At 48.7% G+C, this 140,030-nt stretch overlaps 7 protein-coding genes and 1 pseudogene across 11 annotated transcripts; 5 read left to right on the top strand and 3 right to left on the bottom strand.

Moving 5' to 3' along the window:
* The first annotated feature begins 14,302 nt into the window (after positions 1-14,302).
* On the top strand, positions 14,303-22,141 carry CCL22 (C-C motif chemokine ligand 22). The gene is made up of 3 exons (XM_020903778.2): positions 14,303-14,470; positions 15,850-15,973; positions 20,378-22,141. Exons 1-3 carry the CDS (start codon positions 14,398-14,400, stop codon positions 20,460-20,462), a joined length of 282 nt encoding a protein of 93 aa, XP_020759437.1. The 5' UTR covers positions 14,303-14,397; the 3' UTR covers positions 20,463-22,141.
* Positions 22,142-32,030: 9,889 nt separating this feature from the next.
* Positions 32,031-44,139, top strand: CX3CL1 (C-X3-C motif chemokine ligand 1). 2 transcript variants are annotated; one of them, XM_020903809.2, is made up of 3 exons: positions 32,032-32,352; positions 38,613-38,733; positions 40,909-44,139. In XM_020903809.2, exons 1-3 carry the CDS (start codon positions 32,283-32,285, stop codon positions 42,107-42,109), a joined length of 1,392 nt encoding a protein of 463 aa, XP_020759468.2. In that variant the 5' UTR covers positions 32,032-32,282; the 3' UTR covers positions 42,110-44,139. The 2 variants fall into 2 exon arrangements, with proteins under 2 accessions (XP_070307358.1, XP_020759468.2); XM_070451257.1 differs by lacking the exon at positions 38,613-38,733 and having other exon boundaries at positions 32,031-32,352.
* Positions 44,140-71,181: 27,042 nt separating this feature from the next.
* Positions 71,182-74,062, top strand: CCL17 (C-C motif chemokine ligand 17). The gene is made up of 3 exons (XM_020903779.2): positions 71,182-71,401; positions 73,105-73,222; positions 73,807-74,062. The coding sequence occupies exons 1-3, from the start codon at positions 71,332-71,334 to the stop codon at positions 73,919-73,921; spliced, it is 303 nt and encodes a 100-aa protein (XP_020759438.2). The 5' UTR covers positions 71,182-71,331; the 3' UTR covers positions 73,922-74,062.
* A 7,564-nt stretch (positions 74,063-81,626) lies between these two features.
* Positions 81,627-94,702, bottom strand: CIAPIN1 (cytokine induced apoptosis inhibitor 1). 3 transcript variants are annotated; one of them, XM_020903811.2, is made up of 9 exons: positions 94,606-94,702; positions 90,126-90,307; positions 89,336-89,488; positions 87,685-87,764; positions 86,076-86,238; positions 84,594-84,667; positions 83,328-83,443; positions 82,813-82,894; positions 81,627-82,299 (listed from the first exon to the last, which is right to left on the bottom strand). In XM_020903811.2, exons 2-9 carry the CDS (start codon positions 90,280-90,282, stop codon positions 82,189-82,191), a joined length of 936 nt encoding a protein of 311 aa, XP_020759470.2. In that variant the 5' UTR covers positions 90,283-90,307; positions 94,606-94,702; the 3' UTR covers positions 81,627-82,188. The 3 variants fall into 3 exon arrangements, with proteins under 3 accessions (XP_020759470.2, XP_020759473.2, XP_020759471.2); XM_020903814.2 differs by having other exon boundaries at positions 87,685-87,761; XM_020903812.2 differs by having other exon boundaries at positions 94,588-94,668.
* A 19-nt stretch (positions 94,703-94,721) lies between these two features.
* On the top strand, positions 94,722-107,278 carry COQ9 (coenzyme Q9). The gene is made up of 9 exons (XM_020903810.2): positions 94,722-94,837; positions 97,152-97,320; positions 98,506-98,641; positions 101,587-101,729; positions 101,989-102,073; positions 103,990-104,094; positions 105,757-105,912; positions 106,249-106,302; positions 106,630-107,278. The coding sequence occupies exons 1-9, from the start codon at positions 94,762-94,764 to the stop codon at positions 106,663-106,665; spliced, it is 960 nt and encodes a 319-aa protein (XP_020759469.2). The 5' UTR covers positions 94,722-94,761; the 3' UTR covers positions 106,666-107,278.
* LOC110144015 (large ribosomal subunit protein eL22 pseudogene) lies at positions 102,696-103,127 on the bottom strand (annotated as a pseudogene).
* A 2,051-nt stretch (positions 107,279-109,329) lies between the features above and the next one.
* On the top strand, positions 109,330-117,711 carry POLR2C (RNA polymerase II subunit C). The gene is made up of 9 exons (XM_020903817.2): positions 109,330-109,482; positions 109,660-109,709; positions 112,141-112,209; positions 112,348-112,400; positions 115,038-115,166; positions 115,534-115,585; positions 115,714-115,882; positions 116,021-116,095; positions 116,685-117,711. Exons 1-9 carry the CDS (start codon positions 109,397-109,399, stop codon positions 116,827-116,829), a joined length of 828 nt encoding a protein of 275 aa, XP_020759476.1. The 5' UTR covers positions 109,330-109,396; the 3' UTR covers positions 116,830-117,711.
* DOK4 (docking protein 4) lies at positions 117,661-125,101 on the bottom strand. 2 transcript variants are annotated; one of them, XM_020903815.2, is made up of 8 exons: positions 124,767-125,100; positions 121,265-121,372; positions 120,996-121,110; positions 120,608-120,727; positions 120,328-120,517; positions 119,527-119,665; positions 119,243-119,366; positions 117,661-119,127 (listed from the first exon to the last, which is right to left on the bottom strand). In XM_020903815.2, the coding sequence occupies exons 1-8, from the start codon at positions 124,830-124,832 to the stop codon at positions 119,009-119,011; spliced, it is 981 nt and encodes a 326-aa protein (XP_020759474.1). In that variant the 5' UTR covers positions 124,833-125,100; the 3' UTR covers positions 117,661-119,008. The 2 variants fall into 2 exon arrangements, with proteins under 2 accessions (XP_020759474.1, XP_020759475.1); XM_020903816.2 differs by lacking the exon at positions 120,608-120,727 and having other exon boundaries at positions 124,767-125,101.
* Positions 125,102-140,030: the final 14,929 nt, after the last annotated feature.

Below are 140,030 nucleotides of genomic sequence, written 5' to 3'. Positions count from 1 at the left end.
CAGTCCTTTCAATGAAGGAAGGGCTTTATCTTATGGTCAGCTAATTAACAAACAATTCTATTTGCAATCTTAATTCTTTGCCGTGTAACAATGTGTTCAGAGTTTCCCGGGAGTAGGACATGAACATCTTTGTGAGGTCATTATTCTGCCTACCATGGATGATTTTGATAAATTTCCAGTTTTCAAATGGTTGCTTTTGGCTATTTTGCATAGCTTTACCATTGATATTTTGGAGTGAGGGTTTTCAGAGGTTCTCAGTCATTCTGGAAATCCCACCTCTATATGATGAATTCTTACAATGGAATGCTAGAGAAAAATGAGAATGAGGGAATTGAAAAAAAGCAGACAGCATAGCTGGATCTCATTCACACATTTTTTTTTTTCCCTCAACATGTGGCATGGGGAGCTTCCCTGATCAGGGATCGAATCTGCACACACCACCCTCCCCCCGAAACAGTGGAAGCTGGGAGTCTCAACCTCTGGACCACCTGGGAAGTCCCCCATCAACACAGTTTTGAAAGAAAGAAGTCAGACACAAAATTATGATTTCTACATGATTCAAATAGAAAAACTGGTCTAGATATTAGGAGTCAGAATGGGGGCATCCCTTGAGGGACTACTGATTGGAAGAGGTCATAAGGGGGCTTCTAGGTGCTTATAATCCTCTGATTTTGTTTTTGAAGTGATTTTAAACTTATAGCAATCTTGCAAAAGTAGTATGAAGAATTCCTATGTTCCCATCACCTTGATTCATGGTTAACGTTTTGTCACTTTTTTTTTTTTTTTTTAAATCATCTTTCCTTTTCAGATAAGAGGTACCGGCTTAGGCAGAAGATACAGCATCCCTGGGCAGCAACTCCCTGGAGCTCAGGATAAAAGGATGCAAAAGGAGGGTTCCTTTACTTAGTGGTTCCTCCTTTAGGAGCCTTTCCTCAAACAGGCAGCTTCTGACCGTGGGAGCAACACTGATCTACATCCTCTCCTATCTGAAGGCTTCCGGGGATTCCAGATGCCCTGAGTTCCCACTCTACTTCTCCACAGTCCTCCCTCTTTGAATAGATCGCCAGGCATCACAGAAAACAAATCATAAGGAAGTGCGGGTTAGGAGGCAGTGTGGAAAGAACCCTGGGCTTGGGATGTACTTTCATGGGTTTTCCTCATTCCTCCTGCCACACCATTCCTCATGCTTTTCTGCTTCCCTCTTCTGATGTCACCTCCTCTCATAACTCAAGTCACCACCTCTTGCCTGCGGACTGTGAAGTGGGATTTCCCTGAGCCAGGCATGTCCCCTCTCCAGCTCAGACTTCCCCCAACTGTGAAATAAGCAACAACCATTCATGCTCTTTCAGCTCCAAAGAGCTCTTGAAAGGATCACTGGGAGCAGAGAACGAGCAAGTCTTTGATCCCCCAACAACATGGCCGTGGCAAGGGTTACTCATTTCACAGAACTGGAGCCTGAGTTCCAGGAGTGTGAAGTTTGTTAGCCAAGCTCTTGCTGCCGGTTGGAAGTGGAGCTATGCCACAGTCCTAGTCTTAGGGTACAGCCACACTAGTCACACCCTACAGGCTTTAAGGTGCCTCTTCTTTTATGCAACACTGAAAAACCATATTTGGAAACCCATAAAACATTTCAAATGGCAGGAGAGGTAAATGGAATGTTAGAATTGTTTGCTTTTCTAAGGGATTTCTTCCCAGAAAAAAACAAATGTGGTTTTACAATGGGACTTGCTCTCTCAATCCAGGCCAGAGCAAGCTGTTCATTCAGGATAAGATGCTAGAGGATGAATCATCTTCTTCTTGCCTGCTCATTGGAAGTCCTTGGAGGACTTCCATTATTTGCAAAGACTGACTGGCTCTTCATCAAGCCTGTTTTCTTTTCTTCTTGGGCAGTCAGCGAGATAGTTTCTCAGCCTTCCTTGTGGTTAAGTAAGGCCATGTGTTTGAATTCTGGTCAATGGAATGTGAGCAGATCAGATGCCCCCTACTTCCAGGTCTGGACATAAAAGCCTCCTGTGCTTTTTTCCCCCTTCTTTGGCTTCCTGCAGGTGAGCACACCATTAACTACAGGAGAACCACAGATGGAAGGAGCCTGAGTCCTGAATCATCACTTGTAGAAGTTATTATTTAGTCTCGTCAGACTCTTTGGGACCACGTGGACTGTAGCCTGCTAGGCTCCTCTGTCCATGGGATTTCAAAGGCAAGAATACTGGAGTGGGTTGCCATTTCCTTTTCTGGCAGATCTTCCTGACCCAGGGATAGAACCTGTGTCTCCTGAATTGGCAGGCAGATTCTTTACCACTAAGCCACCTGCCCCCACTTAGAGAAGAGCTGCCCATTAATCTGGAACACCTATTTTGGACTTCACATGGTGGGAAGTCAACTTTTAATCATATCTGAGCCATTACATAATTTGGGGGCTGTTTGTTACCACATCTAGTATTCCATTATCTAATATGTTAGTTTACCTAATTCCAGCAGTTTTTTTTAAACCACAAAAGACATTTTATATCCTTCATGTGTTTAACAATTTCTACATCCTACATAGACCAAAAATATCTTCTTTTACCTCTGTCAATACCGATGAAATACAATGTGCTCCAGAGTTTCTTCTCTTCCTTCCCTCTCTGAAGTGGATCATCTCTCACGAATCTGCCATCACAGAAAAAGGAATCTTTGAAATCAGCGTGGGAATAGAGAGGCAAGGGCAAGGGGACTTGGAAACTACAAGGTTAGACTCTTCTTTTGAGTTTTGCTATAAATGTACAGTATTTCGAGGTGGATGTGGGGTCAAGGCAATGTTTTCTTAAGATGACAGAAGTAACAGTACATTGCATTCAGATGAGCAAGATACAGTAGAGAGGGGGAAACTGACGGTGCAGGCAAGAATGGGAGAACTGAGGACTAGTGTCCTTGAGTAGGAGAGGGGATTAGTCAGAAGCAAGGAAGATGGAAATCCATGGGTAGATGCGTTGTTGCAAGTGGGTGTCTCTTCTGATAACTTCTCTTTTTTCAGAAAAATAGGAAACAGGGTCATTAGTTGAGAGTGAGGATCAGGGAGGAGGGATTAAAGGTTTGAGTGAAGGGAAGAAAGGATGAAATAGTCTAGGAGGATGAAAGAGCAAACAAGCCAGGAATATACAGCAGGACTTGGGGCAGAATGGAAGGACCGTGGGAGATTAGTGATCTTGAATTTTTGGTTAGCATGACTGGATGCTTCTCTCCAACCTCGTTCAGCTACACTGGTGCAAGTGCAATGAGTGAAGAGTTGTGTTTCCATCCAGTCATGGATTTTCTAGGATGTAGCAAGAATGGGTAACGGAAAGTTGAAGTTATTTGGGAAAGAGAGTTGAGGTCAATGATGTTTGTAAATGAAAGACCAAGGAGGTTGAGTTGAATAAGGAAAGAAGCAAAGACCTGAGCAGAGAGCAAGGGACAGGGAAAGGGATGGGATTGGTTTGAGTGTGGTGGAAGGATTGTTGGAATTGTATATTCAAGCTGACGAGCTGGGCTGAGAGGTGATGGTAGTTGGAGAGTGGGCTATGTGAAACTGAAATTATGCAACTGCAGTTACTGGTAATGATATGGTCAACATACCATCCTAGGAGTAAGGGGCTGAAGTAGGTGGAAGATAAGCTTATTGGAGCAGAGAAGGTCATGGAACTAAGAGGCTGGTTATTGAAATCATCATGACTATGAGAGGATCATGCTAGAGGGAATGACGATGAGCTGGTAGCTGGTATTATCCGTGGGAGGGGGAGTGACTAGGGGTGTACAAGGCTGCAACAAAGGGTGGGTAATGGACAGAGAGTCTGCTGACATGCATGTCAAAGAATCTGGGAGTTTTATGGAGAAGGTGGGAAGAATGGCTCGCTCGGAAGTAGCTATGAAGAGTGAAGAGGATCCTATCCCATGCCAATCATGTGGTATGTGGTCCTCACGGAGAGAACCGTGACTTGCTAAGAAGGCTACAGGGGAAGCAGAGTCCCCCAGCTTAAAGCAAAAAGTGAGCAAAAAGATGAAGAGAACAGGAAGACACCGGCAAGGATGTCCACTCATTACAGAACTCTCAGTAATAGTCAACATCTGGAAAAAACCTAAATGTCCACCGCCAGGGGAATGGATTAAACAAACAATAGATTAGTTCTATTTTGAATTTGCTATATACAACAATGAAAATGAATGTACTAGATCCACATGGATCAACATGGAAAAAAAGCTTACAAACATAAACTTGAGTGAAATAAGCCAGTTGTAAAAGGTTACATTTGGTAGGATGCTACTTATGTAAAATATTAAGACCTCAAAATAATACCATAGTAAAAGGCTATAAAAAGATAATGGCATCCTCAGAAGGGAACCCCAGCAACTCCAGAGTGGTGGTTTGTGGTTACCTGTGGAGACAGAGGGAGGGGAAATGCCTGGGAGTAGGAGTAAGATAACTTTATTTTACTTCTTTTTTAAAGAATAGTTTTATTTACTTATTTATTTATAGGCTCTGCTGGGTCGCCATTGCTGTGCTTGCTTTTCTCTAGTTGTGGTGAGCTGGGGTTACCCTTAGAAGGGGTGGCTTATTGCAGAGTGTGTGGACTTCAGCAGTTGTAGGTTCAGGGCTCAGTAGTTGCGGTTCTGGGCTCTAGAGCACAGGCTCAATAGTTAAGGCACATAGGCTTTGTTGCTCCATGGCATGTGGGATCTTCCTAGACCAGGGATTGAACCCATGTCTCCTGCATTGGCAGGCGGATTCTTTGTCATTGAGCCACCAGGGAAGCCCTAAACTATTTTACTTCTTAATGAAGTAAAGATTACCTCCAAATGAAACAAAGATGGAAATGTAAAAGCTAAAAGTACCAAGAAGAAAACATAAGGCCAAGTCTTCATGCCCTTGGATTAGGCAATGGTTTCTTAGATATGACTCTTTCTTTGCTATAAGCAACCAAATAAAAAATAAATTAGTATCATCAAAATTTAAAACTTTTGTACTCCAAAGGACGCTATCAATAAAGTGAAAAGACAAGCCAAAGATTGGAAGAAAATAAAGATCAAATATTAGGATACATAAAACCTGTTACAACTCAACAACAAAAACATAAGCAACCCAATTTAAAACTGGGCAAAGGATATGAATAAACATTTTTCCAAAGAAGATATACAAATAGCCAATATTCACATGATCAGATACTCAGCATCATTAGTCATTAGGAAAAATGTGCATGATATACCACTTCACACCCACCAGGATGGCTGTAACCAAATGGGAAGATGATAACAAGAGTTCACAAGAAAACTGAAAAATTGGAACCCTCACCCGTTGTTGGCAGGAGTGTAAAATGCTAGATCCCCCTTGGAAACACTCTGCTGTCGCTGTTGTTTAATATCGTGTCTGACTCTTTCTTGACCTCATGGACAGTAGCCCACCAGGCCCCTCTGGCAGGTCCTCAAAAAGTTAAACATAAAATTACCATGTGAGCCAGAAATTCTTTTCCTACTTACATACACATATGTTTATAGCAGCATTATTCATAACAGCCAAAAAGTAGAAAGGATTCAAATTGATAAACAGAATATGATATATCTATTAGGAAATATTATTCAGTCATAAAAAGAATAAAGTGCTGATAATGCCACAACACGGATGCAACTTGAAAACTTAAAATGAAACACATGAAATGCCACCTATTGCATGAGTTCATTTATATGAAATGTCCATAAAAGGCAAACTCAGAGAGACAGAAAGTAGACTAGAGGTTGTCAGGGTCTGGGGAGAGGGCAAAATCTAGAGTGACTGCAAATGGGAACTATGTTTCTTTTTGAGGTGATGAAAATGTTTTGGAATTCGTGGAAATGGATACATACCTTGTGAATATGTTTAAAAGCCACTGAATTATGTATTCCCTCTATACTCTTTAAAAGGGTGAATTTCATAGTACATAAATTATATATCAAAAAACAAAATAAAAAACCTAGGGTGACAGAGGACAAGATGGTTGGATGGCATCACCGTTTCAACGGACACAAACTTGGGCAAACTCTGGGAGATGGTGAGGGACAGAGAAGCCTGGTGTGCTGCAGTCCTTGGGGTCGCTATGAGTCGGACATAACTTGGAGACTGAACAACAATGAAAACAGAAAGGATCAAATCCAGACTCCGTGTAGCCCTAGCAGCAGGCTTCCACTCTTTAAGCCTGGTTCCTCATCTTAGGGTACTTACGGTAACCCTGGATGCACTGGTCTGAGATGGACTCTCAGTCCATCTGAGCCCTTCTAATGGGGCTCGTTACTCACTGTGCCTTTGGTCCTAGTCTGGCTACAGAGGTGAGTGACTAGAATGCACCTAGACTCTGGCATCACACCTGAGTGTAAATTCAGGGCTCACCACTCACTGGCTGTGGACTCTGAGTCTCAGGTTCCTTGTCTGAGAACTGGGGATAAGGATGGTGGCCCCTTCTCAGGGGGGGATGATGAGACAGTTGGTATAAAACACAAGGCACAGTGCATCTGGCCCTCAGTGAGCACCAATGGGCTGTCTTCATCTTTTTTTCTCCTTTTCCTTCTTCTTCCTCCTCCTCCTTCTTCCTCTTATTACTGTGGTGGCTGCCACGGTGCCAATTAATCCCCAAATCTTTTCTTCTTCCTCAACCTTCCTTCTCCATTTCCCTCTTGCTTCTCAGTTCACTTGTCTGACCGAGGTGGAGTTCTGGACTCAGCCACCTCTTGGCCAGGCTCTTGACCAATTCTCTCTGTTCACAAAGGCCCAGGCTTGTCCACCTGCTGCCCCAGGCCCTCAGATAAACGTGCACATCGTTCCTTCTATTTGTGGGACAATCTGGGGGTGCTCATATCCTCCCTGCCATGTAAAGGGATGACAGGCTGCTCCCCCAGAAAACTTCAGGGTGGGGATCCCAGCCACTCAGAAATCAGAAGCCTGGAGTGGTCCTCAGAACCCCACATGGAGCCCTCTCCAGGGCCCCTCTGGCTTTGCTGAAAAGAGGAAACTCTGGGGCAGCAGCTCTTCAGGGCAGGGACTTTCTCTTTGCCTCTCAGTGGAAGCAAAAGTCCAGACAGTACTTCTAGGAATTTATCCACCAGATGCGTTCCCCTTCAAGAACAGCAAACAGCATGTAAATGCAAAAGACTGGAAAACCCCAAAACGTCCATCAATAAGCAGACCAGCTATATTAATCTTGGTAGATCCATACAGCAAAAAACCAAATGGCCACTGGAAAGAACGAGGCTCATCTAGACTACTGATAGGGACTTTTCCAAGATGCATTTCAGGTGAGAGAAGCAAGGAACAAAACAGTATTAGTGGTAAAGAAGCTGCCTGCCAATGCAGGAGACGTAAAAGACAGAAGTTCGATCCCTGGGTCTGGTAGCTCCCCTGGAGGAGGGCATGGCAACCCACTCCAGTATTCTTGCCTGGAGAATCCCATGGACAGAGGAACCTGGAGGGCTTCAGTCCACGGGGTCACAAAGAGACAGACATGACTGAAGTGACTTAACGCACATGTATGCTGCCCTCCTTCCCACCCTTCCTCCCTTCCTTATTTAGGCCTTTCTCCCATTTCTTTCAAAGAAATGCCTTTGTATATGTGCTTACATAGACTATTTTTGAAGGACAAATAAGAAACCATCAAGCTTGTTTGCTTCTGAGAAAGGGAAATGAAATGTGGAGGGGAAGTCAGAGGTGAGAAAATTGCTTTTCAGCCTACCCTTTTTCTTTTTTTTTGCTGCATGAATTAAAATTTTTTCCTTCTGAGTAGGTCAATCATGCATACGGAAAAACACTTCAAATCACTCAAAAGGGTATTTGGTGGAAAGCAAAGCTTTCCTCCTCTAAACAGCTGCCCCCATCCACTATCTCAGTTCCCTCCTTAGGGGTAGCTCACGTGATAACTCATTTGTATATCTTTTCAGATGTAAGCTAAGCATTTGTGTAAATACATATTTACATACAATTATATTTTCATAGACATAATATATACATAGGGGTTTCCCAGATGACACAGTGGTAAAGAATCTGCCTGCCAAGCAGAAGAGAGTTCGACCCCTGGGTCAGGCAGATTCCCCAGAGAAGGAAATGGCAACTCACCCCAGTATTCTAGCCTAGAGAATCCCATGGACAGAGGAACCAGGAAGGCTACAGCCCATGGAGTCACAAAAGAGTCCAGTATGACTTTGCAACTAAACAACAATACGTATATAGCATAAGCTTTAAATCATTTTAAAGTGTACAGTTCAGGTGCATTAAGTATATTTACATTGTTGTGCTACTATTACTGCATTTCACCTCTAGAACTTTTTCATCTTCCCAAAGAGAAGCTCTATCCCATCAAATAATAACTCACCATTTCCTTCTCCCCTAGCCCCTGCAATCACCATTCTACTTTTTGTGCCTATGGACTTGACCGCTTCTAGGTACCTCATAGATACCTCTAGGAATCCTACAGCATGTGTCTTTTTGTGACTGGCTTATTTCACTTAGCATTAATGTCCTCAAGGTTTATCCATGTTGTAGCACAGGTCACAATTTCCTTCCTTTTTCAGGTGAGTAATATTCCATTGTGTGTGTGTGTGTTTCCATTCATCCATTGATGGACATGTGGGTGGTTTCCACTTTTACGTATTTTTTTTAATAAGCAAAAAATAATTTAAATAGAAGAAGGACATTTGGGGAAAGGAGAGTTTGATCTGGGAGCCTCCCATCCATTGCCAGCATTGTAGGACAGAAGGACAAGGCAGCTCTACCTCTCCACATGAAGAGGGAGAACATCCCTTTCCTTGGTAACTGCCGGGGATTCCCCACCTTCAGCCCGAGAGAAACCCCCCTTTCTTTTTTCTGACAGCCGTCCCCTGAGCCCTGTCTGTGAACTCGGGGCTCCTTGAATGCAGTACCTGCCTCTCCTCCTGCCCAGGGGGAGCAGGCTGGGGGAGCGCAGGTGTGGCTCACCCTCTTTCCGAGCCCCAGGGGAGCAGGGGCTGAGTCAGCAGGAAAGGCTGGGGGCCCTGCCTCGTTGCTGGGGACAGAGGTGCTCTCCAGGGGGCAGCCCCTGAGCTCACCCCCTGAGGGTCCTGTGGAAGGAAACCCCGAGTTCAGATGAAAAGCCACTAGACCAGTTCTGTGTCTTTCCCTCACAGTCCTCCAGTGACGGTCCGTTTTTCACAAGATCGCTTCCACATCTAAAAAGTATTTCTTCTTTTCTCCCTGTGTTTTGTTATGAAACATTTAAAATGTTCAGGAAAGTTGTTAGAGCAGTTTAAGGATCACCAGTATATCTACCACCTCACTGTAACATGGTTAACATCCAGCTGTGTTTGCTTTCCCTGGGATATTGTACAAGTATATGCATATACACACACACGTAACACATATTTGCACATACATATGCACATATATACACACACACCAAGTGTACATGCTTACATGTATATGCATACAACACACAGATGTAGGCATATAGACACTTGTATGCACATGCACCTATACGTATGTGCAGTACATACATACATATGCATAAATGCACATATATATACACACACGTCTCTCTATATACACACACCAATATGTACTCATATACATGTATACTTCACCTGAACTGAACTCTTTGAAAGTAAGATCATCATGAATTTCACCCCTAAATACTTCAGGTACATCTCTTAAAAACAAGGACATCCTCCTACACACCTTTAAAGTCTTTATCTAAGAAAATCAACAATAAAGCGCTGATATCATATTATATTTAAATTTCCTGGTTTCAGAGAGCTTAGCTCGGCGCTCGTGGCAGCCTAGGTGGATATGATGGGGTGAGGTGGGGAGGGGGCTCATGAGGGAGGGAATACATGCATTCCTCTGTGCTCAGTCACTTCAGTTGTGTCTGACTCTTTGCAAACCCATGGACCACTTCCTACCAAGCTCCTCTGTCCATGGGATTTTCCAGGCAAGAATACTAGAGTGGGTTGTCATCTCCTCCTTCAGAGGAGTCTTCTGGACCCAGGGATTGAACCCATATCTCCCGTGTCTCCTGCCTTGCAGGTGGATTCTTTACTGCTCAGCCACCAGGGATGCCTGGATATATGTATACATACGGCTGATTCATGTGGTTGTACAGCAGAAGCTAACACAACACTGTAAACCAGTTATCCTCCAATTAAAAATAAAATTTAAAAAAATAAAAGAAAAAAGAAAAATAAATAAATTTCCATGTTTGTCCCCAAAAGATCTTTTACAACTGTTTCTCAAAATTAGGATTCAACTAGTCTATATATTGTACATATTTGACTGTCTCTTGTATCACTTTTAATCTTCAATGTCCCTAATCCACATTTTGTAAAAAAAAAAAAAAAAAAAAAAAAAAAAAACATTGACTCTGTGTTTATCCCCAGACAGCTGTTTTTTAGGAGGCCTGGAAGGTCCCACCTTCTGGAGTTGTCTGCCTTCTCGTGGGATCATTAATCTTCCTCTAGACCCTGTATTTCTTACAAGATGGGATTCAGGGCTAGAGCTTGATTAGACTCTAGGTAACACCTTTTTTTTTTTTTTCTTTCAAGACAATTTTCTGGAGTATTTTTAGGTTCACAGCAACACTGAGAGGAGGAGAAATTTCCTGTATACTCCCTGCCCCCACACATACATGGCTCCCTCACTATTAAAATCCCCCTCCAGAGTGTACATTTGTGACAACTGATGAACCTACTTTGACACATTGTAACCACCAAAAGTCTATAGTTTATAATATTATAGTTTATTCTCTCTTGGTGTGTGGTGTATGGGTTTGGACCAAAATATAATGATGTGTGTCCATCATTATGGTATTGTATGGAGGTATTTTCACTACCCTAACACTCCTCTGTGCTCCACTTATTCATCTTTTCTCCCCTCTAACCCCTGGTAACCACTAATCTTTTTATTATAGTTTTGCCTTTTCCAAAAGGTCATATAGTTGGAGTCATACAGTAGTTATCCTTTTCAAATTGGCTTCTCTCACTTAGCTAGTAATTGGAAAAGGAAATGGCAACCCGCTCCAGTATTCTTGTCTGGGAAATCCCATGGACTGGTGGGGGCTACATGGCTTAGCAACTAAACAATAACAGTAATATGCATTTAAGTTTCCTCCATGTCTTTTCAGTTTGATAGCTCTTTTCTTTTTAGCAGTGATAATAATTCCATTGTCTGAAGTACCACATTTTATCCATTCACCTCCTGAAGGACATTTTGGTTGCTCCTAAATTTTGACAATTAGGAATAAAGTTGCTAAGCTATAGGCTTTTGTGAGGATGTAAGTTTTCAGTTTTCCTTTGGGTAAATACCAAGGATTGTGATCATTGGGCCAGACAGTAAAAGCATACTTAGTTTTGTAAGAAACCTCCAGACTTTCGAAGTGGCTGTACTGTTTAACATCCCATCAGCAATGAATGGGTTCACGTTGCTCCACGTCCTCACTCTAGTCAGTGTCCCAGACTTTGGCCATTCTCATAGGTGTGGTAGTAGTATTGGTAGTGGTATCTCCTCATTGCTTTAATTTGCATTTCCTTGATGACATAAGATGCAAAATATCCTCATTCCCTCTGCCCTCCAGCCGCTGGTAACCACCATTTTAGTTCCTGTCTTTATGAATTTGACTCCTCCAGGAACCCCACAGAATGGGAATCATGCAGTATTTGTCCTTCTGTGACTGGCTTTTGACGAGGTCTTCCAAAGCAATGCTATGCTCCTCCATAGATCCATCAGGAGGCCCATAGGAATCGTAGTTGAACAGGCCCTGCCTGCCTCTGCCCGCCCGCCTCTCCCACCTGGCTGCCCCCTCTTCCCACACTCACTCTGCCCCAGCTGCTCAGCCCTCTCACCCTTGACCCTTGCCCTTTCCTCCCTGATGGGCTTCTTAGTATCATCTGAATTTCAGCTTGCATGTCACCCCTCATAGACTACTCAGCATGCTTTCCCATGGTCACTGTTTCTCTCTGTTTCATTTTCTTCACGGCACTCACTGCAGCCTGACATTACCTTTCTTTTTTTTTTTTTTCCTCTGTTTATTGTCTGTCTCCAAGGCTCACTGCTGTGTCCCCAGATCCTGGCAGTGTACCTTGCACACAACAGGTTCTTGTATTAGTCTCCCCTTGCTGCTGTGATAAATGGTGGTTGAATACAACACGAGTTTGCTATCTTACAGTTCAGAGGTGGCTCAGTGGCTAAAGAGTCTGCCTGCAGTGCAGGAGACGTGGACTTGATCACTGGATGGGAAAGATTCCTTGGAGGAGGGCCCAGCAACCCACTCCAGTATTCTTGACTGGAGAATCCCATGGATAGAGGAGCCTGGTGGGCTACAGTCTGTGGGGTTACAAAGAGTCAGACACGACTGAAGTGGCTGAGCACTCACCCATGCATAGTTCAGAAAGTCAGAAGTCCTAAATCAGTCTCAGTGGTATGAAATCAAGGTGTTGGCAGGGCTGTTTTCCTTCTGGAATCCCTAGGGGAAAATTTGTTTCCTTGCCTTTCCCACCTCCTGGAGGCTGCCTGCATTCCTGGGCTCACAGCATCATATCATGTAAACTTCTGCTTATGTCATCCCTTATCCTGTCTGTATCTGACGCATTTGGTGGCCCTTCTTATCATGACCCTGAGATTGGATTGAGTCCATCCAGATAATCTTGGAAGTCTATCTCTTTGAAGGGCTTGAATTTAAACACACCTGCAAAGTCCTTTTTACCATTTAAGGTCACATATTCACAAGTTCAGGGAATTACATGTGGACGTTTTGGGGGGTTCGTTATTTTGTCTACCAAGGGCTCAATAAGTATTTGTTGAATGGATGAATAAATGAATGGCTGGATCCCTTTACAAGTAGAGTACTGCTGAGTCCTGAACTCCAGGCTGGCTCAGCCACTTACTGGCAAGTCCCTTTTTTCTCCTCCATTAGATTTATTCTGAGCACCCACAATGTACCCCACTCTTGGTGGGGTACCTGGACTGCCAAGACAAATAAATGGAGACCCTGCTTTCCAAGAGATGAATCAATTTGGCTTCTAGGAGGAGCCCAAGAAAGAGAAAATATGATGTAATCTGTTTGAGTCCATGTTCTAGGTCACCCCAGAGAATTTTAAGTCCTGAGGGGGTGTGCTTACTTAGAGGCTGACATTTCAAATGGCTCTTGATGCATAAGTAGGAGTTTATGCAGTAGGGAAGTGGAAAGGGCATACATGACCAGGGACAGGCCACAGACCTCTTTGAGGAACTGTGAGGAGAGTGATGTGATTCCTCATGGGAGGGAGACCAGTTTGGGGGGGAGGATCATGTATGGAATAGAGGTCTTGAAGGTCACAATCAGGAGAATGGGTTTAGCGGGGGTGCAGCAGGGTTTTGAAGCAGGTGTGTGGAGCTTGGAATCAGGGCTGCTCCCTGTGGTCACTGCATTGTGGAGTGGGGAATGAGGGGCCAGCATCTGAGCCTGGGGTGGAGGCGGCCAGGACAGGGCAGGGACAATGGGGACAGAGATAAGGGGACAGATCTGAGAGAGACTTAGGAAGTAGAATCAGTGGGATGTGGTGGTAGATTGAGAAGGGGGTGTCTGAGGAAGAGCGTAGAGACAGCTGGAAAGAAGGACAGAAAGAAAGTGAAAGTCACTCTATCGTATCTGACTCTGTGACTCATTGAATTCTCCAGACCTGAATACTGGAGTGGGTAGCCTTTCCCTTCTCCAGGGGCTCTTCCCAACCCAGGGATCGAATCCAGGTCTCCCACATTGCAGGCAGATTCTTTACCAGCTGAGCCACAAGGGAAACTGGAAATGTAAATGACCATGAACTGGCCCAAGTTGAGACCTTGTGAGAAGCCCTGGAGGACGCTGGTGATGTGGCAGAGAAAATAAGCCAAGGGGTCCATAGGCTTCTCCCTTTGAAGACAGATCCATGATGAAGGTCACCAAGGGGACAAGATGGGCCTCAGTTCCAGGTGAGGCCTTGGGGCTGTTTGGCTCCTGTCCCCATTCTCACTTGATTTACAAACGACCACTGGGGTAAGTCAGTGGGGCTCTGAAAACATCTCCCCCATTTCCAGATGGGTAAACTGACACCCAGAGACATCCAGTGACATGGCCAAGGCCACACAGCCAGCAGACCCCAGGGAGCAGAGGCCTCCAAGAGGCCCAGCTCAAGGGGGATTTCACATCTCTTGAGACTCAGGGAAAGGTGAGCGTGGGGGTCCCCTTTGAGTGGCTCCTGGCCACAAAGAATTTCCTCCTCTTTGAAGGAAGCAGGAGTTCTTCTTTCATAATGTGAATGTCAGAGACTCTGGCCTCACGGGTGACTAAGAGTGTCTGAGGCTTGTGGGTGTAGCAAGCGCTTAAATACCAGACCTCCTGTCCTTTGGTGATTGTAGACACCTGAGCTGGGACACAGGTCAAAACGATGGCCAGCCTGCAGACCTCTCTCCTGGCTGCCCTCATCCTCCTGGCTATGATACTTCAAGCAACAGAGGCAGGTGAGATTGGGAAGAGGCAGGGCTCTCTGCAGAAGCCAAGGTCAGACACTAGGGTAGCTTCCTCATGTGGCGGAGAGAGTACTGAACTGAGAGCCGAAGACGCCAGTCTGCTGGCTGTTGGGCTGGTCCCATTGCTTCTACCAGACCTGAGTCTTTACATCTGTTAAATGAGCAGTGCTGAAAGCTTGGAGTCTAGGATCTGCCTCAGCTGGGTTAGGGGTGGTGGTGGGCATGGCCCAGGGTCCCCCTAGAGAACTCAACAATAGGGTCTTGGGGTGTGGATAAGGACCCCCTGAAGGAGGACAGCCGGGGTGGGGAAAGGTAGGAGCAGGGGTAAGGGCTACTCCCTTGGAAGACTGGTCCTGCCCTCTCACGACCGCATTCTTGCTCCAGAACTTCCCCTCAACACTGCTCTTCTCCCTGTGTTGGGTAGGGGAATGAGGACTGGGCTGGGAGTCAGGAGCAATGATTGCTCATTTACTGGGGTTCCTGAGCACTTTTCCCTGCATTAAAGGCCCCAGAGAGTAGGTACTATTATTACCCGCTGGATCTGAGGAGGAAATTAGGTCTCAGAGATGTTATGTGACTCAGGGTAGAGTGACACTCGAACCGGGGCTTGGGTGACTAGATTCTGTCTGAGCCCTTGACCTGATACTCTCCCAGGTCCTGCTGTGTGGTCTGGGCAAATCCACCTCCCTCTCTGGACCCCAGTCTCACCATTTGCTCCAGGAAGGGGATTCAAGTAGATGTGTGCTGAAGGGAAATTCTCCGAAGACCTGGAGAGTTCTTCAAAGAGCACACCTGATTCAGTCCGGCTGGGACGAGGCACTGAGCTTTTCTGATAAGCTCCTAAGTGATGCTGATGAGGGTCCACGGACCTCACCTCCAATAGCAAAGTTCTAAGGCTCCTTCCTGTTCAGTGTCTCTGGGCCCCATCTAGAGCTTCGGCATTGTTCCATTCGTTTGGTTGAGTTTTGGTGGGTTTTTTATTCTTGGCCACACTAGGCGTTGTGTTTTTTGTTGTTGTTTGTTTGTTTGTTTGGGGAGTGCTATACCACTTAGAGAACCTTAGTTCCCCAACCAGGGATTGAACCTGTGCCCCCTACAGGGGAAGCACAGAGTCCTAACCCCTGGACCACCAGGAAAGTCCCCTTAGGGCATTGCTGATGCTCAGTCAGTCTGACTCCCTCTCCCTTGAGCTGGCTGATGCAGAGTGTAGACTCTGGGTGCTTAGCAGCTTCTTAGAGAGCCAAGAGTGGGGTCTTTGAGGGGCCAGAATCCTTTGGACACCAACCTTCCACATGAGAACAGAAAAGCTGAGTCAGATGAGGGCCAAGGGAGACCAGCCTGTGACACCTCTGAACACCCTTCTTCCCCAGGCCCCTACGGTGCCAACGTGGAAGACAGCATCTGTTGCCGGGACTACGTCCGTTACCCTCTGCCCCTGCGTTTGGTGAAATATTACTACTGGACTTCAAATTCCTGCCGGAGGCCTGGCGTGGTGTGAGTAGGGAGCTGGGGCGGCAAAGGCCTTAGAGAGCCTGATGGGTGTTGTCTGGGAGGATCCACGTGCACATGGGTGGGCTCCACCCGGGGCTGGAGGCATGCAGCTGGATGCCCAGATGCCAGGGGGAGCCCCTGGCTGGACTAGGTGGCTCAGCTGAGGCTTGGGTGTACCAAGAAAGAAAAACCATGTGATCATTCGACAGATCTTATCAGGCACTTCCTTTGTGCCAGGCAGCACGTGCCTGGTTCTGAGATCGCAGAGGGTGCATCCGCGGGCATGGTGAGATAGGTAGTGTAGAGCTGCTGTAGAGTGTAGGGTTCAGGGGACATGAAGTCAGCTGAGTCGGCAGAGACGTTCCCATCAGAAGCATCTTGGATCCCCAGTGCCCTGAGATTTAGTTATTTGAGGCAGTCCATTCTTAGTTTTTTTCTTTTTGTTTACTGGGGTATAGCCCATTAACAAATAATGTTGTGATGATTTCAGATGAACAGCAAAGGGACCTATAAAGATATATATATACACATATATCCATTCTCCTCCAAACTCCCCTCCCATCCAGGCTGCCACGAACACTGGGCAGAGTTCCATGTGCTGTATATAATAGGCCATTGTTGCTTATCCACTTTAAATATGGCAATGTGTACATGTCCATCCCAAACTCCCTAACTGTGCCCTCCCCCTCATCCTTTCACCCACCCAGGAACCAGTAAGTTTGTTGTCTAAGTCTGTGAGTCTTTCTGTTTTGTAAGTAAGTTCATTTGTATCATTTCTTTTTAGATTCCACACATAAGGGAGGTCCTATGATATTTCTCCTTCTCTGTCTGACTTACTTCACTCAGGGTGAGAGTCTCTAGTTCCATCCATGTTGCTGCAAATGGCATTATTTCATTCCTTTTCAATGAGGCAACCCATGCTTACCAGGAGAATGTTAAGAGCTGACACTTAAGTGCTTCCTCTGGGCCAGACACTGTTCTGAGCATGACTATTTCATTCTCATAGTGATCCTACAAGGAGGTGCTATTATTTCTATTTCATACATGGAGAAACAGGCTCATGATGGGGTGAAGAGAAATGACTTGCTCAAGGTTGCCCAGGCTGGAACCAGGATTCTTGGGTCCTTGTCCTCCTTTGCTGCTTTCTCTCAGTTTCTTTGATTCCTTTTCCTTGGCCTGGAGTCTGCTGGGAGTGGGGTATTTGAACCTGGGGACTCACGACCCCCTTTGGGTCTCTGTCATCTTCTCATCTTCATCCTTCTCATTCATCTTCCACCCCTCAAAGGGGTAAAATGCAAGAAGACTGAAGCGGGAAGCCCTGCCAGGGTTCTGGTCGCTTCAATACTGGGCCTGTTTCCCCATCAGAATAGTGGGAATGATCACCTACAAATGATCATTTATTTTTATTTATCAGACGTGTAGAGAGTTCTTGTTAAGTGACAGGCACTATTATAGACACTTTATAAATATTAACTCATTTAGTCCTTCAAACAACTCAATGTAGTAGGTACTGTTAAATCTCCTTTTGTTGAATAAATGGACACAGTGAGTGATGGGGTCTTTTTGAGCATCACAGGGCATGATAATAGTAACTAGGAGGTATAATACTCAATTTCTGGCATACAATAGATGCTCAGTGAGAGGCGGTTGCTGTTGTTTAGTCACTCAGTTTCTTAGTTGCTCTTTTGCGACCCCATGGACTATGGCCCACCAGGCTTCTCTGTCCGTGGGATTTCCCAGGCAAGAACACTGGAGTGGGTTGCCATTTCCTTCTCCAGGGGATCTTCCCGACCCAGGGACTGAACCTGAGTCTCCTGCCTTGACACATGGATTCTTTACCACTGAGCCACCAGGGACACATGTGATTATTGGGTCTTGAGCCGGAAGGGACTCTAGAAGGAATGTGGTTCAATGAATGGGAAGATCAAAGCTCAGAGGGGCCGAACCTTGTCCGGTGCCACAGAGCAGCCAGGGCAGGCTGTCCACGGCCAAGATCAATCCTGCTTTGCTGTCTTCTTTGTTCTTTCTGTTCATTGGTCCTCTGTGTGTATGTGGGCACATACATGTGCAGATCAGGGGTGTTTGTTGCAGCTCTGGCAAAAGTGGAAGCCCGAGCCCACAACTGCCACGTGGTCTGGGGCTATTGCTCCCCTCTCCTCTCTGGGCTCAGGTCTCTTGGGAGTGGGCCTGCTCCAGAGCGTCCAGTTTACAGCAAGCACGATGAGTCAGGTCTTACCAGTTCTGGCACTTGGGCAAGCTCCTTTACCTCGCTGGGCCTCCCTTTCCTCACTGAGAAGCAGATAGAACACTGGAGGCATGTAGGTTCGTTGAGGGATTTATGAAGAAAGTCAGTGTTAAAAGTTCAGGCCAACATATATCAAGTGAACCTTAAAAAGGCATTTCAATATACATTAGGTGCAGCCAAATACTGTTTGGTTCCACTTCTATGAGATACCTAAGAATAGTCAAATTCATAGTCAGAAAGTATATTGGTAGATACCAGGAGTCAGAGAGTAGGGAGGATGGGTGGGGAGTTAGTGTTCAATAGGGACAGAGTTTCAGAAAGTTTTAGGAAGTTTTAGGAAGGCGAAAAATTTGGGAGACGGATGATGGTAAGAGTGGCACAATAATGTGAATGTGCTTAGCGCCACTGAACTGCCCAGTTAAATATGGTTAAAATAGTATGTTTTATATTATGTGACTTTTATTAATTCAGTTCAGTTCAGTCACTCAGTCGTGTCCGACTCTTCTCGACCCCATGAGCTGCAGCACACCAGGCCTCCCTGTCCATCACCAACTCCCGGAGTTTACCCAAACTCCTGTCCATTGAGTCCGTGATGCCATCCAACCATCTCATCCTCTGTCATCCCCTTCTCCTCCTGCCCTCAATCTTTCCCAGCATCAGGGTCTTTTCAAATGAGTCAGCTCTTTGCATCAGGTGGCCAAAGTATTGGAGTTTCAGCTTCAACATCAGTCCTTCCAATGAACACCGAGGACTGATCTCCTTTAGGATGAACTGGTTGGATCTCCCTGCAGTCCAAGGGACTCTCAAGAGTCTTCTCCAACACCACAGTTCAAAAGCATCAATTCTTTAGCACTCAGCCCTCTTTATAGTCCAACTCTCACATCCATATACGACCACTGGAAAAACTGTAGCCTTGACTATACGAAACTTTGTTGACAAAGTAATGTCTCTGCTTTTTAATATGCTGTCTAGGTTGGTCATAACTTTCCTTCCAAGGAGTAAGCGTCTTTTAATTTCATGGCTGCAATCACCATCTGCAGTGATTTTGGAGCCCCCAAAAATAAAGTCAGCCACTGTTTCCCCATCTATTTGCCATGAAGTGATGGGACCGGATGCCATGATCTTAGTTTTCTGAATGTTGAGCTTTAAGCCAACTTTTTCACTCTCCTCTTTCACTTTCATCAAGAGGCTCTTTAGTTCTTCACTTTCTGCCATAAGGGTGGTGTCGTTTGCATATCTGAGGTTATTGATTTTTCTCCCAGCAATCTTGATTCCAGCTTGTGTTTCTTCCAGCCCAGTGTTTCTCATGATGTACTCTGCATATAAGTTAAATAAGCAGGGTGACAATATACAGCCTTGACGTACTCCTTTTCCTGTTTGGAACCAGTCTGTTGTTCCATGTCCAGTTCTAACTGATGCTTCCTGACCTGCATACAGATTTCTCAGGAGGCAGGTCAGGTGGTCTGGTATTCCCAACTCTTTCAGAATTTTCCACAGTTTATTATGATCCACACAGTCAAAGGCTTTGGCATAGTCAATAAAGCAAAAATAGATGTTTTTCTGGAATTCTCTTGCTTTTTCGATGATCCAGCAGATGTTGGCAGTTTGATCTCTGGTTCCTCTGCCTTTTAAAAAAAAAGTTAAAAAAGACCTTTGGGCCAGCTCCTGGCACAATTATATAGCATCTGCTGTCTGCCGTGCACTGTCCTGAGCACTCCAGTTTATATATTAATTAATCAAATCATCATCAGATTCCTAGGAAGTTGGACCACAATTATCATGCCCATTTTACAGATGTGAAAACAGAACCTCAGAGAAGTTAAGGGACTCGCTAACAAGTGGCAGAGCTTGAACTTTAATCCAGATAAGCTGGTTCCAAAGTTCATACTCTTGGCCACTACCCACTACTCTCTCCCAAGACAGTGTCAGCAGTGATTATGAGCCTCTTGGGCATTCTATTTCCTTGCCTGTCCTGGCACTTGGGGCTGGGGCTGAAGGTATGGGAGGTCCTTGATGTTTATTTCACATTGTCCTTCTTAAGACATGTGAGTCACCTGCATTTATGCGTCACCTGCTGTATGCAAACGGTCTGCAGTGGGCCATGGCATCCTTGCTGCATGCTAATGAGGCTTCCTTCTCCCCCTGGTGTTTCTGCCTTCCAGCTTGCTGACCATGAAGGACCGAGAGATCTGTGCTGACCCCAAACAGCACTGGGTGAAGAAGATTCTCCAGAAGCTGAGCCAATGAGGCAGGTCCTGCTCTGATGACCGTGGCCTTGGTTCCTCCAGGATGGCTCACGGATCCCCACCTCCCTCCTGTTACAGCAGCTTCCTGACATGAGCCTGTGCCAACAACTCTCTCAGTGCTGAGAGATTTTAATCCCTGCAGCTGTTACCCTCAGTCAAGCCTCCAGCTGTGACTCTCAGCCCCCCTCTTACCTTCCAACCTGCCCTCTGCCCCACCAAAGCCAGAGGGTCCACCCTCCTGGTCGGTCACGCCTCTGCTCCAAACCCTTCCATGGCTCCCCATTGCCCTCAGCTGAGGTCAGATCTCCTGAGCCTGGCACCTCCGTCTCCAGCCCTGCCTCGTTTCCCTTCGTGGATGTTGGACTCCAGCTCCCTGTTCTCCCAACCCATGTCATACCTTTCCACTTCTGGCTCTTTTCCTGGGCTCCTCCTGACACCCAGAATGTCTTTCCATTTTCTGCACACGTCAACCCGATCCTCCAGGGCATCACTCAACCTAAGTAGCAAGTAACTGAGATTCAGTTTTTTAAATTTCCACGGGCCCTCTGCCTCCCTTTAACAATACTGATCACCATCTGCCTAGAATTCTCAGGACTTGGGAGCTTGTCCTCCAGTCTCATCAGCTAGACCAATATGCACACCTGAGTTACTTTGGTCTCCTGGCCTCCAGCAGAGAGCACAGGGGCTGGTTCAGAATCAGGGCTCAGTAAGAGGCTGCAGATTGAGTCAATAAAAGTAGTTTCTCTCTCTTACCTCCCAAAGGCTCTCATGCATCAGTACAGAGACTTAAGGTCATCTAGAGAAGGGCTGGTGGGGTCCATTAGGAAGCCTCTAATTTGCCCAGATTCACCTTTCTTCCCCATTTTACCTGCATGTTAGAAGTCTTTAACCTTCTTGCTTCCCTTGGGTTTTTTCTGCCCCTCCAACCTCCAACATCCAGGCCTGACCTCTTCAGAGGGAGTCTTCAGAGACCCTCATTTTTTCTTCCTCCTTTCCCAAATAGCTAATAAATAAATTCATGCCACAGTGTGAATGAGTACACTTGGCTTGGTATTATAAGCTCTAGTTATATTTGTATAAGTAAAGAGGGAAAATGCTTAAAAGGCCAAATAAATGACGGGAAGAACTTTAGGAAATGTGTGGGAGGGGAAAAAGGCAATGATTTCCTGACCCCTGGAGGGAATGTGTGGGGTATAGTTAAGGGAAAGAGCCTTGAATGGAGGTTGTTCTCAAGTGGCTGTGGCCAGGCTAATGACTGGGATTTGGGACTTATCTGCACCTCGTTGGGGACAACAGGTTCTTCAGATATCTGTGCTTTTTCCTTTCTGAGGGAGCCTGATGCAGCATGGCAGGGTGGTTGTCACTTGTGACCCTGAGGAGAACATTTAACCTCTCTGAGCCTCACCTGAGAATGGGAATACCCATCTTAAGGGATTTGCTGTTAGGCTCAGGTTGAAGCATAGAGAATGTGGCTTTGCCAGGCATAAAAATCAGTGTCTTTCAGGACTTCTGTCCCCTCCTAGAGCCCAAGAGCATTTGTCCACTACAGGTACTAGAAGTGTTAACCTGTCCATTGCCCATGAACTTGGCCTTCAAGTGTTCTGGGATCTCCCTCTGCTCCTATCCTGCCCCTGCCCCTGCCCCTCAGGCCTTCTGGAAAATAAATCCTCTGCAACAATACCTGCTTTGTTCCTTGGCATGTGCTGTTCCTGTGAGGTGGGGCAGGAGACCCATGGCCCCCTCCCTCCCGGTGGAGAAGCCCCTGACACTGATACATGAGCTGGCTTGCCCAAGGTCACCCTGTGAGAGGGTGCGGAGTCTCAGCCAGACCTCAGGACCTGGGAAGTAGCTGAGCAGGTGCCAGCAGGGAACCCCAGACATGTGTCCACCCCGGGATCTCTTGACAGGAGGAGCTGGTGAAATCATTCATTCAGTCCTCAAGTCTAGATCTTTGAGAAGCATATCCATTCACTCATTCAATAACTTTCCCCCTTCAAGGGAGAACACAGAGACAGAGGAGAGTGTGTTAGTCAGGAAATGCTACTTGCAACAACAACCCCACAAATCTCAGTGGCTCAACTCCATACAAGGTTTTGTCTTCTCACATGAAGTCTGACTGGGCATTCCTGGTCTGCGGCAACCTTCCATCCATGTGGTCATTCAAAGACCCAGGCTGCTTCCTTCTCATGGCTCCAACCTCCTCCAGGACCAGGTCTCCTATCCATCATCCAGAAGATGGGAAAAGAGAATGGAAGCTTGTGGGAGGACTTCATGAGCTGGGCCAGAAACAGGGTCTCATCGCTTCTGCCCATGTGCCATTGGCAGAACTCAGTCACATGAGCGCCCTGACAGCAAAGGATGCTGGGAAGTACAGCCAAGCTGTGTGTCCAGGAAGAAGAGGGAGTGGATTCGGGGAGTACCTAGTTCATCTGGTGCCGAACTTCTCTGGGCCCTCAAATGGGTCTGCTTCCCAGGAGGCGTTCCTGGACACAGCTTGCTCTTCAAAAAACAACCAGAAAAAAGACTTCTCTGCTCTTGCTGCATCTTCATTATTTCCTCAGTGTACATTCTGTCCCATGGACATCTTGGCACAAGTGGGCTTTTCTCCCTTGTGGATCTGGCTCTCACAGTGAGATTTCCAGGGTTGAGGCTCCAGACACCCAGAACACTGACCGAGAGGCATGGAAAAGCATCATGAAGGGCATAGGTCACAGGTTCAGACAGACATAGGAACTCTCCCCAGTGTGTGTCTGGAACAAGTTATTTGGTCCCTCTGAGCCTTAGTTTCTGCCTCTGTGAATAGTGGGCAGTAAAAGCACATGGTATGTGTATTTATGAGAATCTGATGGCATAAAAAGGTACAGACAGCCCAATAACAAAATGGGCAAAGACTTGGATGGACAGTTCTCCAAAGAAGATACTCAGCTGGTTAATAAGCACATTCTTAGTGGGGGCAATATTTGCCACTCCAAAGTGTATCTCCTTGACATGAGGATTAATTCAGGCTGATTGTTTTTTTAGCACTAAAAACATTTTTATTCTTCTACCTGGGGACTAATAAAAAATATTTTCAGTTTTGTGCATATTCACAAAGAGTAACCACTTTAAAAGACTCCTTGTCTAATATGAAGGAGTAGAAGAAATGGAGTAGCCCTCATGGTCAACAAAAGAGTCCAAAATGCAGTACTTGGGTGCAATCTCAAAAACAACAGAATGATCTCTGTTCGCTTTCCAAGGCAAACCATTCAATATCACAGTAATCCAAGTCTATGCCCCAACCACTAATGCCAAAGAAGCTGAAGTTGAACAGTTCTATGATGACCTACAAGAACTTCTAGAACTAACACTAAAAAAATAAAAAAATAAAAAGGATGTCCTTTTCATCATAGGGTACTGGAATGCAAAAGTAGGAAGTCAAGAGATACCTGGAGTAACTGGCAAGTTTGGCCGTGGAGTAAAAAATGGAGCAGGGCAAAGGCTAACAGAGTTTTATCAAGAGAACACACTGGTCATAGCAAACACCCTCTTCCAACACAAGAGACGACTCTAAACTTGGACATCACCAGAGGGTCAATACCAAAATCACATTGATTTTATTCTTTGTAGCCGAAGATGGAGAAGGTCTATACAGGCAGCAAAAACAATACCAGGAACTGACTGTGGCTCAGATCATGAACTCCTTATTGCCAAATTCAGACTTAAATTGACGAAAGTAAGAAAAGCCACTAGACCACTTAGGTATGATCTAAATCAAATCCCTTATGATTATACAGTGGAAATGACAAATAGATTCCAGGGATTAGATCTGATAGAGTACTTTAAGTACTATGGATGGAGGTTGGCAAATTGTACATGAGGCAGTGATCAAAACCATCCCCAAGAAAAGAAATGCAAAAGGGCAAAGTGGTTGTCTGAGGAGGCCTTACAAATAGCTGAAAAAAGAAGAGAAGAAAAAGGCAAAGGAGAAAAGGACAGATATATCCATCTGAATGCAGAGTCTGTCACTGTTTCCTCTGTTTAACTGTGTGGATCACAACAAACTGTGAAAAATTCTTAAAGAGATGGGAATACCAGACCAGCTGACCTGCTTCCTGAGAAATCTGTATGCAGGTCAAGAAGCAACAGTTAGAACCAGACATAGAATAATGGACTGGTTCTAAATTGGGAAAGAAGTATGCCAAGGCTGTATACTGTCACCTTGTTTATTTAACTTATATGCAGAGTCCATCATGCAAAATGCTGGGCTGGATGAAGCACAAGCTGGAATCAAGATTGCCGGAAGAAATATCAATAAACTCAGGTATGCAGATGACACCACCTTTATGGCAGAAAACAAAGAGAAACTAAAGAGCCTCTTGATGAAAGTGAAAGAGGAGAGTGAAAAAGCTGGCTTAAAATTCAACATTCAAAAAGTGAAGATCATGGCATCCGGCCCCATCAATTCATGGCAAATACGTGTGGTAACAATGGAAACAGTGGCAAACTTTATTTTCTTGGGCTCCAGAATCACTGCAGATGGTAGCTGCAGCCATGAAATTAAAAGATTCTTGCTCCTTGGAAGAAAAACGATAACAAACCTAGACAGCATATTAAAAAAGCAGAGACGTTACTTTGCCAACAAAGGTCCGTCTAGTCAAAGCTACGGTTTTTCCAGTAGTCATGCATGGATGTGAGAGTTGGACCATAACAAAGGCTGAGCGCCAAAGAATTGATGCTTTTGAACTGTGGCTGTTGGAGAAGACTCTTGAGAGTCCCTTGGACTGCAAGGAGATCAAATCATTCAATCCTAAAGGAAATTAGTCCTGAATATTCACTGGAAGGACTGATACTGAAACTGGTCCAATACTTTGGCCACCTGATGCGAAGAATTGACTCATTAGAAAAGACCTGGATGCTGGTAAAGATTGAAGGCAGGAGGAGAAGGGGCTGGCAGAGGATGAGATGTTTGGATAGCATCACCAACTCGATGGACATGAAGATGAGCAAGCTCCAAGAGTTGGTGATGGACAAGAAAGCCTGGTGTGCTGTGGTCCAAGAGTCGAACATGCCTGAGTGACTGAACTGAACTAATATGCAAATCTACGTAAGTAAAGAACTGCTTCTATCTTTCTTATTAATATTCATTTAAATATTATACATCATTAATATATTTTGCTTATAGCAATTTTAATATATCCTTGGGCCTTTAACAGATATTTTTTTTCAAAGAATTCTAGAGCATTACATTTCATGGTCTCATAACACAACCTCATTGGAAAATATAGTTCATTCTTTACATCCTATAAGCTGATTTATTTACTTTATTTTTGGCTGCGCTGGGTCTTTGTTGCTTTGTCTTTGCTTTGTCTAGTTGTGGCGAGCTGTGTCTACTTTCCAGTCGCGGTACATGGGCTTCTCATCGAGGTGGCTTTTCTTGTGAAGCACGGGCTCTAGTTTGCCAGGGCTTCAGTAGTTGCAGCACATAGCTTAGGACTCTCAGGCTTCAGTAGTTGCAAGATGCAGGCTCGGTAGTTGTGATGCTCTGGCTTAGTTGCTCTGCAGCACGTGGAATCTTCTTGGACCAGGGATCGAATCTGTGTCTCCTGCATTGGCAGGTGAATTTCCATCTACTGAGCTACCAGGGAAATCTTAGGCTGATTATTTTTAAGAAACAGAAGACCTGGGAAATTTTTTGGTTACTGCCCCCTTGACTGCCTGAAAGAATTTAAAGAAAGAACCCGTGACAGGAATAGAACTATCACTAGAGATATCTGCAAAGAATATCGAGCTAAGCATGGTTGGGGAAACTGTGGAAGGTCTAGAGATCAACATCCAGTCTGTGTCCCGTTGTTTCTGCATGATGCAGCAAGCGTTTATTTACCAAACATTTGAGCTTTTTTTTTTTCCCTCCCTGTGAATTGTCTTCCTCCTCTTTGAAGTCTCAAATTGCTACCCCCAACATCCTCTTGTCATTAGCTGAAGATGGTATTTAACATGAGGGTCCTAGCTCTTGTGGGGCTTCCCTGGTGGCTCAGAGGGTAAAGCGTCTGCCTGCAAGGCGGGAGACCTCGGTTCAATCCCTGGGTTGGGAAGATCACGTGGAGAAGGAAATGGCAACCCATTCCAGTACTCTTGCCCGGAGAATCCCATGGACGGAGGTACTCTTGCCCGGAGAATCCCGTGGACGGAGGAGTCTGGTAGGCTACAGGTTACAGGCCACGGGGTCACAAAGAGTCGGACACTACTGAGCGATTTCACTTTTACTTTTGGCTCCCTTGGTAAGTTACTCAGTTTTCCATGGTCTCCCCTGTGAATGTAATGTTATTAAACTCTTGTTTGATTTTCTCCTGTTAATCTGTCTCATGTCAATTTAATTCTTAGACCAGCCAGAAGAACCTAGACATGTAGAGGAAATTTTTCTTCCTCCTCAGCAACAAGAAAAGATGCTTAACATCACTAACCATTTAGGGAAATGCAACAAAACCACAGTGAGATACCACTTCAGATTCAATAACATGGCTATTATGAAAAACAAGGTTGGTAAGGGTGTAGGGAAATCAGAACCTTTATGCATTGGTTATGGGAATGTAAAGTGGTACAGTCGCTGTAGAAAACAGTATGGCTGTTTCTCAAAAAAAATAAACATAGAACTACCATATGATCCAGAAATCCCACTTCTGGGCATCCACACATAAAAATTTAAAGCAGGGACCGGAATAGATATTTGTATACCCATTATTCACTTCAGCATTTTCTGAAATAGCCAGAAGGTGGAAACAACCCAAGCACCCATCGATGATGAATGCATAAGCAAAATGTTGTCTAACCATACAGTGGAATATAATTCAGCCTTAAAAGGAAGGAAATTTTGACACCTGCTACAACATGGATGAACTTTGAAAGTGAAAGAAGGCAGTCACAAAAAGAGAAGTACTGTATGATTCCTCGAGTAGTCACACTCCTAGACACAGAAAGCAGATAGGTGGTTGCCAGGAGCAGGGGGCAGGAGGAAATGGGAGTTACTGTTCACTGGGTCCAAACTTGCAGTTTTGCAAGATGAGAAAATTCTGGAGATGGATTGTGCTGATGATGGTTACACAGCAATGTGAATGTACTTCATGCCACTGAACTGAACACTTAGAAATGGTTAAAATGTTAATTTTTAAAATGATGTATGTGGTTGTTCGCTAAGTCCCATCCAATTTTTTGTGACCCCATGGACTACAGCATACCAGGCTTCCCCATCCTTCATCAAAGTCCTGGAGTTTGCTCAGATTCATGTCTATTGAGTCAGTAAAGCCATCCAACCATCTCATCTCATCCCTTCTCCTCCTGCCCTCAGTCTTTCCCAGCATCAGGGTCTTTTCCAATGAGTTGGCTCTTTGCATCAGGTGGCCAAAATATTGGAGCTTCAGCATGAGTCCTTCCAGTGACTATTCAGGGTTAATTTCCTTTAGAACTGACTGGTTCGATATCCTTGTAGTCCAAGGGACTCTCAAGAGTCTTCTCTAGAACCACAATTCAAAAGTATCAATTCTTCAGCGCTCAGCCTTCTTTATGGTTCAACTCTCACATCTGTATATGACTACTGAAAAAACCATAGCTTTGACTAGACGAACCTTTGTTGGCAAAGTGATGTTTATTTTACCACAATAAAAAGAGGAGGTGGCCAGGCACGTGCACAGATAGAGGAAAATGTCCGGAGCATGTGTGTTGCCCTCTTTAGAGGTCAGAAAAGGTGAGCTGGGTAGGGCTGGCTAGGGCAGGGAGTGCGGCCCCCAGGGGGACCTGGAAAGACATCTCACTGGCCACCACATTCCTCCTACCAACCCGGAGCCCCACAGGTGTGCCCTGGGCTCCCCACCCCATTCCCCACTTGTTTCTGTCCTGCTTCCGATGCTGGGAGAATCCCCCAGGTTCCACAACAGTGAGGCAGCCTCCCTGCTCTTTGGGGCACCCACACAGGGTCCCAGCCACCAGTAGGTCTGCAGAATATAGTGAGAATATCTCTCTCCCTACCATCCCACTGACCCTGCGAAAACCCTCTTTCCTGTCACCCTGTGCTGCTCTGGTGATTCCTCAGCTCAGAATCCCAGCTTCCTTTTTTCCCTGAATAGCATCTTCTTTTCTCACTCCAGCTTCAAAGTGTCTAAAGCAGACTTCCTGCCCATTCCTTCCTCAGAGACAACACACAGTGAGAAAAACAGTGAGCGAGACAATGGTCTTGACTCTTCCAGGAATTCAATCATGAAAAATGTAAAAGAAGTCTAATGCAGGATTAATAGAAACAACCGTAAGCCATGCATGAACCTAAATTGGACCATAGCTCAGTAGTCCATAGATAGATAGGAAGGAAGAAAGAGAGAAAGAGGGAAGACAGGAGAAGAAACTTAAAATACATTTCGGGACAATTGGAGAAATTTGAATATTAACTAAATGTCATAAGAGGTATAGGAATCATTAGTTTTGCTAAGTGTGATGATAGTATTCTATTCATGTAAGACAATATCTTTATACTATGGAGGTACATGCTGAAGAATTCAGGGGCAAAGTATCAGGCAACTATTTTGAGATGGCTTGGCACAAAGAAGAATGATGAATCAAATAAGGAAAAAACGCAGGAAAGCTCTTTGTTTTATCCCTTTGTTATTGTTTACTAATTTTTCAAAACAATAATGTAAAGAAACAAGCAAAAATTCTGCCCACTTTCTGGCTGAAATATCATCTCTCATTCCTACCTTTGTTGATTTCCAGACAAGAACAAAGGCTTCTCTCCCTCCCTGAGACCTGCAGCCTTCGAATCTCTGATAGGACTTGCATCTTCTTTCTACTACTGAACTGGGGCTCCTTAGGGCAAAAACTTTATTTCCCTACCTCCCCTCCTGCGCCACCTCCCCCTCCCTGTCCTCCATAGTGCCAGGCACACATCAGGGTTGAATAACAAACACCAGTGGTTCCTGTGTGTCAGGCACCATGAAAGTCCTTACTCTTGTCAATTCCCCAGGGAGTGAGTGATTCGGTGAGGCGGCTATTAGCATCCCATTTTACAGATGGGAAAGCTGAGGCTCAGAGAGATTAAGACACTTGCCCAAGGTGATACCCTTCATAAGTGGTTGAGTCATGTTTGTCTCAGGTCCCACCAACCTAAAAGCCTGGCTACTGTGTCTGAATTGAGTCTAAGCTCAGTTCTTAACACCCTGATGAGACAGGTGAGGTGACCATTCCCATTTCGTGGGAGCAAAACCTGGGCCAGAAGAGGACAGGGGGCATTCCCAAGGGCTGGACAAAGAAAAGCAGTGGTATCTCTGTGTTTTAGTACCTGTTCCGTGCCAGACTCTGAACCAGTACCTTAAGGGCAAAAACTCAATTCCCTCCGCATTCCTCACAATGGGGGTAGGGGGAAAGGTGTAATCTGGAGTCAGGACCTCAGACTCCAGAGTCAGCTGGCTGGTGCACATCCAGGCTTCCCACTTCTGGGATGGTGATACTCAGAAAATTCCTTAACTTTGGCATGCCTCAATTTCCCCCTCCATAAAATGGACCATGATAATGGCATCTTGCTTACACCTGGGTTTGGTGTCATAATTTGCTGAATTAGTCATACAAAGCACTTAAAACACTGCCTGTCTCAGACTAAGTGTGAAATCAGAGACGCAGGGTAGTCATCTGAGATAACATGGCGATAGTGCTAGAACCAGGATCATCTGAGCTCAAAGGCCTTGCTTTCTAAATCCTTCTTTGGAGCATGGTCTGGGGCCAAGAGAGCAAGGGTCGCTACTCCCAAATATTTGGCACAACCTGGTTCTTGTCCTTTAGGAAATGTGGGGTTTCCCAGGACTTGCCTCTCCCCTCACCCCTCTCCCCTTCCCCTCTTCCCTATTTCTTTCCCCCTTCTCCTCTTCCTGGGTTTTTCCAGTGGCTCAGTGGTAAAGAATCCACCTGCCAATGCAGGAGACATGGGTTCAGTCCCTGGGCCGGGAAGATCCCCTGGAGGAGGAAATGGCAACCCAGTCCAGAATTCTTGCCTGGGAAATCCCATGGGCAGATGAGCCCGGCGGGCTAGTCCATAGGGTCGCAAAGAGTCAGAGAGGACTTGGCTACTAAACAGCGTCCTCCTGCTACTTGCCCCCTCCCCCGTCCTCCCCCCACTCCCTCTCTTCTTCCCCCTTCCTCCCACCCCCACCCCTTTCTCATCATGGGCAGAACAGAAAGAGCCTGGGACCTCTGTTTGTATCACTTTTGGCCCTCTTTGGGCCTCGATTTCCCCAGCTATACATTGAGGGATGTGAAGGTTACTACTTCATGTCTGCGTGGGCTGAGACAGATTCTCTGAGCCTGAGTGGACGTTGACGAGTGCCAGGGATGCCCCTCCCTGTCAAGGAGGGTCCAGCCTTCTAGCTCCACACCCCAGACAGCTTTACGGTAAGAGGGAAGTGCCCCGGGAGCTCTGACCCCTCTGCCCAGCAGCACCTAGACCAACTGGCTCCATAGCCTGCAGCTGTAGCTCACAAACAGACTGGCTTTGCTCTGACTGGCAGCCCAGAGTCGCCTCGATGGGAGTGGGTTCACGGTTAACTCCTGCCCCAGACTGACTGGGCTCCTGCTAGAGTCTCCTGGAGTCTTCCTGTGGGGAAGGCAGCCTCAAAAGCCGATGTGCAGTACCCATTCAAACCAGCAAACTCTGAGACCAGTTTGGTGGGAGCTGATGGCCAGTTGTGCCTATCACCGCCTCTGACAGAGAGAGACTGGGAAGTCGGAGCTGGGAAGCCCCCTCCTCAGTGATCAACGCAGCTCCCTTCTTGAACAGATGGGAGAATGGAGGCCTCACGAGGGGCAGGGATCTTTCAGGGCTTGCTGCTGAGCTAAGGACCACCCGAGAGGCCCCGAGTTACCAGGGGTGATGCTGGTAGCCATGTGTTTCCCCTGGGCTCACAGCAGGGCGAGTGGGTGATAGGAGGGAGGAGATGAGGAAAGAGCAAAAGAGGAAAGGAGAGGTGGTGGGGCCGGAGGTGGGGAGGCCGAGGCTCTTTGCCGTGTCCTGAACCACCCACCCCCTGGGCCTGCCTGCTCTTCTCTGTCGCGGGGGAGGTGGGTTCTCCTCTCTGATGCTCTCTGCGGATGCTTGGCCCCTCTCAGGGCTTCACTTTCCCCATCTGCCCCTGTGAAGTGGGGCTGGCTCTTTCTTTCTGCAGGCTTTTGCTGTATGGACCCCCTACTGTTTGCCAGGTTCCATGCTGACCTCAGGGAACACCTTGATGAACAAGGTCCAGGAGAAGTAAGGGTTAGAGGTCCTTCCTGGCATCGGAGAGCTCCCTCCCAGACCAGGGGAGACTTTATCAGACCCCAGATGGCGGGACCCCCCAAGTCCTCCTGGCTTGCCTGCCTGCCGCCGGCACTCTCCAGTCCTCTGTCCTTTTGTTTTCTGCCCACTTAGGAGCTAGGCCCCCAGCTCAGGCCCTAGGACATGTGCCAGCTCCCAGTAGGGAGGCGGCCTCAGCTGATGGGAGGAGAGGAAGCCCTTTGAACCCTAACAGGCCTGGTCCAGCCTCCCAGGCAGGTCCCCATATGCGGAGCCAGCCCGGTCCCCCCATCACGAGCCGCTCACCCAGAGCCAGGCTCGGTTCCTTGGCAACATCCTGAGGAATCCAGTTGCTGCACACGCTCCCTTCCTCTCCCCTCCCACCGCCTGCCTGCTGCCTGCGGGGGCTGGAAGCGGAGGCGGAGGCAGAGGAGCCCCATTATAAATCGCAGCAGAGCTCAGGCGGCCAGGGGACAAGCGCTGAGCTTCCACAAGGGCCCCTGCCGCCTGCCTGGCGCCCCTGGACCCCCGCCCGCCCCAGCCATGGGTCTTCCGCCTCTCTCGGGGCTGCTCTGCTTGACTGTCCTCTGCCATTTGGTTGCGCTGCTAGCCGGTGAGTCGGGTGGACTCAGGCATGAGCGGGGTAAGGGGAGCCCCGAGCCCCACTTCTCCCCCTCAAGCCTGACATCAGGGCCCCCAGAGCCTTCCCTGGGTAAGGCTGAGATCCCTGGCAGCCCCTTCTTGACATATATGCTGGGTGGGGGAGGTAGGAGCTGGGTGCGGGGCCGGAGGGTGGGGGGGATGCGGCTGGACACCTCTGGTCGTGTGGTCTGCCCTCCAGCTGGAAAAATTTACTCTCATCAGAGACTGTCCCTGTCTGGCCCAATGAGCAAGGTGTTGATCACTTGGCAGAGCAGGGAGGTGGTGTGGGCAGCAGACGATGCCAGGTGTGGGGGTACCGGGAGAGTGCGGGTGGTGGGAAGCCTGAGGAGGCTCTTGGTGGGCACTCAGATGGAGCTCTGGCAGACCGTGGGCTCATTTCCCTGTCCGGGGTTAATATGTAACCCTCGGTCCTGACTCCTGTAGTCTCGGCTTGGCCCCAGGCCAGGCCACAGTTGGGACTTTCTCCTGCCCAATTTCAAGGCCTCCCTAGGAGAAGGGGCCCAGGACCAGTGGAGGTCAAGGTCATTGCAGCTCATGAATTGGGCTCATCCCTGTGCCTCTGGTCTAACCCCCAATCCCTCTGCCCATGTCCGTCCCCTCCTCAAAAAAAAAGACAGGGTACTGTCTTTCTCTTTCAAAGCACAGTTCAGAAAATGTTTTCACCTCCAGTCACTTGCTTTCTGGAGCCTGGGACCTGGGAGGGCATGATGTATCGATCCCACCCAACATGAGTGAGATGGAGGCCCAAAGAGGTTGAGAAACTGACCTGAGGATGCACAGCCAGCAAGTAAGACAGGAGGGGGTAAGAGTGGGTGCAGGAGGGAGCGTGGATGCACGCTCCCACTTCTGTGGATCTCACTGCCTTCAAGAGCTGTTTGAGTCAGCCCTATCCTCTGGGAATACCCAGGCCATCTGGCAGGTTGAGGCTCAGAGAGGGCGGGAGGCTGCCTTCGGGCACACAACCAGTCTGGGAAAATGGGCACCAGTCTCTGGCTTCCAGGACACCTCCATGGAGCGCGCTGTCCCCCGAGTTCCTCTGTTTGGGGAAAAGCCACCGGTGGGGCAGAGAGCAGGCGAGTGGAGATGGTGCAGGCCAAGCGCTACTGGCCTTCCTGCTTCCTGGGCTTGAACCCCTGAGCCCTGAGGTGTTCGCGGACAGCGAGGATTGGAAGATGAGGAGTCAGGTGGAGGTTGCTTGGCCATAGCTATGACCCTGAATACGGTATTGCCTTCTTTGGTCCCAGCTGCTGCACCTTTAAATATAGCTATTGCCTATATGTGCGTGGTGAGGCTGAGGACACTTGGCAAGTGGGAGAAGGAGGAGGATCACTTCTACTAAGCTGGGTTGTAGGGGGGTGTCTTCTCTGCTAGGACGGAGGAGGGATCCTGGGTAGGGGGCACTCTGGAAGCTCTATCCAGGAGCCTGAGGCTTCAAAACCATCAGGTGTCCACCCTAATCTTGGCCACTGGTTTTGCTGGGAGATATTCCCATTATTCCGACCTTTCTGAGGCTCCATCTCTCCTGCTGTACAACTGGGCATTTGGCCAGGTTCATCTTGAAAGTTCTTAGTCACACTGACATGTGTGGCTCAGAGAGACCCCCTGGGAGCCCCTGCAGAACTTAGGGATTGGACCACAAGCCGGAGAGGCTGGGAGTGAGGGGGAGCTGGGGATTTTGTGGCTACCGCCCTGGCTGGTGCAGGGTGGCTGCGTCAGTTCCCAAATGTGGGTTTGCAGGGCTGTGTCAGGCAGGAGGCTCCTCTGCTTTATATAACAAACCTGCAGATACAAGTCAGAACAGAGAATTTTCCTCCCGGAGCACTGACGCATTCACTCCCACTCAAGCTCTGACAAGAAAGAGGGGGGAAAAAAAATGAATTAAGCTGCTGTCGTCTGCCCCCCTGATTAGCAGTAGGGGTGGGTGGGAAAGGCAGGGGAGGCTAAATCTAGAGTGTCAGATCCAGGCCTGGGTCGAATCTAAATTAAAAATTCCTCTATATCCCGTTGGTTGGGATTTTACACATACAAAGTGGCTTCCTTGTGCATTTTGTTGATTCATTTGGTCGATAAGCACCTACTATGTGCCAAGTACAATTCTAGGTGCTGGGGCCACATCAGTGAATAAAACTGCCAGTGATCCCAGCCCTTTGGGTTGCTGAATATCAACTAGAAAAGACAGATAATACTCAAAATGAATTAATAAAGGATTTGATCTGTTAGAAGGAAAAAAAAATGCTGTGATTTAAAAAAAAAAATGGGATCAAAGGATGGTGTGGAAGGTGTTGAGATTTTATGTAGGGAGTCAGGGGAGAAGGGGGCGTTGAGGGAGGCAGGGGAGAGAATCATGTGGGTATCTCTAGGGCAGTGGTCCTCGGTGCCGGAATTGCCCCCAAGGAGACATTTGGCAATTTCTGGCTGCATTTTTGGTTGTTACGTTTTGGTTGGGAGGTACTCAGGCATCTAGTGCATCGAGGCCAAGGGGTGATGCCAAACATCCTACGGTACACAGAACAGCCTGCACAACAAAGAATCACGTGGTCCAAAATGTCAGTGGTGTCTGCTGTTGAGAAAACCCTGCTCTGAGGGTCCAGATATTTTAAGAGCTTTATTCTCATAACCATCCCATGAAGCAGTTATTATCATGTCCATTTTACAGGGAAGGGAAGGGAGGCTCAGAGAACCTGAGTGACTCATCTAAGACACACAGCTGAGCAGTGACTCAAGCTCTCTCTCTATTACCCAAAAACCCAGAGACCCAGAACGTTTCCATCTTTTCCTGCCTATGACCTTCCGAACAGTCCTTGAGCTCCAGCCTAACGTACTCTTCCTCCAAGAAACCTCCTCTGATCACTTGGAGTTGGAGGTGGTCTCTCCTTCATGTAAACCTCAGCTTCCCTGAGGTCTCTTCTGAAACATGATGTTTTTGCTTGGAGTTTAAGGCAGCCTAGAATAGCGAACTATCTTAGGGGCTGGGAGGAAAACCAGATCTGCCACTAAGCAGCTGTGTGGCCTTGGGCAAGTCATTAAACCTCTCTGATTCTCAGCTTCCACATCTTTAAAATGAAGATAAAAGTAATCTTTTTGCAGGAATTAATGAGAGCAGATGTGTATGGGCTGAGTGTAGGGTCCAATACACCATAGGTGATCTACTAAGAAAAGTTCTGATACTCTGGGGTTCTGTCTTAACCGTCCATTAGGTTGAGAGACTTCTGAGGCTGAGATGGGCCTTCTTCATCCCTCTACTCCTCACAGGGCCTGGCCAGAGGCAGGTCAGCATTTGTTGGTTGAACGAGTGAACATGGTGATCTGATAGCATTTATTGGGAATGAGGTACTCTCTCCAAGCTCAGCATTAGCACCTCTGGGAAAAGGAGTTCAGAGTTAAGGACAAGAGGGCCTGGGTCTTTGTAGATACTCAAAAGTAACTCAAACAGATGTTGGCTGAATCAGGGAGCAGATGGATGGATGAAGGATGTGTGAGTGGGCTGGAGAGAGATGGAGGGATGGGTGGAGGAAGGGGGTGGAGGATGCCTAGGGGACAGACAGGTAGTAGGTAGGTGAGTGGGGCACAGGTAGATTGATGGAGTGGGGTGAGTAGGGATAGGTGGGAGGTAGACAGATGGGTGGCAGGGAATTGGTAGCAGATTGACAAGAGGGGGCAGATAAATGGATGGATGGATAGACGGGTAGGGAGGTGGGTGGAGGGATAAGTAGACTGAGACATTATTTCATTCAATGAATATTTATATCCACCTTATGCTTGATGATAAGAAACACTGTGACACCGAAACATACAAGGTCCCTGTCCTCCTGCATTCACACGACAGTTAATAGATGACTGGCTGGTCAAGACGTTATCCCCAATTACAGAAAAGAAAACTTCAGTTCCTAGAAGGAAAGCCCGCTCAGCTAGTTACACCACCTCCCCAGGCAAAAGCAAGAACAGAACCTGGCCAAGGCCATCAGGCACCATGGCAGAGGGCGGGGACTGTGAGACAGGCTGCTTTTGTGGCTCATTAAGCCCTAGAGGTGGGCATAGTGGATGTAGAGTCGGAAGAGGGCACTGAGCTTCCCTAGTTTGTCCCTTCTGCCCACTGGGCAGCCTCCCCCTGGTTCCAGGTCATCAGGGGCACCATTTTTCTGGAATTCCCCCGGAAGTCACCTGCCACTCCAGTCCAGGGGCCTGACTCTTGACTCTGCTCAACAGGACCTGGGGAGGCTGCTGCTGAGTCATTCTGAGGTCCCACTGTGGGAAAAGTAAGGTGACAAGGCAGCAGGGCAACTTTCACATCCTGGTTCCTCAGAGAAGAAGGGCAGTTGGTGACTCAGGGGCCAGCTTCGGGGAGCCCCCCTGCCCACCTCTGGGGCTACTAGTGATGCCCCCTGATGGCCTGGCCCTGACCTTGCAAGCCCTGACTCCCCACCCCACCCCCATCCCGCCCACAAGGCAGGGTGGGCTGAGGCAGGGGGCGTGATGAGAGAAGGGGCAGCAGATTTTAGAAGGTGTGTGTGCATGCCTGTATTTGGGAAGGCAGAGCATATTTAGTTTGTGTGTCCACGTACATTAAGTATTTGTGCAAGAGCGATGTGTGTTTTGCTGGAACCCAAGGATCACTGGGCCCTCCCAAGCTCTGCAGAAATAAAATAAATTTGTTCTCTTGGCTCCACTGCCCTGGAAGTCCTGGCTTCTAGATTTTTGCAAAACCCTCTGAGGTCTTGCTTCGGCTACAAATGACCTTAATTCCTATCGGAAACTCAAGCTCTTCATTTTTTGGCCTGCCCCTCTCGAACTTATACCAAGCAAAGCAAAGTTTGCTGGAGATTTTAGGGGAAGATAGAGGTGCAGTGCAAACCACTTTGAATGTTTATATAAAATATCTGGGTTCTCAACTGTCTGTTGAGTCACCGTCATTCTGTCCTGGGGTTTCTGTCTGGCTCCACGTGGGACCCAGACATCTTAAGGCCCCACCTATCCCATTCTGCCCCCGCCCCATGCACAACCCCATTTCTACCCCTCCTCCCTATGCCTGCTCCCCCAGCTTGTCCTGGGAATCCAAATGGCCCATTAAGTTCCTCTCGGGAGCTGCTTCCCAACTCATCCTGGCTCTTTTTATATACAATTTATTTTTTTCTGTATTCACATTTTGGCTGTGCTAGGTCTTCTTTGCTGCACTCTGCTTTCTCTAGTTGAGGCGATCAGGGACTAGTCTCTCGTTGCAGTGCTCAGCCTTCTCATTTCAGTGGCTTCTCTTGTTGCTGAGCACAGGCCTTAGGGCACTCAGACTCAGTAGCTGCGGCTCCCCGGCTGTACAGAATAGGCTCAATAGTTTTACTGCATGGGCTTAGTTGGTCCACAGTATCTAGGATCTTCCCAGATCAGGGATTGAACCCCGTGACTCCTGCATTGGCAGGTGGATTCTTTACCACTGAGCCACCAGGGAAACCCTCCTGGCTCTTAATGGCAGAACAAAGGATTGTCTACTTAGCACACTGCTTAGAAGGTGGTTGTCGTCATATATTTAAACTTTTTGTTATCTGCTATGTCAGCCTGGTGGCATGTATGCATTTATGTGTTTTTCTGAGCTGGGCATAAATGTGTGTCATTACGGTAGTTGCCGGTGGCCGAGATGTATGCAGGGAATACACATGGGATGTGAATGGACAGAGATCTAGGGCTGTCTCAGAGGCTGTGGGAATGGATCAGGCTGAGATGGAGGGATGGGATCCCCATGCGAGGGGGTGAGAGCTGAGCAGATGACTTACTACAGTAAGAGCACTGTAGGGGGGATGGCAGCGTCATGGGTCCAGAAGGGCCAGGAGCGAGGCCTGGCAGGAGAGCCTGTTCCGTCACTTGCTGGCTGTGTAACCTCAGATAGATCCTTGTCAGTTTCACACTCCTCGCCCCTGGTGAACCCACTCCAGCAACTGAATTTTAAAACTAAACAAGACGTGCCAGGCCGTAAGAGCTTTATAAGAATTCATTTTCCTCCATTCTTACAACAACCCTGTGAGGTAGATTCTATTTGCTGTCCCTATTTTACAGGTGGGGAAACTGAGGCCTAGAGAGGTTTGACCTGGGACAGGGGGCTGAGGTCAAGGGTGTGGGGCGTTGGTTCTGGCTAGGAGGGTGCAGCTGGGACAAGCTGGCATGGGGCTGGGAAGCCAGATGTCCACGGGCAGTCCGGCTGACTGGGGGCCTCTGTGGGGTCAGGACAGCAACACGGTGTGAGCAAGTGTAACTTCTCCTGCAACAAAATGATCAAGAAGATTCCCGTGTCTCGTCTAGTCGGCTACCAACGAAATCGGGAGTCCTGCAATGATGGAGCTGTCATGTAGGTACTGCCCTCTCGGCTTCTGCATTCCTTTCAGGCCCCTGGTCTCTGCGAATCCATGTCCACATCCTGTCACCCCAAACTGGGCTCCTGGCCAAGGGCTTTCAGCAAGTGTTCCTCTTGCTCCTGACCTGCTGGCCTCCTCGCTGACCTTAATATCTGTGCCCTGGGCAAACGTGAGTGGTGGCTTTCCCGGATGGCCTGGACAAGCCACCCGGGGTGGCAATTCCCACTGGGCCAAAGGGTGTTGTATGCAGCCCTGGAACTGCTGGGTTTCATGGGAGAGGAAAAGCATGGTGTTCTCAAAGCGCAGGCTCTAGACGCCAGCAGATCTGGTGTGAATTCTGCCTTCACCTTCTACAGTCTGGGTGGCCCTGGTGATCTTATCTACTGTTTGGGCTCTGGCTTCTTTATCTGTTCAAATGGGTAGTTTTGAGGAAAATGAAAGGAGATGGTGAAACTAAAGCTCTTGGCAGTGTTCCTGGAAGCTGCTGACAATAAGAGAGGCCAAGGTTATTATCTCCATTGAACAGATAAGGAAACAGAATTCCTCCCAGACTTGAGACTTCCGGGAGGGGTCAAGCCAAGCCAGTTTCCCCTCTGGGTGTTGGGACTCCTGGCCATCTTGGCCGCTTGCTCCTTTGGGGTCCCTCTTGGGTACTGCCCAGTCGCCCAGCCCTGAGGCCTTTCCTCAGGACTGACCTTTGGGTCCTAAATCAGTCTCAGCCAGACCCTGACTCCTGGCAACAGGAAACAGCCTGTTCGAAGCAGGGGCCCAGCTAAAGAAAATTGTACTTCCTCTCACTGATTACTAAGAGGGCAAGTGCACTACAGCCTGACCTCTCTGCTCACCTGTCAAACCTCACTTCCCCCATGGTACCCTATATGTTTGCTTCTCTTTTGTAGGTGAAGGGGAAGTGGGATGCTCCAGAAAGGGGATGATGGTGCTGGGACAGCACTGCACCTGTGGGTCCTTCAGGGCCATGCTTGCTTTCTGGACCTCTCTGGCTTCCTAGCATATTGAAGACAGGCACATTTATATTACCCCTCTAAGCCTCAGTTTTCTAATCTGTAAAATGGGGATGTATGTAGTAGCCATCTTGCAGAAAGGGTATGAGGTTTAACCAGGCAAAATTTCCAGCACAGGCCAGGGTGTGGAGCAGGGATCCCAGCCAGCTCCAAGCTGTGGTCTTGGTACTAAGCCACACACAGGCTTCAAAGGAAGCTTATGATTTGGATGGAACTCAGGATCCTGGAGAAGGGAATGGCTGCCCACTCCAGTATTCTTGCCTAGAGAATTCCATGGAGAGAGGATCCTGGCAGGCTACAGTGCACGGGGTCACAAAGAGTCAGACATAACTGAGCAACTAACACTTTCATTCACATTTCACTTTCGGGGTCCCATCAGGGACACCATATAGAGGGTTGTAGCATCCTAGGGTCCCTTGCAGCCTGAGGATACACTCTAAGAGAGGAGAGAGGTCCAGAGGACAGACTTCAACTGAGGGAGAGGAGGAAGAGGAGGTTATGACATTAAGTCTTTTCCACCGCCAAGCTTGCCAGTCACACACCTGGTGGCAGAGAACACCTGGGATATCTCCCAATCAGAAAACTCGCAGCAAAGAGCCCCCATCCTCACGTTCATGACATTATGACTTACATTTTTATTATCTTTCTGGTCAGGAAGATCCCCTGGAGTAGGAAATGGCAACCCACTCCAGTATTCTTGCCTGGAAAATTCCACGGACAGAGGAGCCTGGTGCATATCAGTCCATGGGGTCGCACCGAGTTGGACACAACTGAGTGACTAAGTTCTCATGCACGCACTGTGAACCAGGTGCTTTACATCCTTTTCATTTTTTACAATAACACAGAGGCAGGTGATCAACTTGTCCTGGTTTGCCGGAATTTTCACAAAAAGACCCTTTCAGTTCCAGTTTTTCTGGGATGATTGGTCACCCTGAAAAAGACAGGACTCTCTTTCCAGTTCTCAAGTGAGAACACAGAAGTTCTGTAAGCTGAGCTGCCCTGGTTAAGAAGCTCATAGCTCACAGCTAGTAAGTGGTGGCGACTTGGCTTCAAGCCAAGTCGGCTCATCTGCAGAGATTTTGTGTGATGCTCCTACTCCACATGGCATCTAAGCATCACTGGCCCCCTTGTCTTCCTTCCTTGCAGCCTGAAGACTGTGAAGGATAAATTACTCTGTGCTGACCCAAAGGAGAAATGGGTCCAGGAAGTCATGAAGATCCTAGACAACAAGGCTGCTATGATTCAAAAGAGCGGCACATTCGAGAGGCAAATCGGTGAGGGTGAGCCCAGGACTACTCTGGGCGCCAGGGAGATGTACTGGTCTGCTGCCTCAGAGGCGAACTTCACAGGCGAAAGCAGTGGTCTGGGGGCAGAGAGTGCCTTGGGGACTTCGCCAGGAGTGGCTGGTTCCATGGGGACCAGGTCCTCCTCCACTTCAAAAGCTCCAGATGGAGGGACTCAGAAAACTGAGATTTTCAACAAGGCTGCCGTCACCACCGCCACGTCTTGGCAGAGTTCTGCTGCCGACCAAACTGGGGCAGGCCTCTGGACTGAGGGGAAAGCCTCTGAGGCCCCCTCCACCCTGGTCTCCTCCACCCAGACCCTCCCCACCCCAGTCCCCTCCACCCAGGCCCCCTCCGCCCAGACCCTCCCCACCCAGACCCTCCTCACCCCAGTCCCCTCCACCAAGGCCGTCCCCACCCCAGTCCCCTCCACCCAGGCCCCCTCCACCCAGGCCCCCTCCACCCAGACCCTCCCCACCCAGACCCTCCCTACCTGGGTCCCCTCCACCCAGGCCCTCCCCTCCCCGGTCCCCTCCACCCAGGCCCCGACTCTTTCCCACACTGTCTTAGAGGACAGCACTTGGCCTGGAAGCCTAACTGTGGGAATCAAGGTACAGGACTCATCAAAGAACTCTCTAGGGTTCAAAGAAATGAGTCCCTCTGCAGCTCACACGGATGCCTTCCTGAGGTCGGCCACTGTGTACGGTGTCTTCGAGGTCACTCTATCCTCTGAAGGGACCCCCAGCATGGATGCACTGGCCTCTGGCAGCTGGGCCCCCAAGACTGAGGAGCTCCCCAAGGCCAAGGAGCCCATTCTCACCACCGCAGGCCCCCAGAGTCTGGGCATCCTCATGACATCCATCCCTGACTCCCAGGTGGCCACACGAAGGCAGGCTGTAGGGCTGTTGGCCTTCCTCGGTTTCCTCTTCTGCCTGGGGGTGGCCATGTTTGCCTACCAGAGACTGCAGAGCTGCCCCCGCAAGACGATGGGGGATATGGTGGATGGGATCTGCTATGTCCCCCGGAGCTGTGGCAGTAACTCCTACGTCCTGGTGCCAGTCTGAACTCCCCTGCTGCCTGCGTCCATCCAGTCGTTCAACTCAGCGGCCCGGGGTCCCCCATCCCCACACTCCCCCTCACCCAAGGGCCTGGCCCAAGCTGCGATGACTGGAGCAAGGAGGCGGGGTCATCTGGGTGGGTCTGCTCCCAGCTTCTGGAGGCCACCCATGACCATTCGTGACCTACTGTGGACAGAGCAGGTGGCCTCCCCAGCTCACTCCAATGTCCCAAGACAAAAAACGCCCCTCTGCTGTTGGCTGATCAGAGGGTCCCTTAGATACCATGCCAGCCCCCGTGAACAATTATTTACTGAACGCCCAGCCCCCTTGACCCACTCCCCGTGTTACCACAGTCATCCCCTCTTGAAAACGAGCCTCGGGTCAGGCCTCTCCTGCCCGCTCCCTCAGACCTCATCGCGTCTCTTGGTCCCGCTGCGGTCGCCAGCCACCCCGGCCACCTGCGGTGCTAGTTATCCATGTCTCCTGTCCAGACCCCATGCCCCAGGCGGGGACCTGTCTTTTCTTGCATGAGGCTAGTGTGGTGTTTCCTGGGACTGCTCCCAGCGGAGGTTCTGCCCTTGGGCAGGCATTTTGGGAATGAGAGATGAAGTAATCTGCTGGCTTTGAGTCCACCCTCACCACCCCCCACCCCCAACCTCCGCATCTGTGAAGGAACATTGACTATGAATGTGAAGGCTGGGAGTTTAGTCCCAGGCCCTCACCAGTCCATCAAGACATTCATCCCTCTGGTGTCTCATCTGTGAAAGGGAACAGGGATGGTAGATATGTGGCAATAACCTCTATCCCTGTCAGGCATCACTAGTTGATCCAGAGACCCCTTTCTGCAGACCCTGGGTGCAGCTTCTCAATCTTCAGCAGTAGAGATGCTCTCAACCATCGATGAGACAGGCAAGTCCATGAATGCTGTGACCAGAAGGTCCTGCCCCCCCCCCCACCCACCCAGCGACTTGTGACAGCCTACCAGGTCATAAGTGAAGGCTGAAGGAGGAGTGGAGGCCTGCAGGCTCCAAGAAAGGAGCCAGGGAGCAGGGAGTAGCTGCAGGCAGTAGCCACACCCCTTCCTCTTCCACTCCTTCACGAGGGACCCAGGTCCAGCATTTTCTCTTTCTTGCCCACGGTCTGGGTTCCTCTTCCACCTCTCACTCCTTGAAAACACTGTCCTCTGCACTCTGAGTTCTTCCTGCCTCCCCTTCACCTCCACTGCAGGCAGGGCCAGGAATTTCCATGACGTTTTCCGTGAGATCAGAATCCACCATGGAAACCTGAGGTTCCCGTGTTTACTTCTGAAAGGGACTCTGTCCTGTGGGGAGGGATGGGCAGGGGAGGGGAAGTTGTGGGCATGAGGTCAGAGGTTCCCTTTTAGGCACTGAAGACTCGGGCAGGGCTGGGTGGGGCTGAAGGCTCTCTGGACTGGCCAGCACCCCACCATCAGAGCCAGACCTTCAAGTCTCACCCCTCAGGGTGTCTGGTGGCAGCTCCCCACCTCCCTCTGACTGCCTCTGAAGGTGTTCTTTGCAGCCCACCAGAGGAGTCTCCTATGGGCTAGGCTCTCCATGTACAGGTGGCATGCTCCTTTGCAGACAGATGCTGAGACAGTGTACACGAAGCTGAGAGAGTGTACATGCGGCTCTGGTCCACAGAGAGAGGGAAGCCAGCTTTCCCTGTCCGCCTGGTCCTCCTCCACGCCCGTGAGGGCCTGGCTCGGTTTGGGGGCACTCTGACCACTCAGAGAGGAGGACAGCAGATCTGAATGCACTTTTTTGGTTCTTCTTGATGGGGAGCCTTCAAGGGATGGGGCCCCTGTGATGGGGCTCCCACCTGTGATAAAACGGCTGGGGACAACAAGTCCCCCTTCCACAGACTTTATGAGGTCCTCCGGAGAAGGACAGAGACAAAGACAATTTGGGGAGGGCTTTGGAAGGAGTTGGTTGATCCTTTTGCTTTTCCAACCCTATCACCAATGTCTGTACCATTTTGTATTTTACTAATAAATTTGAAAAGTCTTGTGGGTCCTATATAGTTGTTTTTCCTGCGTCAGACTCAGCAACCAGGGCCTCTGGGAAGATGGAACAAAGGAGGAGCCAAGACTCTCTGGGGAAGTGGGACTTCTCCAGTGGACCAGTGGATATGACTCTGTGCTTCCACTGCAGAGGACACAGGTTTGGTCCCTGGCCCCGGGGTCCCGCATGCTGCAGGGCAGTGTGGCCAAAACAAACAAACAGTGCTCTCTGGGGAAGCACTGGAGACCCCTGGGGCAGAGGAGCAGCAGGAGAAGGGGTCCGTGAGGACGGCTGAGCCTCCAGCCTAGCTCTGCTCTGCCCAGGTATGTGACACTGGGCATGCATAAAATCAGGTGAGACTTCACTCTACACCTGAAACTAACACAACATTGTTAATAACTATACTCCACGGTAAGAATTTTTAAAAATTTTAAAAGATTTTTAAAAACCAGGTGAGAGATTTCTAGCAGCTTCCATCCGTGGCAGGAATTAGATTCCCTTATGAAGTCCCCCACCCTGCCCCCTCCCACTGCCCAGGCCTACTAAACCACCATTTTGAGTGCCTTGGTATCACCATTAGGGATCTAGTGACCCACGGGAGCAATCTGGGCCACATTTTCCTCTTTACAGCCTCAACTCACTGCTGGTCCAGATAAAGATCAAAGAGGGATTACTTCTCAAGGGACTTGGGTACTCAGAGGTGTGACTCAAGTATGAACCACCAGTGCCCAAGGTGGCATCATCAGGTGCTCTGTACAGCTGTGTAGACTGGAAACTGTGCAACGTGCCAAAGGCCAAGTCTAGCTTATTATACAGTATTGCATCAATCCTGAATATTCATTGGAAGGACTGATGCTGAAGTTGAAGCTCCAATACTTTGGTCACCTGGTGTGAAGAACTGACTCATTCGAAAACACCCTGATTCTGGGAAAGATTGAAGGCAGGAGGAGAAGGAGAACAAGATGGTTGGATGGCATCACTGACTCAGTGGACATGAGTTTAGGCAAACTCCAGGAGATAGTGAAGGACGGGGAAGCCTGGCACACTACAGTCCATGGGGTCTCAAAGATTTGGACATGACTGAGTGAATGAACAAATAATTGCATGGATTCTTAGATACACATTTCTTTCTTCATTTTGTAATACCTTTGGAATCGAGATGTATCTTACAGTCAATGACTTGTCATAGTTTAATTGACAGGTCTTTTGTTCTCTACTAGTGGTTTATTAAATATCAGAATGTTTTGCATTAGAGGCATTTTTAGATTTGATGTCTACATGGTATTTTTTTTTAATTAGAGGCAACACTTAAGAATCAGGAAATTATGCACACCAGCCCACTTTTCTAGGTTCTCTTAAGTGATTCAGAAGGTCTAACCCCCACTGTGTGGTGTCATCCCCAAGATGATGGTGGGTAGGGCCTAAGCCGTGGTTGTGCCTTGAGATGGAGCAGACCAGGGTGACAATCCTGAGTTCTCTACCACCCTTTCTACTTTTTGGTGCTCCGGATTCCAGTGGCCATGTCAATTGCCATTTATCATCACCCTCTTGTTTTTCTCATAGAGAGGATATTTTTCTCTGAGCTCAAGTCTTCATCAAAAGTGGGACCAGGAAAGACAGCATATGATGGGCCCTTAATTTTTCTTACATGCAGCTTCCCTCATTTCACCACCTGCCGAACCCCATAGACATTTAGGTTTGAAGTTCCTGCAAGAATCTGATATTGCTGCCTCGCCACTCAGCTTGTGGGATCTTACTTCCCAGTCCAGGGCTAGGACCCATGCCCCCTGCAGTGGGAGCCCCGAGTCCTAACTATTGGACTACTAGGGAAGTCCCTGCAAATTCTAATAGTGCACTTAGCAGCACACAATAGCTTTCCTGTTCCACCCCAAGTCCAGTCCCTCCTGCTTTTGCCCATTCCCACCCCCAGGAGGGAGCTGGAGGCAAAGTCATATCCCCTCAACAACTGAACACCACCCTTTCAGCAACATGCAACATCAGCAGTGGCTTTGAAATGAAAATATTTGTCCCTGATTTTTCATCACATTCTCAGATAAGGTTAAGCTTTCCATGTTTCAGAAGAGAATGGAGAACAAAAGAAATTTTTATTATCCTTCAGTCCAGATCCACTCCCTAGGGATTTTGGGTTTCATTTTTCTCTTTCAGTTGTGGAGCTCAACTTTAGCTGAAGTGATTCCCCACAATTAGCGCAGAGTTTGATGGAGACTTGAAAGTGGAAGTGAAAGTAACTCAGTCGGGTCTGACTATACAGTCCATGGAATTCTCGAGGTCAGAATACTGGAGTTGGTAGCCGTTCCCTTCTCCAGGGGATCTTCCCAACTCAGGGATTGAACCCAGGTCTCCTGCACTGCAGGCAGATTCTTTACCATTTGAGCCACCTGAGGCCTCTGAAAACTTTGATAGAATGACCAGGGTTCTGAGACATAATATACTATTACTAATAATACAATATTATTATTTATATCATTATCACTCTTGTTCAGTCGATAAGTCATGTCCAACTCTTTGTGACCCCATGGACTACAGCATGCCAGGCTCCTCTGTCCTCCACTATCTCCTGGTGTTTGCTCAAATTCAGGTCCACTGACTCTGTGATGCTATCTAACCATCTCATCCTCTGTCACCCCCTTCTCCTCCTGCTCTCAATCTTTCCCAGCATCAGGGTCTTTCCAATGAGTTGATTCTTCACATCAGGTGGCCAAAGTACTAGAGCTTCAGCATCAGTCCTTCCAATGAATATTATTATAATATCATATTATAATAATAGTAATATAATTATTATTAAAATAGCCATTGTTTATTTCATGTTTACCGCATGCCAAGCAATATACTAAATTCTTTATGTACAAGGGCTTCCACTTGCAGATGATGAGAGTAAGGTTTTCAAAGTCCACGGGACTTGCCTAAGGTCAAACAGACTGTAAGCAGCAGAGCTGGAACCTGAAGCCTTTCTCTAGGACTTGAATCTTAACCACTGTTTTTGAAATTGTGAGCCACAGATTGTCAAAAGTAGAGACTCCTGAGCCCCACTTCAGTCCTGCTGAATTCAGGGGTGGGAGAGCTGAGAGTCTGCACTTTCAAGCCGTTGCCTCTTTCCTCCCTCCTTCCTCTCCTCTCTTTCCCTCTCCGCCTTGCCCTGCCTTCCAAACTAGGGGATTTGGCACCTAGCCAGAGTTTTAGAGCCCTCCGCACCAGGCCAGCCTACCTCCACCCACCTAGGCTTGCAGGGTCCTTTGGGCGACAGCTACCTGCAGCCCTCTCACCCTCTGCCCTTTGCTGTTATTCCCCTTTGCCTCTCCTGTGTCCTCTGTACATTCCCCAAAAGGGTGAGGCCCAGCAGAAAAACACAAATGAATGGTTGGGAATTTCCACTGTGAGGCTGCATAGTATGCGCCTGGGAGCCGTGAAGTGTTTGTGTGTGTGTGTGTGTGTGTGTGTGTGTGTGTGTGTGTGTGTGTACACATGCCCTGCTGCCCCTGTGTACTGGGATTAAAGAAGAGATCTAGTGCCAGGCTGCCTTTCCCCAGATGATCACAAACTTCAGCTGCCAGACCCACGCAGGATCTCATCAACCTCACCAAATTGGCTGGAGGTGCTGGTACCTCTGAACCTAGGAGGATTCCAGAGCAGGGCACCTGTGGGAAGAGATGCTTCTCTCTTACCTTCAAGGGATCTTTTGTCCCCAGAGGACAGAATAGACTTATTTCTAATGAGTATCTTGCTATTTAGCAATATAGAAGCGGAATGTAACATGGTGATCTTTGGCTGTGTGACTTTAGGAAAGTTGCTTAATCTTTCCAGGCTTTTGGTTCTACTTTGGTAAAGTAGAATTCACGATCAAAGAGTTTGAAATGTCCTTTTCCTACTCAGTTTTGTTATTGGTTACCCAAATAAGACTACTGAATTATAGGAGATTATATAGGAGTCTTCTTGGTTTTCAGTAAAAGAAGATAAAGACATGATATAGTGTCAGCAAGCAGATAAAAACAATTTATGACTTGCATAATTTTTCCCCTAAGCTAATGGATACTGTTCAAGTTGGTGGAACTTTTTTTCCTTCTAAATTGCTTTTGAACTTGGCAAGGTCAAAACACTGATATCCTAACTAATTAGAACCAGACTAGCAAGATGTCTGAATCTGAGACTTGGACAGAAAGCAAAGTTAGTTTCGACATCAATTTCTCGAGCATTTCTGGCTTGCTGCCCCTAAGCATTCAAGAGGCCCACTCTTCTTGCTCCCTTGGGGTTGGTGAGGTGCCAAACAATCAGTTCTGAGCTGGCAGTGGGAGCAAAGTTTGTCAAACTAGATTCAAACATTTAATTATCGGTGAGAAAACCCTTGAGAACTTTTAGTTCCTGGAGCCCAGAACTTGGTGATATTCCAGAGGATGACTGACTGGACCATTACCCTGGGTCCCAGAGTGAGGGTGACTCAGAACCTCCAGCCACAGAAAGAGCCCCAGCAGCCCCATGTGGAAGAAACAAAACTGCGGTTTTAAACCACTGAGAGTTTGAGGCTATTTGTCATTGCAGCATAACCTAGCCTATCCTGATTGATGTGGCAGTCAGGAAGAAGAAATATATTACTTGCACTGAGCAGGAATGACTTGTCAGTTACCTGCATGATACTGTTGAAAACTTGAACCATTCCCTTAACTAGGGTAAACAGGCTTTCCAAGATCAAACTTACCCCTCTATCCTTGGCTCTGTTTGCAGACAAGATGAAGGCCACCCTTAGCCTACCAGCTATTAGTGGATTTAATCTGGAATTCTTACTGAGTGGAGGTGGAAAGAAGAAGGGTTTTGTAGTTCCTCTGAAATACACTGATGCTGAGGAGTTCTAACGACTCAGATATGCTGGTGATCCTTGCAGCAGACAAGGAAATAAATGCAGAGAAGAATATTAAAATGATTGAGCACCAGCTGTTTGCCAGATGATCTAGACTAACGAGTCTCTAACATAGCTCCTAAACCCAGAAGTCCAACCAGAGTAACCTTGGCCTCTTGGCACAGAAATCTGTCACAGTTCTAGGGACTGACAAGTTCATTTCAGTGTTTTTGTTTTCCTGGAGCATTTCAACCGTCCCGCTGGCTCCAGTTCATTTCCCTTGATGTTGATTCCCCCATCCTCATTATAACCCTCACGTGACCTGGCTAATTTCTGTAAGCTCCGTGAGAACAGGCATTAGCGTGTGTTGGTCTCTGCTCCAGTGACCACCACCCACCACAGGTCCTGAAAGGAGTGAAAGAGGGGCCCAGCCAGGGCCCACAGCCATCTGTGCCCACTGGCACTCTCTGACCTGCTGCCCGTGCCACACCCCTTCTGATTTATGGAGGCCCACCCATCCATGGGTGGTGGGTGGGAGGTACATTTCAAGGCCTTTCCTGGTGAAAATATTTAATTGTCTCCAAGTGATGTCAGAGACTGAAAGTGGCCTTCTATGAAGATGTGATCACCCCAAAAGCCCTCTGAACCTCCTCCACCACATCCTCATCAATAAATTGCTCCTCAGGCCCAACAAGGACCCCCAGGAAGCCTGGACTGGGTCAAGGCTCTGACTGTCACGCAGACCCACAGAGGAGTGACCAGGGGAATCTAGCAGCGTTGGGATCTCAGGCGTCTCATTGTGGAGGCTTCTGCCTGCCTGGACATTTGCCAAGGTCTTCCCTTCTCCTCCACCCCTGGTTCTCACTGTACCTGTGCAGCCTGTTTCCTGTTTTTGTAAATCATCACGATTACCACTAGCCTGACAGAGTTGGAGTTCCATCCGCATGAACACTGAGATGCCCAGTAGGCAGCCCCAGGTCCTCTTTCCAGGATTAGAAGGATTAGAAGCAGGATTAGAAGTCAGGATTAGAAGCAGTGGGGCTCCTGGGTAGGGTGGGGGGCATGGGAAAGAGGAGGAGTTTGTTTATTGCTGGAGACACTGGCCTCCTCATTGGGAGGTTCACCATCCCTGTCACACACCACTGTGAGTCTTTGAATAAATTTTCTCATTTAATCCCTGTCCCAGCCCTAAGAGGAGGTCCATAGAAATCCCATTTTCTAGATGGTAGTGCTGAGGCCCAGACTGATTAAGGGCACTTACCTTGACCAACCTGGCAGACAGTCCAACTTCGAAGACCCTACTCTTCTTTTTGTCAGTTGTAGCATAGTCATTGTACAGAACAGCATACAATGGTAAAAGCAAAGAAATACATTGGTACCTGTCCACACACGACTCTCAAGTTCAACACTGCAAAATGTGAAAGCATAGGTACCATATGACAGTATTAATGTGAAGTGTTAAAACATGCATAAACAGTGATATATATGATTTAGGGACACACGCATATTAGTAAAATAGGAAGAAATGCATGAGACTAGTGGGTGCCCCATCCAGGGTCTTCTAGTCCATAGAGGAACGGATTAGAAAGGTGCATGGGGCTTCCCTGAGCAGGAATATCGACTCTTAATGGGCACATGGAAATGGTTAAGTGTGCTGGTGTCTCACCCAGAGCCCTACTCACTTGGGCTACTTTCACTTCTCACTCTCACTTTAGAGCCTTTCTGGGGCCAGGAAGAAGCTCCCTGGAGGAGTCACACCTTCTCTGGGCTTCTGTCCCTTCCCTGCTCTCGTTCCCATGCTCTTCCCCATCTACCCTGGAAGCACATCCTTAATGAGCCCAACCTCAGACAGTGAAGAGAACCAGTCACCCCACTGCCCAGCCTGCAGCCTGGGAGGGGAGGGCAGGGATGAGGAGGGGCTGGCTGCAGGGGCAGAGGCTGGACAGGCTTCAAGGAGCGGATGTGGGAGTGGGTGGGACAGACGCCCAGCTCCCCAAGGACACCTATACTTTCAGTGTGATCCCAATAAAAATGCCAAATTATTTTTGGAGTTAGTGTGGATAGTTTTAGTTTAAAAAAATTGAGACTGGAGTGTTGAAGGAAGGGAGTCAAGGCAGGAAGGAGGGGGGATGCTGAGGCAAGTGGGTTTGAGGGGAAAGTCCCGTGTGTGGCAGGACAAGCCACAACCCATCTGGCCAGGTCTGGAGTGCTGCGGAGTGCTGGCTTCTCTCTAGAAAGGGAACAGGGCCCCCTCCTCTGGGCCCATACTTCCCAGGTCTGGGTCCTGCTCGGATGTGGCCACAGCTGCTGTGAACCCTCCGCCCCCACTGGGGGAGCCGCAATTCATGTAGGTCGGTGCCACATGTCATAAGACCCAGTGCTGCTGGCCTTGTCCCTGCTGGCTTGTCCTCGGTGGCTGAGACTGGTCAGGAATGTGGGGAAACCCTTAGCCTTTCAAAGAGGCCAGGTTCACCAGGCTCCTTAGACAGAGTGCCATATTCTCTTTCCAGGATGCTGGGTTCTGAGAGCTGACCCTGGTGCTGAACAAACCTGGGAGCGAAGGACCCTGACAGGCAGGCTGCCAGGCTCAGAGCAGGCTGCCGCAGACTTCTGACATCCAAACAAAAGATCTGTCATTGCTCCTGAGGGCTAAGTGCCTTGGACTGGCAGCCCAGGCTAGAATGATCCCAGTGCCTTCAGGAGACGAAACACCTGCCTGTGAAAATACTTGGAAACTGGGATAAGTGCTCCCTTGAGAGAGAGTTGGATTCTAGCAGTGAATAAAAGGAACTGATTTACAGGGCTGGAGCGGGAGCCCAGATGAAGCACTAAAGCCCAGGCATGAGCGAGATTCCCCTTGATCATCACAGGGAAGAGCAAGACACCATGAGAAGTGCTTCCATACTCTGCTCCCGGAACAATACCAACCATTATTCATCCTCTCACTGGATTCTACCAGGATGTATGGCGGGTCCACCATGTGTCAGGGGATATGCTTCATTGAAAGGCCTTTGGCCCTGGGAACCTACATTCCAGTGGGGATGGGAGTAAGGAGATATGAGTGGGAGACAGGCAAGCAACAGCAGGCAGAATAAGTAAGCCAATGGTATATAGTGCGTTGGAGGGTAGTACGTATTAAATATACGGTAAAAAGCAAAAGATAAAATTGAGCAGAGGAAGGGATGGGGTGGGTTGTGATTTTAAAGAGGGTAGACCCCACTGAAAAGTGACATTTAAATAAAATTTGAAGGAGGTGAAGGAATGAGTCACACAAGTATCCAGGGAAAGAAAATGCCAGAATTAGCAGGGTCGGGAGGCAGGCAGAGTACACAGGACCTTCTGGCTGCTGTTGGGTCCTTGGTTTTTCCTCTGAGTTGGATGGAAAGCCATGGAGATGCTCTGATCAGAGGACACTCTCGTTCCCTTTGACAACCATGCTGACAGTAGATTGTAGGAGGTGAGGAGAGAGGTGGGGAGATGATGGAGAAGGCTGTGTAGGAATCCAGGAGAGAGATGCTGGGCTCTGGTTGGATTCTGAAGGCAGAGCTGGGCGATCACCAGACAGATGGGAAGTAGAGGGTGAGAGAAAGAAACATAGAGGATGGCACCCAGGTTTCTGGCCCAAGTAACAGGATGGAGGGGTTGGCAAAGAGCAGGAGAGGAGCCGGTATGGGGGTGAATGGGAATGGGGAATGCAGCTTCGGACTTGGTGGTTTGAGATGTCTGTATGACACGTTGAGTAGGCAGCTGATATAGAAGTCTGGAGTTGGCGGGAGGAATTTGGGAGTCAGTGGCATATAGATGATATTTAAAGTCAGGAACACATACTATTTGCCAGATATAGTGCTAAGGCTGCTGAAGCAAACCCAAACCTCTAATGCAGTTATTATTATTATTTTCATTTTAATGATGTGAAACCTAGGCTCAGAGAGGAGTGAATTCTTGAAAGTCCCCCAACTTGCAGATGGCAGAGCTGAATTCAAACCTGGGTTATCTCACTGCCATCCCCTTGGTTCCACAGTAACCCTCTTGCTTAATCTTTTATGGCATGCCATATATAAGAAATGGTAAAGAATCTGCCTGCAATGCAGGAGACTGAGTTTGATCCATAGGTCAGAAAGATCCCCTGGGGGATGAAATGGCAACCCACTAGTATTCTTGCCTGGAGAATCCCATGAACAGAGGAGCCTGGCAGGCTACAGTCTATGGGGTCACCAAGAGTTGGACATGACTAGTGGTTAATACATATATAGATAAGAAAGGGATAGCATTTGGTTTGGGGATAGGAGGTGGGTAAATCTAGAAAAAGAGAGGGCAGGAGCTGCAAACCCAGGCGCAGAGTAGAAATTGAACCCTGGGGAAATTCGAGATGAGACTGACCAGGGAGGGAGGGACCAGACTGATGGCAGGGCTTAAAGACTGGCCTGAAGAGTTTCCAGTGGAGGTGAAAGGAAGCGGGGAGCCAGTGATGGTTCTTGAGGGTGGGCAGTATGAAGTCAGAGCAGCGCTTGAGAAAGACTCACCAGACACAGGCAGGCAGGTGGGTGGTGTCTGCAGGACCAGAGAGGAGGAAAGATACTGGGAGTGTTGGTATACTGTCTGGGTGTGAAGGATGTGAGTTGAGCCAGTGGGAATGAGGAGGAAGTGAGAAAGTTGAAAGCTGCCTGAAGACATTGCTGAGTGGAGTCTGTGCCTGATGCAGTGTGGGGGCTGGAGGCGAGGAATGAGTCAAGGGCAAAGTTTCAGACCAGTGAGACATATGGGGACGTAGGGAATGGGGCTAACTTACACAGAAAAAAAGGGAAGTCAGTTGAGAGGGAACTTGGTTCTGCCTTTCTGGTCCCTGAGGCTGCAAGAACCATGAGGGGACAGTTTGCTCCCTCTCTGGAGCCCCCAGTCTAGTGTGGGGGACAGACTTGCACAGAACCAGCTAGACGGCAAGGCAGAGAGCTAAGGCATCTGACAGTGCAGACCCAAGAAAGCCAGAGGAGGCAGCGGGGTCCTGGGGTGTGTGTTTGATCTGTCATGCTACGGAGAGAGATTTAAGATGCATCCGTGCTAAGATTAAAGGTCTGAGTGAGACATCTTGGAAGGATAAAGGGTTGCTTGAGGTGAAAACACATCCTAGGACAGAGTCCCAGGCATACTTGTACCACAAGCTAGCTCTGTGCCCTTGGACCAGTTTCTCAACCACTGCGGTTGGTCCCCAGTTTCCACATCTGTAAAGTGTAGATAAAAATAGCTCTTACCTTCTAGGGCTGTTGTGAGGACAAAGGAAACTAATCAACATAACTGCTAAGAACCTGCCCCACCCGAGGTGAGAGCTCAGACACATTACTGAGGAGTGTGAGTGCCTGCATTCTAAATCGCCTCAGCCGTGTCCGACTCTTTGGGGCCCCTTGGACTCTAGCCCGCCAGGCTCCTCTGTCCTTGGGATTCTCCAGGCAAGAACACTGGAGTGGGTTGCCATGCCCTCCTTCAGGGGATCTTCCTAACCCAGGGATGGAACCCAGGTCTCTTCTGTCTCCTGCATTGCAGACGTATTCTTTACCAATAGCGCCACCTGGGAAGCCCATTACTGAGGACAGGAGCCCACAGAGAGCTCAAACAAGAGAAAAAAAGCATGTCCCGAATCCCACAGGGAGGAATGTCGAGAAGGGAAATGGGTGCTCAGTGATGACAAGGGGACTCATCCATCCAGCTGGAGACTGAGAACTTTACCTTCATCATCTCAGTTCATTTTTCCAGCAATACCATGAGGCAGAGTCTTACCCACATGCCCATTTTACAGACGAGGACAGTGAGGTTCACGGAGTCTTGTTCACGGGGTCACACAACCAGGAACAGGTAGATGATGGACTGGTGCCCAGGACTGTAGACAGTGCTTCCGGAGCATCTGCTGGTAACCACTGCCCCAAACTGCCCTCTAGGAAAGGATGAGAAGTTTACGGAGTGGCCATGGGGTGCAGGGGTTGAGCTGCCCAGAGAGAGTCACATCCCTGGAGTGTCAACACCAGAAGCCACGTTCTAAGAATTCAATCACATGTGGGCAGAGAGGAAATTGGTAGTGGGAGGTGTAGACCACACACTGGAGAAGTTTGGTCATATTCATAAAAGGGGAAAAATAAAAGGGGAAATAGGAGGAAAGCATACTGGAGGCTAGGGGAGAGGGGAGTTGAGGTCAAGGAGAGGTTTTATGGAAGCAGACAAAAGGGATCACGTCGTTGGCAGAGGGGAAGGGGACCCTGGGGTGGGATAGTGTGAGAAGCCATGGGGTGGGAGCGTGTGGAGGGAGGAAGACCCTTCTAGGACAAAGAACGAATGAGATTAAAGCCACGGTTGAAGCAATTTAGGTTTGGCAGGAAGCAAGAAAAGGCCACAACCCAGAAGGTAGCTGTGAACCAGGTGGAAAAAAAGTCAAGGGTGCCTTGGTTGGTTTTCTCCACCTCATTCGTAACAGAGGATTCACTTGTATCTCATGAGCTGAGGGGACACATACACTGGATCAAACATCACTTGTTCTGGGGTGAAGGAGCCCCTGGGATAGAACAGAAGCTGAGTCCAAGCTGTACTTCAGAACTGTGTAAGTGTCCATCCATCCATCCATCCATCCATGAAGCCACTTATCCAGCAACACATCCATCCATCCATCCCCTCATCCTTCGTCCAGTCACTCATCTGTTCACCCATCCATCCAACCACCCAACCCTTCATCCATACAATAAACATATTTTATGGCGTATCACCTGGGTGCTAAGTCCTGGAGGTACAAGTTGAAAGACAAAAGCTTTCCTGTTTTCAAGGAGTTTACAGCAATAAGCCAGCTATAACAATGTAATGAAAAGACAGCATAATGGGGAAGTCAGCGACCTTTGAGGACACAGAGGAAAGTTGGCACTAAAGGAAGGAAATGAAGGTTTAAGCTGTGATCTGAAGGAGCGTAGGAATGAATGGAGGTGGGGTGTGGGGAGCAAGAGAGTGTTCTAGACAGGAAGCAGGGGTAGGACAGCCTGTCCAAAGGTTTGAGTAGTGTCAGTGAGAGCCTGGCCTTTTTCAAGGAACTGAAAGAACATTGATGTGGCTGCAACAAAGTGGTGGGTGGCAGGGCTGGGGGCAAAAGTTGAGAAGTCGGTGGGAATCTAGACTCCATCCTGAGGGTAATGAGGGGGCATTGAAGGATATGGGGAGGAGAGAGCCTTGCTGAGATTTGTGTTTGTGGAAGATGACAGGGCTTTAGTGAGGACAGAGCTGGAGGCCAAGGCTGGGAACTGGGAGATGGATGTGGGACCGTGGTCCAGCAGAGAAATGGAGGGATGGCCATGTGGGTGGTGAAAAGGAGATGGATTCAAGTCGTGTCTAGGTGGCCGACTCAGTAAAGTAAGAGGAGGGAGACCCTGGGGCAGGGACGACCCTTGTGTTTCTGACCCGAGGAATCAAGCAGACCCATAACCTATCAGTAACAATTGATTCATCAGTGAGCAAGTTAGATCGTCAGGGTAGGGGAGTGGGACACAACTTGGGATTGGAAGATGGAGATAAATTTGGGGACCTGCGCACCTCAGCCCCCAGGGGCATAGCAGGACAAATCTCGCTTCGGCTGCCAGGGGATGGAGCTAAGGGTGTACAATGCTACATACTTGTCTCCTGCAGGAGACAAGTCATTGCGCCTCCTGAAGCCTCAGCTGACACGAGCAACCCACGTGACAGCTTTGCCAGCCAAGTGACACTTGTCACGTGCAATTTGAAGGTGATAAGGAGCTTCCACACCCCAGCAACCTGGTCCCTGAGCTGTGGCTTGGGGCTAAGTTTTGGGAGGTGTGACAGCTGCATCTATGGTCCCCGCCCAGCCTGTGGTAGAGCCAAAGATAGGGCAGGGCCCCTCTCTCCCTGCCTTCCAAGTGGAGGACCCAGAATCAAGCTGGTCTGACCCTTTCAGGCTAGGGTTGGGGGGATGTTGAGCCCTCCAGCTGGTTTAACCCTCAAGGCACTCCCCGTGGCAGCAGTGTCAGGGCAGGAGGGGCAGTAGGTGAACAGGTGGGTGTCTGGCCAGCTTGAATCGGAGGTGTTAAAACAGTCCACATCACTGCTTCCTCCCCTTCAGATCTAATTCTCCCTTGATGCTCTTCTCCCAACAGGCCTGCACCTGGCCTGCTTCCCTCCTGTACCCATCCCCTTCTTCCAGCTGCAGCACCCCTCCCCTGCACGCCATCTCTAGCAATCCCCCCTATCACTTCCTCCAGGGAGCATTCCTGGTCCCCCTCCCCGCCACCCCCGACAGACCTTGGAGCCCCAGAATCCTCATAGCACCTCAAAAGTCTTTTGAGACCATGATCACAGGCCCAGACTCCAGGACACTCATCTGGAAGGTCCCTTGGAGTTTGTCTCATAGTTGGGAGAACCAAAGAGGAATAAATGGGTTAATCCCCGGTGAGGAAACCACCTCAAAAATGTCCCTGGTCTCCTCTGCCTCCCAAGGAAGGCTGAGAGATGCACTCGGCCCTCCAGGACTTCTCCCCCTGTTTCTGCTTCATGTCACCAACTTCCCTTTCCAGCCTATGGTCACTCGGTCAAGCCTCACTGTGGAGCCCTCTGGGGACACAAATGGTGGAAAGCAAAGCAAAGCATGCTCCCATCCCCATGGAGTTGACCGTCTCAGCGTCACACCCAGATCATTTGCTCCAGCAACATCCCATGCTGTTTCCCCCGTTTATCTGCGCTCAGTGCTTCCCTGGTGTGAAATGCCCACTCCTCCTCCCCTTGGTATGAATCCTTCCACTCACCCGGCCCAGCTCACTGGCTGCAGCCTCCTTGTGGCATCCAAGGTGGCCAAAAGCAACATCTCCCCACTCTAGGCCCCTTGGCCCTTCATCTCACCTGCATGTTCCCCTGTGGGGCCGGGCCTTGTCTCTCCATTCTCATCTCCTGCGAACTCCCCCGGGTCAGGGCTGGCCTCTGAACTCTGCCCATCCACAGCCCCAGCACAGCACCGGGGACCTGGCAGGGGCCTCTGGGCACCTTGGTGGCTCTGCTCCCTGTCCCCAGTGAGGCAAGCTGCACCCGCCCAGAGCTGGTCCAGAATCCTTTGCACCTTCTCTTGTAACGTGTTCCCTGGAAGGGGCAGGGGAACTTGGCTTGTTCCAGAGAAGAGTTCTGAGTTGGTGGCAAAAACAAAGGGACTCGAAACCCATCAGGGAGTTTCCCCAGCTGTGGGGGCTGGGGCTGCCTCATGATTAATAAACTGCTAATCATCATGGTAAGAGTTCCCTGTTGCCCAGCAGAGAAGAGCATGGGGGGCTTATTGGGAGCTGGGGCAGCCATGAGATGGTGGGCAGAAGCCACTGGGTAGAGGGCATGCTGGGTCTAGAGACTCCCCCCCAGGAGGGCCTACATCAGCAGAAACGCTCCCTCTGCCTCCTCCTAGGACCCAGTGCCTCCCAAGGCAACCCTGGGCTTTTCTGTTTCCTCTGGGCTCCAGGCTCGGTCTCCAGGCCAAAGTTTGCCCTGGGGATAAGAGGATATGGCCAGCGGGACAGACTGGGGGCAGAGAGAACCCTCCTGGGCTGTGGCCTGAAGAATGGGTGGGGCTAGGGGGTCTCTGACATATGATGTGACTCTAGAAGCAGAGAGATTCTCGTGTGAGGTTCTTTAAGCACAGAGCCCATCTTTCTCAGATCTACAATCGTGGTGGGGCCCCTGAGTCTCTCTGCAGGTAATGAAACTGTGGCCCGGAGAGGGTCTGTGAGCTTCCTGAGGTCACACAGCAAAGCCATGATAGAGGATCCTGCCCACAGGGTGGTTCTGCCATGGAGGGGAGGACTCCCCCAACCAGGAACTGAAGCAGCCCGGCCTCCCAAAGTGGCCTTGGGGGGAGGAGAAGGTGGAGCACTGGACCTTATCCTATGGCTAGTTGAGCATCGTGGGTTCCTTTCACAGGTGAGCCATGAGGGCTGATGAGGTTATAGTCTGAGCACTGCTCCTGGTAGAGCTGGGTTTCAACAAAGGCCCCTGATTTTAAACTATCCTACAAAGCTGCAGTACAGACTTCCCTGGTGGCCCAGTGGTTAAGACTCCAAGCTCCCAATGCAGCGGGCCTGGGTTTGCTCCCTGGTCAGGAAATTAGATCCAATGCGCCACAACTAAGAATTTGCATGCCACGATGAAGATCAAAGACCCTAGATGCCACAACTAAGACCCAGCACAGTCAAACAGGCAAATAATATTTTTTAAAAGCTGCAGCATGACAAAAACCACTACAATATTGTAAAGTAATTAGCCTCCAACTAATAAAAATAAATGAAAAAAAAAAGCTGCAGCAATCAAAACACTATGATACCACACAAAAATGGATGCAGTGATCAACAGAACAGACTCGAGAGCCCAGAAATAAACTCAGACCTATGTGGGCAATTAATCTGTGATAAAGGCAGTAAGAATACGCAACAAGGAAAAGACAACCTCTTCATTTAATGATGTTGGGAAAACTGAACAACTACATGCAAAAAAAAAAAATCAAACTATTTAAAGTTTGAAAAAAAAATCAAACTGGACTACTCTCTCACACCCTATATAAAAATAAGCTCAAAATGGATTGAAGACTTAAGTGTAAAACCTACAACCATAAAAATCCTAGAAGAGAACATAGGTAGTACATTCTTTGACAATGGCCTCAGTAATTGTTTTCTGATATGTCTCCTCAGGAAAGGGAAACAAAATAAAAAACAAAGAAATGGTCAGAATATGATAGTAAAGATGATCAAAAACCTTGAAAACAAAACGGAGAAAATGCAAGAATCAATTAACAAAGACCTAGAAGAATTAAAGAATAAACATACAGAGACAAAGAAATGGGACTACATCAAACTGGAAATCTTTTCATAGCAAAGGAAACTATCAACAAAACAAAAAGGCAGCCTACTGAATGGGAGATTATATTTGCAATGATATATCTAATTAGGGGTTAACATCCAAAATATACGGGATTCCCTGGTGGCTCAGATGGTAAAGTGACTGCCAGAAATGTGGGTGACCTGGGTTGGATCCCTGGGTCGGGAAGATCCCCTGGAGAAGGAACTGGCAACCCACTCCAGTATTCTTGCCTAGAAAATTCCACAGATGGAGGAGCCTGGTGGGCTACAGTCCATAGCGTCTCAAAGAGACAGACATGACTGAGCGACTTCACTTTCACTTTCTTTCTTTATCCAAAATATACAAAGATCTCATATGACTCAGTTAAAAAAAAAAAAAAGACCTGATAAAAAAATGGTGTGTGTGTGTGCATGCTAAGTCGAGTCAGTCATGTCCGACTCTGTCTGTCCATGGGATTCTCCAGCCAGGAATACCGGAGTGGGTTGCCATGCCCTCCTTCCAGAGGTTCTCCCAATCTAGGGATTGAACCTGCATCTCTTCTGTCTCCTGCATTGGCAGGTGGGTTCTTTACCACTAGCGCCAACTGGGAAGCCCCCCAAAGTGGGTAGAGGAACTGAAAAGACATTTTACAAATGGCCAACTGGCACATGAAAAGCTGCTCCGCATCACTGATCATTAGGAAAATACAGATCAAAACCACAGTGAGACATCACCTCACATCTCAGAACAGTTATTACCAACAAGACAGCAAGTAACAGTATTGGTGAGGATGTGGAGGAAAGGGAACCCTCGTGCACCGTTGGTGGGAATGTAAGTTGGTAAAGCCACTGGGGAAAACATTCTGGAGTTTCTTGAAAAAATTAAAAATAGAACTACCATGGAACTCAACAACTCTCATTCTTTCTTCTACTTTATCTGAAGAAAACAAAAGCATTAATTTGAAAAGATATTTGCATACTTACATCCGTAGCAGCACTAGCTACGATAGCCAAGATGTAGAACCAACCTAAATGTCTATCGACAGATGAATAGATAAAGGCATGGTATATAAACAATGGAGGGCTTCCCTGGTGGCTCAGTGATAATCTGCCTGCAATGCAGGAGACCTGGGTTTGATCCCTGGGCCAGGAATATCCCATGGAAGAGAAAATGCCAACCCACTCCAGTATTCTTGCCTGGGATATCCCATGGACAGAGGAGCCTGGCGGGCTTCAGTCCGTGGGGTTGCAAAGAGTCAGACACCACTTAGCAACTAAACCAGCACCATCATCACCACCACCATCACCACCCCTGTATATGCAATGGAATATTACTCAGCCATTAAAAAGAATGAAACCTTGCCATTTGTGACAACATAGATGAATCTAGAGGGGATTGTACCAAGTGAAATAAGTCAGACAGTGAAAGACAAATATCGTAAGATTTCACTCAGATGTGGAAACCAACGAACCAATGGGCAAACATAATAGAACAGAAACAGACTCTTAGAGAACAATCATATGATAGCTAGAGGGGAGAAGGGGCAGGGGGAGGAGTGAAATAGGTGAGGGAGATTAAGATATACAGCCTTCCAGGTTGCCAAAAGAATGAGTCACCAGGATGAAATGTGCAGAGTGGGGGAATATAGTCAATAATACTGTAATAACTTTGTACACTAATGAATGGTAACTAGATTTATCATGATGATGACTTTATAATGCATAGAAATATTGAATCACTATGTTGTGCTCCTGGAACTCACATAGTGTTATATCGATCAACTAGCCTTCAGTTAAAAGCAGAAACAAAAACAATGACGCCTGCTGTTGTTTTCATCAGTGGTAATGAAATGACGATAATGGCTCAGTGAGTAACACAGAGCTGGCTGTGAGGGGGTCAAATGCACCTGACACCCTGTTGCAGCCGTGGGTATGTGTCATTCTGAGCCGCCGCTGGTTGCTCAGGAACAGGATGGAGCCAGGCTTAGATCCTGCATGTCAGAATCAAAGTCCAGCGTGGCCCTATGAGATGTAGGTTGAGGAGGGGGCCATGGGACTCTCCTTCTAGGTAAGGGACTCCCATAATCTGGCCTGGGGAGCACTGAGCAGACTGTTGGCCATTTTCTCTGGTGGCCAGGAGGCCAACCCGCAACCCACAGGGTTCATGGAATATCTGCTCAGGCTGGCTGAGGACGGACCCTGATCATGTGCTCCAAGCTGACTTGACTCTCCTAGGAGCCAGAGGCATTCTCTCCCAAGGGTCCTTCCCTTCCATGCTGCAGCCTAGAGTGAGATGCCCCATTTGGGGGAACTTGGCTTCCCAGTCTCTACAGATTAGGACTAAATGGCAATTCAAACCTGTTGTGAGGTTTCCCTGGTGGCTCAGGGGTAAAGAATCTGCCTGTCAATGCAGGAGACAAGGGTTTGATCCTTGATCCTGGAAGATCCCACATGCCGCAGAGCAACTAAACCTGTGCGCCACAACTATTTGTAGGGAATATGCCATGCACAGGCCCGTACTATAATTAACAGGGCTTCTTTGAAAAATAAGAATGACTTTCTCATCACTCCCAGGTGAAGGGCTGGGAGCAGTAAAAAGTACAATGTGGAAAAACATCTTGAAAACAAGATGTTGAAGTACTAATGTGACTGATGGAAAACTGTTAGTGACTGTTCTCATGACCAGAGCCTTGAGGGAGTTGCTGAGAAAGCTTGTCACTAAGCTGATGAGCTAAACAGAGTCATAAAAAGCCTGAAGGTTTGACATTGAGGACTGTGCATTGTATATCCTTATCCTCAATCTGAGATTGTAAAAAACATATCTCTAGAACACGTGCAAGAAAGTAGATGTTAGCAATAAAAAGCACACAAGGCTTAGGACTGGGCATTTTCCTGTGCATTTTTCTTTATTCTTCTGCAGCACTGCTCCCTCAGGTCGGTTCGTTGCTGGGCTTGTCCCAACATTTGGCACCCAAACAGGGACCTGAGGGTGCAAGTAGTTTTCAAGGCTTTTCTCACAGTGCCAAAAGACACGGAGAATTCCAGCCGAGAGACCGGAGGACAGTGAAAGTACTCGGTGAGGACACCTCCATGGATTTGTCAATCAGGGATGCAGTGTGGCCATCTCCTTCTCAGCATGCTGACTCTATTATGCTTCTAAAAACCTTACTATGTAGCTCCGGAATGCAAGTGAAAGAAGAGAATTTTCGGGAATTATTTCAGGCAATTCATAAGCACTGTTACTGGTTGGACCCAGAAAAAAGGATTTTGCATTTGAATGAGTGGAAAGAAGTGATGAGTTGTTTGCGTAGAGCCTATCAGTCTGGGGAACCCATTCCTATAAGTGTGTGGTCTCTTTGTAACCTTATTTATGCTACTTTGGCTCCTTTACAATCTGAACAGTCTGACTTTTCTGATTCAGAATCTGATACTCCTGCTCCTCCTGCATCTCAGGAGTCACCTGTCCGGCAGCCCCATATTTATGAAAATCTGGATAAAGGGAAATATAATCCTTTGGAAGGGGAGAGAGAGGCTCAATTTTTGAGTCCTAAATCCCAGTTAACTATGGTACGGGACAACATCCTGAAGCCTTCCCTTTATCGCCAGTCTCACTGCCTTCGGCTCCTTGGCCAGAGCTCCCTATAGCTCAGGAACCCCCTCCACTAGATCCTGATACACCATGGGATGATGGGCTACTTAGCGCCACAGTCACAATACCAAAGAGGTCTGTGCCTGCTCTCTCAACTTTTCAACAAGCTGTAGGAGCAGCGAGGTGAGAAGGTGACCCTGATGCTTTGGTTTTGCCTGTTACTATGACTGAGGTGCCCCCTAATGCTGAACTTCCATTAGGTGGGGTACAATTTGAACAAACTCCTCTCTCTTTTAAAACTATTAAGGAGATTAACAGGTATGCATACAATACAGAACTACATCTCCTTACACCACAGGTCTTATTCAGGGGTTGTCTCAGTCTGAACAACTCATTCCATGATTGAGAAATGATTGCTAGAACTTGCTTATTCACTTTGGAATTTTTACAATTCCGATCATGGTGGCAAGATGAGGCTTCTCAACAGGCTCAAAGAAATGCGACTGCTAATCCTCCTCTTAATATTACTGTGGAACAATTAATGGGGTCAGGGGCTTATCAAGGGGTTCAGAGACAACTACAATTTGATGATCAACTTATAAGTCAAATAAGATTTATTTGTCTTAGGGCGTGGGAGAAGTTTAGCCACCCAGGACAGTCTCATCCTTCTTTTGTTAATGTAAAACAATCTAATGAAACTTATTTTATTGCCCAATTAAGACAAAATCTGGTGAGAACTGTTGCTCAAATTGAACTAAGGGATATGTTATTACTGATGCTTGCCTATGATAATGTGAATTCAGAATGTCAAAAGGTTTCACAGCCTCTCAAAACACAAGGAAAGTCTCTAGAGGATTATATTAAGACTTGTCATGATATTGGATCAGAACCCTATAAGATGCAATTGTTGGCTCAAGCCATTACGGTCTTGAAACAATAAATGAATCAGCAGATTAAATGTTTTAGTTGTGGTAAGAGAGGACCTGTGCAGAAAAATTGCAAGACTAATAAAAAAACACCTAATAAGCCTACTCCCACAAATGAAAAGACACCTGGATTATGCCTTCACTGTAATAAAGATGATCATTGGGCTAATCAGTGTAGATCTAAATTCATAAAAATGGATCCCCTTCATTGGGAAACTGGAAGAAGGGTCCTACTCAGGGCCTGTCAAACAAGACGAGCTCTCACAAACCTGGAACGCTGTTCCTTTGTGTACCCAGCAAGCGAACAGCAACCTCATCTAGCCCTTTCAAACCATATACCTGGGTTGCCGACCTCCTTCCTGCAACATCCAGGAGTACAACATCAGATATCCCCATCATTGATAATTTACTTCTTATGCCAGCTATGGGAATTTATAAAATCCCTATAGGAATTAAAGGTCCAATGCCTAAAGGAAGTGTCCGTTATTATTAGGACACAGTAGTTTAGTAAAGAAGAGAGTTCAAGTCCTAATGGGGGTTATAGATGGAGATTATGAGGGCAAAATTTCTGTTATGATGAAAACAGAGTATCCTTATCAAATAATAAAAGGAGATCATATAGCTCAATTGTTATTATTACCTTATATCACTACTAGTAAATCTCATATTAAAAAAAAAATGGGAGGATTTGGAAGTACAAGAAAACAGGTATATTGGCAAACTTCTATATCTGATTCTAGACCCACATTATCTATATATATTAATAATTAGCAATTTTCAGGACTTGTAGATACTGGAGCTGATGTTTCTATATCTAAAAAGCATTGGCCAGTTTCTTGGCCTTTAACAGATGTCCCTATTATGTTAACTGGAATTGGAACTATGCAAAATATTCAAAAAAGTACTAATATTTTGACCTGTTCAGGCCCCAAACAACAACCTGCAAGTTTACAACTTTTAGTTGCAGATATCCCTATTAATTTATGGGGATGAGATCTATTGATGTAATGGGGAGCTTATGTAACAATTCCTACTATATCTTCTCAAGCTAAACAAATTATGGCAAATATGGGATACAATCCTGCTCAAAATACACAGGTTTTTTTAGTGAGGTCACTGCCAAACAACAAAAAACAGCACTTAAATTGACATGGAAATCTGATGAAACTATTTGGACAGAGCAGTGGCCCCATCACATGAAAAGTTACAGGCTCTTGAACAGCTAGTAGAGGAGCAATTATCTCTTAATCATATTGCCTCAACTACTAGTCCTTGGAATTCTCCTGTCTTTGTTATTAAGAAGAAATCTGGGAAATGGAGAATTTTAACCAATTTATGAAATTAATACTATAATCAGACCTATGGGTGCTTTACAACAAGGTGTTCCATCACCTTCTATGATATCACAAAATTGGAAAATAAAAATCGTTGATCTTAAAAGACTGTTTTTATACTATTCCTCTACAAGAATCTGATGCTCTCTGTTTTGCTTTTACTGTATTGTCAATTAATAATAAAAAACCAGTGTCTTGATATTACTGGAAGGTATTGCCACAAGGAATGTTTAATAGTCCTACATTATGTCAATTATATGTCTCCTAACTACTTGAATTTATTAGAAAACAATTTCCTTATGCTTATATTATCCACTATATGAATGATATTCTTTTAACTTCTCCTTCTGCCAAGAAACTTCAATGTTTTATCTTAAATACAGAGATTAAATGAAAAGAATATGGGTTACATATTGCTGTTGATTAATTACAGGAGCAGGAACCATATACCTATTTAGGATATATATTCCAAAGAAATATTATTAACCCACAAAAAAATACAAATTCGAACTGATTCCTTGAAAACTTTAAATGATTTTCAGAAATTATTGGTGGTGGTTTAGTCCCTAGGTCGTGTCCAACTCTTGTGACCCCATTGACTGTATTCTGCCAGGCTCCTCTGTCTATGGGATTCTCTAGGCAAGACTACTGGGGTGGGTTGCCATCTAGGAGATATAAATTGGTTGCGAGCATCTTTAGGAATTCCCAGTCATTCCTTAACACACCTATTTCAAATCCTACCAGGAGACTCTGATTTAAATAGCCCCCTGGTACTAACAGAACAGGCTAAACAGGAATTGGATCTTGTAAATCAAGCTATCCAGCAAAGACAACTTAAACAAGTAGATCTGACTGTGCCAATTTCTTTACTTATTCTTCCTACTTTAGATTCCCCTACAGGAATATTATGGCAACCACAGGGTATCCTTGATTTTTATCCCACACTCCTAAGAAAATAATAATGACTACTTACATAATGCTTATTTCCTTTCTTATTTCAAAAATGAGATCCAGATGTATACAACTTTTCTGGTTATTATCGGTATGAAATTGTTCTTCCTTTCACTAATGATCAAATCTATAGATTATTTGTTACCCGTATGGATTGGCAAATTGCCATTGCTGATTTCATAGTTGAGGTTCATAACCATTTTCTAAAGTCACCTTTGATTACTATTGCTGCTAAACACAAATGGATAATTCCTATTATTACTAAAACAATTCCTCTTACTAACGCCCCCGTGTACTTTACTGACACAAATAAAACTCTCAATGCCGGTTATACTGGACCCAGAATAAAAGTTTGGCAATCTAGCCTAGCCTCTGTTCAAGAAGATGAATTAGAGGCTATTGCTATCTTATTACAGGATGTTTCTACAGCATTAAGTATTATATCAGATTCTTAATATGCTGAACGGATAACACAAATTATTAAAACCATGTCTCTACCAAAGGCTTCTTCTAAATCATCTATTATTACCATATTATCTCAATTACAAAATATAGTAAGGCTTTGTTCTGCCCCTTTTTACATTACACATATCAGATCTCATTCTAATGTGCCCAGACCATTGGCAAAGGGCAATGATTCCATGGACTCTTTGCTAATTGCATTTCTTACTCCTTATAAATTTCATCATCTCACACATTCAAATATACTGTCTTGATGAATAAATTTCAATCATCCAGACAAGGAACCCGAAACACTGTTTCTGCCTGCCCTTCATGTACTCTCACTCACCATGTTCCTACAACTACAGGCGTTAATGCCAGAGGCCATTATCCCAACGATATTTGACAGACTGATGCTACTCACGTCCCTTCTTTTGGACGTTTGGGAGCTGTTCATGTTTCCGTGGATACTTATTCGGGCATGACTTCTGCTTCTGCTCATTCTGGAGAAACATCTGCTCATGTTATCTCACATTGTTTGGAAGCCTTTTCTTACATGGTCTTATCAAAATATGTTAAAACCGATAATGGCCCTGCATACGTGAGTCATGGTCTTGCAATGTTTTTATCTGACTGGGATATTTCTCATTCTACAGGCATTCTATATAATTCTCAAGGCCAGGCTATTATTGAACATGCTCATCGTACCCTAAAAAATGTTATTTTAACAGAAAGGGGGAAAAAGTATGGCATATTGATGACACCAAAAGAGAAATTAGCCCAAGCTTTATTTATTTTAGATATTTTGGATTTACAATTGGATCACACAACGCCAGCAGCAACATTGCATTTTCAGAACACCATTCTTAGTGAAAATTATACTCCTGGTCAAATGATTGCGGATAATACTCCGGTATGGTGGAAGAATGCTATGAACAACTGGTGTAACGGCCTTAGACTTAAGAAAGGACAAGGTTATGCTCTTGTCATTTCAGATGACAGACAACACCATTGGATACCAGGAAGGCATATCAAAATAAAAAAAGACAGGACATGGTTCAACACCGATCCTCCCGGAGAGCCGCCAGTGACGGGGATAACAAGACTGACAATCAGCAATTACTCCGAACCGGCTCCAAGGACCAGCAAAGCCAATTCGCTTACCTGGGCACAATTGAGGAAAGTGACCGCTGAAAGGGAAAAATTGGTCAAAGAACAGGGACAGCCTTTGACCTCGGCTACCTTGTTCTTGGCTGTGTTATCTGTGGTAATTACCACATAGGTGCCAATCATATTTATTGGGCATATGTACCCAATCCTCCCCTATTAAGACCAATTACGTGGGAGAATTCTTCTGTTCCAGTTTTCATAAATGATTCTTCTTGGTTACCCGGAACTTTTGACCCGAGCCTTCCTTTAAAACCAGAGGAAGAGGACCGACAACTTTCAAATGTTAGTGTTAATTATACTGTGGGAACAGATCTTACCCCTATAAGTATGGGAGCAGAAACTCATTGTCTTAAAAGAGGATTACAAAGTTGGCTCTCTATAGTTAATGAATCTCAAGGGAACAAAACTCACTGTTTCTTATTAGAGGCATTTTCCTTTAATATCACAGGAGAAAATACTACTATGTTTCTGCCCCATCTACCTAACTGTGTTATTTCTATAAAATATGGACTAGGACATTGGGTACAATAGAAATTATGTAACACTAATACTGGACATATTATGGCCAATACTTCTGATGGAGAAATTATTGATTGGAGCCCCAAAGGAGATCCTTTGGATAAAAATAATAATTTGGATTTGCCTATATTGTTAAACAATATTTTCGACTCCATGAATAACATTGTTAATAGTTCTATATATTGGCATTGAGGGAGTTTCTCCCCTCCCTTACCTCAATTACCTTATATGCCTTTACAATCAGAATTGTGGAAAATATCAGCTGTCTTCCAACCCATAATAGCATAGAAGGGGTAATTTAATTCAACAATATCCAGACATTTCTTACATTTTGATAAAAATTCAACCCATTGGATTAAAGGATTTGTTCGTTTACCTTTTGTATTTTTGATAGGACCTACTTTTTATAATGCCTCTTCTGGGTTACTTACTTGTCAAAATTGTTCCTTTTTCACTTGTATCAATTCTTATCTCCAATTTCAGAATGATTATCCTCTATATATTCTAAAAACCAGATCTGGAGTATGGCTTCCTGTAAAAATGAATAGACCCTGGCAGGATAGCCCTACAGTCTATATTGTAGAAGAAATTCTTAAGAAAGTGTTAAAACACACTAAACGGTCTATTGAACTATTAATTGCTACCATTTTAGGAATTATTGCTATAGCTACTATAGCAGCTGTAGCAAGAGTGGCATTACATCAGAGTGTATAGACTGCACTTTGTGCAGGAATGGCATAAAGATTCTGATGTTCTTTGGTATACCCAAAGGCAAATAGATGGAAAATTAGCTGCACAAATGGCTGATTTACAACAGGTTGTTATATTATAAGGTGATCAAGTAAATAGTCTGCAAAAGCAGATTCGTCTTAAGTGTGATTGGAACATTACTTCTTTTTGTGTCATTCCTCACAAATATAATGAATCTTCATTTCATTGAAAACAAGTTAAACAACACCTCTTAAATCAAGGTAATCTATCTCTGGATAGTAATAATTTACAGCAAGATATTATGGAAACTTTCTCTCAGAAACTACATCTTTTGCAAAGATCTAATCTGCAGGAAGCAGCAGCAGATGGGATTTCTCAATTAAATCCCATTCCTCACTTGAAAACTATCAGAGGATCAATTGCTGGTTTTATGTTCATTTTTATATGTCTTTTTTTCTGTCTCTACATAGTCTGGCGACAAATCACCAAGAAAGTCAACAGACAACAACAGCAATTAGCAACTATTGCTTTGGCTTCTATAATCATCAAAAATAAGCTTCTAAAAATAAAAAAGGGGGATATGTAGGGAATATGCTATGCACAGGCCTGTACTATAATTAACAGGGCTTCTTTGAAAAATAAGAATGACTTTCTCATCACTCCCAGGTGAAGGGCTGGGAGCAGAAAAAGTACAACGTGGAAAAACATCTTCAAAACAAGATGTTGAAGTACTGATGTGACTGATGGAAAACCATTAGTGACTGTTCTCATGACCAGAGCCTTGAGGGAGTTGCTGAGAAAACTTGTCACTAGTTGATGGGCTAAACAGAGTCATGAAAGGCCTGAAGCTGTGACATTGAGGACTGTGCATTGTATATCCTTATCCCCAATCTGAGATTATAAAAAAACAGATATCTCTAGAGCATGTACAAGGAAGTAGATGTTAGCAATAAAAAGCATGCAAGGATTAATATCTGGGCTTTTGGCTGCAAATGGCTTCAGCCCCCTGATCCCTACTTTATTTCTGAGTCTTGTTTTTCTTTATTCTTCCGCGGCACCGTTCCCTCAGGTCGGTTTGTTGTTGGGCTGGTCCCAACACTGTTGAACCTGTCCTCCCCAACAAGAGCAGCCACCGCCACGAGAAGCAACCAGAGAGCAGCCGCTGCTCACTTCAACCGGAGAAAAGCCCGCCTAGCAGCAAAGACCCAGCGCAGCCAAAAACTAATCAATCAATGAAACCATAAAAAACAAAAACCTGTAGGGCTCTGGCCTGCTGTGGTCCAAAGCCCAGCTTGGTAAAGGACCCACACTCAGGCTGTCTGGGTCCCAGGCCTTTCTCAGGTTGCAATGGAGCTACCCTGCAGAAAAATGCCCGTGCAGCCTGCTGACCCCCCGAGGAGGCCTTCCCAGCACCCAAAAGCTCCTCCAGGTGGGCAGTCCCTCTTGGCCCGAGCCTGGCTGCCCCTACCCCTTGCCCAGGGCATGCCAAACATGAAGGAGGTTGGCCAGCCTGAGCAGGGATGCAGCCAGCTGAGGATGGAGGCGTCTCAGTTCTGCTATTTGAGGAACCAAGAAATGTCCCCTGTGAAAGGAGAAGTGTGTCATGGCCCCCGGACACACACACCCCACCTCTGTCCCCAGCGGAGTGCCCATTCTCTGGAAAGCCACAAACATTCCAAGACTGGATTTCTGCTGAATCATCTTGAATTCTTTGAACTCTACGGGTCTAGGGAAGGATGTGGGAGAGGGGATCAGAGGCGGGGCAAGATCCCCAAAGAGGTTAAATAGGTCACCTCCACCCTTGGAGTTCACCCTGGACTCCCCTGAGCAGAGGGACCCGCACGCAGAGATCTTCTCCCCGGCTCCTGGCACCATGGCCCCCCTGAAGACGCTGTTCCTGGTCGCCCTCCTCCTGGGGGCTCTCCTGCAGGACACCCACGCAGGTGAGAGCAGATGAGAGACACAGGAGGAAGGGACACTGCGTAAGGAGGGGCAGGGCTGCCAAGACCGCAGCAACTGCACACGCACGTTATTCCTGCACCCCACTCACTCCTACAGAGGTGTGAGAGGCTGGCAGCAATAGGATTTGGAGGGAGGCGTTCAAAGGAAAATAATGATGATGAAGAGGAGGAGGAGGAGGAGGAAGATCCCAGGACTTGGGGCTCAGCTTCTGAGGAAAGAATTGCTTGCACATCTCCCCCCTGCACTTGTCATGAGGCAGTGACTGTGATTGCGTTTTGACAGTGGACAAGAAGCAATTCTCGCAAGTATTTGTTAACAGTGTGTTTATTTAACAGGTTTTAATATACAATGAGGGGCTTCCCTGGTAGCTCAGCTGGTAAAGAATCTACCTGCAATGCAGGAGACCCCGGTTTGATTCCTGGGTTGGGAAGATCCCCTGGAGAAGGGTATGGCAACCCACTCTAGTATTCCTGCCAGAAGAAGCCCCATGGACAGGGGGGCCTGGCAGGGCTACAGTCCGTGGGGTGTCAAAGAGTTGGACACAACTGAGCGACTAAACACAGCACAGCATATACAATGAGAGGGCTGGCATAAAGAAAGGCAGGAGCACACGACCCCAGAGCAGGTGAAAAAAAGAGATTTTTATACTCAGTTGGGAAAGGAAGGCTGAGCTAAGATTGCTATTTTAGAGAAACAAAGCTGTTTAGCACCCCGTGTGGTGACACAGTGACAGGGCCGCAGTCTTCAGGGCTAGCTTAATGGGGCGATCTTCAGTTGGCTGCATGTCTCACTTTTGTAAAAGTCTGGGCCTGGCCAGCTCCGCGTCAGTCAAACCAAGTTCCACCCCCAAGACAGTGAGAGGACACTCCAAGGTTTCTTAGAAAACACCTTGTGGTGGTCTGAACTGAAGTCACAGATCATCTGTTGGCCGGTTTGCAGATGCTGGATATTTTTTCTTGTGCAAAGATGAGGACACTGAGCCCCGGGAACATGTGTTCACACCCGGGCCTCCACTCTCTCATCTGTAGAATGGGGTAGTGACAGCACCTGTCTCCAGGTGTGCTTGAGGACTGAAGGAGCTGCAGCAGAGGGTCAGCCCAGAGCCTGGTCCAGAGTCAATGTCTGGTGATTCGGGGCTGGGCTGAGTGAGAGCACATGGATGCACACACATGCAGACACACACATACATACGCAGACTCCCCACGCACACACAGATCCACATGTGCACACAGATCTCCACACCCAATGTGCATATGCACAAATATGCACACACACGCATGTGTATACAAATCCTCTCAAACACACATAGACATGTGCACAGACAGACACACACACACTGCAGGGCCCCTCAAGCACACACACGACCTCGTGCCCACAAACATGCACACTCTGACACACACTCACACACAGAGACAAAGGTGCAGACCCCTCACATACTCCCCCACACAGAAACACGATCACAGAGCCCCCCGAGGAGACCCCTCCCAGACACACACATGCAGAAATGCACACGCAAGGACCCACACGATACCACATACACACACACACACACACACACACACACACACAGACTCCTCACTACACAGACACACACACATGTGCCGGCCCTCACAGGCCCTCCCCAAGCAGACATGCGCACATGCGTATACATGTGTTTACCTGGTCCTGCTTGCCTTCCCCGCAGCCCGAGCAGGCAACGTGGGCCGGGAGTGCTGCCTGCAGTTCTACAAAGGATCCATTCCCGGCAAGCTGTTGGTGGATTGGTACAAGACCCCGGACGATTGTCCCAACAAAGCCATTGTGTAAGTCTGCCCCTGCAGCTCCCCTCTGCCCCCTTTCTTGCCCCAGGAGACGAGCGTGGGAGGAGGCGGACCCCGGAGCTCCCGGAAGGGCCACTGCGGAGGGGAGAGCTCAGACCCGGGCCTTCATCTCATGTCGCCCTGGTTCTGCTCCTCAGGGCTGCTCCCACTCCACTCTCCGTGAACCCCCAAAGGACCTCAGGCTGTGAGGTCTAAGCTCTTCATACATTTAGGAGGAAACGGAGGCCCTGAGAGGCATGGGACAGCCCCATGCACAGGGGCAGTCAGCGCCCCACTTGGTCGCCTCTGCGGCCTGGGCCTGAGCCCTGAGCCCCTCCTGCGCACCCCTCGTCCCCAGGGTTACGTGGGTGCAGATGGTCTGAGGTGGGGAGCAAAGCCGTGCAGCCCTGGCTCCCTGGAAGGGTCGGGTATCACTGAGGACAGTGCCTGGGTCCCAGAACTGCTGCTGCCACCCTGGGTGACTTCGGGCGAGTTCCAGCCCCTCTTGGGGGCTGGGTCCTGGTCATCACAGGGCAAGGCTGTGCCAGGACTCCAGAAGGCCTCCCTCGTGTTCTTCCTCCGTGTAGGCTGGTGACTCGCCATGGCAAAAACATTTGTGCAAACCCCAAGGACAAAAATGTGAAGAGAGCAATGAGGTACTTCCAGAAACACAGGAAGTCCCCTGATCTGGCCGCCCAGTAGTCCTGACCTCTCCCTGGACCTCTTGTAGACCTCCTGCCTCAATGTTCATGACCCCAACCCCCAGCTCCTGGAGACAGAGGAGGCCCTACAAGGACAAAGAGGCCCCTTGTCCCCTTTTCTGATTAAAGTCTTTCTCCCCCAGTCTGGGTTCAGCGTGTTCTGTCCACCCTGGCCTGTCGCCCTGGAAGGGCCCTCTGAGAACTAGTCTCACCCTGTTCATGTTAGGGGGGGAAGCTGAAGCTTCTGAGGGCAGACCACCCTCAGGGAGAGATGCGGGCCGGGGTGGGGCTGAGGGATAGGGGATGAGCAGGGAAGGGGTGACGAGAGGCCGGTTGCCCCTCCCCTCTGCGGCATGTGAGCAGGAAGAAGCCCTGCGAAGTGACTTCCAGCTCGCCTCCCATCTGATCGGCCCCCGGCATCCTCCCAGGCCCGCCTCATTCTCTTCCGTGACGCCACCTGCTGATGCGGAGCTGAGGACACACTTCCCCTTAAGCATCTGATCCCAGTTCCACGAATGTTTCCAGGATTCTTTCCAGGCAGGCTGGGGTTCTGCCAAGTACTGGGGAGCTCCCTGGTGCCAGGGACTCCTGCAGCCCCTTCTCCATCTTGCCTGCTTCTCAGCCCCCCAACCACATTGCAGCCCAGGCAGTCCCAGAGGGTCTTTGTAAGCCCCGCTGCGCCCCCCTCTCCTGGCTCCAACTCCAGGCCGGCTCCCAAGGCTGGAGTTACTCCTTGTCCCGGGTGCCCCGCCCCAGCCTCACCCTTGCACCCACTCATCCCCATGGCCCACAGCCCTCATCTCCCACCCTGATCAGGCTGCTTCCTGCATGGTCCCGTGATTCCTGCTGACCTGAATCCTCCCTACCAGGTGACATCACACCCAGCCTCAGCCCAAGCCAGTCTGCGGGAAGCCATCCTGGCTGCCACCCCTCCCGCCTCTCCTGCTCTTAGGGACGGTAGGGCAGCCCATGGGGGTTGTTTTCCTGTTGACTCCTGTGAGGGTCTGTAGTCCTGATCCCTCCATCATATTGGGAGCTCAGTGAGTCCCCCTAGAGAATCCACATCCCATGTGCTCAGAAGGATGGAGAAGGATCCATCCCCAAACCCCTCTGTCCAGGCCCAGCTGAGGACTGGAGTCATGGGGAATGGACAGAAGTTAGGATCTTCAGATTCTAGATCTGCCTCACTCTCCTCACCAGCTATGGGCCTATGACTTCTCTCTTTGGGGCGAAGTCTAGGGACAGGGGCACTGCGTCCTTCTCTCCTGGAATTCGGTTTTATTTGGCTGGGCTGCAAATGAGAGTTCTTTTCAGGCAAAGTTTATGCCTTCTGCTGTCCCCTTGTGGCCAGCTGTTTTATCGACAGGCAGGTATCAGAGCCAAGGCAACTTTGAGGATGGTCACGAATAAGTGATGATAATGATAAGGTTGATGATGGTGGTGAATTATCTTATCCGTGACCCCAGGGTCTTCTCAGCCACAGGTGGGCTCTTTCTCTGCCCCTGGTCCCAAAGAGTATCCCTCAAACCTCTGATCCAGAGTCTTTGGGGGCAGCCCAGTCTGAGTCCTTTGTGGGAAAATGTCGTCTGGATCCACAGTGTAAGGAGTGGGGAAAAGATGATCTTGAAATGAGGGGAGGCAAGGAGGAGCCCCTGGGACAGCAAGGAAGAACAAGGGCTGAGCCTAGACCGCCTCATCCTGCAAGAAAGATACTCAGGGAATTCCCTGATGGTCCAGTGGTTAGCTCTTGGTGCTTTTGCTGCTGTGGGCCTGGGTTCAATGGTTGGTCAGAGAACTAAGATCTTGCTAAACCATGCAGCACAGCTGAAAAAAAAAAAAAGAAGAGAGAGACACTCAGAGATCATGCATGTAATCACAGTGCGTTGCAAACTCGCCTTAAAAGAATAAGAACTTTTTTTCCTAGTGAAATCTTCCTAGAGGCCCTTATCGTGAACTTGGATAAGTAGAGAACTATGAACAGGTAAGGGGGGCACTGAGGGTCACAGAGCAAGGGGTTGGGTGGCTTAAAGCTCCCTCAGTGGAGGAGAGGTGGAGACAGGACTGGTAACAACACGCAGGATTTGGAATCCAAGTGTTTACTAGCAGGGTCGGGTGCAAGATGGGTGGGGGAAGAGGCAGGAGATGGAGCCAGCCACGATGTCCCCCCCGGGGAAGAAGCCGTTTTAAGGAATCATGACAGGGAGACTCGCCCAAAAGTAGGGAGGCAGGAAGCAAGAGGACAGGGCAGGGGCCAGAGAACACGGAACAGTTGGGAGGTGAAGTGGCCTCTCATTGCTTCTTCCACCTGGAAGGTGCATCGTCTCTTCCACATCTGAAATCCAGCCCCCCTTCTGAGCTCAGCTCAAACGCTGCCTCCCTCAGGAAGCCCTCCCTGATCTCCTTGGTTGCAGTTGATGCCCCACTCTGCGTCCTCCTCCAGCTTCCTGCTTTCGCTTTACCACACTGTCCCCGGTATAGTTACTTGCTTGTTTGATTCCCTGATGAGCTCCTTGGGGCAGGTATTTCTGACAAGCAACCCGGTACTTCCTGATTCATTCATGAGAATGAATGAAGTCCTTTGTGCATAGTGGACATTTGAGATATATATTTTCATCAACAAGCTCCCGTGTGAATCCCATGAGGAGCACGTCAAGAAAGAAGCTCCCAGAGGAGCGGTGCCGGGATAAGGTAACTGCGCTTCAGTCTCGGCCTTGACGTGGAATTCACAATTGCCCTGCTCTGCAGTTGCCCACCAGAGGGCGCTCCAGCTCTCAATAAAGATGGTCGTGCCTGATCACCCGGCCCTGGCCTCAGCGCGGTCCCCAGGGGCTGAAGTCACCCACGTCGGATTGTAGCTGCTCAAGGCCTCGGGTCAGCGTGTCTGTGGCTGGCCAGCTCTTTTCCTGAGGGCGCTGGGCAGGGAAACACTGCCAGGGGTTAACAGGATGAAAAGGAAGATGGAAAACCACTGTTAGGAATTGCAGGGCCACTAATTCCAGATGCGGCGTAGGCAGTGCTGAGAGCACTGAGCTAGGGGCTTTTACAGCGTGTTTTTTTAGATTCTGAATTTGTCTATTTGGCATACATTTGTTACAAGTTACACCTCCCCTGTGATCTGGCTCTCGAAAGGACGCAAAAATCATACTGCAAACTCTTCAACCAATCCCGAGTCCCCCTAGCCACCTCCTTTGTATAACTCACTTCCCAAACCACTATTTCCCTAAATCACCAAGTGCTGGGTACCAGACCATGAGGGACAGCGCCCGCGCTCCAAAACCCGCTGTCACGACTCCCACAGTCCGGCCCTAAATCGGTGCCCCACCCCTGCCTTGCTTTTTCCGTGGAAACCCAATGAGGGCTGTGGCCTCGGTATTCCCCACGCTTCTCCTTCTCCCCTGTGTGGGCTGGCATGGCCCCTCCTCTTGGGAGAGGTAAGTAATAATGACATTGAGTCACCTACATACATTTAAATCCTGTGAGTACATTTTATTTATTTATTTTTATTGAAGTATAGTTGATTTATAATGTTGTTACTTTCCGCTGTTCTGTTAAGTGACTGTTATTTATACATGTGTGTGTGTATATATATATATATATAATATACACATATTCTTTTTTATTCTATTCTTTTCCATTATGGTTTATTCCAGGACAATGAATATAGTTCCCTGTGCTGCACAGTAGGACCCTGTTATCCATCTATTTTATTTGTAACAATTAGCATCTACTAACCCCAAACTCCCAGCCCATCCCTTTCCCACCTCTTCTTCTCCTTGACAACCACAAGTCTGTTCTCTGTGCCTGTTTCTGCTTCATAGACAGGTTTATTTTTGTCGTATTTTAGATTCCACATGTAAGTGATGTCGAATGGTCTTTGTCTTTCTCTTTCTGACTTACTTCACTTAGCATGATAATCTCTAGTTGCATCCATGTTGCTGCAAATGGAAATATTTTATTCTTTTTTATGGCTAAGTAACATTCCACTGTACATTTATAATCTTTATTCATTCCGCTGTTGATGGACATTTAGGTTCCTTCCACGTCTTGGCTATTGTGAATAATGCTGCTATCTATTCATCTGTGAATAGATGCTAGGGGTGCATCTATCTTTTTGAATTTATAGTTTTATCCAGATATATGGCCATCCTCCCATCAGCTTCCAGAGACGTGTTTATTCCTGAGTTTAGTGTTTATTGTTCTCGATTTTGTTTCATTTGTCACGTGTGTATATACATAATACACGTGCACATGTGTGTATTCCTAATGATATATTGATGTATCATGTATGTTTTTCAACTCCTGAACTTTATGTAAATGTAGCACATCTCATACACGTGCTCCTCTGTGACTTGCTCATGGAGCTTTTGTGGCTGCATGTTCTCTTCCCACTGACGTGACTCATCTTTTTCTCCCACGTGATAACCAACCCTTCACCCACTTGTTTGGTAACCACTTGGATTATTTCCAGGTTCTTGCTATTACAAATAGTACTGCTTTAAACATTTTTTCGCTTGTCTTCTGGTACAGGTATCAAAGAATTTCTCTAGGGCGGTGGTTCTGGGGGACAGTTACCTGGGGAAGCTTGGCCAAAATGGACCGCCTACAGTCCTATTCCAAAAAACTGACTTAATTAGTCTTTGGAAAGGGAGGATTCCGGGCAATGGTGTTTTTGTTGTTTTTTGGAGGTGGAAGGCTACCCAGGTGATTCTAATATAGGGCCATTATTAAAACTGATAGGGCTTCCCAAGTGGCACAGGTGGTAAATAATCCACTACCGGTGCAGGAGACATAAGAGACTCTGGTTCGATCCCTGGGTCGGGAAGATCCCCTGGAATAGGAAATAGGAGCCTGGAGGGCTACAGTCCATGGGGTTGCAAAGAGTTGGACACGACAGAGCAACTGAGCACACACCTTGAAACTGACACTCTGGGGGTAACGGCCTAAACCAGCTCCAGCAGCCTTGATGAAAAGTCCCCACCTGGCCGAGCCCGCGCCCATACTTGGTAGCGGATCCATGTGTCGCTTCCCCTCCCCCCCACAGGAAGCAGGCGGCTGTAGGTGGATCGCAAAGCTAGGTCTCTGATCTCCTGCCAACAACCGGAGCTGGCCAGGGGTGCTCCGTGGGGTGCTTGCTTGCACAGGAAAGCCCCTGCTTGATGTTGAAACTCAAGTGCAGCCTTCAGTGTGGAGCAGGTCTGGGCCCTCACTTGCTCTCTTCCTCCCACTCTCCAGCTCCGAAGGCCCTGCCCTCAGCACCCTTCCAGCTCTCTTGTGGTTCCCCTTGTGGTTCCCTTTCGGCTGTGTCTTAACCCCAAGGAAGGTGTGGTTTGCTCGGCTGCCCACACCACTAGATGCTTTAAAGTGACTTCAAAGAAAAGGGGAACGCCCCAACTGTTTGCTGTCAGATTTTGGAGATGACCTTAGAAGGAGTTCACTGAAAAATGATTCCCCAGCACCACTCAGGCCCACTGACAAAATGTCCAAGGACCTGGGTCACCTGTACCTTTAAAGGTCATCAGGTGATTGATGGTCGTAGCTTATTCTCTGGGTCTCACCCAGTCTCCAAATGTAAATTGTGGTTTTCAATGATATCTGAGACTGTTTTGGCTCCAAAACCTCCCCTCAGAGCTGCTGTTTTCTAAAGTCCACAGGTGTGAGGACCCGTGTACCTTCCGTGGACTCACTGAGCCGAGTGGCATCTGGGCACTGAGGCCACGTGGGCACTGCTGGCCAGCCAGGCCGCTCTGCAGCATGTTGCCCCAACTCTGAACCCTCATGTGGAGCAACCCAGCAGTGCTGGCCTGCGACTCTTAACTGCCAGACAGGAGGTAGCGTCACCCACTTTGCCAGCAGTGGTGGAGACGCAGAACAAGAATCAGGTCAGCAAGAACTGGTGGCACTTGCCCGGGGTTCTGCTAAACCCAGCCCAGCTCTTTGGCTCAGGATCTTCTCTCTTCAACCTGCAGGTAGAGATTTTCCTCCTTCACTTCGGCAACTGCAGTGGGAGCCACTAACAACATCCCGTCCCGTGGCTTGACTTGATAAATATCTGTTCACTTTGCCTAGTTGGGTGCTGGAGTGGGCACCATGGGTGTATACCAAACCACCCCAAATCTAGTGGCTTAACACCACACACATTTGTCATCTCAGATTCTGTGGCTTGGAAGTCCTGGCACCTAGAAGTTGGGCTCCCATGTAGAGTCCCACCAGCTGGGTTTCATCTGAAACCCAGGTCTTCTGAACTCTCCTGATTATTCAGTTCAGATTTCTGTTTTCAGGTGTGATTGCAGGGCTGAGGGCCTGTTTTCTCTTTGACAGTCATTGGGTCCTGCTCCCTGGTCCCAGAAGTTGCTTGTGGTTCCTTGCCTGTGGATCCCTCATAACATGGCAACTCAAGGCCAGCAAGAGAAACTTGTTCTCCAGTTCTCATAAAGGATAAACTGACTAGGTCAGGCCCATGCAGGATAATCACCCTCTTAAAAGACTGAAGGTCCATGGAGGATGTTTTCCCCATATTATTATTTTTATTGAAGTATAGTTGCTTTATAATACATTACAGGTGTACAATATAGTGATTCATGATTTTTCAAGGTTATACTCAATTTAGTTATTACAAAATATTGGCTATAGTCCCCATGTTGTAAAATAACATATCTATGAAGTTATTTTATACCTAATAGTTTATACCTTACTCCCCTACTCCTATAATGGCCCCCACCCCCTGAACCTAGTTTGTTCTCTGTATCTGTGACTTCTGCTGCTTTTTTGTTACATTCACTAGTTTGTTGTATTTTTTAGATTTCATATATAACTGGTATCATTATTTGTTTCTCATGTCAGCCTAATGCCCTCCAAGTCCATCCATGTTGTTGCAAATGGCAAAATTTCATTCCTTTTTATGGCTGAGTAATATTGCATTGTATGTATATACCACCTTCAGTGTTGATGTTTATTATTCATCTGTTGATGGACATTAGGTTGCTTCCATTCTTGGCAACTGTAAATAGTACTGCTATGAATACTGGGGTGCATATATCTTTTCAAATTAGCTTTTGGTTTTTTTGGATATAAATCCAGGAGTAGATTTGCTGGGTCATATGGCAGTTCTATTTTTAGTATTTTGAGAAACCTCCATATTCACAGTGGTTGCACCAGGGTTGTACATTCCCACCAACAATGTATGAGGGTTTCATGAGGGACTTTATCTGCAAATCCTTTCACATCCACCACACAATATAACCTAGTTAGAGCAGTGATGTCCTGTCACACTCACAGGTCCTGCTCGGCCTACCACTGGGGCTTCAGAGTCAAGCCACACCCGTAACTAAAATCCATCAGAATGGACAAATACCAATGGGCACTTTTCTTTATTGTTAAAACAGAAAATCCTGGGTCTCTTATATCCACACAATCTCTCTTGCTATCTGGCAAGATCAATTCCATGTTTGTGTAGGCAGGGAACAAGAACAGAGGGGCTCCTGCTCAGAGATTTATTGTTGGTTCCGCTTCTGTCCTGCTTCTCTCTAAATGCTCACCAGCACGGACTCTTCTCAAGGCGATGGAGGTCAGTCCTGATCTCTAAGTGCAGGAATGGCTCCCTGTGGTGTGACTCAGTCTCTCCAAAAATGGTTGTGGTCCCAGGTGAGCTTAGACGGCTGTGTCAGACATCACAGACACACAGACAGAGCCCCTCTTCACAGCGAATATGCGTAAGTACATACATTTTAATACCTGCTGATGAACAGAAATGAAATAGGACACAGCTGTAACACAGTAACACAGGGATGGGGGAGAGGAGTGGAGGGAGCAGGACACTGGATATGACCACAGCAACCCATGAGTGATTCCCTTGGTGCTCTGAGGTCACAAGACCCTCGCTTCACGCCACCAAAAACCGCATGGTGAATAAACCACCAACTCTGGGAGATGAGCTGTGGGCGCCGCTGCGGAGCTCAGAATGAGACAGGGCCCTCCCTGTCACGGTGTCAATACTCAAGGGCGGCGGGATCCGAGAGTGTCACAGTCAGCACTGACGCAGGGAGAGCGGCCTACTGGGGGCGAGCACCGTTCGCCTCGCTCTGGGTGAAGGAGGGCCCCACTCGGGTGGCGGGGCCCCAGGACACCTCGGTCTTGACCTATGGCAGCACTGCACAGCACCGCGCCCCGGCCGGCTCCACGCTGTCCCGAGCACCCTCCCCCCAGGGACCTAAGTCAGAGGAGATGGGGGCGTGAGGGGCGGGAGCTGGCGGAGGAGCAGGCGCGGCCCCCCTAGGCATCGTGGAGGCTGCGGTCACTCAGCAGCACCTTCTCCCCGGGCCTGAAGGCCGGCATCCCAAGGTAGGGGCAGCTGGCACAGCGGAAAGCATCGCCCAGGTAGCACTGTTGAGAGAAGAGACCACCCATTAGCGAGGCCGAGTGTCAGCTCTCCCGGAGACACGGGCTGGAAGATCATCTCATATATGGCCACAGCAGCCTGAAGAGAATGAGCGTGAGAATCTGTAGGTCCCGTTGAGACCCACAGACAGAGTCTTTAAGATCTCTGATTTCATGAAAGACAAAGGTCTAGAGAAAGCTCCTTAGGTGGACATACTTCTGGATTCTCAGCAGTTCAAGTCATAGCCACACGTAGCAAATGGTTAGGTAGCTTCGGGCCCAGTATGAAGCAGAAAGAAAGGGGCCAGAAATAAGAAATGACAGGCGCCTGCCTCCCTATGGGCCTGAGCGTGCTACCCACTCTCAGGCGATAACCCGTCTTCCCACTACTACCTGGAGACACAGTCTCGCATGTCCACCTATTGTTACAGTACTTGGGCAGTAGCTTCTGTAAAGCTGGAGTTGGTCTGTGTATGCGTTAGTCCTTTGTGAATACTGAGTAACCATCCAGATACTCACATTTCCACAAGCCGACTTGGGCTGAGAGCTTATCTGGTCCCTCGACTTCTCTTTTTCCAGTTCTTCTGCGAGGCCACAGGTGCTGGGGAAAGTCAGGAGCTGATGAGTGAGATTTCCCGCCACCTAAATCCTTGACAGACCTCCTTTCCCCTTGAGCCTTCACAGATGCAGACATGGACCTTTCCTGGTCTAGTCAGGTTTGGGCTCCACAACCCAATAAGTTATTGTTTGGAGATTCACACAGACATAGTAAACTATGGAAAAAGTCAGCAAGGAGGAATCCAAGCTTGGGAGAATGTAGCCTCTTGGGAGGGGAGGGAGGGAGATGCGGCTGAGGAAGCAGGCGGAGGCAACGTCTAAGGTTCCTGATCCTTAACCTGCGTGGTCAGTACCTGGGTGTTCGTTTTAGTATTCTTTAAAATGTACCTGTTTAGTACACTCTTCCATACATCTGACACAATTTCTAATAAGATATGTTTAGTAGCGAGGTGGCCCCAGCTCACCCCAAGGCTTACCAGTTCTTGCAGGCTTTCCTCTTTTTCCCTTCCCCACAGGAAGGGGCCCGCAAGGAAGCTGGGTCTGGCTTCTTCAGATCTTCTGCATCCAGCAGTTCATCTGAGTCGATAAGATCCTGGAGAGTGTTGGAGGCCATGAATGACACAGTCGTGCTCTCTGCTAATGAACAGCTGACGTGGTCACGGGCCACGGCCGCAGTTCACCCTTATGTCAGAAGGCGTCCACCACCCTACCCAGGGTTGATCATCACACCTAAGCCACCCACACAGCAAGTAAACTATGGGCATGGAAGCTGTACTGGGTTGTGAGGGGCCTGGGAACTCATTTATGATGTGCAGAGAATATGTGTGTGGAGGGTGGGAGGGAGGGAGCAGGAAGAACAGGGAAGTGTTATATGTACTTGAATATATATAAGGGCTGTCACATGAGAAAAGGGGATGGAATATTTTCTATATAATTTCAGGGGAAAAGGCAATAATAATATATACACTTGGGTAATGTGTGAGGACAATTAATCTGTAAGTTCTATGAGGATACACACCATCACCTATTTTGCTTACCACTAACCTCGATAGTTGCAGAAATGAAGCATTTTATTACAGAAAGCACAGATCTGAGATTTTAAGACAGTGAGCATTTGGTATCTTGTCCAGATGAAGAAGCCAAAAAATATTTTAGCTGACAAACTCTTTTTAGGTTTACACATGCCTACAAGAGTCTTCAGTATATCACATGAAGTGAGAACAAGAAAATCTGTGGGGAAAGATGCTGAAAAGGAAATGTAAGATGCCACCAATGTGGAGTTTCCTTCTGAGTCAAAAACACCAGTGTCAGGCACCACCACAAGGCTGGGCTTTAAATGCTTCCACACTTACGAACTCAGAGAGTCCATTCCAAACTATGACCGCTCAACCCAACATGAACATGAAAGTCACTGTCGTGTCTGACTCTTTGCAACCCCATGGGCTATACAGTTCATGGAATTCTCCAGGTCAGAATACTGGAGTGGGTAGTCTTTCCCTTCTCCAGGGGATCTTCCCAACCCAGGGATCAAACCCAGGTCTCCCGCATTGCAGTAGGATTCTTTACCAGCTGAGCCACAAGGGAAGCCCAAGAATACTGGAGTGGGTAGCCTATCCCTTCTGCAGCAGATCCTCCCAACCCAGGAATTGAAGCGGGGTCTTCTGCATTGCAGGCGGATTCTTTACCAACTGAGCTGAGGGAAGCCTAAAAGAAAGCAATCGGTGACCACAGAGCTGACTCACCACACTCTCATCCTCCATATCATTGGCTGAGAGGGTCCAGAGCTTGGCAGCTGCAGGGTCCACAGCAGGCTTCCCTGAGTCCAACCAATAAAAGAAAATGAACTTCAGAAAAGCAGTCGGAAACAAGGTCCACACACATATAAGTGCTTTCCTTTGAGGCTGTGCAGGGAACACACTGGACTGGGAGTCTAAAGACTTGGGCTCAAAGCCCGGCTCAACCACTTATAAAGGACCCATCGCTTTATGGTAATAAAAGTCATCCTTTGTTAAGCACTTGTTTTGTGCCAGATATTAATACTACATATTAAACACTTTACATATGTTATCTGGTTTAGTCTTGCTAACCACCTCATGAGGAAAGTTATCTGTCATCCTAATCTTATAAGGAAACAGATTTAGATACTTGGGCCAGTTCCATACAGCCACAAATACAAATACAGACACAGTCTGCCTAACGCTTTAAGCTTCCACTCTAGCTTGCGTTCTCCTCCTCCTCTTAAGTTTCAGCACGGGGCTTAATAATATTCCCTATACCCACAGCAGGAGATTTGCAGATTAAATGAGAAAGTGTGCCAAAAAGCATTGTGAATAGCAAAGCTTTGGTCTCATTTAAACTTGTTATAGACAAAAAAACGGGCTCTGGAGCTGACGGTGGTAGTGTAAGAACAAATCAGTGACAATTACACCTGATTCCCTTTCCAGGGGCTTCAGTGTGGGCTGGCTCATGAAGCAGGCTTGGGGGTAAAGTGTGCCCCCTGTGATCACTGTCACAACTGGATGCTCAGACCCCCACGGGGCAGGTCATCTAAGCAGATCCTAGCTGCTCTGGAACTTTGAATCCAAAGGTTAGAATGCCAAGGAATTTCTTGAAGATTCAGGTTGGACAGCCAAAACAGCAGTGTGAATGCACCTGTAAACTTCTGTCTGCCTCACAGCTGGGAAAATTCTTGTCAACCTGGGCATTAAAAGACAGTGCTAGGAAGGGTGAGAATGATATAAAGGACTGGGTGTAATTTTCTAAACAGAAGAGCTATTTCTATAAGTGTCTTAAGATCCTCAAAGGAAGAAAAGCAGACTTCAATGGGACAGAGAAAAGGACATACAGGAAGAGGAACAGGGCAGTCTTATCTGTCACGACCGCCCCTGGGAGGTCTTCAGAGCGTAGTGTCATGATTCTGGGGTCTGGAAAGACTTCATTAGCTAATGAAGCTATAGGACTCGGGACTCTGGAACCTGGAGGCCTCAGCATCCTCTGGTGAAGAAGGAGGGGCTGAACTAGGTAATATCTACGTGTCACTTCAGTTTCAGATTTGAATGTGCCCAGGACAGCAGTACATTAAGCATCCTTCTATTTGGAAATGAGAGAAATTAAGGAAGGAGCTGATCCTATAAAGTTCTCACCACCTCACTCAGATCTCTGGCTCGGTTTCTAACTGGACCTCCTTTAGCCACTCAGACAGACATGTCCCTAGGCCATCTCACCGGAAGACTTCTTGGCAGTAGAAAGCTTAAGTTGACTAGAAGAGCCCACTTCAAAGTTGGGCTTTTTGCCTGTGATCTGCACAGAGAGCAGGCTGTCGCTGTGGTAAGCCAGGTGTTCTCGGACAGACTGAATCTCCTCGGGGCTCAAGGACTCGCGCTGCAGCTGGAATTCAAGACATCAGCGATTAGGGCACATCACAGTCCTTCCGACAGTGTGGCACTGTACCGCGTCCCCCCACGGATGTCAAACGCTCACGTATGGAGGAAGCACATGACAGAGGGAGATCACAGACAAGGCCTCATGCCTCCCGTTCTTCAGAGCGTTAACTTCTGTCTACATGTTTACAGTTAGCCCATTCCATGGAAAGTTTGAAAGTATTCATCAGATAGCTGTCTATTGGGTCCAAGGCGCTGTGCAAGGCATTGTGGGGACTATAATGATTATAATTATCAAGATGAAAAGGATCAAAGCCCTATAGGATCATAGCGGGGAAGCATGCCCACGTAAAGAGGCTAGAAATGAAATATGTAGTAGAGAAAGAGAACCAAGGGGGAGGGAAATGCTTTTTATGTTCCTTGAGATGAAGCAGCAGGCAGTAAAGGTAGGAAAAACGGTGGGAGGTGCTGCCTCTGCGTCCAAGAATTAAGGAATGAATGGCCACAAAAATCACAGTCCATTTATACCACTGAATGTTGTTCCATCATTAATAACCAAGTGGGGAACACACTGATATGGATAAATGTTGAGCGTATCTAAAGGTGGGGAAAAGAGCTAGTGACTTCACAATGTATAATGTGACTTGATTTACATTAAAAACGTGGAGACATACACACATAACACTCTTGTAAATGCGTAAAATGTCTGAACAGCTACACCAAAAAATGTATTGGTGGCTTCCTCTAGGGAGGGAAGTGTAAGCAAGGTCTGAGATGTCACTTTAAATTCTTTGGTCTTAATTGAAGTTTTATGAACATCCCATATTTCAGAATAAAAGAATAGAAGAACTTTAACTAAAAACAAAAATAAAAAAGAAAAAGTATAAACTGAGGCCCAAGGCCATGTACAGATCCAAGTATGACAACTACTGTGATATACCACCTACCTCTCACACAAGAACATCTGGGCATGGGAGAATGCAGAACCATGAATACCTGTTTAATGTTAATGTTTCTATTGAATTGTCAAAAAGGATTTCCCCTCCAACCTATTCCAGCCTCCCACCAAAAAGCCAAGGAAAATAACTGTGTAAGATTTGTGTAATAATTGTGTAATAATTACAGGTGACTGCCTTCTACATGGGCCTAAGACTTGTGTCCACTAAGAGATGTCTTGCTCCCTTTCTGCCTCAGGCGTCAGAACCAGTACCGAGACCAGAAAACAGCCCCACATGGGCCCAAGCTGAGTCTCTCCAGAGCAGGCTGATTTCAGAGGTCTCCTCCTTTGAGGTATCAGGTATCTTCTCTACTTGTTTGCTAGTCTAAGTGACGCCGCTCACCTCACCTCAGGGTTATTTCTCCCAGATTCTCTCTGTATCGTCTGACAAAGAGACACTGGGTTTAGTCACCCAAGGCTTAAATTCCTAGCGAAGAAGGTCGTCTACAAACATACCTCTTTTACTTCCACAAGACCAGAAAGAGTCAGGGCTGAACACAGCTTAGATGCCGTCTTCACTTTGCTATTGTTAACTGCTAAGAGGAAAACCCCAATTAGTAGCTTTATAGGCCAATGCAGGAAAAATTATAAAGGCTCTATCCTAGTAGAGTCACCAGGGCATTAAAATAATAATAACCTATTCTGTTCAATAGAATATAAATATATTTATATACAATATAAATATGTATATATTTTTAATGATATTTTAATTAGAGAAGTACTTTTGGTTGTTCAAAGTGCTCTTATACAATAAATCCTTTATTATTGTTTCTTGTCACCCTCTGTTTCTGAGAAATACTTAATCTTACAGGGGCTGCTAGATAATGACTGAGAAAGAGGATTAGAAACTGTATACAAGTATCTTTGTATGGTTCTGGTAAGACGCTGTGTTTAGCCACTCAAGGTTTACCTCCTGGCAAAGAAGGCTATATCTGCTCCTAACATCACAAGTTTGTGTTTCCACATAAACACATCTATATGTTTCAAAATACTTTCATTTCTATTATCATAATTGATGAAATAATACATCACATTTTGATAGAAAGTCTAAGTTAAAATGCTAAAACTCTAGAATGACTCTGACAGCTTTACCACTAAGCAAAAAAAAATTTTTAAGGTTTTTATTTCTTGGATTCTATCTTTAGTTTCACATGAATCAATACTTACCTCATCACTCTAGGACTATATTTTAATTTTTGAGTTTGAAATACTATAGATGTACAGTAAATTAAAAAAAAGTTCAGGGAGGTTCGGAGGACCCTTCCCCTCACCTCCCCATGGTAATATCTTATACAACTGTTATATAGTATGAAGGCTGGGAAACTGTCACTTATAGTCCACAGAGCTTATCCCGGTTTCACCAGTTTTACATACATTTGTGTGTGTGTGTGTGTGTGTGTGTGTGTGTGTGTGTGTGTGGTTTCACCAGTTTTACATACACTTGTGTGTGTGTGTGTGTGTGTGTGTGGTTTCACCAGTTTTACATACACTTGTGTGTGTGTGTGTGTGTGTGTGTGTGTGTGGTCTTCATCACCACAAGGAGCCCTCATACACCCCCTTTATAGCCTCATGAACACCCTTCCCTCCTGATCCTAACCGCTGACAGTGGCCACCCTCTTCCCTGTCACTATAACTTTGTTATTTCAAGAATGTTCTGTGAATGGAACCATACAGCATGTAAGCTTTGGAGACTGGATTTCTTTCACTCAGCATGATTCCCTTGAGACTCATCCAAACTGTTGCATGTGGCAATCGTTTGTTCCTTTTTTTTTTTTTTTTTTTTTACTGCTGCATAGTTTTCCATTGTGTGGATGTACCAGTTAAACCATTCACCTGTTGAAGGATCCAGCCATTTTCAGATGAGCAGTTTCCTTCTATTTTACTACCTAGTGGGTCAAAGATCACAATTTATTCAGATGTGTGGTTCAGAGTTTTACAATAACTTATCCTTAAGGATAAGGTTTAGTATAGGAATACTGATCTCCAAATGATACCTGCTACTCAGAGAGATGCAGCGAACATACCTAAGATTCAACCCTGTTAAATCTTAGGGTTTAAGTGGGTCTTTCAAGTGAAGATCTAGTCTTTTAAGTGAAGCTCTCCTTACCTACAGCTGTCTCTACAGGCTCCTTCAGAAAAAGACATCCACCAGGCCGAAGAATCCGGGCCATCTCAGCCAAAATTTCAGCACTGTGCAGAGTGGTGCTTCCAGGAATTACACCCGACAAAACAATGTCAAAGCTAGATTCTTTGTGGGCAGCTGAAAAGAAGGAAGACTCTAATTAGTGGTCACCTGGGCCCCAGAAGTCATCGACCAAGCCCCCACAAAAGCTACATGCATGGCCCCATAAAATAAACACCTACCTGTTCTGCAAATGCTATTATACCACTGTTACTACCAAGTGAGGCAAGGATGCTTGCTCTCCCGCAGTCTTACTAACTTCTTTTTTTACATGCTCAGGGGGAAAAGTAAAAAAAGAGGGTGGATGAAAAACAAGCTTTAAAAAAAAGATGTAGAACGGGTTCAATGGGTAAAGAAACTGCCTGCAATGCAGGAGACATGGGTTCAATCCCTGGGTCAGGAAGATCCCCTGGAAAAGGAAATGGCAACCCACTCCAGTATTCTTGCCTGGAGAATTCCATGAACAGAGGAGCCTGGCGGGCTACAGTCCAAAGGGTCACAAAGAGTTGGATACGACTAAGCGGCTAAGCATGAAGTAATAAGAAATAAGAAGCTGATTACACAAATCATCAACAATATCTAAGTCCACTATACCTCAACCGAAACATACTATCATGTGCCACCCGGAACAAGAACCCAGCCACCAAGGACGGCAGAAAAGCAGCACCCCCAGCATAACTATCTGCCCTGAAGGGCAACCTGGGCAGGTACTTACACTGCAACAGCTGGTTGATATTTTCCACAGACACTCGGCCCTCATCGCCAGTTAAGGCTTGAAGCTTATCCACCAGATCTTTCAGAGCCTCCACCGGGGATGACTTATCCCAGATCACTGCCACAAACTGGCCAGCTGAGATCCCAAAATCTGCCATTCCCGCCGTGCTGTGGACCTAAAAGCTATGGGCCAAAAAAAGAGTCAAAGCTGAGCAGAGACAAACATGCAATGATTAGAATTACACCTAATTTTGACCTCCCATTAGAAAATCTCACTGTAGATAGCAGAGTGTGATTAAGTAAACCCATTATCCAAGGTTTCATAACCCCAACATTCCCAAACATGGCAGGTGACTTCCTTAGTGAGAATCCTGACTGGGGAGTCAAGTAAGGAGGTTGAAGGCACAAAGATTATTTTCTCTTTGATATGAAAACCCAGCTTGAACAGAATATAAAACACACAGGACATTAATTAAGCAGAAGTAGGACTCAGCAAGGGAGGCAAATAAGTTGGCTGCCATATCCTAACCACAAGCTGAGATGTTTTTAAAAGGAGACAACATATGTAAGTTTAGCAAATTGAATAATGATATTTCCCCATTCATCAAGATATGAAAATTCAATTTCACTGAGTCTGCAGTGATCAATGGTATCTACCATGTCTTTAACAATACTAGCCAAACTCTTCAAAGCTTTTAATATACATTATCTCAACTGAACCCAAGTATAATCTTAACCTAGGTACTCCTCCCACTTTATAGTCAGGACACAAGCTGTTAACTTTGCCCAGGTCACATAACTGGTAAGTGTTATGGGGATACAGAAAGAGCTGGGATTTGAATCCCAATCTGTATGACTGTAAAACTTTCGACCTACAGAAATTTCCTCCCACCGGAGTCAACTTTCTCTTTCACTTGATACTCAGACGGAGTATACAATGTCCTCACAATGCACTCAGGTCAGCAAGATAGCAGCCTACTTAGTTCCCCTTTTCTTTCTTAGACATTAATGACGCTGAGTCCCTGCCTGCAGATAGCTCTACCAAATGACACGAAGACAGAGCTGTAGGAGAGAGGTCATTTGTGGATCGGTCTTAAGTGGAACACTTCTGTCAGAAGCTGCAGGAGAGAGGTCATGCGTGGATCGGTTTTAAGCAGAACACTTTTGTCTTCTGAGAGGTGGCTAAGTGAAGTAAAGTCACTCAGTCGTGTCGACTCTTTGCGACCCCATGGGCTGTAGCCCACCAGGATCCTCAGTCCACGGGATTTTCCAGGCATGAATACTGGAGTGGGTTGCCATTTCCTTCTCTAGGGGGTCTTCCTGACCCAGGGATTGAACCCAGGTCTCCCGCATTGTAGGCAGACACTTTACCATCTGAGCTACCAGGGAAGCCCGAGAGGTGGCTAACCCAGTAACAATTATGTCACCACAAACATAAGCTCATTCTGGGACTGAGCTTAAGCCAGGCACACACACTCTTCCTTCTTCCAAAACGTTCCCTTCAAATGACTTGCCTTTCAGCCTATTAAAACATGCTGAGGTTAGCCAGGCATCCTTAAATATGATAGTACTTTTGATTTTGTCGTTCATCTTCTAAAGGAGTTACTAAGGCTTTTATTTTCTAGAGCAAAGTCAAATCTCCTCAGTCTTCTGGATCCAGGTGCTCTGTAATCTCTGGCGCTCCAATCTCCTACCTCCCCTTGTTCAATGGAAAAGCCTGGCATTTTTCACTCCATCATGCCTTTTATCTGATTCCTTCCTTGTGGAATACCTTTATTATCCCAACCTGCCTTCAAGGCACAGTAAAAGGATGCCAAGTGTTATCAGACAAACAGGACTCCTTATTCACTAAATTGTGGTTTTTAAATCCCTAAAAAGCACACAATCAAGAACTGAAACTTTAAGCTCTCAACTGTAACATGATGTTGAGGAAGAACCCTTACAAGTCTTTCAAGTGAACAACTTGGGATCTCACATTTAAGAACCAACTGCGAAAGACAGGAATATGGACAGCTGGGCATGAAGTTATTTAACGACCTGTTTCTAGAATGATGTTGAAACAAGTTCTCCCTGGGGGCCATGGGAAAAGATCCTTTCCCGTTACACCAACCTTGCACTGTACTCACAGAAAACCCCTCGTGCAAGAACCAAGGGGCCAAAGGCTACTAATTAGCAAGAGAAACGCAAAAGGCCAGATCTCTAGACCTTTTCAGCAAACTTAATGGAGGCAGAGTTTTATAGAGCACAGGTTTCCAACAGAAATGAACTGGGTTCTGTCTAGCACTAGATCTTCTATTCATTGGCTACATAACCATGGATCTGATTAGCCTCTCTCTTTTCTCATTAATAAAGTAGGGATAATGATCTTATATTTTGCAAGGCGGTGGCAAGAATAAGAAGATAAAAATATGCAAAGCACTCAGCAGGGCCTGGCACATAAAGCTCAATAAAATAATGTTCTCAGAGAATTCTGAGCCTCCACTTCTCTGGGGCCAGTCTATTTGCCTTTCCTTCAAACAGTCCTATAAAATCTTGTTCCTCCTCAGCCCTGCCAGCTGGGAGGGCTCCCCAGGGAGAGATGTGAAGCTGCTTTTTCATTGTTAAAATTACACAATATAAGAGCCACACTTTATGACATCTTATACAGTACTCCAGTGGGATTGTGTCCGTAAATTAGAAGACTGGGAAGTGCTCTGTGTTCCATATCCCCTGAAACTAATCTTCTATGGCAACAGGGAGCTCATAAAATACATTTATTAAATATTAACCCTCAAAAAACAAGACACTGCCACCATTTGCGGTCAGCATTTTCCAAATAAAATGGGACACAGTGTTCTTTTAAACATCTAAAAGTGAAAGTGTAATGTTATTCATCATCGGAGTTTTATGTTGTTGTCAATGTTTTTTCTAAAAAGACATAAGGAAAAAAATGTCTGGCACCTAGGTCAACATACTTAGAAGTGTGACTCGGAGCCCCAGTTTCATTAAAGTGGCAGAGTAGAAGTCATTGTCATGTCACTGCATTTATCTGAGAACAACTTCTGGAGATTCACTTGTTTATTTTTAAGACACCTGTAAACATCAAATCTTGAGGCATTTGGCTTCCTTTAAGGATGAAGGCGGGGGAAAGAATTAAAAAAAAAAAAAAAGACTGAAGTTTGGATTTCAGCTCAAACCAAGGATCAAATCCTTTTAAGTCAAATGTATAAAAAAACTTCTGAGCATACTGACAGTTATCAGGAAAATTTTAATTCAAATAAACTGAAACACACACACAGAAAAAAAGGTGATAATCTGTAAGGAAGTAGTAAACTCAAAGGAAAAGAAACGGACAACTTTGTCTCCAAGTAAATTGTAGATTTTCCACAAGAGAGAGAAGCTGGAAGATGAGTGGACAGAATTCAGAAAACAAAACCTCATGGAGAGATTAGTAGGGCTTTACCCAAATCGAGAAATATGGATCTGAAATTTTAACATCTGGGGAGTAGTTCTGGCTTAAGAGGAGGCTTCCCCCACACTCACACAGGGGAGAAGAAGTAATTGAAAAGACTAGAATTGATAAGCTAACTGAAAAGATTAAAGTTGCAAAGATGCAAAAGAGAAAAGGGTCTAACTGCACAAAATTTACAGAATGGCATGCTTAGCTCCTGCCCTCTGGTATCTCTAACCCCCAAAGTCATTTACTTCTTCCGACTATTATGAAGCCTTCCTTGTTGATTAATTACCCAGTGAGGCACTCCGTATTTATATTTCTGTTCAGTGACTAGTCTATGACCTCCCTGAGTCATGCAGAGCTTGGCACTCAATGTGAGAATAAAGGCCACCAGCCTTTCCCAAACTCACAGATCATCGAAATCACCCGGAGGCACGTTAAAATAAGATTCCACGGGTACATTCAGAGGTATTGAATCGATTCTCCAGGAGAAAGATCTCCGGATCCAATTTACTAACAAGCATCCTGATGGCTTTTCCAACCTGGCAAGTTTGGTAATACTCAATTATACCAACTCAACACCTTGGAGGTTCGGGGAAGACACAGGTTCAAATTTACAACCTGGGGCTCCAGCGACCCTCACAAAGGAAACTTCGGCTTCCCCGATGTTTGCAAAGAGGGACGGAGACTCAAGGTCATAACAGCTTGCTACTAGCAGTAGTGGGTCTCAGACTCCGACCTCCCGGTCCCCAGCTCAGCGCTGTCCCCCGGGCCTCAGGCTGGGTCCGGCTGCGCGGGAGATAAGGCAGCCCGGGAAGGGCCGAAGCCACCACTCCAGGGGCCCCAGGGGAGACAGGGCCAACGCGGCCCCTCACACCGGCTTCCTCCGGGGGAAACCCAGCTGTGGTCCTCAAGGAGGTGGCCATGGCCACGTCTCCGCCGAAGGATGGGGCTGGAAATGGAAAAAGAGCCGATGTAGAGGAGAGAATGGGTCGGGAGGGGACCGTTGGGGACGATCGAGCTCACGCACCATCAGAAGAGCGCTCACCTGCCGCCCTGAGCTCGCTCCGGGATTCTCCGCATCCGCCGGCTACACACCTCGCGCCTCTCGCGAGAGGAGAAAACTCCCACAGCGCGGGGGAAGACGGAAGTGGCCACTCAGCGCTGCCGTCGCCTCGCCGTACGCCGCGTGCCCGCTTCCAAGATGGCGGCGACGGCGGCGTTTTTTGGAGCCCTACGCCGGGCGGGCTGGAGGCTCCTTCAGCTGCGGTGCCTGCCCGGTGAGGGGGCGGCCGAGCCCGGGAGAGGGGAGGGAAGTGGTGGAGGGGGGACCGACCTGGTCTGGGTGAGGGGCGGCAGAAGCCTCGGGGCGGCTCGAGAGCAAGGTGAGGTGAAGGGCATAATGGCTCGCGCCGGCGCCCCGGCCTTGAAGTGGTCTCCTGGCTGGCTTCTGACCACGTTCTCGACCTGTGAGGAGCAAGAGCATCAGGGAAGGGCTTGTCATTCCCATTTCACGGAGTTGATGGAGCCTGAAAGAGGGCTGTAGGTGCCCAAGATCACACAGCTCGTCCGTTGCAGACTTGCACGCTCGCCCTAGTCTCTGGACTCCGTTGTCAAATCCCTGGGCCCTGATCACAGGAAACAGCTACAGAGAGCCCCTCGTCTGTTAATACTTTTTCCTAAGTCAGTCATTTCCCCACCACTTAAGTAATTCTTCAATATCTACGTATCACCTTTGCCGCCATATAGTCAGTAGTTTTGTTTATACACCTGATTTTATAAAAATATTGACCTTTATATCACTACCATAAATGGAAAACCAATGTCACCTCCCATAAGTAAATTATGTATGAACATATATAAGTATGTAAATGATGAAATAATGTTCTTTTGTATTCTCCTGTAGTCCACCTGAAATCTTGTGGACTGCAGTGATTCTGCAATATTGCTTTGGGATCTCCCAGACCCTTTTCAAAGTTTTATGAATGTTTGCTTCATTTTTTTCTGTGCATATACTAAAATAATTTATATTTTCACATGTCACGTGCTGTATTTCTTTTAAAAATCATTGTTTCCTGAGTTGATCCATAGACTTTTTTTTTTTCCTTAATGAGCTCTGTTTTTTTTTTTTTTCTTTTTTTTTTTTTAATTTTTATTAGTTGGAGGCTAATTACTTTACATCATTACAGTAGTTTTTGTTATACATTGATATGAATTAGCCATGGATTTACATGTATTCCCCATCCCAGTCCCCCCTCCCACTTCCCTCTCCACCCAATCCCTCTGGGTCTTCCCAGTTCACCAGGCCCGAGCACTTGTCTCATGTACCCAACCTGAGCTGGTTATCCGTTTCACCCTAGATAATATACATGTTAATGAGCTCTGTTTTATACATAACTGCAAACTATATTCAGTAGAAGTACAAATAATGCCTGTGACCCAGAAAATCTTTGAGATGTTTACCCAACAGAAATGAAGGCATACATCCACAACAAGACTTGAACAGGTGTGTACATAGCACCTTTATTTATTATAGCCAACACTGAAACAGCCCAACAGTAGTGTTTCTTAATGGAATGCTACTGAACAGTGAAAAAGTAACAACCTACTGACCTACACAAAAATGTGAATTAATCTAAAAGATACTCTGGGCCAAAAAGTCTTGTACATACACAGAACCCACAGTATGATTCTATATAAATGAAATTCTTGGACAGGCAAGACTAGAGTGAAAAATTTGAAACAGGTGAATATAAATGTCACCTCAATGAAAGAAAAGCAAAAATTTTAACTCTGGTTAAGGATGTGTGTACTAAAATGTTTAGAAATAAAGAATACTGAAGTCTGCGACAAATGCATCAAGAAATAGATTAATGTAGGAAGAGTGTGATGGATAGCTGTGTAGAACTTAGCTGTGTATAAATGCTGGGAAAGAAAAACATAGTTATTAGCCTTTCCTTAGGGAACACAATACTGTACTTTTCAAAAGCCCTTGCCTAAAGTAAATGGGGGTGTTGCAGTATTGCAGATGAGAAAACAGACACCCCATAAACACTAGGGAGTTGGTACTCAGACCTGATTTCTAGTCCAGTGCTCTTGCTATGACATATAATTATGTAACATTTTTAAGTCACTTTCATTTTGTGCTTGAGCCTCACAGCATTCTCATTGAGTAAATAGAGATTATTTCTTAATTTGCATATTTTAAGGTCATGCTCTTTGCCCATTAACCTAACAAACGATGGAAACATGCCTTGAAGACAGGTGTTCTTCTGGTTTATGCTTTTGCCAACACATCATGTCAAAAGGGGAGAAGGAAATGGCCACCCACTCCAGTATTCTTGCCTAGAGAATCCCATGGACAGAGGAACCTGGAGGGCTACAGTCCACAGGGTCGCAAGAGTAGAACACGATTTAGTGACTAAACACCACCACCACGTCAAAAGTTTCCCAGTTTACCTCAGATTTTTGTCTGGGATCTAGCACTTGGTTCTGGCTTTCCTCTGCTTGTCTTCCATCCCTCCTACCACCCTGGGTCTCAAAGGGTCTGCTTTGGTGAGTGTCCTTGACTGACCAGCTCAGCTTCTGTTTCAGTGTCCCACTGCCGACCAGCCCTGGCACCACGTGCCTTCCACGCTTCAGTTATGCAGCTGAGGTCTTCGGATCAGCAGAAGCATCAACCTCCGCCCTCTTCCTCTCAGCAACAGTCTGACGCACAGGGCGTAGAAGAACCCAATCCAGAGGCTCTGCGTTCATCCCCCAGGTAGGCATCAGAACACCTGTCCACCCATTTTGTCGACTTTAAGTGCCTGGGTGAATCTGTGCTTCTCCTTCCTTTCTCCTCTCCACCCTCTTCACACCTTTCATCATTTTCAAAACCATCTTTGGAAAGAACTTGTTCTTTGTTTATTTTATGAAAGTGGTGCCTATACATTCTAAAATGTTCTGAACAACATAAAGACGTTCACAAAAATAAAGCAAAAAAAGTTACCAGAAATCACAAACCAAGGAATAACTCTGCTAACGTTTTTGTGATTATCTTTTTAAATGTTTCTCTAAGCAAGTTTCATATATAGCCCTGTGTATATTATAAATGATTAATTATAGTGTATGCTATACCTGTTGTTCCAGAGACTGTTTTTTCACTCAGCAGGACATCTTTAATGTCTTTTCACAGATTGTATGATTTTAATGGTTGTGTAATATTCCAACAAATGGCAGTACCAGAAATACTTGACCTTTTATTGATGGATATTTAGATTTCATTCACATCATGAAAAATGGTGTGATAAAGTGTGTGATTTTATCAGCAGTGGGAGCACTGAGTCAAAGGTTACGCACCTTCTGAATTTTGTTCACCTCTGTGGGGCCAAGTTGCCTGGCAGAAGAAAGATGATAATTCCGTCTCCATTAGATATGTTCTGTTTACTTCATCCTGCCCCTGAGAAGCTCCTTTAGCTCTGAAATGAGAGTGTCCGCAGTCAGTTTTCTGGTTTCTCAGTGAATGTACTTTTTTTTCTTTCTGGTGAATGTACTTTTCATTTCAATTCAGAGGGTCTTCTTTGTGCCAGGCCCTGTGAATAATGTCACCATTGTCCCTGTCCTCATGGATTGCAGTTTGGTACAAACCTAGATAATGAAACAGTGCCGTGAGGCTATAAGGCTGTAGCCTGGGATGCCCAGGGTGCTGTGAGAGCGTGTCCCTTCCTGTTGCGTGACCTCCTTGCTCAGTGGTTCTTTCTCTCAGTGACTCTTTGGGAGGCGAAGGATGATGTGATTTTTGCTCTCTTGGCATTCACACACTGATGCTGACACGTAAGTAAATGTCCTCCCAACACACGCTGCGAGGAGGCACAGTGCCTGTGGTTTCTGGCCAGGTGTGTTTTGCGTTGCTAGGCAGGAGGTGGTGAGAGGAGGAGTCAGAACTCTGTCCCCATGTCTGTCTCAGGTACACCGACCAGGGCGGGGGGGAGGAGGAGGACTACGAGAGTGAGGAGCAGCTGCAGCACCGCATCCTGACAGCAGCCCTGGAGTTCGTGCCCGCCCATGGGTGGACGGCAGAGGCCATCGCAGAAGGGGCCCAGGTGTGTATGGGTGTGGGCAGGGTGGCCTCCCCAGGATCAGCCAGGAGAGAGTCATACCGGCCAGAGCAGAGGGCCTCACACTTTCTTCCAGCCCAACTCAGAGTCCCAGAACCCCTCACTGCTACCAGATACTCTGGTTTTGCTTGTTTTTCGTCTGTACAGTAGAAATGGCTTTATTTTTAAATTATTTTTTAATATAAAAAGAATATACCGTGCAGTTGGATCTTGGGAGTCAGGTTCTAAAGGCAGATCACAGGTAGTGTGATGGAAGAGATCTGAGCTGCATGAGACTGGGGAACGGTCAGTTGAGGCCAAGTCAGACAAGATCCAAAGGTCACGTTGAAGAGTTACACTTTCTTTTGTTCTAAGAATAATTGGAGATACGTGCTCAGTCGTGTCCCGACTCTTTGCAACCCTATGGACTGTAGCCACCAGGCTTTTCTGTCCCTGGAATTTTCTAGGCAAGAATTCTGGACTGGGTTGCCATTTCCTGCTCCTGGGGCTCTTCCCAACACAGAGATCAAACCTGCATCTCCTGCATTGGCAGGTGGATTCTTTTCCACTAGCCCCACCTAGAGATACAAAAGATATAGGGTTAAATTTGACATTTCAAAAACCATCATTTTGGCTGCTGGATGAAAGAAGGATTAGAGGCAGAGCACGTCACTGGGGCCTGCTGCCAGTCATGCAGGAGAGAGGAGGGCTTTCTGACCTAGAACAGGGCAGTGAACATGGAGACGGGTGGTAGAATGACATAGGAGGGTGTGACTGAGTTGCCTGTCGGTTTGCATGTGTGGGTACGTGGTGGTGCCGTTTTCTAAGATTAGGGCCCCTGAAGAGGTCCAAGTCTGAGGAAGGATCATGGGTACAGTCCTGACCTTTGTTGTGTCTAAGGGATCTTTGGGTCAGCCAGTGGGAAACCTCGAGCATACAGGCCTGAAACTGGAGGAACTGCCTGGACTAGAGTATATGTATGTGATCATTAAACCAGGGACGTGAGGGAGATTGCCTCGGGTGGCACAAGTGTGAGTATGCCAGGAATGTCATGTGAAAAGAGAGAGGAGTCTAGGTTCTCAGGGACCGCTGACATTGAAGGGTGGGTGAAGCAGTGTGGGGTGGCAAAGGAGACTGAGGTGGAGAAGCCTGGCTCTGGAGGCCAAGCAGCAACATGTGGACGGAGCTACTAGACATCGGTGACTGCAGGATCAGCCATCAGAGGGGAGTACAGGTCAGCAGTAATGGGGTGGGTTGAGGAGTGAGTGGAGGATAAGGAAATGGAGAGGCATGTGGCTGGGAGCGGGTAGAGGAGAGCTAGTGTACAAGCTAGTGTATGAGCAGGGGAAGTGGGATGGAAGTTGGAGCCGGAGGATGCAGAAACACAGGTGATAGTAACACCTGTTACCATCAGGAGAAACAGGAGAAACGGCAAAATTTTAAATGTGAGTTTCCTTGAAGGCAAGACTTATGAAGTCCAGAAAACAGGTGGAAAGACTGGCCTTCGATGTATTAGAGGCAAAGCTGGAGAAGACAGCTGCAGATTTAGTTTCTAGAAGAATCTTTTGAGTTCCCAGGGAATGGCTTCTGTTTTCTCTGAAGTAGGTGTGGTTGTCTCACGAACCTGAAGTTAGGAAAAAGTGGTAAGACACAAAGATTTGGAGGTGGCAGAGGAGGTTTGAGAGAATCATTAGAGAAAGTTGCGGCACCTGTAGAGAACAGAAATGTAACAGGATTGTTTGGGAAAATCTGATTAAACGACATAATTAAGTACATTTCTGGTTGGTGTCTTCAGGACAGATTCTGAGAGGCGGAGTTGGTCTTTCAGGGAGTGCGTCAATCAGAAGAAATCACCTGAATAGAGAGAATTTAACACGAAGCGTTGTTAACTAGATGTGACATTGGTAACCAGGTAGCCGAAAAGATAAAGAGAACGTTAAGGTATCCTAAAGGTAGCAGCTACAGAGAGTAGCTCTCATCCTGTTCTCCTGCACTGGCAGGCAGATTCTTTACCATTGAGCCACCAAGGAAGCCCAAAAAGGCTGGGTACTTCCGCCAGAAGAGAATTCCTTCCCGACTCCCAGCGGTGGGGAGAGAATTCCTTCCCGACTCCCAGCGGTGGGGATTTTTAAAGTCTTTTTGTTTCTCTCTGTCCTCCGTCCCTGCTGTCATCAGGGTTCTTCCAACCATAGCTGCTCAGTGACTCTTGTTTATCAGGATTAGTAAAAGATCTCTATTGCTTTGTTAAATAACCCTTTGACAACTCAGTAAGAAAAGCTTATGGGTTCTTTTTTTTTTTTTTAATAACCAAGAGACCTACTTTCCAAGAGATTTAGGTTAAGTGAGCTAGAAAGAGGTTTTTCCAAGGCCCTTTTCACAACAATTACAGTTCTAGGTTACAAGTGTTAGAACTCAGCTCTGAACTGGCTCAAGCAAGACATAGAGTGTTTCAGCTCATTTAATAACAGAAAAGGTTGAAAGTGGCTGTGGCTCAGCATTCTTATCTTGTGCTGCTGGGAGCTATCTCCATGGCATTATCTGCTTTGCTATCCACTCCATGATCTTCATTCTCAGCAGGGGCTTCCCATGAGTTGAGAGAGTTAGCAACCCCAGAGGAGAGAGTCCCTCTTCCCTGTCGGTACTAGCAGAATTCCGGAGACAGCCTCGTAGGACTAGATTTGGTCACGTGCATGTCCCAGAACTAGGCGCTATGAACTCCACACATGCAGGCTTGGATCCCCTGCTTTGCATCACACCCGGGGGCCTGAGGGAGTGTGGAGGGACTAGTGCTCAGCTTCTCCCAGATCGCGTGGACCAAGAATGAGGAGTGGGGGTGTCTCACTGAAAGCCAAGCTGCTGGTGCCAGGAGAAGAGGTGCTAGTGATGAACAGGCAGCCCGCGGCCACTGCACCTGCCCACCACTTCCCTGTTTTCCCTCTCGCCCTCTGTAGTCCCTGGGTCTCTCCAGTGCAGCCGCCAGCATGTTTGGGAACGACGGCAGTGAGCTGATCCTGCATTTCGTGACCCAGTGCAATGCTCGGCTCGCCCGTGTCCTGGAGGAGGAGCAGAAGCTGGTACAGCTGGGCCAGGCAGAGTAAGTCCCATGGCGTCATTGCTCGGGGTAGCAGCTGAGGATGGGAGGACTCAGGCCCCACCAGCTGTCCCCAGGAGGCCAGTCCAAGCAGAGCCTGCAGAGTAGCACTGAGCACCCCAGCTGCTCCAATGGGACGGAAATGTAGCTGCCCGTCTCGTTCTAGCTGGTGGAACCCTCTCCGCTAGAACCGAGTAGACGGGGTAGCACTGAGCCCATGCCTTTGACTCAGAGACACTCTGTTTTCTTTTTTCTCTTCCAGGAAGAAGAAGACAGACAAGTTCCTGAGGGATGCCGTGGAAACCAGACTGAGAATGTTGATCCCATACATTGAGCATTGGCCCCGGGTACATGGTCCACCCACATCCAGGCCCCAGAATGACAGTGTGTTCATGTTTATGATTCTTAGCACCTTCACGCGGAAGGTCTGGCACGATGTTCAGAAGTTGGCTTGTTAGTCTCCGCAGACCCAGGGATGTGCAGTGTACTTGGTACTCTAGGTGTCAGATTGAGGAGAGCCGAAGAGAGGGCCTTCTGAGCCGTCTGTGTCTTGGTTCTTGGAGATGTGAGTGTCCTGGTCCTAGATCACGTCCTGGTGGTCTGCTAGTGGCCCGAGTATGTCGCTTGGTTTTTGGTGACGAGGGCTCCATGAAGGAGATTAGAAGTCGGAAGATTTTACTGACCATCATCATTAACAGGCCTTTTGCATTCTAGATCTCAGGGGAGTGGGACTTCTTTTCAGTCTGTCAGTGTGATGCATAGAGAATTGGAGTGTTCATTCTAAGGGCTTTCCCCAACTTTCCTAAAGCTCCGTTTTTCCTCCTCCTCTTTTCAAAGTGCGTCACAATGTGGGCTATTCTCGGTTAAGAAAGTCAAGATATATCAGAACTAAGAGGACTCACAGATCAACTGGTATCCGCTGCCCAGCTTGGAGATGGTTGGATATTTATTTATTTATTTTTTGGGGGGGGTTGATAAATTTTATTTAAGAACTTACACAAATATTCCCATTTGAGTTTTAATCCTCATCTTCCTCCTCTTCTTCATCTTGATTAATCTGGAAGTAACACAATTCACAACTTTCTTTGCTGTTAGCGACTACGCGTAACCAATCTCATAGATGATTATTCTTCAAATATTTTTTGGTAAGATATTTCAAATACCTTTTGGAAAAGGGCACCTCGAAAGTTACAGCAATCTTGCTCTTGCTTCTTTCGATTGTTACAACACCGCCACCCAGGTTGCCAGCTTTTCCATTCACCTTAATCCTCTCTTGAAGAAACTGCTCAAAATTGGCGGCATCCATGATTCCATCTTTTACAGGGTGGGTACAGTCCAGAGTGAATTTTAGGACTTGCTTTTTTTGCCCCCCTTTGCCACAAGCATTTTCACAGGCACCATGGCGGCAGCGGAGGCAGAAAGGCGATGGTTGGATATTTAATTTCAGCTGTGGGCCAGGTGTGAGGGAGTTCAGCCCAGAGTCAAGGCCCGCCCCCTGCCCGTGCTCGAATACTCGATTTCTTGGACTGACTCATTCCACCTTGCATTTAAAGTCTCACAAGTGCATGAAGTAGGCCCTGGTTGCCTTCTTATTCAGCACGTTTCCTCCTGGGCTATTTCAAGATAACTTTCCAGCCAATCAGGGACATCTCTCACCAACTCCTACAGGCCACAGCCACTGGGTTTCAGAGTTGGTAAAGTGACCACCCTTGGATTGTCTGGTGTTGATATCTGCTAATGGAGGCATCTCTGGGTTGTGCCACTGCTTATATGAAAGGATTTTGAGGTCTCAGGTAACAGAAATCAATTTGAGTTAGGGGGAAAAAAAAAAACTGGAAGGAGTTTATCATGAGCTGCAGCAGAGCATCAAGGGCAGGAATGCTGTTGGGCTCCAGGATGGCCTAGAATCGGGGCCTAGAAACCTCCCCAGACTCCCCTCCTACCCCTGCTTCTTTCTCCATGTTACAGAATGGGGGTGCCCTCCTCCATCCTTACTCAAAGACACCAGGCTAGACCTGGCTGTCTGCATTCCCAAGTTCACATGCCAGGGATTGAGGGTCTGACTGGGCAGTGGAGGGTACTCTGCCTCGGCTCCCATAAGCCGTAGTTGGGAGGGAGCCTTAGACGCCAGGAGCTCGCAGCAGTGGGTGGAGATGGTGCATCTCAGAAGGAGGGCTGGGCAGGCCCCTTACTGCCTCTACCAAACAGTGAGGCGTTGTCACTACCATGTGCAAGTACCCCTTCCTGTGTCATCTCTCCCCAGGCCCTCAGCATCCTCATGCTCCCTCACAACATCCCGCCCAGCCTGAACCTGCTGACCAGCATGGTGGATGACATGTGGCATTACGCCGGGGACCAGTCCACTGACGTGAGTGCTCTCCTCAGGCCCGCAGAGGGTGGGGACGGCTGGGTTAAGCATTTCCTCCCGAAGTTTGTGAAATTTCTTTGATCACACATCCCTTCAGGGGGACTCCAGAGTCATTCCGATGTTGGAAGGAGAGGTTAACGTTTGAAGAGGGTCCCTCAACAAGCCACAGTAGCCTCTAGGTCATCTTCATTCAGGGACCAGTGCTATAGCCACGCATCAGTGCTCCTTCCCCCTAGAGTGATACACGGCATCAGAGGGCTGATTGGGCTACCATTTTATAGTCATTTTCCCCTCAGTCTCTTAAGATTTAGATTCTGTGGCAGACTTCCTCAGTGTGTGTCTTTTATGAGACTGATTTAAAAAAAAAAAAAAATGCCACAGACACCCTCTAAGACATTTTTTTTAAGACATTGCTTTAAAAAGAAACTCCCTTCCTGCAGCCCATCTTGGCCTGCTTTGCTCAGAGATCAGTAAGCCTCTAAACAGTCAGCCGGAAAGATTCTGACTTATTAATACTATCATATTTCTGGTAGAAAATTAAAAATGTATATATCTCCACCTTCATAAAAGAAATTAATATGCGATGGTACTTTGTGGGATCCAGGATGGAAGGCAGGGAGATGCTTCCACCACAGTTCTAACAAAGTGCTTTAATAAACTTCCTTCATACGGGACTATACCACCAACAGAGATAGTTGAAAATGAAATTAGAAAGCCCAGAAATCAGGGAGGTAAGACAGGAAGCAGCCAAGCCAGCGCTCTGAAGAGCGGTTGGCCAGGAGAGCCACGGCCAGAAGTTGCTGAAGGACCTGAACGCTCAGCTCCTCCCAGGTGTTCCAGTCTGTGCCTGACGCCGCCTCAAGCCCTCACATCACTGATGGATGACACAAGGTTTAGTCATAACTGCCTGATCACAGAGCCTCCCTGGAACTTAGACCCCATGGACTGTTGCCTGCCAGGGTCCTCTGTCCATGGAATTCTCTAGGCAAGAATACTGGAGTGGATAGCCATTCCTTTGTGCAGGGAATCTTCCCTACCCAGGGATCAAATATGGGTCTCCTACATTGCAGGCAGATTCTTTACCATCTGAGCCACCAGGGAAACCTGAAAATTACATGAGATCTTTGTGACCCAGTGGACTGTAGCCCTCCAGGCTCCTGTGTCCACAGAATTCTCCAGGCAAGAATACTGAAGGGGGTAGCCATAACCCTTCACCAGGGGATCTTCCCAACCTAAGAATTGAACCTGGGTCTCCTGCACTGCAGGCAGATTCTTTACTATCTGAGTGATGAGGGAGATCCCTAGATGTCCGGAGACTTGGGCTTTTCACTGGTGGATTCAAAGCTAAGCAGATGTAGCAAAGTCACGTGGGATGCTTAATAAACATCCAGATCCTGGCACTTAACTTCAGACCTGCTGACTCTGAGCTCTAAGAGGTTGGGCCCAGGAGCCTGCATTTTCAATCTCCCAGGTGATTCTGACACCCAGCCTAATTTGGAAACAGCCACGTTGTCCAGACGGCCACGTGTATCCGTGAGGGGAAGAGGAAGTCAGGAGGGAGCCCAGGAGTGCCAGGGGCTTTGGGTAGGAACCACTCAGACTTCCCCCAGCCTGCAGCATCAGTGGTGACCTATCTATCCCCCTGGATGGGTTTCTCTGCAGTTTAACTGGTACACCCGCCGAGCGGTGTTGGCTGGCATCTACAATACCACTGAGCTGGTGATGATGCAGGACTCCTCCCCAGACTTCGAGGACACCTGGCGCTTTCTGGAAAACCGAATCAGCGATGCAATGAACATGGGCCACACTGCCAAGCAGGTAGCTCGGGGCTCGGCATCTGGGAAGCCTCCTCACTAGGCGCTCTATCCTCTCGGGCCAGACTCGTCACCTGTCTGTTCTTTTGCTCCCCTTGGGCCTCAGTTGACAGTCCCCAGGGCCTTCACAGGGAGCCTGACTGGTTCTTCCTCACCCAGCCCTTATCTAAGAGCCACATGTGGTCCCTTGGTTACTGTGTTAGCTGTAGGGTCTTCTTCCAGGACACTGGGCCCTGTTGATTCTACCTGTAGGGACTAGTAAGCCTACTGATCAGACCTCCCTGTCTCACGTCTGAGCAGTGGTGGGGGCCTGAGAGAACCTGACTCTGACTCCTCCTAGGTCAAGTCCACCGGAGAGGCCCTGGTGCAAGGACTCATGGGTGCAGCAGTGACGGTTAGTACCTCCCAGCTTGTCCCTGCCCAGCTGGCTCCAATCCCGTGATTCCTCACACATGTCATTCACCCCAAGTAGTTTTGTAGTGAGTGGTTAAATTGGGGAAGCTGATCTTACGCCTGGCAGTGGTTCAGTCCCAATCTCTAGATCCCAAATATCCCACTCTGTTTGTTACTGGCATGAAGACAAAACTCAGGCCCAGGACCCTGGTACATCAGATCTCTGCATCATAGCCACACAGGCTGCCTCGGAAATCTCAGTCTTTGCCACTGGAGTCCTGGGGGCAGGGCCAGGTCTCATCACTGTCTGTTTCCATCCTGTTGTCAGCTCAAGAACCTGACAGGCCTAAACCAGCGCCGGTGAGCAAGAAGGGCTGTAAGCTAGAGTAACCAGAAGAATACCCACGGATATATTGAAAGGGCTTTGAAACACACACGGCGCCACCCATGGAATAGGGTGTCAACGAGAAAGCGCCAAAGGACTGCAGCACTACCACAGCCACCTGGAAACCACAGGGCACTGGACAACACAGGCGTAGCCCAGGGTTGGGCCGCTTCTTCAGTTCCTAATGCCAGGACAGACCTCCGGATGCCTTTTGGCATCATGGCTATGTGACCGAAAAACGCGGCACTCAAGCATTCACGTCACAGAAGCCCCCCACATCCCTCTCATGGCCTCAGGCACCGCGACCATGTCTTAACCTGCCCGTGGGGCTCCCAAATCAGGGTCCGGGTCTGAGGCCACCGCAGGTGGCAGCCCTCCACAGCACAGTGCAGGCCTGTGGGTTCAACGCTCTAGTGTCCTAAGTCATTGTGCCGGGAAACCCCCTGGGCAGGCCACCTCACCTGAGACAGGTGCTCAGCGTGGCCAGAGGTGTGGTCCCAGGCCCTGTGTTGCGTTAAAACAGCACTTGTTGCAGGATTATTAGTGAACTTAGAGTCTGTAAAAAATTATAATAAATATCTTTGAAGCAGTTTCCTGTTGTGTAGGAAATTTTCATACAGGCCATGCCAGCTGTCCAAGACCCCAGAAGCAGAGAGCAGGGTGGCGGAGAAGGCTTGCAACTGGCAGCCAAGAGACCTGAGTTAGGGTCCCGGTGCCATGTAATGCTCCTGGGCAGCTGTGAGAATTCTGCACCTGTGGGCCCGGGCCTCCCTTCAGTAAAATGTGGGTCACAGGGGTCTTTCCCTCTCCCGGTTAGCTGCTTTGGCTCCTCCTGTCCATCACTATTTCCTTGACACAGTATTTTGCTTTACAAATTCTCTTAGCCTCTGTGCTGGCTGGGCCCCCTATTTAAGTCCAGTTAACTTTGTTGTATAAGTGTTCAGGCTGCTGTAGTGAAATGTCTCACAGTTCTAGAAGCTAGAAGTCCACAGTCAAGGTGCCAGCTAACTTGATTCTTAGAGCTTTCTTCTGACTCACACATGGCCCCCTTCTCCCTGCATTCTCACACAACAGAGAGCATGCAAGTGTGCTCTGTTGTCTCTTCCTGTTTTTGTTAGGGCACTAATCTCCTGAGTTCTATCCTCAGGACCTCATAAAGACCCCCATTTCCAAATATCCTCACATTAGGAGTTGGGGCTTCAACATTTTGGTACACACAGGATCTAGCAGCCATCTGTCTTCTACTTTGCTGTGTCCTCCCCAAGTAGACTGAATGATGGCGGGAGTAACAGCTAGAAGGAATTTCCTGTCTCTTGTGCACTTTCCTCTGGGCCCTTTCTGCACCTGATTCTTTTATCTTGACATCCTGTCAAGTTGCCTGCAGTAGCTATCCCATATTTTGTTCCATTCCCTTTTTTATCCTTTATAGCATCCATCTTACACTCAACAGACAACCTTAATTCTTAATTTACTGAGATGATACAGGCTTTAGTGCAAGAGTCCCCTTAATGCTCTTTTTCTCTGTCTCAAATGTCAGTCCTTGCTAAGGCAAACGCCTCTTTATCCCCTCTGATTATTCTTTCTCTGCCCCCTACATGTTGTCCCCTGCCAAGTTCTATTTTAGGACTTCTCTGTATAATCTGCTGCCTCCTGGGAATTCCCTGGCAGTCCAATGGTTAGAACTCTACTTCGTTTCAAGGGACATGGATGTGGCACAACCAAAAGCAAAAAAAGACCTATCAAACCTCTTTCCAGGCTGTTTAAGGCACTGCGTACTATGTGCATGTAGCCTACATGTGCCCTCGCATATAATTTAAATTATCTTTCGGTTACTTACAGTACCTAATACAATGTTTGCTAGTGCTAAGTCACTTCAGTTGTGTACGACTCTGTGTGACCCCAGAGACAGCAGCCCACCAGGCTCCCCCATCCCTGGGATTCTCCAGGCAAGAACACTGGAGTGAGTTGCCATTTCCTTCTCCAACGCATGAAAGTGAAAAGTCAAAGTGAAGTCGCTCAGACGTGTCCTACTCTTTGTGACCCCATGGACTGCAGCCTACCAGGCTCCTCCATCCATGGGATTTTCCAGGCAAGAGTACTGGAGTGGGTTGCCATTGCCTTCTCCAAATACAATGTTTAATGCTATGGTAAATAGTTGTAAATGCTATATAAATATTTGCTGGTCATGCAGCAAATTTGTTTTTGAAGCTTTATGGAATTTTATCTTCAGTTGGTTGGATTTAAAACCCTTGCATATGGAGGACCAACTACTTTTGTTCATCCACAAATATACACACTTCATTCTTTTAAAAAAAACGTTACAGTATTCCTGTGTTTGTGTATTTAACCAGGTCTCTGTCAATGGGAAAATTTTATTTATTTTTTGCTACAGACTGCTGCAGTGAACGTGTCTGTACATGTATCTTTGCTTACAACTGCAAATGCTTCTACAGTATGGATTCCTAGAAGTGTTCCTGTGGAATCAAGGGCGTGTGCATGCTTTGCCAGATCGCCCTCCAAATAGTTGAACCTGGTGCCTCTTCAAGAAGGTGGGAGGGGTGCGTAGAAAACTTCGGGCCTCCGAGCAGCAGGCGGCGCTGTGAGCGCCCCTCCGCCCCCGTGGCGAAGCCCCGCTGACGGACTTCCGCTGGTGGGGTTGGCGCAGGCCCGGCAGAGCTGACGCCAGGGGCCGAGCGAGCGGCGGTGCGCGATGCCGTACGCCAACCAGCCTACCGTGCGGATCACGGAGCTCACCGACGAGAATGTCAAGTTCATCATCGAGAACACGGACCTGGCGTAAGGCTTGAGGGGAGAGGTTTACGGTTCTGGAGAGCCGGGGGCCCCAGCCTGCGGGACGTCGTGTCTTTTCAGAACCGGCTCCCGGGCCAGGGCTTCCGCTTTGGGCACGGTGGGGCGCGGGCCTGGCCTGTCGAGGCTGTGGTGCCCACACGCCGCTTGGTTTTCATTCCTCAGGGTGGCAAATTCTATCCGGAGGGTCTTCATCGCTGAGGTGCCCATAATAGGTAAGCGACCCCAGTCTCGTTGCCTGGGCTGCCAGGCCTCTCTCCCCTCCACCCCACCCCTCCCCTTACTTTGCAGCTCCTGCCTCCAGCCTTGGTTTGGGCGAGGGATTTGGGGGCGCTAAGAGAACAGTCATGCTGGAGGCTTGATCGTGCCCTTGGCCCAGGGCCACTCTGGCCACCTCTCCGACTCCCACGGGCTGTTTACTTAGTTCCATTCTTTTCCGTGCGTTGGTGACGCGCATGGGTTCAGGAGTCTGTGGCCTGGGACTCAGAAACTGTTTGACTTACTATCGCTGCGAAACTTGGGCAAAGTATTAAACGCTGTTGCAGCCCCCTCTCTAATGTTCAGACGCTAATAGCAGTTGTCAGGGCGACGTCAACGATTAAGGGGAATAATCTCTGTGCCTTGTGTTCAGTGAGGGTCCAGTGCCCGTAGATGTGAATCTGTTCCGTCAGCTGCATTTTGGGAGCTTATAAGCTCCAGGCAGTGGTGCTAGGCACTGGAAACGCAGACCTGTAAAATACAGGGTTCTTTAGGAGTTCATCTTCAGTTGCTCAGCTGTGTTCGACTCTGCGACCCCATTGACTGTAGCCCACCAGGCTCCTTTGTCCGTGGGATTCTCCAGGCAAGAATACTGGAGTGGGTGGCCATTTCCTTCTCCAGGGGATCTTCCCAACCCAGGGATCAGACCCTCTTCTCCTTCATTTGCAGGCAGATTCTTTTAGGATTTAAGAAGAACCATAGCTACAGTGGCTTTGATGCTTAGAGTAGAAAGGATCTGTTTCTGCTTTGGTTCCAGCCACTCTTCACTGAGTGTTCTGCCTGTCTACAGATATACTACAAATATTTTCTGAGTGTCAACTCAGAGTTTGGTTTAGGAAAAAGAGATATAAGCCATAGTTAACACATCAAATGTGCAAATTCCTAAGGAGATAAACAGGCCAGCTGGTTGGTAAGCAAGATTTTTCCACCATTACCACCCCCCAGAGACTTTTTCAACTCAGAGCATGGAGTGCTGGTTCTCTTTCTCTGCCTGATCACCCCGTGGGGTCTCAGGACCTTAGTTTCATCATGAGTGAAATGAGGCCGTTGTGCTTTAGGATGCAGCCCTGACATTCCAAGCGCCACTTTTCCCACAAGTAGCATGAAGCACCTCCTGCAATCCAGACCTCAGCTAGGAATACAGGAATTAAGACATCTGAAGACCGAAAGAATTTTTGAAGCTTGAAGTGGAAGCAAGATGCACACAAATATAATGCAGTTTGACGAGTGTCTTAAGAGAAGTCTGGACAGAGTTCTAGGAGAGAGTAGCTTCTTCCAGGGAGAGAGTGTTCATCTCTGTATCACAGAGGATGGGCAAGGCCTGGTTTATAGGAAGCTCACAGAATTTTAAACTGCACAGGAGACATTAAAGGCAGGCCAGTGAGAGGAAAGGCAGAGACAGAAAAGCTTGGCTCTTAGTCCTTACTTGGCTCAGGTTTAGGAAGCAGAAGGACAAGCAGGTGGGGGTCTGGTGGTGTCTGGTCCTCTATTCCTAGTGTCTGCACCCCTCATTGGACAGTTGGTCTCCACTGCCCTTTGACTTTTGAATTTATTTGTTTATATACAGATATTTATGAATGAATGAGTAAATGTGTGTTTAAGTCAACTATGTGTGACTCTACAGTTCTCCTCGCTCATGGCTGGTAGGGATTAGTATGCCTTGCCCGTTAAAGGAATTGTGTAAACATTATTTGGTTGAATAATTAAGTATTAATTTGGGTAATCTAGTCATTATATCACAAAAGGAGTAACATAAGTCTATGTTACTTCTCTGAGGTTTGTCCAGCTTTCAAGTGCCCAAATAGTTTGTGTTCTTACTGGTGTTGGCATGAGTAGCAGGTTTAAGTGCTTCCCACAGAAATATTCAGCTCTAAGAAACATGTTCCCATTCTCGTGGTATCTTTAGGTCAGTGTTTTTAGGGTAATACAGGGAACTCTCTGCATCATAACTGCCTGAGCAGGGAAGTGCGATGCGGTGTGTGTGGTTCTTATTAAAATGCATTTTCCTGGGCCCCACTACAGAGCTGTGGAATCAGAGTCTCTGGAAGCCTGACTCAGCCTCTGCAATTTAGTAAGCACTAGATGATTTAGAGGGGCTCAGATGGTAAAGAATCTGCCTCAGTGCAGGAAGCCCCCGGGGTTCGATCCCTGGGTCGGGAAGATTCTCTGGAGAAGAACATGGCAACCTACTCCAGTATACTTGCCTGGAGAATCCCATGGACTGAGGAGCCTGGCAGGCTACAGTCCATGGGATTGTGAGGAGTCAGACACGACTGAGCAACTAACACTTTCAGATGATTTTTAAATCTGGAAAACCAGTGCTAAGTCTTTAGGTGATTTTGGTGGCTAATCTGCCTGTCTGCTTTTTCTGCTTCCTTCATTCTTTAGCAATTGACTGGGTTCAGATTGATGCCAATTCCTCTGTCCTTCATGACGAGTTCATTGCTCACAGACTTGGTGAGTGCTGGGTTTGGAGGGTTACAGGGAGGGGTGCCAGTGTCAGAGGAAGAAGTATCCTCACTCCCAGGGGGACTTCTGGACTCTCCTTCCAGCTTGGACCCTTGGCCTTCTTCAGTGTGCTTTTCTATCTTCCAGGATTAATCCCTCTCACCAGTGATGACATTGTGGACAAGCTGCAGTACTCCCGGGTATGCTGTGTGCTTGGGGAGCTCGGGGGAGGCAGGGCACTCAGTTCCCAAGGAGATTTTTTCTTACCATCTCGATTTCAGCTTTTAGAAAGACAGTGTGGAGATGTTGTCTGGAGCCCAAAGCAGGCATCGGTCTTTGGTTCTGATGGGACCACAGATTGATGAGGCTCAAGGGCATCAGAGAGTCTCATTAGCCAGAGAGGACATACACCTGGATGCTCATTTATACCGAATGGGTGGAGCTGTTTCTCTTCAGCATCTGATGTGCAGTGTTTTCCAGAGCATCTCTTCCCAGGGACAGAGGCCTAGGAGGCTAAAGGGAATCAAGAGAAGGATAGCAGGTGAGGACAGGGAGCAGAGGGAGTGAGAACTGTTCTGCAGAGCAGCAACTGTCTGCCAGCTTTATGCCTCACCCTGTAGGTTGTCTTACTGAAACATGGCTCCATTCCTCTGGGGTGGTGATTGCTGCTTCCAGGATGTGGTAACAGACTCAGAACTAGGGAGCGTGTAGGATAGGATTAGGTTACCTGCATCCTTTCATCAGAGCTGCATTAGTTGACAGCTTGAGAGTATTCCTTCTTCTTGATGGCTTTAGGTGGTCCTGAATCAACCCCTTTTCTGGTATTCCCAAGGACACATCATTTTGGTGTGCTAATGGCTAATTTGATATAGTTTGTAAATGTATATGTGTGTTGCTGTTTGTTTTATTAATTTTTTATTTTTAGCTGTGCTGGGTCTTTGTTGCTGCTCGAGCTATTTCCAGTCACATTGAGCAGGGATAGTCCTGGTTGCAGTGTGCAGGCTTCTCTCTGTGATGGCTTCTCGTTGCGGAGCACTGGCCCCAGGCTCACGGGCTTCAGTAGCTGTGGCACAGACTCGGTAGTTGCTGCTTGCTGGCTCAGTAGTAGTTGTGGTGCACGGGCTTAGTTGCTCCACAGAATGTGGGATCTTCCTGGACCAGGGATTGAACCTGTGTCCCCTGCATTGACAGGTGGATTCTTATCCACTGTGCCACTTGGGAAGTCCATATATGTGGTTTTTTAAAAAAAGATTCAAGCACACAGCAAAGTGTGGAGCTAATAAAACAAATAGGCTTGCTGCCGCCAAACCACTTGTCACATTTTGACGTTTCATCATTTTTGCTTCATGTCCCCAGAGTCTGTTTTTAAGAAATAAAACATCACATATATTGATAAAGACAGTTGTACCACCGATTGAAGAGCAGTTAGTCCATATCTTACATAAAGATATGCATCCCCCGTGACCTAACAGTTCTTCCATTAAATTTTTTTCTAGTATTGCATTCACTGAATAAAGATGGTGTGGATTTTTCATTTGTGTTTTCTTAAAATTTGCAGAAAAGTTAAAAATAGAATACATACTCATTCTCATTTCACTTTTAATTTCCAGTTGTTGATACTTTGCTATATTTGCTTTATGCTTCGTATAGATGTTGTGATTTTTGCTAAACCATCTGAAAGAAGTTACAGAAATCATGATACTTCTCCCCTAACTACATCAGCATGCCTGTCCTAAAAATACAGATATTCTTACCTAACCACAATATTATGCCTAAGAAAATTAGTATGGATTTGTACTATCTATATACAGTCTAAATTCAGATTTTCCTAGTTATTCTCAAAATGTCCTTAATTGTTTTTTGGTTTGGCTGAACTGCTTGGCTTACCAGAGCTTAGTTCCCCCACCAGGGTTTGGACCCCACACCCTCAACAGAGAAAGGGCAGAGTCCTAACCACTGGACTGCCGAGGAATTCCCCCTAGTTGGCTTTTTGTTTGTGGATCTGTGATGCATGCATTGCCTTTGGTTGCTAGTGTCTCTTTAGTGTCTTGATCTCTTGAATAGACTCTTCTCTTTTCATTGTACTTTTTTTTTTTAGGTTGAGTACCTTTTTATATTTTTGTCTTCCATTACATTTTGATTCTTTAATTTCATATTTCTAAGAGTGATTCCATCTCAAGGGTCTAGGTTGCCTTCCTGTCCCACCTGTGTGTGATTACAGGCTGGCCAGGTATGGCCCATAGATTTCCTTCATCGTCTTGAAAACGTCAAAAGTAGCTTGGATTTTCCTCACTAATGTGAGGGGAGGACAGTTTGCTTGACTACATTCTAGTAACTCTCTTCTTGCCTGAAGTTACATGGTAGCAGCTAGTCTCTTAAGACGGGAGTGTTTCAAGAATCAGTTTAAAGAATGGCAAACTTGAGAATTATTAAAGCTGAGTGATACATGGTGGCAATCTGTTATACCCTTCTCTGCTTTTGTGAGTGTATGAAACTTCTTTAGAAAAGGTCAGTAGTCTGGAGCTTAAGAGGTACTTTTTTCTCTTGTCCCCTAGATTGTTTTAAGTGGTCATTGCACTCCCAAGCTAGTTCCAGCTCATGGATACTGAACTATGCGGGATGAAAGCCTTCTCTGTTAGTGCCTTGGTTCTCTGAGGAAGAGCCGTTTAGCAGCCCAAGAGTGGTGTGTAGATGGACACAGCTGACCAGAGACCGGCGGCTGTGGTCCACCCTTTCATCAGATGAAGAACCTTCAGGGACAGGGTATTAGAATCAGGGAGCCAAGCCAGACTTCACCGTCTCTCCAGAGCCTCACTGCTGTCTCTCTCCCGCCTCAGGACTGCACGTGTGAAGAGTTCTGCCCCGAGTGCTCGGTGGAGTTCACTCTGGACGTGCGGTGCAACGAAGACCAGACACGTCACGTCACGTCTCGAGACCTCATCTCCAACAGCCCCCGGGTCATTCCGGTCAGGAAGGCCTCCCTGTTGGGACCTTGGCTGTTCTCCTGACTCCAGTGGGCCAAATTGGGGTGGATTCTTAGAAGATGCCAACTTCCCTGTGTTACCCTCTGCCTTAACGTGAGCCTGGTGCTTAGAAGTGCTAATGATTCTGGACCCTTGCCAAGATGGGCAGAAACATTGGTGCTGTGGGCCCTCTGCCCCCTTAGGACCCTTTTGAAGACCGTGCTACTGTTTTGACCAAGGAGGTTGTCACAGCCATGAGATAGGGGTTAGAGGCCAGTCACCAGCACAGACGGGATCCCTGGAGGTGCTGGGAGATTTCCGGATGAGATGAGCAGCTGCTAATAAATGGCTCTGTTTGGATTCCCTGCAGGTGACATCTAGGAACCGAGATAATGACCCCAACGACTACGTGGAGCAGGACGGTAAGGCACCCCGAGAGAGGCAGAGACCAGAGCTAGCCCCTCGTGTTGTCTGGTCTTCCAGGGGCTGCAGGTCAGACCGGAGAACTGTGCCTCTGCCGGCCTCAACTGACTCTCGCCTGTCCCCGCAGACATTCTCATCGTCAAGCTGAGAAAGGGCCAGGAGCTGAGACTGCGCGCCTACGCCAAAAAAGGCTTTGGCAAGGAACACGCCAAGTGGAATCCGACTGCAGGAGTGGCTTTTGAGTATGACCCTGACAATGCCCTGAGGCACACGGTGTACCCCAAGCCGGAGGAATGGTATGTTCCTGGTGGGAGCGAAGGCCAGGTGGGTGTGGAAGTGGCTCCTAGTGACCCAGATGGGGCAGCCTGACTATGAGACACGGGTCCCCTGAATGCGGCCGTAGCAATGCTTTGCTGACCTCTGTTTGACCTCAGGCCAAAGAGTGAGTACTCGGAGCTGGATGAGGATGAGTCGCAGGCCCCCTACGACCCAAACGGCAAGCCAGAGCGGTAAGACCCTAGTTTGGCACTCAAAGGTCGTGTGTGTAAGAACATACAGGTCTGGTGCAGCCTCTTGAGTTAGGAGCCCTTTTCCCTTCCATCCAGTTCCCCTCAGCTGAGGAGGGGCTGATGACTGCTGAGTCCCCCATAAGTCCCCCTTTTGGTCACTGGGAGAAGGGGGCCCTCCAGTTTTCCAGACTGTTCCTATGGTGATTATTCAGCCCCCAAAGAAAGATCAACATAAGATCAAACCTAGGGCCCCAAACTGTCCAAAGCCTTCTAGTGACAAACATGAAAACGCTGCAGCAGGTAGCACTGCTTATTTTTCTTTCTTCCCCTTTGTGGAATGTGTCTATGCACAAATGTTTTGAGATTTTCACACAATATCTTTTTGAGGCAGCTGTGGCCCTCTTGAGGTCCTACAGAGTGCACTGGGACCACTGTTTTTAAGGAGCTGGATGGAGGTCAGCCCTGGGACAAGGTCAAATCCATAGGGAGAAAGGAGTCAGGACCTAGGAGGGAGAGAGGCCCTGGGCACAGCTGGGGCCGCTGGCCTGAATGCCTCGTGGAGGGCCCTCACTGGACTCTCGCCTCTCAGGTTTTACTACAATGTGGAGTCTTGCGGCTCTCTGCGCCCTGAGACCATCGTCCTCTCAGCCCTCTCTGGATTAAAGAAGAAGCTGAGTGATTTACAGACCCAGTTAAGCCACGAGATCCAGAGTGACGTCCTCACCATAAACTAGCTGCAGCTCACGTGTTTGAGCAAAACAGTTGGATTTCAGGTCTCCTGAGACTTTTTCACTCCTGGGGACTGGACAGCTGTTGCTCAAGTTTCTTGGCAAGCCTTCAGTACCAATTAGCAGGGCAGCAGCAGGGCGGGGTAGATCCATCCCGGCCTTGCTCAGTTACAGATCACCGGGGGCGCCACTGATGCGGCAGGCAGGACAGCTTTCCCCCTTCATTTAGCGTCCCTGGGCCTGCCTGTGGGTCGGCAGTAGTGCTCCCTCAAACACTGCTTCCGCCCTGTCTCCCAGTGTGCCTCGGGGGCCATAGGGCTCCCCTGTTGACCGCCACTGAGCCGGACTCTCATCTTTGGGTTATTTCAGCTCTTTACTTCAAACCCTTTCTGTTCACAAGTTGGAGTGCTCACCGTGTAGGCTTGTGTGTGGGGACTGACTCTGGAATCCTCACTCGGGCTGCTGAGAGTCCTTCCAGTCCCTGCCTCGGCCATCCTATTGGTCCTTCACTCAGATTCTCAAGTGTCCTGAATTTGAGTACCTCTTAAGAGTAGTGTTAGGCCCAGGCTATCCCCTTCTTCCCGCCAGTAAACCTTGTATTTTGTTCTCTACCCGTCAGTTTCAATCTTCACCAACAGTGGCCAGATGATTTAATTTGTGTGTGTGGTGAGGGGCAGGGAAGAGGACAAGGACCTTAATGAAGATCTAGTCTTGACCCCTTAGCCTTGTAGGTAGGCACACACCCAACGCAGTTAATTAGGCAGCCTGGCAGGAGAAGCCTGGAGAAAACCAGAAATCTAGTACAGAAAGGAAGGGTTATTTATTAACTAACAGTAGTTGTCTTTTGAAAGTTTTTATTTTTGGCAATAAAGAGCACAACGTACGTAATCTCCTTCATGCGTCATCGAGCCACGAACTGAGCCAGCCAGCTCCGCCTCCCTCCCCGTGGCCTCTGGGTGCCCTTCTTCAGGCTAGCTTACTCCTGGGGCGGTCATTCCCTGGGTCAGGTTCAGAGCTGAGCAGGCTGTGGCCCCTCCCTGGCTCCAGGGCTCTGTCAGGAGGGGCCTCTTGCTTTACCATCCTCCTGCCACGACTCGAATAGTGGTTATTTACAACAGGGTCTGTTCCCACAGATCAGAGCCCTAAAATATTAAAAACAAAAATAACCCAACACACATACAACCAAACGTTTGATGTGAGTAGAAAGATAGCCCTTCTGCACGGTAGTCAATAAATACCAGCACTAGAAAATCAATTGCTTTAATTGCATTTCAGCAGGGAGCCTCAGCACCAAGTGGGGAGGAGGAAGTGGGGAGGTCTCGTTTCTGAGTCTTTTTGGCCAGAGGGAGGCCGCACAGGGCAGGGAGCACCCTCCACGGGAGCACCGCCCACCTGGTAGTGAGGGGGCGGCAGGGTGCTCCCCCCTACCCCGCAGTGCTCCTGGGGGCCAGCCTGGCCCCGGAGCAGGAAAGAGCTTGGGTCGGGCCACCCTCCCTGGGCTGAGGTAACCAGCACCCTGCCCCCAGGGCGTCTTCCCAGCCTATGAAGCAGGAAGAACCTGGGCAGAAACCACTTTAAAACCAGATTTTTCACCTGAGGTGTCAACCAGATGTCACCTCTGTGTAAAACTCCCTAAGTGCAGGGCTGCCAAGTGGCACAGTGTAAGCTCAGATCCTTCCTGTGCCACCAGGCCCAGAGGAACCGAGGAGCCACCTGCTGTCTCCACCCCTGGGCTGTGGGAAAGCCAGCAGCCAGAGCAGGGGCCGGGAATGCAGACTGTCTCCCTCCTTGGGCCCGAAGCAGGAGGGCTGGTACCCCTTGGGGGACAGGAAAAACCACCGCCCTCACATTCAGAAACAGCCCTGACTGTGGCTTGGTCATGGGGATAAAAAATGTGTATGTGGTGGCAGGGAGGGACAGAGGGGGAAATGTTATTAATATAGAATAACGTCATAAGCCATATATATTAAAATCATTAACCGTATATAGTCCTATGGTAGCTCCAGCCCCTCACACATGCTCAGGTGGCATGGCCAGCCCTTTGCCTTGGTCCAGTCTCACCCTTGGGGGCAGAGAAGGGACGGCTTGCTCCCTTTCTCTGGGCTTCTGGCCCACAGCCCCTGCAGGCCGTCCACGATACGCTGCAGGCAGCCCCAGCGGTTGTCCAGGCACGCTAGCTCTGCCGTCACTGGGAAGGGGCCTTGGCCTCGCTGCTGTCCCCCTGGCTGGGCTTTGGCTTTAGCAGGATGAATCTGTTGAGGAGGTCCGTTTCTGAGCTGGCCTGGGCTGCTGCATACCCCTCACCTGTGGACACAGACGCAGGCTGAGGACTTGGGCCCAGGACAAGAGCCCTGCCCAGCACGCCTTGTCCCCCACAGAGCCTCCTGGCTGGCGGGGGTGACGCCCAGCAGTGACTCACCGGCGAAGCTGGAGGACTCCGCGATGTTCTGGGAACCCGTGATGTGGTGCCAGTAGGCACTGCGGGGCAGCATGGTAGTGGGCGTGCAGGGGTATGAGTAATGTTCTGTGCCCTTGTTCAGCAGCTGTGGGGCAGAGAAGGGTCAGCGGCTCAGCCCAGGGGCGGCCAGCCCAAGACCCTGCCTGCCTTTGTCATACACACGAGCTGGAGACGGCTGGCACTCTCCCGGTCCTCCGACTGCCCACCCACCGCCCCCTACCCTGGACTGAGATGCACGGCCTCACCCTCACGTTCTTCTCCATCTCCAGCAGGACTCGTTTGTGCTGCTCGGCGATGGCCAGGGTGGCACTGTGGACCCGCTGGTAAATCTGTTCCCCTTCCTGTGTCTGGAAGGTGTAGAGCCCTTCTCCAGCGTCACACATCCTGGGGACACAGGCAGCACAGAGAGCAAGGTGGCGGGTGCATCCCACGTGTGTGCACAGGCTCAGTCAGGCTCTCTTTTGGGAACAGGCAGGCCTGTTATCGGAGGGCCCGACCACCCAGCTCAAACGTGCTGAACATTTTCCATGTGCCAGCTGGAGGTCTAAATGCTTTACAAGAATTAATCCATTCCATTTTCTCCACCACCTGGTCTGTGTTCAATTAGTTTCCTCATTACTACAGTTTTTCTCAAACTATCTTATAGATGAGAAAACTGAGGCATTCAGAAGCTAAGTAACAGCCAAAGTAGAGTACACAGAACTGGAGCCCAGGCAGGCCGCTCCAGAGTTCAAGCTATACCCAGTCCTCACCATCATCACCCAGTGTATGAGGCCAGGCACTTTTATCATCCCATACGACAGATAAGAAAACTGAGACGCAGGTCTGCCATCACAGAGCTGGTCAGTGCCAGTGCCAGCATCTGATCTGAGGCTTGGACATACTTGCTGGGAGCCTCGATTTCTTCATCTGTAAAATGGCAATATTATGTTCCCCTTTAGCATGCTATGCTGATAAAATGAGCTTTCAGCACAGGGCCCGACACAAGTGAATGGCAGCCACCACTGAGACCATGGCTGGAGGGTGGGGAGGCGAGTGGGTCCTACCGGCCAGCCTCGAAGGTGAAGCGGGTGGCGTCCCGGCCGTAGCGGCGCAGTGAGCAGAGGGGCCACGAGACGAGCTTCACGCGGGGGTTGTGTATGTCCCAGAGGTAGATGTTCTCGTGGGTGATCTGCAGCTTGCACTCGCCGTACACGTCCAGGTTGGGACAGGGCAGCAGGAAGACGTTGAAGCGATCTGGAGGGGAGAGGACAAGAGGGCCTGGAGCTTTCGGGGGGTGGGGGGGAGGTACCCCCACCCCCACCCTGTGCCAGCACCAGGCCTCACCTGTCTGCTCACACTGCACTCCTGGGGCCAGGAGGTCTGGCTCTCCCAGACTGATGTCGTTGAGCCTTGACCCCAGACACTCCACAGAGAGTGTCTTGTACCACTCCTCTGCCTCCAGCTCTGGAGAAAACAGTATCTCATCATGCTGCCAGCTCAGGGTCCCTCGGCAGCCCACCCCACCTGCTTCAGCCAGAGTAGTCCCCGCATGCAAGGCAGAGAGGGCGAAGCCAGTGGACTCTGCCTGCCTGCCCACCTCATCCTGGGGGGCGGCTCCCTTAAAGGCGCCCTCCTCCCCCACACCTCCCACCCCATCAGGAGGGCTAGCCTGGCTCTGCCCCCTACCGACTGGACCCTGACCAGCACACCGCCTGCAGCCCCATCCCCTCACCTGAGTCGCAGGTGAAGGTCCGTGCTGAGTCGTCCGTGAATATGATGGCCACTGCCTGCCTCTTGGTCTCCTTGGGGAGCCGTGTGACACATTTGACGTTGCTGATCTCTGTCACCTGGCACAGCATCCACAAGGGACTCAGCCAGGACGAAGCACCTCCCTCTGCATCCCCCACAGCTCTGCCACCCCCAGGAGGGTCCTGTTGACCCTCAGGACTCTGAACAAATCACTGCTTACAGGTTGGGGAGCTAGGGCCCAGGCCCCCTAACCTTGGGGCAGCCTCGGAGGCACACGGACTTCTCGTCTGGATACTTCTCCAGCCGCTGGGGCCCCTTGCTGGAAGACTTCCGGAACACCAGCCAGCACCTCCGGTAGATCTGTGGGGCAAGATGGCAGGGGGATGGACCCTGGACCACTCCCAACACAGCCAAAGTGACCCTGCAGTATTCCCTGCCTACCACGAGGAGCAGTGCCACATAGCCTTCTAGGGGGCTCAGGCCCAGGAGACCTGGGACAGCGAACACCAGTGTGACACCCCACCCTGGGGAAGAGACCCCTCCCCAAATTGAAAAGGCAGTCATTTCTTGGCTGGCTCCATAAAAGGTGCTCCTGAGTTACTGTTTACTATGAGTTCAGCTCTGGGTCTAATCTAAGTAGCCAACATTTATTGAGTGCTTCCTATTTGTGCTTTTTGTTATTAGCACTCCTCACATTTAATCTCAGGGTCACTCTTGAGGTCAGTTCTATTATCTCCACTTTACAGATGCAATCTGAGGCACCCAAGAATTGAGTAACAGCTTTATGAATGGTAGAGCTGGTATTTAAAACGGGCTGCCTGAAACCACTGCGCTAAGGTTCTGCCCAGGAGCACCAGCCAGGACAGAGGCAATGTCGTGCGGACAGCAATCGGGCCTGAGCCCGCTCCCCGCCCGCACATCACCACAGCCCTTGTTCTTAGAGCCAGGGGACAGCTCTTGATGTAGGTAACACCCCCTCTTGCCTCTACAACCTCTTCATTCACTGACTATCCTGGGAATAAAGGGAACCAGGGTTAGTTTCCTGCTCCAGCTGGTAAACCAGATGCTCTCAGAGGTCAAGGAGCAGAGCCAGGAACCTGGAATCACCCCAGAGCACAGTGCCTTCCCCAGTAAGGTTCATCACTCCTTGTCCCAACCACTGCCAATGACCCTTGCCTAAATCTACCTAAATTCTCTATAGCTTCCCGGACTCCATCCTAGGGGCAAGGGAGCCAGGGAGTGGGGAGTCAACCACTCTCCAGGGCTACAGGGGCAAACTGGTTGGTCAGACCCCTGCCACACTGGTGGCCCTCACCACTTGCCACTAGACTCTTCCTCCTATGGCTCTTTTCCAGCCCCAAGTCCAGCTGGGATGTACCTACTCTTTCAGAAAGCACTCCAGAAGGCTGGCAGCGCCATTCCCCGGGAATCTCCAGTGCTCCTCTCACTGGCAAACAGTGTGGAGACGGAGGGGCCCTCCACTTTGCCCTGCTACGTGGGCACCAGGTCAGGGCAGGCAGGTTCCCAGGGTGCGGTGGGCCAAGGCGGTCTCCATCCTGAGAAGCTACTCACACCCAGCTATTTCTGGCTCCGGAGACTCAGAGACGTGTCTGTCCCTGCCCCCCTGACCCTGACTCAGCCCTCGGCCTGTCCAGATAAACCCCAGCCGGCCTCAGCTCTAAGCTGAGCAGCTCTTTTAGGGAGAGACTGTATTTTATTCTCAGAATCCTCACATCCCAGTAGCCTCATGAACAGAGCCTGCTGAACAAGTGAATGATCATGTGTAGGGAGCGTGAATGGATGGATGAATGAATGAATGCATGAATGCTGCCAACCCAGTTATGCCCTGCCAGGCTGGGCTCCGTGCAGCCTGCAGGGGCAGAAGGCCTGGGGGCCTGAGCACTCTGGTTGCCTGGTTACAAGATACACACACACATGCACACACACGCACACACACACACTCGCACGAACACAGAGCCCCAGGGAGCCACTGTGCTCAAGAGCCCTCCTTCCCCACTTCTCACAGGTCTTTGATCAGCGCTTCAGAAACGCTCTGCCACAGCTCTGCCTTGGGAGGAAAGCCCTGGCAGGTAGGAGGGCCCGCTCCTGATCTCTTCCAGCCCTTCCCCCTCACCTCTGTGGGCTGAGACAAGAATGGCCGGGTGGCCCCAGCCCCTCACAGCAGATCTGCAGGGGGAAGTCGAGTTCCCTGAGTGGGGGTGACTCCAGACGGGGCCTAGCCACACCCCGGCTCCTAAACCCTGCCCTTGACAGTGCCCACCGTAGGTTCCTGGGCCTCCCCCTGAAACAGGCCGGGTTCTGAGCCCAAGTGGCCAACTCAAGTGGCTTGGCTTCCTGGGAAAGTCTGCTCTGGACAGGCCCTTGGCCCGGCTGGCCCCCGGAGACCTGAAGGACCTGACAGGTCTGGGCCCTGGGGAAGGAGGAGCCGCACCAGAAGCCGGGCCCCCGCCCCCTGCCTCCCCACCTCAGCCTTAGCTTTGCTCCTCATTCGTACTCCAAGTGGGCTCCATCCTTCTCTCGGGGCAAGAACACAGTGGCTGATGGCCACCAGGGCCAAGGCTGGGACACAGTCCAAATCCAGGTAAGACCCCAGCATGCCCACCAGCTAAGTGGCTGCCCCCTGCCTGGACAGAAGAGCCCCCAACAGGGGTCTGGGGCTGGGAGCCACAGGAGTGGAAGGGGGCTCAAGAACCACCCTGCTCCAAGGCCAGTCCTGTTCTGTCTGGTACCCCTGTCTCACACAGGTGCCCCTGAGTATCAGAGGCCAGCTCCTCTGCCAGCCCACTCTGCTGAGCCAGGAAGCCTTGAGAGTCAGATCGCACCCCCACTCCCACCAAGGCCATGGGGGAGGGGAGGGAAGGGCCGGCAGGGGGCCCAGGTAAACACAAGACACAGCACCAGGCTTTCCTTCTTACTGGGGAGACCGCTCAATGGAGAGAGCAGGGAGGGTCAGGGAATAAAGGCAGCTCTTGGGACAACCTCACCAAGATTATTAAGTTGGTCCCTGGGACCCGTGCTCATGCCTTTCTGGGGGGGGGGGGTTCACCAGCAGGGGGTGGGAGAGGGTGCACACCCAGAAAAGGTGCATCTAAGGCCTCATCTCCATAGGCCCTCCAAGACCCCAGCCCCCTCCAAAACCGGGGAGGAAAGCAGCCAGTCCCAGTGCCACGGGCCATCCCACCCAGGTTCTCATTCATAAGCCACATAAATGCCAGCTTCTGTGCCCCTTGTACCACCGACCTACCCCCAACCACCAACCACTCTCCTTGGCCAATACTTCGTTAACCGTAGAAGCAACAACCAAAGATAAAACAAACAAATGCCTGTACACAGCAAGCCTCAGGAAGCAGGGGAGATGAGGTACTTTAAAGAAAAGAGGCCAGGAGAGGGGAGGGGGAGATGAGTAGGTGATGGCAAGGGGAAGTGACAAGCTGGTCTCAGCTCAGATACAGCCCGGCATTTCCAGCTGATGCCCGGGCGACAACTTCAACAATAGCAGGGGAGCCGCCTGCCCATCGGCCACCACCGCTGGCCCAGCCACCGGGACTCCAGCCAGTCGGGCTGGGGCGGGGGCTGCGGTGGGCAGAGCCGGGCCCAGGCACATGCCAGGCAGCCCGCCGGCCAGAAACCTCGAGAGACCGGCAATGCACGATGGCCGGCCAGAGCCGGCGGGTGGCCGCGCACCCCCGACATCCCAGATGCCAGACCGCGGGCCCCTTGGAAGGTGGCTCACCCCGAGCTTCCTGCTCTTCATCTTCACATAGCCTTGCTTGACAATGTCGTTGAAATTGGTCGCCATGGTTTCTCCGCGGTGTCTTTGAGGTTCGTCTCTCTCGGGCGCCAAGGCGAGGGATGCCCAGGTGGCCTCGGTTTCCCCACTCCTCCGACGGGGCTGCTGCGGAGCTGCTCCTCACCTCGCCCGCCTCAGCATTGTTCTAGCAGCTCCTTCGCCCGGCGCCTGCTGGAAATAAAAATGACAGGGAGATTAGACAGTGACATCTTTCTCTTCCCCTGGCTGTCTCGCTCTTTTTTCCCTTCCTCTACCCACACTCGTCCCCTCCCTTCCTCCCTCAGCCCGCCCTTCTTCCTTCCCTTCCCTCCCCACCCCAGGACGGCAGAACCATTCAGGAAAACCCGAGGTGGAGGCCTCTACGAGGAAAATGGTCTAGCCCAGTCCCCTCCCTCACACGGTTAACTCCTTCCTGGGAGGACGGCTCCGGCTCCTGCTGCAGCTGAGGGGCAGGCCTCCAACAAGCCCCCCTCCTGCGCAGGCACCTCCCTGCAGGAAGCCTTCCAGGAGATGGGGCTCCTGGGAGATGACAGATTCTGGGACCATGCTCCCTGAGGTTAGATGATCCACCCCTTAGGTCTCAGCAGACAGCGTCCCCCCGACCCCCACCTCCCGACCCCAGGCCCCCAGACCCACTGGTTCTATACCTGGATCTCCCCAGCTCCAGGCAAGAGTCTGAGAACCGTCCCCTCAAACCCTGCTCTCCCCACCCCCTGGAACTCTTCAGCAGCCCGTCTGGGTGCTGCTTCCTGGGTGGGAGGGCAGAGTCCAGTGGGGCGGGCCTGCAGATAAGCCTGAGGAATGTGCTGGGCAGGCTGGTGGTGGCCACTGTCGAAGCAGTTGCCTCACCCTGGCGCTGGGAAGGCCGGGCTGGTCTGTGAGGGCACTGGGTCTGGACAGGACTCTCGGTGTCCCGTGTCCTGGGCCCGGGCAGGAGTTAATTACACGGAGAACTAGCAAACACCTGGGCTGGGAGCAGAGGACACAGCGGGACCACACTGAGGGGGACCAAGGGGCAGTCCTTATGCAGCGGGGAAAGGGGTGCCACCAGGGGCTCTTGGAATCAGGCAGGTCGGCAGATAACAAAGACTTAGACTTGGTGGAGGGAGGTGTCTCAGTGGTGACCCAGCCCTCCATTTCAGGTCATTTAAGTAAGCTGCCCAGAGAGGAGAGGCGGCATGGCCAAGGTCACATAGCAAGTCTAGGCTTCAGCCAGAGACAAATAAGTTCCGGAGTGGGTGATGGAGGCGGGCCTGGGGATGGGATGGATGCTCTGCCACCTGGCTCTGGCCACTCGCCACCGCCTTATCCTTCTCTGCCACCCAGGTTCGGGGGGCAGGGCTGTGTCCGCGATATGGCCCCCCGCGTCTCCAGGATCACTGAATGAGAATGTGGTAGCACTGCTGGGGTAAGCTGGGCATCTGTGCTGCCAGGACAGGACCCTGGGGCAAGCATCCTGCTGGAGCTGCCAGCAGCTTGGCATTAATCAATCTTCCGGAGGCCTGTCTGTCGAGTCCCTAACAAGGAACAGATGTGACTACCCCAGTGCGCACATGCAAACAGGCGAAGGGACACAGAGGGTAGTGCTCTCTGTGCCCCGTGTACCCCGAGAGCCCCTTCAGCACCCCTCAGCGGCCTCCGTGCCCATCCACGCCCTCTCTCCCAGCTCCCTGGGGGCTAAGACCCTGCCTCACCCAAGTGATCTGTTTTCCTCCTATAAGGTTGACTGTGGGGTCCCTCCCTGGTACTGACCCCCCCAACAGCCTTGCCAGACCCAGGCACTGGCCCTCAGAGATGAGCAAGCTTTCCCAGCTCTGTCTCCACCATCTGGGGCTTACTTGGCCCCCCAGCAAGGACCAGCTCTGTAAAAGTCCCCTCTGAGATGACGGCCAGCCGGCCACTGGCTGAGGGTCCATAGCAAGGAAGGCCTCTTTCAGAACACAATGACTAGCACACACGGGGCCCCTGGGTTCATCCAGGGCAGCTCGGGACGTGGCCCAGCCAGGAACATGCATTCAATAGCAAGAGGTCCTAGGCAAGCCGCTTAACATCTCAGTGCCTCAATTTCCCCATCAGTAAAATAAAAAAAAAAAGGAAGATAAATCAGCCCATTTTAAATGAGGAAATGAATTCTTGGGGCACCTGCCTGCCCACATGGGACCAAGAGCGTCTGCCTTGAAAACCCAAAGGGCTGTTTGTATTTCGAGAGCTGCTGCCCAGCCAAGGGCTGTGAGATCACCCTAACCCAGCCTTCCACCTGCCCAACACAGGCCTGCTCCTTCCTGCCTCTCCCCCTTGCCTTCCCTGCCGTACCCCTTGAGTGACTGCAGCCGCCAAGCTCTCGGGAGTACCCCTGGCACATCTGTCCAGAGGTCCACACCCCGCCCTAGGCCCCAGGCCCTAGAAATAAACCAGCGGGAAGAGTAACCTCCCAGGGAGAGCCTGGGTGGCAAGGTGCCTGGCAGCTCACACTGGCCTGGAGTCACAGGTGGTACTGACCTTACTCGGTTCCTAATAAATATGCAAGAGCAAGACCCAAGCTGGGGCCCAGAGTGGTACAGCACAGGGGAGCCAGGGAGGCAGGGGGAAGGGTCAATAGGTAGACTTAGACATTTGATGGGCAATGGGATCAAGGTGAGGGGGGTACGCAGAACCAATCAATCCCCCAAAGGACATGGCCCCTGGCTGAGACTGTGCAGACCCAATCAGGCATCAAGAGATGGCGGGCAGCTGAGCACAGCAGGCAGGAACCAGGAAGGCGCCCCCCACAGCCCCCCTCACCTTGCTGCACCTGGGGCCACTTTCCCCATCACTCCTGAAGCCCCAGCAGCTCTGGCACTCACAAGCTTGCAGCAGGGAAAGCTGTCCCGCTAACTGTGGTCTCAGGTGTGTAAGGTCAGCTCTGAGCACTCTTGAGAGGCTAACAGGGTGTCCAGCAGCCCCCTCAACACAGATCCTCAATGGGGGAGGAGTAAGGACCCCCATTCCTCCTCCCAGCCTAGCGTCAATGTGGTTGCTCAGCCACAAATGGTACCTGCCCCCGACCAGGACACCACCAGCTCCTCCAGAGAGAGCTGGACTCTGAAATGTATCACCTCTCTCAGAAAGAGCAGACGTCCTGTGCGGAGGGGGTAGGAGACTCCCTGGTGCCCAGCAGAGGGGTGGGGTGGGGCCACTGCCCACCTGTCCCGTGGGACAGCAGTCTAAGCACTCCCTCCCTGCACCCGGATTCTGCCTGGAGGCTTGGCTCCAGAACAAACGCTACTTGCTGCTGCTAGCAACCAATGGCTGAGCCTGAGCGGCTGTCAGCCTGGCTGGGCCTCCCCACCCCGAGACAGATCGGATCTTATCAGGGCTTGGGGACAGCCCTGCCTGGACCCTGGCTCACTGACGGCTCGCTGTCTCCACCCGCTGGCAAAGATCCTATCGACCGGATTCTCTCCAGCACCAGGGACATTTCCCATCCCCCACCCCCACCCGGTCCTCTCTACCCCCCTGTGATGGCTATCAGGGGCCAGGAGGAGGTCCTCCCTTCCCCGGAGGGCCCCACCCCTGACCTCCTCCACCCCTGAAAATCCTCACAAGCAACCACCACCTGAAACACCGCAGGTCTGAAAGTGGGTGGCAAAGTCAGATCCAAAACCAATTGGGAAGAGAAGACTGGCAGAAGAAGACCTCAGAACAGTCACTGTCTTCTGGGCCCTCCAGCCAGGAAGGTGGTGCTATGTCTCCAGACCACTGGTCTCCCTCCCGTCCCCCGGCCACCCTTCCGGCCTCATCTCCCCCCTGCCAGGAGGCTGGGGAGGGGGCATGTTCCTCAACATGCCTAACTCCTGCCCACGCAGGATCACTGCACTTGCTGTTCCCTGCCTGTACAACACCATTCCCTCAGATGGTCCAAGGTTCATTCTACTGCATCAGTTTAAAGACTGTCACTTTAGAGAGGCCTTCCCTGACCACCCTGACCAAAGGGAGCCCCCAGTCAGCCTCTACCACCACACCCAGTTTCCACTGTCCCCACATAGGATTTACCTCTTCATCTGCTGGTTTGCTACTTGGCCACTATCTCCAACAACATCCTAGAATGTCAGCTCCCTGATGGCTAAGCCTCCTCTAATTAACAGCTCCATCCTAGAGCCTAGAATGGTGCCCAGTGCAGAGTGTTGTTTAGTCACTCAGACATGTCCCACTCTTTCGACCCCATGGACTGTAGCCCACGGGGCTCCTCTGTCCATGGGATTTCCCAGGCAAGAATGCCGGAGTGGATAGCCATTCCCTTTTCCAGGGAATCTTCCCAACCCAGGGATCAAACCCACATCTCCTGCATTGCAGGTGGATTCTTTACTGCTGAGTACAGAGTAGGTACTCAGTACACGGGGGCCGAAAACGTAATTATCTCCAGGATTTGTTTTGTCCTCTTCATCCTTTCTCCCACCACCACCACCAATAGCCACCTGGTCAGACCCAGCTCAGCTTCCAAAGACACGTGGGCAGTGGTGGGTTCCCATTTCCCTGGGCCCCGGACCCACAGTTTGGTTCAGAGCTGACCCAGGGGGAGGCAGTACTACTGACCCTGTGTCCGGGCCTGGCTGGGTGGCCCCACCTCGGCCCTGGTTGTTGGGAGACATTATGCCCAGCTCTGCTGCCCTGCCTGGGAGAGAGAGCTAGAAGGAGCCACTGGCCAGGCTCAGAAGGGCAGGCAACTGGGGGCACAGCTCCTGAGACCCATCCCAGCTGGGGGACAGAAATGGCCTGCACTGGAGCCACATCTCTTGAAAGGGGCAAGAAGGCACTCTGCACTAAATAAGCCCAGCCTCAAATCGCTGCTGTGGATCCTGCCCACCCATCACTGCCCTTGAGTCTCAGACCCCTACACCCGAAACCCTCCATCTGAGTCTCCTGGCAACAGCCACGCAGCCACGGCTTGGGACATGGCCCAGGTGCCGGACTCCGCTCCTACCCCTCTGCAGTGACAGCAAGCATTTAACGGAAAGCCAGACTTTGGGAGTCCTGGGGGAGAGAGTGAACAGGACCCCAGGAACAGGCAGAAAGAATCAACGAAGGCGGGCAGCTGGCTGAAAGTTTAAGCTGCTGGGCAGGAATCATCTGCAGGTGGGGTGGATGGTGGGGGCAGTTGGAGAGTCTCTAGGAATTTAGGGGCGGGGGGACTGAGAGAGTGGGAGGCCATGAGAGCAGAAAGGGTGCGAGGAGGCACGCTATGATGAGCTGAGCTGTGCCCCTTCGAGATGGCAGGGCCAACGACCACAAGGGCCTGGGCCCCTCTGATGGGTAGGTGCGGGGTAGGTGTGAGGACCCCTGACCTGGGGTCCCCTGGAGAAGAGAGCTGGGGGTAGGTGGGGCCCAAGGGGTAGTTCCGGGGGCAGGAATTGGCTTTTGAAAGTGGACTCCTGAGGACCGCCACAGGGTAGGAAGGTCCCACGGGCTTGGAGAGTCCTCACGGGGGGAGTCGCCGAGGGTCTGGAGGGCTCCTGCGCGGCCTGAGGCCCCCCTCCCCGCCTCGCGCCCGCCTAGTTACCTGGGCGCTGCGGCCCCTACCGGGGGCGCTGGCTCAGAGGACGGCGGGCCAGGCTCATGCCCGCGTCACGGCGCGGCCGGTGGGGGCGGCGGGGCGGCGGGGCAGCGGCGGCGCCGGGCTCCGGGCGGGGACGGTGAGGGAGGCGCGGCCGTCCAGCTTGGCTCCGGCTGCGACTCCGCGGAGCCGCCCGCCGCCCGGCTCAGCCTCGCCGCTCGGCTCCGCCCCGTCCCCCCTGGCGGCCCGCCCCCGCCGTATTCCTCCGAGCTGAGGGACACCAACTTCTGCCCTGGCTTCCCTGCCCTCCCCGCCTCCTCCCACCTCCACCCCCGCCGCCATTCCCTGCTTGCCTCCGCGGGCCCCATCAGGTGGCCTTCCTCACTCCCGGCTCAGCCTCACCTTCCTTTCCTGCGCCCCGAGTCGTAGTCTCACATCGCCTCTCAGCCCCTGAAATCTGAACTCCACATCAGCTCCCAGTCCCCAAATCTCTACCACCCTCTCTCCATTCTATAGGAATCATACACACATCCCTTGCTCCCTTATCCCCTAGAAGACTCCTTCTTAGTCTAGCCTTCTCAGTCTAGAGGCCTTCTCAGTCTAGCCTTCCTGAGGACCCCCACCCCCAGGGACCCCCTATCGCCCCTCTCCAGCACCCCCCACCGCACCCTGCACAATCGAGTAGCTGCATCAGCGCCTCTCTCCCAGATGGTCAGCTCCCCTAGCAGTCGGCCAGCCTCGCCTTCCTCCCCCCTGCCTCCTCACCACCCTCACATCACCCAGTTACTCCCATCCTGCAACCCCCAGCATTCACCTCACAGCTCATAAGTCTTATCACTGCCCTGTTGGAGTCACAAACCACAGGCCTCCATAAGCTGTGCCAGGCAAGCATGCGGAGGTCGCCTCAGGCCTCCCCACGGGTGGGACTCTGTCACCCCTCTGGTTTTCTGGTCTGCACCCTTTAACACCAGTGGTTTGCAGAGTGAAGGGTCAGCATCAGCATCACTTTGAAACTTGTTAGAAAAGCAATTCCCTACCCCAGCCCAGACCTGTGAAATCAGGATCTCTAGGCTTAGTGCCCAGAAATCTGCGTTTTAACAAGCCCCTAGGTGACTCTGATGCACGTTAAACACTGCTTTACACCAAGTACACAGAACAAAACAAGAGGCCACACCTGAACAGCTGAAATCCTTAAACATTAAAATGCTTCCCAGTCTAACCCTTGACCAGGTTTTCTCTGAGCGGGGAGCCCAAGGCACTGAATGTCCAAGAACCACAGCACTCACTCATGGATCCCATGCCCCTGCCTTCTAATCACTGGGCCTCAGTCTAAATCTGGCCCACGGGACTTCTTAGGGGGCTGCTTCCCTTCCCCTGAATACTTCCCAGGGTGGTCACTGTCATGCCAGTGGCCACCAAGGGGGCCCCAAGGGCTCCTAGCAGCCTCCACCCTGGTCCTGAGCTAACCAGTCCCACGCTGCCAGGGGGAGGAGGGGACCACGCTCGTCTTGTCCTGCCCGGCTAAGCTGGCCTGGATCTTGACCTCCTGACCTCCCTATGCATCTTTCAAACTTGACCCCACCTGCTTTGCTTCAAACCACAGCTCGTAAAGCTTCTAGCACTTGATTCATCACAGCAAACTCTTTTTACCACCAGTAACCTTTGGAGGGACCTTCCCTGGTTGCTCAGTGGTTAAGAACCTGCCAATGTAAGAGATGCCGGTTCCACCCCTGGGTTGGAAGATCCCCTGGAGAAGGAAATGGCAACCAACTCCAGTATTCTTGCCTGGGAAATTCCATGGACAGAGGAGACTGGAGGAGTCCATGGGGTCACAAGAGTCAAATACAACTGAGTGAGTAAACAGCAAAAAACTTTGGAAGAGTTTTGGCCAACAATAACCACCAAGAGAGTTTTCATAATAAAAAACTTTTCTAGAGTAGTGTTTCTCAAACTTCTTCCTTCTCTCATTCTCTTAATTTTTCCCCAATCCACTCTCTGTCTGCAGTACTGTCACCTAATTTTTTTTTAAATAAACTTTTTTCTTTTGAGATATTTGAAGATTCACATGCAGTTATAAATTATGGAGAGAATCCATGTGCCTTTACCTAGTTTCATGATATCTTGCAAAACTGAGAACAGTATCACAACTAGCATGTTCAAGGTACAGAACATTTCTATCACACAAGATCCCCCCTGTTGGACTTTTATAGCCACATCCACTTCCCTTCCCACCTTACCCCCTTTAACTCTGGCAACCACTATTTCTATACTTTGGTCCTTTCCAGAATGTTGTAAAGTCAGAATTTTAAGTATGTAATCTTTGGGGACTGGCTTCTTTTCTTTTTTTTTTAAACTCAGTGTAATTCTTTGGGGAACCATCCAGGCTGTTTCCTGAATTAGTACTTTGTCTTTTTCATTGCCAAGTAAGAGTCCACGGTATGGATGTGTTACAGTTCATTTCTTTGCACACCCATTGAAGGATGTCTGGTCCAGTTTTTGACTGTGATGAATAAAGCTGCTATAATCATTCATGTATAGGTTTTTGTGTGAATATAAATCTTTGCTGCTCTGGGACAAATGCCTAGGAGCACAACTACTGGGTCTTATGTTTTCCAGAGTGGCTGCACCATTTTACATCCCCACTAGCAATGTATAATTTGATGACCTCATCTCTTCACATCCTTGCCAGCATTTGTTGTTATCACTTTTTTCCTTTTCAAGTCATTCTGATAAGTGTATAGGGATATCTTGTTGTGGTTTTAATTTGCATTTCTCTACTGACTAATGTTGAAAATATTTTCATGTGCTTATTTGCCGTGTGTATCTTCTTCAGTGAAATCTTCCTTCATGTCTTTCACCCATGTTCTAATTTGAAAATTTGCTTTTTTAATGTTGAGTTCTGAGAGTTCTTTATATATTCTAGATACTAGTCCTTGTCCACATTTTGTAAATATGTGGTCTACAAGTATTTTCTCCCAGTCTGTAGCTTGTCTTTTCATCCACTTAAAATGGTCTTTCACAAAGTAAAATTTAATTTCAATGATGTCCAAATTATCAGCTTTTCCTTTTATAAATTGTGCTTTCAGTGCCAAGTCAAAGAACTTTTCCCTTAGCCCTTGATCATAAAGACTTTTTCCTATGTTTTACTCTAAAAGTTACATCATTTTATGTTTTACCTTTAAGTCTATGATCCATTTTGAGTTAAATTTTGTAGAATATATGAGACTTGGGTTGATGTGGTTTTTCCCCACTCGCTTTGACCCATGGATGTTCAGTTGTTCCAGTACCATTTGTTGAAAAGTCTCCTTCTCTTTATGCCATTGACTTCTTTTTACAACTTTATAAAAAATCAGTTGGATCCATTGTGAGTTCTCTGTTCTGTTGATTTATGTGTCTATTTCTTGGCTAATGGCACACATGCTTGCTTACTGAAGCTACACAATAAGTCTTGAGAATCAGGTAAACTGAGTCCTTTCACTTTATTCTTTTTGAAAACTGTTTTAGCTATTTTATCTCCTTTGCATTTATATATATACATATATACATTTGAGAATAATCTTATCTGTGAAAGTGAAAGCGTTAGTTGCTCAGTCATGTCCGACTCTCTGTGACCCCATGGGCTGTAACCCCATAGGCTCCTCTGTTCATGGGATTTCCCAGGCAAGAATACTGGAGTGGGTAGTTGTTCCCTTCTCCAGGGAATCTTCCCGACCCAGAGATTGAACCTGGATCTCCTGCACTGGCAGGCAGATTCTCTACTATCTGAGCCACCAGAGAAGATCAATCTTGTCTATAGCTGCAGAAAATCTTGCTAGGACTCTGATAGAAATTGCCTTCAAACTTGCTGATCAGTTTGGGGAGAGCTGACATTTTTACTATGTTGAGTCTTCCAATCCATATTTAAAATGTACAGTGTGGGACTTCCTTGGTGGTTCAGTGGGTAGGAGTCTGCCTGCCAATGCAGGGGACACAGCTTAGATCCCTGGTTGGGGAGGATCCCTGGTTGGGGCAGATCCCACGTGCCACATGGAGCTACTAAGCCCTTGTGCCGCAACAATTGAGCCTGTGCCCTGGAGCCCGTGCTCTGCAACAAGAGAAGCCACCGCAATAAAAAGCCCGAGCACGACAGCTAGATAGCAGGCCTGCTTGGCACAAGGAGAGAAAAGCCCATGCAGCAAAGAAGACCCAGCACAGCCCAAAATAAATAAACAATACAATTATTTTAAAAAAGTACGTTGTGACAAGGGTTTATGTAGGTACACCTATCAGTACAACCCTGATAGTGAACATCCTCATCATTCCACGTTTCTTCCTTCCCTCTCATGTCTCCTTTACCCCTCCCCCACCCTCATCAGTCCCTGGACAATCATTGCTTTGATTTCTTTCACTATATATTAGTTTGCATTTTTTACTAATTGTACAGATAAATACATACAGTGAAATACAGCAACAATTAAAACAAAGAAATATTCTATGTGCAACAACATGAATGAATCTCAAAATAATTACACTGAGTGAAAATGAATTAAGGAGTACATATTATGTGATCTCATACACATACACTTCCCCCACAATATAACATATTTTATACATACATATACACTATATCTTAAAGCATGGAACTATTTCATTCATGTGCTACCTAAAATCAAGTATGCATAAAACACTACTCTGAAAAGTCTTCCTAAGAGCCAGTTTCCAAATTTGAACTCAGAGGTTGCCCACAGTATGTCTTCATTCAACTCCCGGGTATAATTGGGGATAGGGGAAGTTAGGGCTTTCCTGGTAGCTCAGCTGGCAAAGAATTCGCCTGCAATGCAGGAGAGCCCGGTTCGATTCCTGGGTTGGGAAGCTCCCCTGGAGAAGGGGTAGGCTACCCAATCTAGTATTCTTGGGCTTCCCTGGTGGCTCAGATGGGAAAGAATCTGCCTGCAATTCGGGAGACCTGGGCTTGATCCCTGGGTTGGGAACATCCCCTGGAGGAGGGCATGTCAACCAATTCCAGTATTCTTGCCTGGAGAATCCCATGGACAGAGGAGCCTGGTGGGTTACAGTCCACCAGGGTTGCAAAGAGTCAGACACGACTGAGCGACTAAGAACAGCACAGCACAGGGGAGGTTAAGGTGCTGTGGATTAGCAGGAAACCTTCAGTGGAGACCGGAGATGTCTGTCTGTTGGGCCACTGGCAAATTATTTCCCCTCCCAGAACCTCAGTACCCTCATTTTATTTATTTATTTGGCTGCACCAGGTCTTAGTTGCAGCATGTGGGATCTAGTTCCCCTACCAGGGATTGAACCTGGGCCCCCTGCATTGGGACTGCAGAGTCTTAGCCACTGGACCACCAGAGAAATCCCACCACTCGCCTTTTAAAATCATGAGTGGGACAAGGAATGCGCCCCAGCTTACAGGTAGGTGAATGGCCCCTCCATCTTCCAGCACTAGCTGGAGGAGGTTAAATGAGGATGGTGCCAAGTGGGTTTGGCTCTCCAGCTCATGGCCGGGGTTCCCAGCCCCAGTTTTAGTCCAGCATTGATGCTGGGCCTAAGAGGCCCAAAATGGGGTTGGGGAAGTCTCCTGGTCTCCGGCTGTATTTGCTTTATCAAGTCCTTGAGGCTCAAGCCTGCTGAGCAGTGGTGCCACTCAGCCCCACTGCGCAGGCCGATTTTATTTTCTTACATTTTCTTTCTGTAGCCAACACACTTTCCAGGTGGGTAGACTGGCTTTGTTTCTCACTTGAGCACACTCCGGGCTTTCAGTTGCTCTGGGCACAGGCTCATGACTGATTTGTCTAGGGGGAGGGATGTGATCCCGAACAGTGGCAATGCAGTGTGATGGAGTAGAAGCTGGGCATTCTCTGGGCAGCAAATGGTTAAGCCCAAGAGTTGTGATAGCAACACCTGTGTGCCCAGGGTCCAAGCACAGGCACCAGCATTCCTGTTGCCTTCCTTAGCACACCCCACCCCACAGCCTGGCCCCAGCTCCCTCCTAGACGCCTCAGCTGGGAGGGAACGATGAAGACCAGCAGTCAGTACCTCCAGTCAGGATATGGTGTCTGGGCAAACTGAGACCATGAATAAGGGCCAAGGAGTCGGCTGTGTGAATTCAGCTTTGTCCCTCTCCCTCCCTCTGGCCCATCCGAGAGGCTGTCCTCCTAAAGATGGGAGGGCTCCAGGCAGACAAGGGCAGTGTCTTAAGCACGTAGGCTCTAGGACCAAACCACCTGGTTCAAGCCCTGGTTTCACCAGTTGGACAACTTACCTAGCCTCTCTGTTTTATCATCTGTAAAGTGGGGGTGATGAGCTGTGAGGAAATATATTCGGAGTTCCTGGAAGAGGACCCTGCCTGCCAGGGGTGTACCCCAAACTGGCTGGTTAGTAATCCACAGCATTTCTTCCTTTCTTTCTTTTTTCTTTTTTTTTGGCCTGTTCCCTAAATTTTCTACAGGGCCAGAAATTTTTTCCTAAATTTTCTACAGGGCCCAAATTTTTGGCCACAGGAAAGCCCTATTTTGAGCCATAGACTGAATTTTGCATTTCCCTGACTCTCCCAACATTTGAAGAGAAGAGGGTCATTTGAAGCCCCAAGGGGTAGATCCAAAGCCATGTGACCCCACGCTGGACACACACAGGGTGGGGATGAGGGACAGGCATGCAGGCCACTCACTGAATCGAGTGAGACAGGAGGAGCAGGTGAGGTTCAGAAACAGAGACAGTGCGCGGGGAGGGGCGCATCTTCCTCTGCCCCAGGGGGTCACTGCAGCTGGCAGAGAGCAGCCGGGGAGAGCTGGCCAGGTGGGCCAGGGGTGGGGGCCCGCCTTCCCAGGAAAGAGGACAGCAGGGCAAGGCCTGGCACCCGCAGGCTGCCTCTGGACAACCACACAGGAGATGCAGTTAGATCCCTGGGTTGGGAAGATCCCCTGAAGCAGGAAATGGAAACCCACTCTAGTATTCTTGCCTGGAGAATCCCATGGACAGAGGAGCCTGGCAGGCTACAGTCCATGGACCTGCAAAAGAGTCAGATATGACTAAGTGACTAAACACACACCAGGTATATATTGTCTCCTGGGTGCAGCCCAGACTTCAGGACCTCACCCAAGCATGCTGCTGGGAGCCAATACTTGAAAATCCTCACTCAGGACAGAGACTGGGAAGCCTGGGAGATCCTAGCTGTGCTGCAAGACCCTTCATGATTTGGAGCCTCAATTTCCTCCCCTGGAAATGGGAACAATGAGAGTTAGATAAAATCACATCAGTGGAAACATCTTCCTCAGTGCTTGGTGTACAGAGTGGAGGAGGGCCACACGCCCCTGTTTCTGAATCAGTAATAATATACTCAGGCCTGAGATTTACTCCCAGGAAACTCAAAGCCCTTCTCTGGTGTTGACCCTTCTGGTCCCTCGCCCACACCCCTTGTTTGTATATCACTTGAGAGTTTTTGAAGCATTTTCACCTAAAGTGCGTTCACCCTGCTAGAACAGTATTTCCCAAACCCCAGCCACTTTGCGATTTTTCCCAGATTCAAGTGTCTCCTGTGCTATTATTTGCTCAATGCCTTTCTTTCAGTCACCTCACAATTTTCTCTTTGCTTCAAGAGCAAACTACATAAATGAAATACCTGGAAAATAAAACAAATGCATTCAATGTGTGCTGGCTAACCTCACCTGCCTGTAAAGCTAGCTCCAAGGCTTTTGTTAAAGGAGTTTAGCAAGTGTGAAAGAAGTGCTAACCTTCGCTACCACCTGTCTGAGACCTCCTCCTTGAAACTGACAGGAGATGGGGAAAAAAAAAAACACACAACAAAATGAACCGAGAATCGTTTCTGTGTAGCATGATCCCAGGGTGGTTAGGGGTGTTTTGTGGGGTGTCACTGCCATCATTCTACTTACCGTGGTGGTGTGAGTCCACACCGGGAGCTTGTTGAACCTCACTGCAACAATCCTGAGTAGATATCGCAGTCCCCATTTCACAGGTAGAAAAACTGAGGCCCAAATGGATTTGTCTAAGATGACATGGCCATGGCAGGACTTGAACGAGAGACCGTGTATTCTCTGTGTCTTGGGGCTTTGACATGACCTAGAAGGATGGGGATCCTTGTCCATGCTGGTTTCCCGGGGAACCTCTGACAAAATTTTCACTCCTCCCACACGCCCAGTTCTGCTCCTGGGAAAAGGATGGGTTTGACAGAGCCAAAGGCAGAGCCAGAGGAGAAGGAATCTGGAGCTGGGAGGAAGCCCCAGAACCTCAGGCAACCTCATGGCAGCCATCAGATTGGTGGGTTCTTTTCAGATGTTGTTGGTGAGTGGCTGGCGTCTGTAAGAGTCCCGGGCCCCTCTGCTGGCCAGAGCACTGAGGTCTGGGCCAGTTTGCCACTCAAGACAAGGCCCTGAACGGTCTCCCTGCCCCCCGCTGGTCAGTGACACAAACCAGCCTCCCCAGGAACCTTCACATCAAAGTGGACAAGCCAGGAGAGGGTGGAGAGGAAGGAGATGGGGCCCACTGCTCCCTCTGCTTCCTTCCAAGGAGACTGGGCCAGGGGCCATTTCCGATGGATGCAGAGCGCCGCATCTCCGGAAGGAGATGACATTCCAGCCCCACCTCCCAATGCAAGGCCCTCTCCAAGACAGCTCTCTCTCTGGGCTGCCCTCCTGAGCACGCGTGTCATATGCTACTATCAGGACTGACACGCTATACCCCGGACAGGCATGCCAGCCAGCAGTAAAAGGAGGCTGCAGGCTCAGCCCAGTTTTCCCTCCCTCACTGATTCACTGATTCATTCAACAAACATCTGAGCACTTAACTGTGTGCCAGGTGCTGGGCACTGGGGATACCGTGGTCAACAAGAACAGCCTGCCTCTGAGGAGTTCATAGTCAAGGAAAAGTGACAGGAGCTGGGACTTCCTTGGTGGTCCAGTGGCTAAGACTCTGCACTCCCGATGCAGGGGGCCTGAGTTCAATCCCTGATTGGGGAACTACAGCCTGCATGCTGCAACTAACTAAGAGTTATGTGTTGCAACTAGAGAATCCCACGTCACAACCGAGACCAGGTGCAGCCAAATGAATTAATTTTTTTTTAAGTGGTAGGCATTGATCTAAGAACTCCACAGTTGCAGGTGCAACTTACAAGGAGAAAGCAGGAGAGAAAGGGACTATAAGGTGCTGGAAGACCTATCGTGAGCTCCTGACCTGCCTGGGGAGGCTTTTAAAAGATGAAGCGATCCTTAAGGTGAAAGCAAAAGGGTGAGTTCTCTAGGTGGAGAGGGATGACAGGGTTCTGAGTTGGGGGAATGGCATGTGCAAAGGCCCTGTGGCAGAAGAAAGCCTGCCCTGTATAGTTGTGTGGGAGGACGCCTGGGAGGCTGGAATGCCTAGGGAGATGGGGACACATGCTGCTCACTGAGGCTGGTTGTGTGCAGAGTCTTGACAGCCAGTTCAAGGGTTTGGTCTTCATTTTAAGAGTAATGGGGAAAGACTTCCCTGGCGGTCCAGTGATTAAGACTCTGCCTTTCAGTGCCAGGGGTGTGGGTTTGATCCCTAGTGGGGAAACTAAGATCCCACATGCTATAGGGTGCAGTCCAAAATTAATTAAAAAAAAAGAACAACCATTATTAAAAGTCAAAAGAAAACAGGTGTCAGCAAGGATGTGAAGGAAAAAAACCCTGTACATCATTGGCAGGAGT

The sequence above is a fragment of the Odocoileus virginianus genome, chromosome 20 (assembly GCF_023699985.2).
Source record: "Odocoileus virginianus isolate 20LAN1187 ecotype Illinois chromosome 20, Ovbor_1.2, whole genome shotgun sequence".
In the NCBI taxonomy this organism is placed as follows: Eukaryota; Metazoa; Chordata; class Mammalia; order Artiodactyla; family Cervidae; genus Odocoileus; species Odocoileus virginianus.
This window is presented reverse-complemented; position numbering and strand designations above follow the sequence as displayed.

Excerpts from the sequence above, each read along its gene's own strand:
- POLR2C (XM_020903817.2), top strand. The coding sequence starts at position 109,397 with ATGCCGTACGCCAACCAGCCTACCGTGCGGATCACGGAGCTCACCGAC. Across the intron at positions 109,483-109,659 it reads ATCGAGAACACGGACCTGGC|GGTGGCAAATTCTATCCGGA; the intron begins GTAAGGCTTGAG and ends TTCATTCCTCAG. Across the intron at positions 109,710-112,140 it reads CGCTGAGGTGCCCATAATAG|CAATTGACTGGGTTCAGATT; the intron begins GTAAGCGACCCC and ends TTCATTCTTTAG.
- CCL17 (XM_020903779.2), top strand. The coding sequence starts at position 71,332 with ATGGCCCCCCTGAAGACGCTGTTCCTGGTCGCCCTCCTCCTGGGGGCT. Across the intron at positions 71,402-73,104 it reads CCTGCAGGACACCCACGCAG|CCCGAGCAGGCAACGTGGGC; the intron begins GTGAGAGCAGAT and ends CCTTCCCCGCAG. Across the intron at positions 73,223-73,806 it reads TGTCCCAACAAAGCCATTGT|GCTGGTGACTCGCCATGGCA; the intron begins GTAAGTCTGCCC and ends TCCTCCGTGTAG.
- COQ9 (XM_020903810.2), top strand. The coding sequence starts at position 94,762 with ATGGCGGCGACGGCGGCGTTTTTTGGAGCCCTACGCCGGGCGGGCTGG. Across the intron at positions 102,074-103,989 it reads ACATTGAGCATTGGCCCCGG|GCCCTCAGCATCCTCATGCT; the intron begins GTACATGGTCCA and ends ATCTCTCCCCAG. Across the intron at positions 105,913-106,248 it reads TGGGCCACACTGCCAAGCAG|GTCAAGTCCACCGGAGAGGC; the intron begins GTAGCTCGGGGC and ends GACTCCTCCTAG.
- CIAPIN1 (XM_020903811.2), bottom strand. The coding sequence starts at position 90,282 with ATGGCAGATTTTGGGATCTCAGCTGGCCAGTTTGTGGCAGTGATCTGG. Across the intron at positions 83,444-84,593 it reads ATATGGAGGATGAGAGTGTG|GATCTTATCGACTCAGATGA; the intron begins GTGAGTCAGCTC and ends AACACTCTCCAG. Across the intron at positions 82,300-82,812 it reads CCAAGTCGGCTTGTGGAAAT|TGCTACCTGGGCGATGCTTT; the intron begins GTGAGTATCTGG and ends TTCTCTCAACAG.
- CCL22 (XM_020903778.2), top strand. The coding sequence starts at position 14,398 with ATGGCCAGCCTGCAGACCTCTCTCCTGGCTGCCCTCATCCTCCTGGCT. Across the intron at positions 14,471-15,849 it reads ACTTCAAGCAACAGAGGCAG|GCCCCTACGGTGCCAACGTG; the intron begins GTGAGATTGGGA and ends CTTCTTCCCCAG. Across the intron at positions 15,974-20,377 it reads TGCCGGAGGCCTGGCGTGGT|CTTGCTGACCATGAAGGACC; the intron begins GTGAGTAGGGAG and ends TCTGCCTTCCAG.
- DOK4 (XM_020903815.2), bottom strand. The coding sequence starts at position 124,832 with ATGGCGACCAATTTCAACGACATTGTCAAGCAAGGCTATGTGAAGATG. Across the intron at positions 121,373-124,766 it reads TGAAGAGCAGGAAGCTCGGG|ATCTACCGGAGGTGCTGGCT; the intron begins GTGAGCCACCTT and ends CTTGCCCCACAG. Across the intron at positions 121,111-121,264 it reads GCCTCCGAGGCTGCCCCAAG|GTGACAGAGATCAGCAACGT; the intron begins GTTAGGGGGCCT and ends ATGCTGTGCCAG.
- CX3CL1 (XM_020903809.2), top strand. The coding sequence starts at position 32,283 with ATGGGTCTTCCGCCTCTCTCGGGGCTGCTCTGCTTGACTGTCCTCTGC. Across the intron at positions 32,353-38,612 it reads TTTGGTTGCGCTGCTAGCCG|GACAGCAACACGGTGTGAGC; the intron begins GTGAGTCGGGTG and ends CTGTGGGGTCAG. Across the intron at positions 38,734-40,908 it reads TGCAATGATGGAGCTGTCAT|CCTGAAGACTGTGAAGGATA; the intron begins GTAGGTACTGCC and ends CCTTCCTTGCAG.